Genomic DNA, 144,179 nt, shown 5'->3' with positions numbered 1-144,179 from the left:
GCTGATTTTAATGGTCTCTTTACAAGTAAGGTAACTGTTATAATAGTTTTGAAGTTATTTTTCATAAATATATATATAATTATATATGTAGGTGTATATCATCATTCTAAATAATTGTTGTTGTTTTGAATTAAGCAAAAAGCTACACAAGGGGCGATCTGTGCTCTGCCCATCACGGGTATCGAAACCCGGTTTTTAGCGTTGTAAGTCCGCAGACATACTGGGGGGCCTAAATAATTGAAATTACTAAATAATAATTAATATACTAAATCTAAGCTGTGAGATAACTGTTATAAAATATTCCAATATTGAAAAAATTAACGTTTTCCGTATTGTTGAAATTTTGTGCAGTTATTCAACAATAATTTAGTTACAGTTCATTTAAGTCAAAAAGAAATAAGTATATTTACCATGATCGACCCGACAATAAATTCATAAAAAAAACTCTTTAAATGAAAAAAAATATTATATATATAATTTACTACTCTGAAAAATCTTTATTTTTTATACAAAATCTGTATTTATTAATAAGTTAAACCCTCAGAAAATTATTTTTAAGTTTTTTTATTTAATTTTCATACGAAGCTTTCAAATTGTATTGGTACAACGAAAGACAGCATTGAAATATTATTTGTCAAGGGTTAACAGAAGGTGAGAAAATATATTTACAAAGAAATATTTATTGCAATTTAGTTTGTTCTTGCATGTTTGACATCATAAACGAAATAATTAAAATCACTCGCTATAATCTACTAATTTTAAATAAACTGTATTGATTTTTTAAGTAACAAATAATTTTACGGGAGATAAAATTTTGGATCATATTTTCAACTCATGCTGGTTTAACATTTAGCCTATTAGTCTAAAATGGTAAAAATTTGGTTACAGTGGTCAGAACATAGACAACAGTGTCTTATTTTGTGACCAACAATAAAACAAAGTCTTTCATTTCTTTCAAGTGAGCGATAAAATGTTATATTCCTCCTTAGAAAGGTTAGCAATCAACGTACAAGTATATACATATACAAAGAAATGTTAACGTTTATTTGGACTTATGTTAGGATTTATCAAGTAATTCGTAGCTTTGAATCCATATTCCTGTAATATTTTATTAATACTAAAACATTTTTCGAGTACAGTAAAGATTTTTAGTTTAGGGTTATTTTAGCATTTACTAGTCTCAGCCTGGGATTTGTTTGGCTCTGCAGGGTTTGTCGATTCATGGTTCTTTGGAAAGAGTGGAAGACATGTCAGATTCAGTTGTGAGAAAAAGACACAAAATTGTTATATTGAAAACAAAAGTAAGAAAAAAAAGAAAAGTCAAAAAAGAGAATGGACGTAGGGGCTTTCCACTTATTCAAGTCTTTCCATAAAAATGCAGAAATATATGTCTCCTCCTTTCAATTATAACCACATACTATGTTCTTAGTATTATCTTGACTTCTTTTTATACAATACGATTCTTACAATTACGAGTAAAGCTTTTAAAGCTGCGAGTTTATATCTTTCATGCTCTAAGTTTTCATCTTTGGATACACATAATAATGGAGTCTTGTTGATCTTGTGTTGATAATTCTTTGGTTACACATAATTATGGAATCTTGTAGATCTTGTGTTGATAATTCTTTGGATACACATAATAATGGAGTCTTGTTGATCTTGTGTTGATAATTCTTTGGATACACATAATTATGGAGTCTTGTTGATCTTGTGTTGATAATTCTTTGGTTACACATAATTATGGAATCTTGTAGATCTTGTGTTGATAATTCTTTGTATAGACATAATAATGGAGTCTTGTAAATATTGTGTTGATAATTTTTTGGTTACACATAATTATGGAATCTTGTAGATCTTGTGTTGATAATTCTTTGGTTACACATAATTATGGAGTCTTGTAGATCTTGTGTTGATAATTCTTTGGATACACATAATAATGCAGTCTTGTTTATCTTGTGTTGATAATTCTTTGGTTACACATAATTATGGAGTCTTGTAGATCTTGTGTTGATAATTTTTTGGTTACACATAATTATGGAATCTTGTAGATCTTGTGTTGATAATTCTTTGGTTACACATAATTATGGAGTCTTGTAGATCTTGTGTTGATAATTCTTTGGATACACATAATTATGGAGTCTTGTAGATCTTGTGTTGATAATTCTTTGGTTACACATAATTATGGAGTCTTGTAGATCTTGTGTTGATAATTTTTGGTTACACATAATTATGGAATCTTGTAGATCTTGTGTTGATAATTCTTTGGTTACACATAATTATGGAGTCTTGTAGATCTTGTGTTGATAATTCTTTGGATACACATAATAATGCAGTCTTGTTGATCTTGTGTTGATAATTCTTTGGTTACACATAATTATGGAGTCTTGTAGATCTTGTGTTGATAATTCTTTGGTTACACATAATTATGGAATCTTGTAGATCTTGTGTTGATAATTCTTTGGTTACACATAATTACGGAATCTTGTAGATCTTGTGTTGATAATTCTTTGGTTACACATAATAATGCAGTCTTGTTGATCTTGTGTTGATAATTCTTTGGTTACACATAATTATGGAATCTTGTAGATCTTGTGTTGATAATACAATGTTTCCTTTTTCAACAAAAGAATCATCAAATTAACAGATTACTTTGTTATTGAAACAAAACGTTTTCTTTTGCTCCTTTTACTTTTTAGTTTTCATGAGATATTCGCACGTTAAGTTTGTTTGTTTTTGGATTTCGCGCAGTGTAAGACAAGAGAAGAGGCAGCTAGTCATCACCACCCACCGCCGACTCTTTGGCTACTCTTTTATTATCGAATAATAAGATTAACCATCATGTTATAACGTCATCCACTGCTGATAAAGCGAGCATGTTTGGTGTGACAGGGATCTGAACTTTCAATCCCCAGATTAAGAGACAAGCGCCCCCTAGCTATCTGTCCATGGCGAGCCTCCCATGTGATGAGCTGTTGTATTTTAACAGTGGTTTAGTTGAGAGACTAAATAAAAATAAAACAAGAACATCCATATAAGCGAAGGATGGTGCACTATAGCATCATAACGTTATCTAATTTACTGTGTTTTCTTTATGTATTTATCATTGTATTAGTTACTGTCAATGGTAAAAACTATGATAAATATTGCTTGAAGTAGCTGCTACATTCTTAGATCAATTAAAATAAATATTTTATCCTTTATAAATATTTAAACTTCGAAATATAAATTACAATAGAAAAATCAGCTTGTAATACCTTCGAGACAATTCCTGAATATCCGCTCTTGGTAACTGTGAAAATCCTTTACTTTCATACAAATCGTCGATTCTACTGTCCAGTACTTCTGTAGGCAACTAATTTTATAAGCAAATCACCCTGTCAGAAAAAAAAACAACTGTTTTTACTTGAGCCTCGCCTATCTGTTCCTATCTAAAACTAATGTTATCTCGCCTTATTGCCTTCAGAAACGATACGAATAAATCAGATTTTCTGATTTAATAAATTCTCTGATAATTTCGAAAACTACAAGATAACTCTGGGATCAAAGATGTTAACTTCGCTTAGCCGTCCCTGATGTTAAAGTTACAGACCAGAGAGAAGGCAGTTAGTCAACGCATTGATGCTCATTCTCATAGTACGTCCACGGTGTCAAAGTGCATAAGAAAGCTTTGGGTCTAAATATTACGAACCATGAATCCTCGGACTCACATTCCAGGCACACTACCCACTAGGTCACATCGCGACCTTTCTCAGTTCATATCTAGTTCGTATACAGTATTTTTGTTTTAGAATATTTACTGTTACTAGATATGCAGAAAGGTACTTTTATTAAATTACTTTTCAACTTTTAATTTGCAATTTCAGTTTTCGTTATTTTTGATCAAATTAAAAACCTCTTCCAATTAAAATTATTTGAATGTCGTTATAAATAGTTTTACTTTGTTACTTAAATTAATTGATATAAAAACAACAAGGAATAGTTTAGAACCGGAGAAGAGTAGAGAATCAATCATTCACGAACGACAGTTTCTTCAATTTGATAATATTTTTGGGAATTCAATTTTATGCCTTCTAACATTTATCATGTCAATGTTTTTCAATCTACCGTTATGCAATTTATTCGTCGAATAAACGTGTTACCTTTTACATTTAAGTGTTCTCTGAATCTGACACTTTGTATATTTAAAGGAAAAATGTTAAAGTGTGTAGATGAGGAACATTGTCTTCAAATGGCATAGCGGTATGTCTGCGGACTCACATCCGTAGAAAGTGGGTTTCGATACCCATATTAGGCAGAGCACAGAGCCCATTGTACAGCTTTACTGTTAATTTCTAGAGTAATGATATATATTAAATTTACACTATTACAAGTATTTACATCTTGTTGTGATGTGCCCTCTCAGCTAAGATATGCATACGTATATATATATATATACACATTCATCCAAAATTCCTATACATATAGTGTATGAAATCTCAATAAAAAATGTGGGTGAACAAAGCTGCTAAGTAAATCTTGACCAGTTTACTCATGGAACTGAGTCACTCAGCTATGACGTCATGTACACTTTTTCTTTCGAAGGATTCATTTAATTGAAGTAGGCTTAATAAAAATGTAAAAAAAGAAAACTTTCAATACAAAGTTAGGTGATATACCAGGAAAACAACAATCCTTGTTTTTTTGTTAGTCACGTGTGTAGCACCTGCTACTTGATAATTAAGGCAATTAATACATAATGCCATGTTTTCTTGATGTGTTACATAATTATTTTAGACAGATTATAAAACAAGATATATTTATTTTGTTAGCTCTCATTTAATTATGTCAATAAATACATTTGATTTTAAACTTTGATTGTACTTGTGATTGAAAAATGATTATTTCACCGTGCTTCACTTTCATTTAAAATCAGTCGAGGATAAACTAGCTCACATTTTGCACTATAAAATATTTCCTGACAAACCTCCTGTTATTACATTACTTTGAACGATTTAGTTGATCAGTGAAACTGAAAGTTCCACATTGTGGAATTAATAATTGATCACTTACCTTGTTGGATGTATCTACCACTCACGTTTCATTCCTATTTAACTTTTCTTATACATCTCGTACTAACTTACAAAGTCGAATATATTAAGCTAGTATTTCAAGCAATATGTTTTCTAGGCTTCAAGCATGACCTATTTACCTGGATTATTTCTCTTCGAGGAAAGTAGATCTCTATTATTTACGTTGGTTAAAGAGCGATGTCATATAACCAGCTCAATTGAATTGATAATACGAAAGCTTAGGGAATAAGAGTGAATTTTGGGTACGATCAGGAGCCAAATAGAGTATTGTTTGTTTGTTTTGAATTTCGCACAAAGCTACACCAGGGTTATCTGTGCTAGTCGTTCCTAGATGTAATATTATTCGGCACTGCCTATGTAAAAACATCAACAGACAATATAAATATCTAATATATTTTTGATGTAAAAAAGAGGTTTTTATTGTCTGATAAAATGTGATTAATACGTTATTAATATAATCGGAGATTAGAACATCCCAGTTCTTGAAATCGAAATGAAAAGTCAGTAGGCGGGGCATTCCTCAATGTTTGTCCTTTCAGCCGTGAAGCCGTTATATGTGCGGTCAATCCTACTATGTGTTAATAAAAGATTTGGCAGTAGGTGATGGTTACGAACTGCCTTGCCACTGGTCTTTCAGTGTTAAATTGAGGATGGCTCGTGAAGATAGCCTTCGTTTAGCTCTGAGTGAAGGAAAGGACTTAAATTTATTAAGTCTGGATATATTATATAGTGACTGGTTATTGTGTATGAACATTTGTCGTTTCTCGTTGTATATGATACAATCTGTAATAATAAAAGGATGTGTCTGTGTGACCCTCATAGATCCAAAATGAAATAACCTGGAAACGTGCAACTTTGCACATATACTAGGTTGATCTCGAGAGTGTGCGTCTCGATGTTATTATTTATCTTACCCACGTGCATGCGCGTGCGCACATTTTAATGAAGCAAACTAACGAGAAACCAAATAAGAAAGAAATGGTTCATTTTATATCAAACAGAAATCATAAAGCAGCAGACAGGCGCATCTGGTAATTACGCAAGCTACTAAATAGCCACATAGAAATGAATAGGTTCCTTACGTAACAACTTCTAATAAATAGAAAAGCCAATGTGTTTTGGTGGCATTGCGTTCCAACAATGGCTTTTATATCATATTTATAAGCACGAAAAATAACACGATATTGTTGTTAGTCTATGATGTGAAAGGATAAAGTGAAATGTATAAGGTACAATATTAAAAACAATGTTTGTTAGTTTCTTAATTCTGAGCCTCTGTTGAATAAATTCAGAAGCGATTTAAGCTAAGAACTGGATCGATAATTTTATATAGGTGATAAATTTTATGCAGTCGATCTAGGCTAGGTTATCTCACACTATTCCTTTACTTTGGGCTTATTTTTTCACTTATTTAAATCATAGCAACATTCACTACACTTACAAGGTTTCCCGGCAACTCTCTTCATGTCCGCTTGCGTCTCCTCACTAAAATCGTAATAGGCAAACATTAAATGAGTGTATTTTCGTTTGGAATTAAGCGCAAAGGTACACAATGAACTATCTGTGCTCTGTCCACCACAGGTTTCGAAACCCGATTCTAGCGTTCTAAGTCCGCCGACATTGGTGAAGGGGAATTGAAACAAACTATTCTATTTGGATAAATGCATTTTAATTTTATGATTTGTTTCATTTCGAGAAATCCAGCGTGACGTGACGCGAGACACATTTATATAGGTTAGATAACATGAAGTATAGTAGCATACATAACATATCTATAATAATTTTATTATTATCATACCTTTATGACTTTACATTTCTGGAAAATAAAAGTGTTTAAAATATTTTTTACTGTTCTTCTGTGCTACAATAGGTTTTTAATACATACACTGACATACTCATTTAAAATATATCAGCCTAATGTCCCGAACGAAGCTAGGTACTTCCATTTGTAGTTTAAATAATATATAGCAGTTTTCTGTAAAAATGTCAGTTTCAGTGTTAATAAAGAAGTTCTAAAATTTGAAAAATCTTTCCTTTGTCATCTTCACCAATTTGATATAACTTGTGATTACATACAACGTGGGCCCGGCATGGCCAAGTGTGTTAAGGCGTTCGACTCGTAATCCGAAGGTCGTGGATTAGAACCCCGGTCGCAACAAACATGCTCGCCCTTTCAGCCGTGGGAGCGTTATAATGTTACAGTCAATTCCACTATTCGTTGGTAAAAGAGTAGCCCAAGGATTGGCGGTGGGTGGTGATGACTAGCTGCCTTCCCACTAGTCTTACACTGCTAAATTAGGGACGGCTAGCACAGATAGCCCTCGAGTAGCTTTGCGGAAAATTCTAAAACAAACAAAAAACAAACATGCCACGTGAATGAGTTTTACTGTGCTATAACAAAAAAAAACTGTATTCGGAGAAGAACAATTGTATACCAAAAACTTTAAACCATATGATACAAAATATCATTAAATGTTGAACACATTATGCTAATCTTAACCTGTTCATTCATTTGTATTACAGTTCTTTAAAATCACAATATCTCATATCTTCGAAGAAACTGTATATTCAATGTAAAGACAAATGCTATAATTTAAGCTCGTACTGTTTATTGGTGAGAGTTACAACATACTACACGACCGATGATACTTAACAGAATGATACCAAAATATTATTTTATAAATATGACAGAATGACTGAACTTCAACGAATGAAATATTAAATCAGTTTACTTATCAAAGAGATTCTGCAACACCGAATTCTAAACACGCGAACCTTAAATCTGATCCAGCACTGGTATTTAAACTGATGATTGTGACTTAGATGCATCTGGATTTAAAGGAAAATAGTTTTAAATTTAAACAACAACATATACGTGTTATACAGAGTTTTCCTTAAAGTATAGATCTGAAATATTTATTTTACTAAAATCCACGTAAATCTGCCCTTAAAGTACGAGTAAAGTACAACAACATTTTACTTTTTGGAGGAAATGTGTTCTAAATCTACGATATCAATAAGTCAGTAACATTTCCAAACACCGATTATTCAAGAATAAATAAATAAATATCCAGAATCTTTCGAAAAAAGAAAGTACAAGTTTCGCGATCGATCACTAGCTGTAAAAAAAACAACAAGCAAACAACTGCAAATACAAGTTATTTCCTACATTTACGAGACATGTTTATGTTTTATCTGTTCATCCAGCAGCGATCTAAAATATTCATAGAAGTCAACTGAAATGATCTTTACGAGCGATTTGATTCTGATTTTACTTACGATATGTAATTATTTTGAAACTATTAAGATTTTATTCACATAAGGTTATTACTAAACTTAACCACTGTAAAGAAATATTTTAGAAGTTACATAGAATTTTCTACTCGCATATCAGGACATTTAGAGGGACTTCGCTAATGCAAAATCCAATGCCTTATTTCCATAAATAACGCATAGAATGAAAATAATTTCGTTATTTGTAATAGTACGATCTAAATATCACTCAGAAAACGCTGAAAGCAGATAAAGGATTCGTTTTTACATTAAATAAAATAATAAAAGTTAACTTTCAATCATCTTGTAACAGAAACACAAAAATCGCCCAGTAATGGGTTTAATATTAAATTAAATAACCTAAAGTTTTACAATGAAGATTAAGTTGAATACTTCTCTAATATATCGCCCCCTACAAAAAGAAAACTTTGATGCGTTAATTTAAAAACATATTTATATTGTTTAGCGAATGGGTAAAATTTACATTTAGAAAGAATCTACCAGTAATGGCTTACGACCAACAGCTACGTTTGTCTCATTTATCTTATGTGCACCTGGTTAAACTACCAGTATCAATTTACCCTTACTTTATTTCTTTGTTATTCGGTATTTAAGTTTATGGTAGACTGGTGATAAGCCAGATGGAGTTCCTAAAGTCTACTTAAATTTCCAAACTTTATTAAATAGGGTATTTACAAATACTTTCTAATGACTCAGAATTGATATATAGTATTTTTGATATTGAAAGACATAGTAAGTTTCAGATTTCCAAAACACAATTTTGATGCTAAAGAATTAAACCAACAACGTCAAACTATCTATATATATGTACATATAATTCTTATGACAAAACCCTTAAAACTGTCTGTCCAGTCTCTAATTTGTCACGACTGATCACCCACTATTAACACTAAGAGACTGGTTGTTATCCTTGATATCAACTTAAAATGAAAAGAATGTGTTGTAGTATCGCTAACATTCGAACCCAGATAACACCTGGAGACCATAACTATGTCACAACCCGCGTCCTGATAAAGTAATAAAATGCAAATATATATTGGATAATTTGATCAACACAATTAATGAAATTATAAAAACAAAAAACGAATGCACTGTACTAAATGTGTATTTAGTTTTCACTAATATCAGCATAGCCATGTTTAACTATTGTATACTTATATGCAAAAACGGCTCGTTTGGGTTGAGAAAATATTTTACATAGAAGAGCGAACAACGTTTCGACCTTCTTCGGTCATCTTTGTGAACCTGACGATGACTGAAGAAGGTCGAAACGTTGTTCGCTCTTCTATGTAAAATATTTTCTCAACCCAAACGAGCCGTTTTTGCATATATATTTCTCTACAAGTGGGTTTCTCGACATCACTGATTATTGTATACTTAATTTTCATTAAACAACGAAGTATCAACATAGCCGTGTTTAACTCTTGTATACTTAATGTTCATTAAACAACGCAGTATCAGCATAGCCGTGTTTAACTGTTGTATACTTAATTTTCATTGAACAACGAAGTATCAACATAGCCGTGTTTAACTCTTGTATACTTAATGTTCATTGAACATCGTAGTATCAGCATAGCCGTGTTTAACTGTTGTATACTTAATTTTCATTAAACAACATAGTATTAGCATAGCCGTGTTTAAATCTTGTATACTTAATTTTCATTAAACAACGTAGTATTAGCATAGCCGTGTTTAACTGTTGTATATTTAATTTTTATTGAACATCGTAGTATCAGCATAGCCGTGTTTAACTTTTGTATACGTAATTTTCATTAAACAACGTAGTATCAGCATAGCCGTGTTTAACTCTTGTATACTTAATTTTCATTCAACAACATAGTATCAGTATAGCCGTGTTTAACTCTTGTATACTTAATTTTCATTAAACAACGTAGTATCAGTATAGGCGTGTTGAAATGAAAATTTAAAGGATCTCTCCCTAAGACTAACTTGTGACCAGTGAAAGCTCTTCATATCGATCGGACAGTGTAACTTCAAAGTACTGTTTAGGTCAAGTAGCAGAGCATTTCTGATAACAAAACCAAAACTTATCTTCATAAGAAATGGTGAGGAACAAATTACATTTATACTAGATTATTGGTACTCTTATTAAAATATAGATAGGCTAAATATAAATTAAATGCTAAAATTAATTATAACATAATTAATAACTAACTTCAGAGAGAAACCAATTATTAGTAACAATTGACACAACAACAACAATATCAATTAGCAAGACATAATAACGATATCCAATGTCATAGTACGATTGCTGTTACATAGTTATTATTAACTTATCTATATAATATAGATAGTTACACAATGCGTCCCTGGAAAGCTCTTTAAGCCGTATTGAAATGTGTAAAAATGAAATATGAGTATGGGGAATATGGACAACATTACCATATGTGAAGGGAAAAAAGGTGAAGATAGCACTCATCTCAGACGCCAGTGTTTATGTCTTGGTTTTTATGTGTGGATTATTTTATACATACAGAGTAACGGTAGCTTAACAACCGTGGATTTATTTATTTGTGTTTAGAAACGTCCCCCAGTGGTTCAGCGGTATGTCTGCGGACTTACAACGCTAAAATCGGGTTTCGATACCCGTGGTGGGCAGAGCACAGATAGCCCATTGTGTAGCCTTGTGCTTAATTTGAAACAACTGTTTAGAAACACAGAGTAATGGAGCTTAACAACAAGTATGGATTGCTTTATTTGTTTATAGACACAAATTAACGTGGCTTAACCACGAGTGTGATTTATTTATTTGTTTATAAACACAAAGTAACAGTAGCTTTGTGGTAAATATTTCTAAAAAATATTTGAAATTCTTGTAGAAGACCGTTTTAATTGTTTTTATTTGTAAGAGTAGTGTAAAACTAATCACCATCGAAAGTTTCCAATGTTCTATGCCAATAGTTTTTATTATTTGCTAATAATAGTAACAGAAGGCTTTAAACTATTTCGCTGTTTAATAGAGTTACAATACTTCTTTAAGTGTACGCTAATATATTTCAAACCGTTTCTATTAGGATTAACAAACACTTAAGGGTATATTTTCAAGCACTGTAATAGAACAGTTTTTATATGGTGTTTTATGTAATTTGATAAAACTGTAAAGTTTGTTTTCTATATTCTACATATTGGTTCTTTAAATACGGTTGTTATATAACGCTTCAATAAACATAAATTCATTGGCTACTATAGCGATGTGAATTATTGTTTATCTATTATACAGAAAATCAAAACCTCCAGTGATTTAATTATAACACGTTTATTATTGTTAATAGTGAATTTCTTAAGCGTGTTATGCATTTGTGGATTACAGATAAAAGATATTTTGGAAATAGGATTGCGTTTATTTTCGTTCTACTTATGGTTAGTAATTTTCGAGTTAGTTGCTTAGAACGCCCCCAGTGGCTGAGCGGTATGCCTGCCGACTTACAACGCTAAAAACCGGGTTTCGATACCCGTGGTGGGCAGAGCACAGATAGCCTATTGTGTAGCTTTGTGCTTAATTTAAAACAAAACAACTGCTTAAAACGTTTTAAATGAAATTAAGGACATTCATGGAATCTGGAACTCTTGTTTATTAATCGTTGCAAATCATTGTTTCTTGCGATGTCAAGGTTAACGGCGAGTTTATAGTTAATAGGTAGAGTAAACATAAGGAGACGAATTACATGCATACTGAGAGTACAAGATATCCTATAACCTTTCAATGGTTGTGCCTGCAACATGCGTTCTCTATCTTGGAGGAATAGATAATAGTTTTTAACTTAACTTCAGAAGTGTGGTAGTAACTGGTGTACGAGGTGTGTCTGACAAGATATAATTTATTTTGTTTTATACGTCTTTCACAAGTGAATGGAGACATAAAATAAACTTTACATGGTATAATCCATGTTTCATAATAAAATATTCTCAACTTTTAACACGTTAAAAGGTTATGCTGTTTCATATACTGTATTTTAGTCGTCGTTCAGTCACTGTTGAACCTATGTTCATACAGGGGTTGAGGAATATTTGAGATTCATGGTACCAGTATATTCTTAGGAATTATTCAGCAGACCTAAACTATCTTTGTATACCTCGTTTGTCACTGGTTTGGGGGAACCTACCCCTCTCAGTATACCTATGCAAGGATGAAAATAAGAAACATGATTATATATTTAAAAACGGTTGGTATGGTTAGAGAAAGCGCTTATCGAAGAGCGAACAACGTCTCGACCTTCATCGGTCATCGTCAGGTTCACAAAAAAGAAAAGGTTACTGACCGATAGCTGACCACATGTTTGAAGGCAGTTGTGTAATTGAGTGTAGGAATTTAGAGGTCGTGATTAGATGTTGGATTATATTTATTAATATAGGTATAAAGGTGTTCCTTTGTATTGGTTTATTTTGGGCTTGAGTAAGTATAAGTAAGGCTTCTTTAATTTTGCTTTTGTTTGTGTTTGTTTATTTAGTATTGGGTGTTTTCTATGGTTATGTTGTGTTTATTTGATTTGAAGTGTCCGAAAACGTGTGAAGGTGACTTTTTGTGTTCTTTGAATCTGGTTTCCATTTTTCTACTTGTTTCTCCAATACAGAAGTCGTGGCAGTTATCACATTGTATTTTATAAATAATGGTAGTGTTGTGTTTGTCAGTGTAGTTTTTACACAGTATAAACCTTAGTTTTGTGCCTGGTTTTTGAATAAATTTGGTATTAACTGGAATGTCATATTTTGTTGCTAGTTTTTGCCAAATGTTGGTTATTTTTCTGCTGTGAGAAACAATAATAGATTTACTGTAGTGAGATAAATACAGTCAACCTAAACCAACGCAAACACATGCTTGGAATTATGTTCTATAAAGAAAGGAACTGATTTTAAACACGGTGTTCAGTTACATGTGTTGTTATAATTAATAAATTGAGCTACCTCAACAAAATACAATGAGTATACTCAGCGATAAAACAAATTTCAAAACTATTAATATCGATTGGTTAAAGCTCACAATAAAACGTGAAGTAAAAATACAACGAACTTTAAGAAGTTATAAACATTTTAATTGCATTTCAGAAAATATTCTTGAACACATTTACCTCTCAGCTCCGTCCTAAAGTTTCATGAATGGGCTTCCTAATGTTCAAAAAGAAAACCTTCCCTGAAGATCTGTTTTATTCTATTTTATTTTGTGTTGTCACAGGCAACTGTATGGCCAAATAGATGATGTGTAAATGGAGCTACCTCTCAATAACATATTCCTCTGTCACTGTAAGGTTCTTAGCTCGACACCTGTCCCGCTGAATACAGAGCGGTTGTATAAAGGTTTGTTGACGGTACGTTTTGAAATTTTCGAAGCTCACATGAAACAGTTTTTGGTTTATTTAAATTCCAAACACACTAACATTAAATTTTACTTGTGAAACTAAAAATAAAAGTAAATTGCCTTTCTTGGTATCAAAATCATCAGATTAGATAATTGTTTTACAATATCTGTTTATAACAAAAATAAAACAACATCTGCAGACTTACGTAATGGATTCTACAGTCTTTAAACACACCCTCATACCCAGTATAGGATATAACATCTGTTATAACTACCTCTCTTTTCAGACTGAATTTATCATCTTACAGAACATTTTACTAAACAACATACTCTTACATTTTATTCAAGCCCTAACACACAAGGTCCTTTCCTCCAAATGTGAACCTTCTCCCGAAAATACAACAACATGCACTGTTGATAAAAGAACTGATCGTTCCTTTATTACGTAAATAAAGTTGGTAAGTAAAATCACTGATATTAATAATAATAAAAAATATTTTATCCATAAGTTTAACTAATTATATTTAAATTACCTTTCAAAAGACAAAACCTATTAATATATAAACACCAATTACCTACAACATTGTGTTACAGGATCGTATATAAAAACGCATGTGATGTCTGTAATGTTTCTTGCACTGATAATATACACCAATACAGCTATGAACGTATAGTAAAATCACGCAATCTGAGGGAACATGTAAACATGGTGAGATTGATTGTTGCTACAATAACCAAGCTGAGGGAACATGTAAACATGGTTAGGTTTATTGTTGCTGTAATAACCAATCTGAGGAACATATAAAATGTTTAGGTTTATTGTTGCTGTAATAACCAATCTGAGGGAACATGTAAACATGGTTAGGTTTATTGTTATTATAATAACCAACCTGAGGGAACATGTAAACATGGTTAGATTGATGGTTGTTGTAATAACCAATCTGAGGGAACATGTAAACCTGCTTAGGTCGATTGCCCTTATAATAACCAATCTGAGGGAACATGTAAACCTACTTAGGTCGATTGCCCTTATAATAACCAATCTGAGGGAACATGTAAACATGGTTAAATTTATTGTTGCTGTAATAACCAATCTGAGGGAAAATATAAACATGGTTAGGTTTATTGTTGCTGTAATAAACAATCTGAGGGAACATGTAAACATGGTTAGGTTTATTGTTGCTGTAATAGCCAATCTGAGGGAACATGTAAACAAGGTTAGGTTCATTGTTGCTATAATAGCCAATCTGAGGGAACATGTAAACATGGTTAGGTTTATTGTTGTTATAATAACCAACCTGAGGGAACATGTGAACATCGTTAGATTGATTTTTGCTGTAATAAACAATCTGAGGGAACATGTAAACCTGCTTAGGTCGATTGCCCTTATAATAACTAACCTGAGGAAACATGTAAATATGGTTAAATTGATTGTTGCTGTAATAACCAATTTGAGGGAACATATAAACCTACTTAGGTCGATTGCTCTTATTATAACTAACCTGAGAGAACATGTAAACCCGCTTAGGTTGGTTGTTGTTATAATAACTGAATCGATTATTTAAGATAATTAATTAATCGCATAAGCCTAATTTGATTTATTTTATAATTCTTCTAAGTTACCTTACTTTCTTTTGAAAATCTAATCACAAAAGTGAATATATAACTATATTTTTAATGTTTTATTTGCATTTTATGCAATGTGAATGCTTTTATTAATTTGAAGATATTGTTTTATAAATTCTTACCAGTTTCGTTTTGCGTACAAACAAATCTAATCTTATTTCATAGAAATATGTTTTGCATATGTTTTCATCCTACCTAGATTTGCATTACATGTTGAGCGACATTAGCGTTCCTACCTGAAGAAGTCGGTCACTTTATGGGGTTGGGCCTCGATTGTAATATTCAAATTTCATTGTGCAGTTAGTAAACTTTGTCCACGTTTCTAATATTTCAAGTATCTTATAATCAAAAGTAATTACTTTGATTCGACTTTTATTTCTCCAATAGAATTTACTTTGATGTTGATATAAACACTAATTTCGAGACGTTATGTTAAATAATAATGTTTACCTCCAGTAAAATCGCGAATGTTAATATTCAGTTTAAACGGAACTTGACTGAAGCTCAATTATTATTTAATGACGGTTTTGGTATTCCAGCACAAAATCTCTCTTTTTTTTCTATGATTTTCTACATCAATAGAAGTACTTAAGTCTTCGTCCAATCCTCTACCTTTATGACCACTATCTAGATGTCTGAGAACATGAGTGTAGTTCTAACAAATCCGTCAAATCTTTTATCATCGACTGATACTCTAAAACAATTAGCTGAATCAGTGTATTTCGGAAAATTAAAAGTGTAGCTTGTCATTTGGTAAAAACGTAAACAGTTTGGTAAAATATACGATTTTTATTCCTCAAAATAACCATGACAGCAATGAAAACTAATTGACCTAAATATCAGAGAAGAGTCGTTCCAGAATTGAAAAAGAGATTTCCAGATGGATCTGGCATTTTTCAGTTAGATTTGGCTCCGTGCCACACATCGAAACTTGTGAAGAATTTTATGATTACAACGCGAATAAAGGTGCTGGACTGGCCTGGAAACTCTCCGGACTGAAATCCTAATGGGTGATTTGTAAAAAAAGACTTCGGGGAAAAGACTGTACTACGAAAGATAAGCTAATTGAGGTGTGGTATCGCGATCCCAAAATTAGTAAAGATTGCAGTCAACTCGTGGACTCGATGCCAAAGCGGATTAATGATCTTCTGAAAAATAAAGACGGTCACATCATGTATTAATTTGTGAGTAATTTTTGGATTCTCAGAAATGAAACGCTAAAAATTAAAAAGTCGTAATTTTCCATCTTGTTTCAATTAATTTGCACAACGGTGTATTTTCTGCTGTCAAATTTCTAGGGTAATCAATGGAAGTGTAGATGGCGCAATAGATACTCATATGAAGCTGTACGTATGCTTAAAAATAAAAGCTCCTGTTATCCTGGCAATAACGTTAATAATAAAGAGATAGAAATGTTATTATAAGCACTGGATACCTATAATAATATACAAGTTTACAAACTCTGAATACATATAATAATATACAAGTTTACAAACTCTAGATACATATAATAATATACAAGTTTACAAACTCTAGATACATATAATAATAATATACAAGTTTACAAACTCTGGATACATATAATAATATACAAGTTTACAAACTATAGATACATATAATAATATACAAGTTTACAAACTCTGGATACATATAATAATATACAAGTTTGCAAACTCTAGATACATATAATAATATACAAGTTTACAAACTCTAGATACATATAATAATATACAAGTTTACAAACTCTGGATACATATAATAATATACAAGTTTGCAAACTCTAGATACATATAATAATATACAAGTTTACAAACTCTGGATACCTATAATAATATACAAGTTTACAAACTCTGGATACATATAATAATATACAAGTTTACAAACTGTAGATACATATAATAATATACAAGATTACAAACTCTGGATACATATAATAATATACAAGTTTGCAAACTCTAGATACATATAATAATATACAAGTTTACAACTCTAGATACATATAATAATATACAAGTTTACAAACTCTGGATACCTATAATAATATACAAGTTTACAAACTGTAGATACATATAATAATATACAAGTTTACAAACTGTAGATACATATAATAATATACAAGTTTGCAAACTCTGGATACCTATAATAATATACAAGTTTGCAAACTCTGGATACCTATAATAATATACAAGTTTACAAACTCTGGATACATATAATAATATACAAGTTTACAAACTCTGGATACCTATAATAATATACAAGTTTACAAACTGTAGATACATATAATAATATACAAGTTTACAAACTCTGAATACATATAATAATATACAAGTTTGCAAACTCTGGATACCTATAATAATATACAAGTTTACAAACTCTGGATACCTATAATAATATACAAGTTTACAAACTGTAGATACATATAATAATATACAAGTTTACAAACTCTGGATACATATAATAATATACAAGTTTACAAACTCTGGATACATATAATAATATACAAGTTTACAAACTCTGGATACATATAATAATATACAAGTTTACAAACTGTAGATACATATAATAATATACAAGTTTACAAACTCTGGATACATATAATAATATACAAGTTTGCAAACTCTAGATACATATAATAATATACAAGTTTACGAACTCTAGATACATAAAATAATATACAAGTTTACAAACTCTGGATATATATAATAATATACAAGTTTACAAACTGTAGATACATATAATAATATACAAGTTTGCAAACTCTGGATACCTATAATAATATACAAGTTTGCAAACTCTGGATACCTATAATAATATACAAGTTTGCAAACTCTGGATACCTATAATAATATACAAGTTTACAAACTCTGGATACATATAATAATATACAAGTTTACAAACTCTGGATACCTATAATAATATACAAGTTTACAAACTCTAGATACATATAATAATATACAAGTTTACAAACTCTGAATACATATAATAATATACAAGTTTGCAAACTCTGGATACCTATAATAATATACAAGATTACAAACTCTGGATACATATAATAATATACAAGTTTACAAACTCTAGATACACATAATAATATACAAGTTTACAAACTCTAGATACATATAATAATATACAAGTTTACAAACTCTGGATACCTATAATAATATACAAGTTTACAAACTCTAGATACATATAATAATATACAAGTTTACAAACTCTAGATACATATAATAATATACAAGTTTACAAACTCTGGATACCTATAATAATATACAAGTTTACAAACTGTAGATACATATAATAATATACAAGTTTACAAACTCTGGATACATATAATAATATACAAGTTTGCAAACTCTGGATACCTATAATAATATACAAGTTTACAAACTCTGGATACATATAATAATATACAAGTTTACAAACTCTGGATACATATAATAATATACAAGTTTACAAACTCTGGATACCTATAATAATATACAAGTTTACATACTCTGGATACATATAATAATATACAAGTTTACAAACTCTGGATACCTATAATAATATACAAGTTTGCTAACTCTGGATACATATAATAATATACAAGTTTACAAACTCTGGATACATATAATAATATACAAGTTTGCAAAATCTAGATACATATAATAATATACAAGTTTACAAACTCTGGATAGATATAATAATATACAAGTTTGCAAACTCTAGATACATATAATAATATACAAGTTTACAAACTCTAGATACATATAATAATATACAAGTTTGCAAACTCTAGATACATATAATAATATACAAGTTTACAAACTCTGGATACATATAATAATATACAAGTTTGCAAACTCTAGATACATATAATAATATACAAGTTTACAAACTCTAGATACATATAATAATATACAAGTTTACAAACTCTGGATGCATATAATAATATACAAGTTTGCAAACTCTGGATACCTATAATAATATACAAGTTTACAAACTCTGGATACATATAATAATATACAAGTTTACAAACTGTAGATACATATAATAATATACAAGTTTACAAACTGTAGATACATATAATAATATACAAGTTTGCAAACTCTGGATACCTATAATAATATACAAGTTTACAAACTCTGGATACATATAATAATATACAAGTTTACAAACTCTGGATACCTGTAATAATATACAAGTTTACAAACTCTGGATACATATAATAATATACAAGTTTACAAACTCTGGATTCCTATAAGAATATACAAGTTTACAAACTCTGGATACATATAATAATATACAAGTTTACAAACTCTGGATACATATAATAATATACAAGTTTACAAACTCTGGATACCTATAATAATATACAAGTTTACAAACTCTGGATACCTATAATAATATACAAGTTTACAAACTCTGGATACATATAATAATATACAAGTTTAAGGATTAGAATAAGCAATTCAAAAATTAAGTTACACCACTTAGAGAAACTAGGTACAAGAAAAATTCTTATTTTATCACAAAGTTTCTAGATATCTTACAAAGTCTATTAAGTGTGACTGAAACAATGTGAGTAAAAAGGTATGTGTTTTGTAAAAAATCCTGTTTGTTTTGTTTATTATTTCAAGTTTTACCCAATGCAGTTTCTTCTATTTTTCCAAAATTGTTATTCCTTGCAGAAAAATACATCTCACAGCCATACTAGTTATAGAAACTTCGTCACTCGGTGCACTGTAATCGTCTGTGACGTTTAGTCTTGTCTATAAGTCTGTATTTATTTACTGACTTAAAAGGAAAGTTTACTTTGGTCATTGCAATTGAACTAGTTCCTAGGTACAAAGAGAAGGTTAACCAGAATTACGTCCACATAAATCTGTCAGATACCCTCCATCTGTCGTTTATGAACGACAAGGGCTTTCTTAAAGGCTGTCTATTTTGTTTTTACTGTAGCCTCTCTCCCCAGAGTTAACAGTAAGCTTCAACATAACTATTATATAAAATATAAATAGATTCCCACGCCATCAGAATTCAGTACACGCTATGTAAATGTACACTCTCATATTACAGACGGAATGGTTTCTCAACAAAACAGCAATAGGGTAGTTTCCACGAATATGGTTCGTCTGGAGCTATTATCTGTCAGCTTTCACTCATAGAATGTTATCAAGATACAGACTTCAAAGATGTTAAAGTAAATTGAAAAATGTCAAATGAAAATATTTTTATACCTCGTTTGTATGGTTCCACTGACTTCAGCAATATGTAAATAGTGTACATATTTCTAAATCACAATGACTGGTAAGACTGGTCACAGAATGTTATGGTTTTATGTATTAACTAAATAAAAAAGAACTTTTTATATTAAATGCATATTTATTAATAAGAAATTGCACACATTTTTGTTTTCTCGCTTTAGTCTTTACTATTTACTCTATTTTTTGTTGCTAGTTCCAGTGTGAGATTATGCTTACAAGTTTTACTTACAATTTTGTTTTACGAGTTTCGAATTTACCCTTTCCCTAGCTCTAAAAACGACCAGAAGCTTATTTCGTGTTCTGTTTTAAATTTACGCAATAACGTAAGTTATAGTGTTGAAGGCATTCGCAATGAGTCTGCGTAATTACATGAAGAATGTATAACAATATTTAAGACAACTGCCATGTAGTACTCAAGAAATGATTTGGCTTTGTTTTTTTTTAACTTCGCGCAAAGCTACACGAGAGTTATCCATGAATAGTGGGATTGACAGTCACTTATAACGCTCCCGCGACTGAAAGGGCAAACATGTTTGTTGCGAACGGGGATTCAAACCCGCAACCCTCAGATTACGAGTCGAACGCCTTAACCCACCTGCCCATGCCGGGCCTTAAGAAATGATAAGTGTCACCTTTACTCGTTTGTTTCTTTTGTTTTTTTAATTTCGCGCAAATCTGCTCGAGGGCTATCTGCGCTAGGCATTCCTAATTTAGCAGTGTAAGACTAGAGGGAAGGCAGCTAGTCATCATCATCCACCGCCAACTCTTGAGCTACTCTATTACCAAAGAATAATGGGTTTGACTGTCACATTATAACGCCCTCACGGGTGAAAGGGCGAGCATGTTTGGTGCGACTGGGATTCGAACCCACGACCCTCGGATGACGAGTCGAACGCCTTAACACGCTTGGCTTTGCCGCCCCATAGATAGTTGATTGCGCAGCTTTGAGCTTAATAACAAACGAATCGGCTGAAGATTTTATAAACATTTTGTGTACATTATAATATAAAACAGAAATATAGCATTGCATTTTGTCCTTCATCAGGAAGCGTCATCTCGACGTAGTCGCATTTACGACTTGAAAATGTTTTTAGAAGTCTCAATTTATTATGTAATGCTGCTTTACTCGAGTGTGTTAAATACATGTTAAATCTTTATTTAAATCTAAAGCATGATAAAATAGCTTTGAACATTCTCCAACGTTTTAAGAATTTTAAGCTTACGATGACATGACTGAGCACAATCATGTGTTTCAATTGATTTTTGTCCATATTTAAATCGTAGCGTTTCGAATTTATGTTTATATTTGTACAAAATATGTGAACGTTTCGAGGAATATAGAATGGTAGTTAATTAATGAAAGTTTGTTTTGAATTAAGCACAAAATACACGAGGGCTATCTGTTCTAACCGTTCCTAATTTAGCAATGTAAGACTAGAGGGAAAGCAGCGAGTCATCATCACCCACTTCCGACTCTTGTGCTACTCTTTTACCAAGGAATAGTGGGATTGACCGTAACGGTATAACGCCCCCATGGGTGAAAAGGCAATTAATTATGTTTGATGTGAGGGGAATTTAAACGAGTCCAGCGTCCTAACCATCTGGCCGTGTTGGTTTTCACCAATGAAACAAAGTGGAAATAATTACACCTGCCACAAAAATATAAACAAAAAACTTTGAAAGAACTAGAATTATTTGATTCTTATGCTAAATATGGAAACGTCGGTATATCCATGATAATTCAAGAAACAACGATGTTAATAACGTATTCACTTGCTATAATTCCTTAATAAATATGCTCTGAGACCAGATAACTTATTTGTAAACTAAAAGGCCATGAAAAAACTCAAGTTTTGATTCTGGCGGTAACCACAACATAGATATCTTGTTGTATAGCTTTGTGTTTAATAACAAAAGAACAACTAATATTTTATCACGATTTCTTCACTACATTGTTTTATTTATCACCATTTTTATAAATAGTCTTTCTAACAAATTTAGAATAGTTTTTCACTACATTGTTTTCTTATCATTTTCTATATTTTATAAAGTTAACAAATTTGAAATACTATTTTTCACTACGATGTTTCATTTATCATTTTCTTATAAAGTATATTTAACAAATTTAGAATATTTTTTCACTGCATTGTTTTATTTATCATCATTTATATTTTATAAAGATAACAAACCTAGAATACGGGTAATTGCTAAATAAATATTGAAACCTAGACGAATCTGAACAACAGTGTTTTACAACTGAATTATTAATTGTTAATTTGAATATATTTATCAGATTTAAATGGAATTCCAAACCTCATACGAAAAACGCCAACAAATTAAACAGATATCTGGTGGTGGAGGGAATTGTTTAATTTTTTTCCTTTGAGCAGTTTTATAGTAATGACTCTGACTGCCGCGTGCACATAAACTGCTTTTTCGTTTTAAAATATAAATATAACTTTTTTGTTTTAAGTAGAACAAAACACAATATGAATTATGTAAAGAGTGTGTCAAGTATTGGAAGTAAACACTTTCTTCACACAACAATAGGTAGAGTAACACCGTTAGGCAGGAAATGTAACAAAATGCATTATTCAACGTAAAACTTTATTAAAATAAACATTACCCAAAGGAAAATATTATTTGTTGTCGCGAAATGTCAGTAAAACAAAACAATTCATGGACTTTATTCTTACTATAAAGTGAAACCATTCAAGTGATAACATACATACATGATGGTTAACATTTATATAGTTGATGGCTCATGTTTTATTTCACCGGTTAATCAAGAGTAAAATAGGTTGTTTAGTTCTTTTTTATTCCAATATTCTTATATGAATTAAAATTGTTATGATGGTAATTTTCGTTAATATCGTATTGGATATCGCAGCGTAAATGTTTGTGTTCGGTTGTACGACTAGTTTGAATAACAAAGTTTTGCTTCTGGATACAAAGCGATTTTATTATCTTCTTTTAAAAATAATGACAACAAAAATAATACGATAAGCCCTCATTTCAGTCACTTAGTCGGGATTGGATAGAGTTGTAGAAATTTATTTGTTATTTTAAGTTGTTTCTCTGGCAACTTCAATGCTATTTTTTGTTCCCTTGAGGCTTCTTTTGTTGTGATGCCAGCTGTTTCAAAAAAAGAGGATCGACATATGATAAATGTTGAAACTAATAAAGTTTCATAATGTGTTGTGTACTTAGAATTCCAGCAACACTGAAGACTTAACTTTATAGGTAGTTTCAATGGTAAGTTGATTAAAACAAAGTGTAGTTAATTTTGCAAAAACAAAATACACTGAAACTACCCAGCAATCCCTGTTTTCGTTCTTCCCTTAAAGTCTAGAACCTCCTTGATTATTTCTGTGGTTAATTAGAAGAAAACAATTCAAGATGTTTGGTTGGGACTGAACATATGACGCTCGGTATCTTTGAAAAAGTGCAAATATAATATTATTGGATAAGATCATAATCACGGAAGCAGAAACGGGACTTACATTGGAATTTGATTCAGAATGCAATTTAGGAATAATTAGACGGTTAAACTCTGTGGTTAAACATCATCTTCTGTGAAAATAAACAATTTATCTTGAGAATAAATATGTTTTCTGTATCTTTCTATATCTTTTCTGCTAATGCGTCGAACATTTCTTCAGATTTATCTTTAGCAAGCTCTATTTAAAACAAAGAGATTACATTTATAATTAAAGTGAACTACAATGGCCTGTTTCTACTGAAAATTCAGCCATAGAGATGGTTTAAAATCAAATGAAACTATAGTTTTATTTACCGGTAACTAAGATGTATAGAAAGTAATATTACAATCTAGTGGGTGGATATGTTTTCTTTTAGTAAATCCACATTGGCTTATCTGCTGTGTCCATCGAGGGGAATGGAACCCTTTATTTTAACGTTGTAAATCCGTAGACTAACCACAGTTCCAGCGAGGAAATACTACAATCGACTATTACAGTGTACAAAAATGATAATGCTTGTACCAAACAAGACAGTCGTGTTTATTGACTGGTAATGCTGGTACCAAACAGGGCAATCATGTTTATTGATAGGTAATGTTGATACCAAACAAGACAGTCAGCAGAGACTAAGAAGTAATGCAGCTATCAAATCCACACACTGTGAGGTTATCACTATACGTTTAACTTTGTCCTAATCTGGTCCTCTTCTGGTTCAGTAACCAGCCCGTGACTTACTACGCTAAAAAAGTTTAATATCCACATAACATTGTTCACTGCATATCTTTATGCTTAGCAAGAAACAAACAAACCGTTCCTAGTTTCCACATGATGATAGCGTCTTTGTTAGTTAAAATTAATAATCTTAATTATTAAAGTATATTGTTCTTGGCGACACAAAGGTTGAAGTTTCGTCGTGTCATTTAGTTAACGAAACAAACTAAAAAACATTCACCATTTTGTCTTCTTAGCCTACGCGCCACCCTTACTCAGTCTTTTTAGAAATCTCTAAACGATATATTACCAGTAATTTTAACATCACATAATAAACATGCATAGAACTATTTTGACTCACAGCTTATAAAAAAACCTTAACATTTATCTACTAAAACACGTGAATATTCATTATAATAAAATATATAATCATCTGAAGAAATTTTCATCTCAGTTTTCTCGTTTCAGCAGGTCTATTGTTCCTCGTAAGTTATTCCCTTAAGACTAATGACTAATAAGGTGCGCCACCTTCTGTTCTCTTTGAGAAATAACGAACTCACAGGCTTGTAAAGAACCAGGATCTATCTCCATTTCTAACAGTCGATACTGCGCGCTGCTAATATAACGGAGACTCGAGAAGACAGGTCAGAGAACTAGTGCTTTTAAATACAATATTTTTATCTAAAATCTTAAAGTTGTGACACAAGGTTGTTGGGGCTATATGTGAATGATTTATTAACCCGCATTTTGTGAACCATACAGTGATCGTCAGTCTGGAGAACCTTTTTTTTATTGGACCATCTCTCAAGTAAGTTATTCATACTCACATGCACACCTATTATTTAACGTACATAGAAACTTTCCCTTCAGTCTTGTTAATTTAAAAGTAAAATTGCGTGGGTTAAAATAATACATTTTGGACACTGCTGGTCTCTTACTTTCAGGATATATTTATAAAATCATGTTTATTGTAAATGTTTGGATTATGTATATCCAATAAACATTCTAGCTTCTTTCAGTGAACAAATACTTCGGTACTATTTTGTTTTTTTTTATTTATATTCGTGAATTAAATACGTGTAATTCAAGTATGTTTACTACATTTGATACAGAAGTAATCATAATGTATCTCGAAATGGCTGGTATGGGTATTAACACTTTTACTTCAGTGTAACCCAAATATGACCTAGGAAGGTCGAAACGTTCTCTGCTTTATTAGTAAAAGTGTTAACACCCATACCAGCCGTTCTGAGATAGATTTCTATTTCAAATGGGTTTCTCGTCATCAAGAAGTAATCATAGTTTCCAATATATGATTTTCCTTCAACTATCTATCCAACTGAGTTTTAATTCACTAGCCTTATTTTATTATTGGGTTATTTCTCTAAATGGAAAATGTGACATCCTATTTTCCGTTAGGTGTCATCTGTTCAGCGAGTAATTTTTATGTTGGTGTTAACTATTATAAGCTAACGCTTATAAACTTACAGAAAATTATTCATCACAAATCAAAAACGGTTGTAACAAAATTAACATTTATTTTTTTACAAATAATTTATAGCTGTTAAGGATACGACATTGTAGTCCACAATACATTAACCACTTACTGCAGGTAAAAACGAAGTAAAATAACCAAATTATGTAAAGATAAAGGAAAATTAATTCGCCATGTTTTGGTTATTCATATTAATATACTAAGTTAATTGAAACCAATTCTGACAGCTAGACAAAAATAAATCTCACAAGACATTATTGTCTTTACAGATAAAAATACTATTAACTGTGATTCCATACAAGTAACGAAACAATATTCTAATCTTTATAAGAAACCTATTTAATTAGGTATATTATTTACAAGGCTGAATTTTACTTTTGATCAAAATACGCAGCTTCGTTTTATTGGAAGCTAACACTAGATGCCACACTGAGTAATCAACTTACAGAGTTAACGATCACTAACATTGTGTTGCGAGTTCAGTGATATTTATATTAATATTAAACACATTTAAACAAGTAGGGTAACTACCGATAGAAGTGTATGAGGAGTTCAGTGTTATGCTGGTGTTATACGTTTAGCTTGTTGGAATACGTAATAACTACGTTAGAAAAGTCTTTACTTACTAATAGAAATGTGTAAGGACTTCAGTGATATTTTGTTGTGATTGGAGGTAGTTACGTGCAAGGAATTCTGCAATCAATTTGTTATTAAGAAATGAAACCAGAGTATTTTTCTATTAAAATATATACCATTGTTCCATTGACAAAGGCTTTTCGAAAGAAACCTTTTACGAAACTTTGAACGAAGTATCAAAGGTTATATATCTCGTATTTCCTAAATCTATTCAGCAGACGTTGGTGTTCCCATACGTACATAGTTTTGCAGTTTACACATCACAATGGCGAATGAAAGGGGGAAACGTATAATGTATTATCGTCACAGGTTTTGTGTATGTTTAAAAATACAAATACAAACCTGTAGTTTTCTTGCAAAACTTTCATTCTCGTGAAACTACCTTGGTTCTTAATTGAGTATTGTTCAACAACACATGTAAAGAAAGCTTAGACACATGGTAAAGTTTAGATTCAAACGTGCCGCTTTATTATAAGTTACCAATTTATTGAGATTGTGTAGATGAAATAACGTGCATATTTGTGAAAATTTGTGTTAATTATCTATATATATATACAGGAGACATAACAGCCTTATAATAATTTCATAACAAACTAAAATTCCGTCTGTAATGAAACACGTACCTATCTACATATTATTTCAAAGTTATTATTTTACGTTTATTTTCTGGAATTGTTGAACTATTTATTGACAAACAATATATTAAAGGTAATTAATTGATAAATTATGATTTATTATTTTCAATCTTCATTTATCATTTGAAGTTCGTGATGAAGAGAAACCCACTTGAAGTAAAAATGTATTATTAAAACGGCTTGTATTGGTATTTTTATGTCAACCTGAAGATGATCTAAGAAGATCGAAACGTGGTTCTGTACTTTAATTAAAGTTGTAATGCCCGTAACGGCCATCTTGAGAATACATGTTTGGTCATAAGTCACTGCTTTTATCACAATCGATTTTTTTTATGTTAAAACACAAAAGTTAGACATTTATATGTAATTCCTTGGCTTTTAACTGGTTCATATTATAAATTAAAAAAGACGAAGCTGAATGTCGGGATTCGATAGCCGCATAGATAGCCCCTTCAGCAACTTATTGTTTGTTTATTTCTTAAGTGTAGTGTCTTTTCTCATATATAAAAATAGTTAAATATGACACAAATTACATAATGTCATACAAGAACTCTCAAACATAATTGTAGTATTTAATTTTCATAAATTCGGTTTGCTGTGAAAAACATTTGGGGGGGTTCAATACGGAAAGTGTTGCTTATATTAAACGACATGTGATATTTTCTTCCTATCTGATGGCTAGCATTAGAATAACGTTTTCGATGTTTTTATCTTCCTTTATGGACGTAATTTTCTCTGAACACTCTCTAGCAGCTTAGTGGTAAACGTCCTTAGAGGAGACAAGCAGCAGAATGTAAACTAATTCCCAAAGTTTGGTCCCTAGTAGCGTTTAATTACGGTTTACCGGAATGTTTTTGGTCACTTGAAGTAAACACAAACCCTGATTTATCTCAATCAAGTTTTTACTCGTACAGGTAAATGATAAAGTATTTATCCAAATCATTAGACATGTCTGTAGCTAATTCCCAGAAGGTTTTCTTTTGTGTTTAATTAAGCACGAAGCTACGCAATGGCTATCTGTGCTTTACCAACCACGAGTATCGAAACCCGGTTTCTAGCTTATTGGTTCGCAGATATACCGCTGTGCCACTGGGAGGCAATTCCCAGAAATTATCGATATATATACACACACATTGTAGAAATGCACTTATACGTTTAGCTTGTAGAATTAGTAATAACTACTTTAGTGAAGTCTTTACGTCGTTTCACATGTGTTGAACAAATTGCATGAAGTACATACTTCTATCTTCAAGCAGAAAATAGGTTTTTTTTATGATAGGAAACCTCCACTATGATTCTAAAACGCTTACTCTAAGAAGACAAAAGAAAACATCGAAGAACTGCAGTGAAACATACATGTAGTTGTTTAGTTATAAACGTGATTCCGTATTGATCGATTATTTATCTAATTTCACTATGTTATGTTCATAGATGAAAAACATAAACAATTTTAAAGCTACTTTTACTTTACATAGGTTTATCTATTCTTACGTATAAATTATTATCTACTAAGTTATATAATACAATCGTATATTTTAATTTACGATAGAACCCGAAATGTTATACATGAATATATATGGTATCTGTAGAGAACATAAACTATACTAAATAAAGATAAAATGCTCCATTTCAAAACTGCAACAGTTAAGTAAGAACACAAAATATTATATTGCACAAGCACGAGCGTGATTAGTGCTGGAGATATCAGGCATAAGATGGTAAATTTTTGTATATCTTAGTACCCAAATGTATGACGGCAAAAACCTGTTAAAAACGTTTTGAATGTAATCTTGTACGGATGCATTAATACGTTATCTCTATGTGCAGATCTCACGAGTATCTGAGGGAGTTTGATGTTATGGTTTAATCGTAGGCTTATGGGAAGAAAGAGTAGCCCGTCTCAGTCACTCTTAAAAATATGCAATTTGAGGTTCTGTTCACGCATTTATTTTTGTGCTATTAACACACTTATTTCTTTCAGTGTATCTTTGTTTTTACTTTATTGTGGAAACATCTGTTATCATCAGGTGATTTAACAACGAAAATCACAAGTTGAAAAACTTTCAAAAAGTGGTGTACTTATCTTTACAGTCGTTTCGTTATTAAATTATCCGTCATTAATAAAAAAGATGTTTTATTTTTCATTACGTTCCGAATATCTGTAACGATGCTACTAAGAGTTACATTTCTGAAAGATATAACTGAACTCGCCTCTCAATTTGAAAGTTGATTTTAACGGTATTTTTTTTTTAAATAGGGTAACTTTCTGCACCCAGACGTTAACTGGGTGCAGAAATAGGTATAAGTTACGTTTCTTAGAAAACACTAAATATAAATGTTTTATTTCGATCTTTTAGAGAAGATGATTTCGACAGTAAGATTAAAAACGAACTTTTCTTCAAAGGAAGTAAAATACACTTACACATTCTTAATTACACCAGTTTAGCAAAACTGAATTCTAGAGTAACTTTCAACTGTACTCTTGACCAAAGTGACTTGTTATTTTCTTTAAATCTCGTATGTACTTTGTAGCTTTAAAGCTACATCTTCGATTATGGCTTTTTATTATTACCGATCATATCACATTCGCAAATACGTCCTGAAACTAAATATAGTATGTTGATTAAATAAGACACATTTTATAAGCTGTGATGATTGTTAAGAAAATTACACTCAAATAGCGTTATTAACGTCACATTATAACGCCCCCACGGCTGAAAGGGCGAGCATGTTTGGCGCGACAGGGATGCGAACCCGCGACCCTAAGGTTACAAGTCGCACGCCTTAACACGCTTGGCCATGCCGGGCCAGGCTATACGGGTGAACTCGCGACTTGAATATGATAATTTAAAGTATATTCTACAACCATTTTTAAAAATTATATTTTTCTGGTTTCAAAAAGAGTAATGTTTGTTATGATTATGGTAAAATTATATTGTATAGGGGGTGCTAATATACAAAATTATGCTTTAAGTGACGGGATGCTCACGTTTTAGCGGTGGTTTATACTCTAACCTCACGATATTTTACTAAATACTGTACACATTTTCCGATAAAGCATATTTCATGTTTGTTCTATTTCATCTAAAAGTAAAATGCAAAACATAACATAAATTAGTTGTTAGTGTATAATTCTATTCCTTTTTATAAATGTGTTACCAGCGGATAGGAAATATGGTACGTTTTTATTGTTTATACATGAAAGTTTGATAATAACAAATGTAAGGCAATACCTGCAATACCAATTTGAACTATGAGTAAAATCTTGATGGGAATAATGTTAAGTTTTATAAAGGAATGTGATACTGGTGTTCTGGTTCGTCTCTTAAGACATCTAAGCCAAGTGTTGTTGATAATGGCAGTTGAAACAGAATTTTAAGTTGTATCTACAAAAATATTGAGAAGAAAAGTGTAAAAAGTATAATGTGTTTTTTTTTTTCTAATAGCAAAGCTCGGTGGGCTCAGCAAATAGCCCAATGTGGGGAATCGAACACCTGATTTTAGCGTTGTAAATCCGTAGATATACCGCTGTACTAGCGGGGGGCAAGTATAATGTCATTTAATGAGTTGTGTGGTTAGGCCGAATTCAGTATTATGTGTTCATTTGTGGGCTATATGCTTAAGAAAGGGCATTGAATTATTGTAAATTATTCAGATGCAAGATAATAAGATGATGGAAAGTGAAGTTCGGTTATAATATATCTGAACTGGTGAAAAACATTGTTAAAGAAATTAACAGTGCTAATGAATCATCGTTTTATTTCTGTTTAATTATTAGAATGGTAATAGTAGGGGACAAATATAAATTTTGTTTCTTTATTAGAATGGTTGGTCTTCAGATGTGTTAGCTTAATGTAATAATTAGGACAGTCAAGATGTTTCCCTTTAATGTTACATTTTTCTGAGCATGGTTATGCTCTAATAACGGTTGTGTACTTGACAGTAGTCCTGCGGTATAGTTTTCATTGCATGTCCGTCATGTCACAAGCCCAACATTCCTCCTTATACACTTTCCATAATACTTCAAAGGTAAGAGAACGACGGTTTTTCCAGTTCTCATTCCAGTAGTCTAAGTCTGGAGACTTCACCTTCAAGTTATCGTACGAATTGACACGAATATTCGTTTTGTTTTCCAAATTCTAGGTGGTGAAAGGATGGGTATAAGTTGCTTGTGTGCTTTTCCAGAAAAAAAAAAGCCTTCTTTATCTTGTTACTCACTAATGTCTAGGACAAGGGAAAGCTTTTGTTTGTTTCAGTATGTTTGTTTAAAGTTAAGTACAAAGCTACAGAGTGGGCTATCTGTGCTCTGCCCTATACAGGCATCGAAACCCCGGGTTTTAGCGTTGTAAGTCCGCAGATATGCCGCTGTGCCACTGTGCAGCAGACTACTTTTGCCACTGAAATTTTAGTTCGTTCGTTTCAAATATCGTTACGTACAATGGGGTTCTCTCCTCTTGCAATTTTGAATTCCCGATACATAACTGATGTTATTTACACATTTTCAAGAGTGATACGTTTTTGTTAGCACCGTACTACTTACGTAACCTGAAACAACGTAAAGATTTAATTAAAACATATTCAGTACTTTATCGTCATATCATATGTGTGTGTTTTCTTGCAGCATTGGTTCGCACCCGCGTCGCGCTAAACATGCTCGCCCTCCCAGCCGTGGGGGTGTATAATGTGACGGTCAATCCCACTATTCGTTGGTAAAAGATAGCCCAAGAGTTGGCGGTGGGTGGTGATGACTAGCTGCCTTTCCTCTAGTCTTACACTGCTAAATTAGGGACGGCTAGCACAGATAGCCCTCGAGTAGCTTTGTGCGAAATTCCAAAAAAACAAACAAACAAACTTGCAGCAAAGCCACATCGGGTTATCTGTTGAGCCGACCCTACCGCTGTAATTGCGGGAGGGGGGGGGGCTCGTCACATTATATTGACTTCCTGGTTTACATAATCCAAACTATGGTTGGAAACAAATTTCAATTTATTTTACAAGGATTTCGTTTCCCCTTTACAACACACACAAAAAAATACAAATTTAATCAAAACGAAGCTGCCTTAGTTCTGACCAGACTTGAAAGTACGAACATAATATTGGGTTGAGGAATAATTCGTGAGCGTTTTTTCAAGTTAAAAAAATATATTCATAAATGAAACGCTTTCGCAAAATATTTCATGTCATTTGGTAGATAATTTTTTGCTCTAATAGATGGAGTGTTTGATTTTCATATGTCTTTAATTTTTGCTTTCATTTTCAGCTCATTAAATAAAATGTCAAGTGGAGAAAATCGAGCATTTTCGACACCATCTGCTTTTCGCATTTAATTTCTTGCAATTTCGTTTAAAACAATGCATGCTATATACCTAGGTATTACATGAAATAAAGTATCATAATAAATGTTTTGGGTGTAATGTGTTCATGCATTGAAGTATTGTATAGTCTTGCATGTAATGCTTGAATGAAATTATTTAAAAACGCTCACGAATTATTCCTCAACCTAATAATAGATAAATTCTCAGGAGCTGTTCCGTAAAACATATTAACTTTCTGGTTAGTATTATTCCGATGACAAAAGTTTCTTTTTGATTTATCTAATAATAACATAATTCATGTCTTTTGTAACCAATACAATAAACATTGTTTTAATATGTAAAGAAAGCCAAACAAATGAAAGTTAGTTCTTTAAATCCAGAAAGTTATTCAATAGTTGAGTTTGTGTTTATATATACATACACACACACACACACTATACGTGTCTTCATGAGCCTGGCATGGCCAGGTGGGTTAAGCCGTGCGACTCGTAACCTGAGGGTCGCAGGTTTGCATCCCCGTCGCACCAAACGTGCTCGCCTTTTCAGCCGTGGGAGCGTTATAATGTGACGGTCAATCTCACTATTCGTTAGTAAAAGAGTAGCCTAAGAGTTAGCGGTGGGTGGTGATGACTAGTTGCCTTCCCTCTAGTCTTACACTGCTAAATTAGGGACGGCTGTCACAGATAGCCCTAGAGTAGCTTTGCGCAAAATTCTAAAACAAACAAACAAGTGTCTACACTGTCAGTTGTTGTGTACACTAAACTTTTATACTGTGAGTAGTTATTTGAACACTTTACTTTCTTTTCAACTGTTCTGTATGTGTTTATATATGTGTTAGTGAAGTTAAATAACTATATTTAAATAATTTAAATAAGTAAACAAAATCCAGCCTATGATTAATTATATTATAACCATATTTTTAAGCCAAAACAAAACACATTAAAGTTAAACAAAATATGATGCCTTAAAAAAAAATCCAATGGTACAAGCTATAACATAGGATTATAAAACGTATCCTGGTTTTGTAGGTGACTGCGGAAATAGGACACACATTGCGGTGGGGAAACACTGCCTATCAGTCTTAATCTCGTATTCGCTAGTCTCACACGAGAAGATTAGAAATTATAAGAGCGAGATATGGATGCTCAAGCCCAAAACGTCCCACATCTATACCACCCTTCATTGCCTGCAGACAGTTGTGGGAAGGTGACTGCTCTCCCAAGTTAGAATAAGAAAACGATAAACATAAAAAAGATGAAAAAAATAAGTAAATTAGGTACTACCATTCTGGGGTAAGTAAGATAAAACTTACCTCTCGATGTTAGCGTTTCTGCCCTCAAAATGGTGGAGGCATTAATTAACACGACATCAGCAAAGTGATAGTTAATGTGACTGTCGTACTTTTATATGCGGCTTAAAGTGTACATCCGCATAAAGTAGTGCAAAGTTCTTAGATGACATTATTCTTAGCTAAAAATAATCATTAATAATGTTTAGAAAAAAATACGATTTTTTGTTTATTTGTATTTATTTAGTACATTTTTTGTACTTATTACAAAATAATTTAATTTCATCTAAAATCCCTTTATTAAATAATATCTAATAAATAAGGATCCTTGTATTGATAAACAAAGCCCCCGAAATTCAAGGAAGTTTGGCCATTTATTATCCGAGTCCCGAAGTAAACCAAGTTAATTTTGCTTTCAAACTACCAATTTAATCTTGTATGAAATTCTAATAAAGTTAGTTACTGTAATGTGACAACACATTCCAATTAGACTTTCAAACATTTTAAAACGTTAATCAGGTACTTTGTTTTAACCTGGGTACTAAATGTGAAGTATTACTAAAATAATATCAAATATTAATATTGAACTCTTGGTCAAATATTGTGAGATAAAAAAATTGTTTATAGATTAATTCTAAACACTTTATCATGAAAGTAATCATTGCAAGATCAACTACAAGATAAATTAATGATATCTAGAATCATTTCAAAGTTTATTTCAAGCATAAACTAAATATGTTTTAGGACTTAAAGTAATAGCCGCAGAAGTTTTCTTCCATAAACAGAAATTAGGCATAGTGTATTACAACTGCTGTTTTAACCCTTAAATTATAAATTGGTTAAATACAAAGTTCGCCAACATGGTTCCGATATTGTATAAAATTAGCAGCTATACGTTTTTATTTTCTGCGCATCACCCAGTAAAAAACGGACAAGACGTTTTCAAAACCACTCATTTTCCAAAAGAAACCCAAACAGTAATTTTATAAACAACTGCAGTTTTTACTTATGTTTTGGTTGACTTTTACTATGTTTCACATATAACAAGAACTCTTCTCTATCCAACATAGATCCACAAGTAATTCGGTACATAAATGGTTTGAAAAATGTTTATCTTTTTAACTGGACTTTTAATCTCTAATCCTAGGGACAAAATTCAATTGTTATTTATTTAAAATCCTAATATTGAAGACTTCAAGTATGAGACAGCAAACCATTCTATCAATACGATTCAGTTTAATCGCCGATGTTTAAGATTCGGTGTTCAACTTTGACTATCGTGCGCGAAGTTGAACAGTAAGTAAAATTATTTGAGCAGGGATCAAGTTATTTCCCAGGAACTGATGTTATCGTGATCAGCTTGCTAGTCCATTTAAAGTATTATCACCGTCAGACTAGTACATTTATTTTACGATAATGAATACAACAAGTTATCTTATAAGAAAAACTGTAAAAATATTAAAGGTTGTAATAATAATTATTGTTATTGGAGAACAGCATAAACTATTAACAACGATTATCTAGTTTGTTATTTCTGTTGTTTGGTTATAATTTGTTGCATATCACTATATACGAAAATAAGAAATCAAACCAGGATATTTTCAAAATTATAGGAAGCTGTGTTATCATTTACATTGTGTTAAATAGTTTGAGTAGAGGATTTCAAGAAATCAAAAACAGAAAAACTGATCAATCATTATAATTCATTTTACTTTTCACTGACTTCGCTTCAAGAGTTTGTTTTTTTCTGCAGATTTGGTATAATATTCAACTTTTATACTTTTATTGTCCTATAGCAATATCGAAATGGTTGGTCGAACTTAAACTTCTATGTATAGGAACAATAATGAGATGATAATAGGTGTAGTTTTGTTTCATGTGCATATCTGATGTCAGCTAATATTAAACAAAGAAACATAATCGCTGCTATTGGTTAGCTATGTCTAAATTTTGTAATATAATTTAGTATTTGAGATATATGTACCATTATAAAAAAACCAGGTTAGAATCAGTAGTTATGGAAAATAATTTCTTGGCTCAAAAGACGAGTAAAGCACATATTCAGGAGTCATTTATTATCAAAGTCAAACAGCAACAAATATGGATGAAATGTTACAATTATACAAGTTAATCATGAAGCTTGTTGACGGTCATCTTGTTTGTCATGCCGATGATGCAATGAAGAGATGAAAACAAAGACAATTTGAAAACTCAAAACGTTCTAGCCTTGCCGAGCAGACAAGTTTAATATGTCCACGTGTTATTTTACACCAATAATTTTGCTGGTTACTATGTATCTTAAATAATTAACAATAAAATATGAACTGAGTAAACAACATGTAATAATATCGACTTACGTATCGCAAACCTTATGACAGTCTGAAACTAAAAAGGAGTTAAAATTAAAATAGAAAGAAAGCTATAAGTGGAAGGATTCAGTAATTCAATAATTGTTGTTGTTGTTGTTGTGAGAGCGATATGTTTCAGAATATTTTGACTGAGTTGTGAATATAAATATTCGCAATAGCCTAAACAAACAATTAACCCCTACTATAAACTGACAATAGTTACCCTATATTTCCACTGTCTCGTCTCACTGCACACAGACATTTTTCTTTTGCTCATGCTCAGTACCATGTTTTATGATGTCAGAATAAAAAAACTAGGTTCAAGAAGTTTTCATATCAAATGTTTAAAAACCTATAACCCAAGCGCTTTCAAAAGTTTAGGGTTTTTAATTATTTCACACAATAACATAATTTTGATTCACGTAACGCATGTTACGAAGTTTCGGTTTCCATCAGAGTTAGGGCTCTTCGTACATTATCTGTCCTTGGTCTTTGTGCAAAAGATGAGTTTTCTTTCGAGCAACATGAAATAAAGACCTAAATGGATTCCCACAACTGTATAGAAAGTTGTTGCTGGCTGAAGATGGTATATTTTATTTAAGAACACTCAACTAATAAAGTTTAATCCAAAGTCATGTAGATAACAAACACTATGCAAACCCACAAACGTTTTATAGCATAAAATTTTGGCAAAAATAATTGACAATCCCATTTGAAGTTTGCCTTCTTTAGAAACCAACTAATTTAGTTTCCATAGTGTAGAAAATAAATCCAAGTATATTATAATAAATGCATGCGTGATTTATTTTGTTTAAGCCTTTCCAGTAAGCCCGGCATTGCCAGGGAGGTTAAGGCGTTCGACTCGTAATATGAGGGTCGCGGGTTTGAATCCCCGTTGTACCAAACATGCTCGCCTTTTCAGCCATGGGGGCATTATAATGTTACGGTCGATCCCACTATTCGTTGGTAGAAGAGTAGTCCAAGAGTTAGTGGTGGGTGGTGATGACTAGCTGCCTTCTCTCTAGTCTTACGCTGCTAAATTAGGGAAGGCTAGCGCAGATAACCCTCTTGTAGCTTTGCGCGAAATTCAAAAACAAAAAAAAAACACAAGCATTCTCAGTGACACCATCTCTCCTATGCTCAAAACCTAACACTGACTCGCATTAATTTTTTAAAGGTGCTTATTCTGCAAAGAAACCAAATAAATCGGTTTGTTCCGGAATGGATAAATAATTGTTTACGGTTTTCAAAGTGGAACATTTATAAAGATTAAAAGGGTGCTAGTTTAAAATAAATTACCTTTTGAATCTTCTCGAGAATTAGATTTCACGTTAACGCAGCAAGTATCGTGAGCAAATAAACACAATAAATGATCAATTTTCTTGTGGTATAAAAACACTGATATATTACCCTCAGTTCTGTACCGTCTTCAAAATGTTCTCGTACACATTTTCTTGTTTCATTTCTTGATGAACCACATTGTCAGTTTCTTTCAGTTCCCTGTGGTTTTATGATAGGGAAGATTTAAGCAATTTATCGTCGATCTCAAGAGGCTAAGCCTGATATAGACAGGTCTTACTCAAATCTGTCATTGGTTGAAAAAAAGTGACAAGGAAATTACTGACTTTCTTTGGACACGAGTTTTTGCGTAACTAAGATTCAGTAGTTTATGAGAACTAGCAATTCTGTGATGTGCAATTTTGTGCGAAGTCTCTTAGTAAATCACTGTAATAAGTTGCTCATCAAATTATGTATTATTGGTAAAACTTTCTTACCTAATTGTACGGAAACAGAATTTTAGAATTTCTGTTCTGGTCTGTTGACATTGCTTTCTTGTCTTGTTTTTTTTTACCAGTTCAAAACTACACACTTAGCTATCTGTGCACTGTCCACCGCGGAGTTCTAGATACGAAATGTATTGTTATAGGAACACTGATGTTGAGATCAAGGAACGAGGCTTGGTCAAGAATGGACCTATGAGTAAATTTTGTTTTTAGTAAGTCGAAAAATTTGTTCACTTGTTTTATCCGTTGGAAAGTAATTATGTAAATAATTAAGACAATACTACTGAGGTATGTGAAATACAATTATTAAATACATGTTCGAAAATAATGTGTTTGTCGAGTCGTATCCAAGTAAAATACCCAATTAGATGAAAAAACACTTGAAATATTTATCTCGATGTAGTAGCTAGAACGACGATGTGAATGATATATCAAACAAATTTGTTAACAGAAAAAAACATTAAATTTGTATTCTTACATAGAACATGTAAATCAAAATTTGGTTGAGTTCATGTTATAACCAAGTTCTTATACATTCAACTAGAACGATTATGGTATTTTTGTATTTTTTATAGCAAAGCCACATCGGACTATCTACTGAGCCCCACTTAGGGGAATCGAACTCCTGATTTTAGCGTTGTAAATCTGTAGACATACCGCTGTACTAGCGGGGGGCGAATGATTAGGGATAACGATTATTGTGATATGTATTACACGATGAACAAAGTGATTTTTCTTATTAGAATGAAAAATGAGAAATTTCACACGTTACATATTTCACATGTTACATATTTTTTAGTGTAAAGTAGTGGTGTAGGACTTACACCCTTAAAATGTGAATTCTTTTCAAAGTGATTTTGCATTAACAGTAGAATTATACAATAGTAAATACAAGCAATACCTCATGCAAGTTTCATTGTAAACGTGTGATTAATATATTCTGAAAATATTTTTTAGTTTTAAGTAATTAATACAAAATTCAATAATCTTAATGGAACGATCCTATCAACTATGTTTTTGTTTTTTTAATTGTTTACATATTGTTAATAAATTAATATCTTTTCATACTTGGCATAGGTGTGAACTATCATTCCTTCTATATTTTGCCAAGAACAATAATAGTTACATTTATTCCAATAATACCTGTTTTTGTGTTAGGTTATTTATGACAGACGACAAAAAATTAATTGTATTTGTACTTTAATGTTTTACAAAACGTTGATTTTCATTTCATTTCGTGACGATCTAACACATAGTGTATGTTAATAATAGAGTTAATTTATAAAAATATAAAGTGCTTTTGGAATTTAAATGTAATTTGCTTATTCTATTTATTTTAAGTTGATAATATAATATAACTGTGTAAACCTATAAAAGTGAACCAGGAAAAACTTTGCTTGTGTCCAGTTTGTAAAAAAAATTATTACGAGTACTTAGAATTGATTGTTATTGTCAAGTGCGAAGCTGCACAATGGACTGTCTCTAATTTGATCATTACAGGTATCGAACCTTTATGTTTAACGTAATAAACCCCTAATCTACCTCTTAGTCATCAGTATCGATAATAAAAGTACTTAAACATCTAATTTATAATAAATGGTTCATAAAGTTTCCAAATAAACAAATTTTAGTAAATAAAATCTAAAATTAATGACCCAGCACGGCCAGGTGGGTTAAGGCGCTCCATTTGTAATCCAAGGGTTGTGGGTTTGAATCCCATTCACACCAAACATGCTCGCTCTTTCAGCTGTGTGGTCATTTTAATGTGGTTGGTAAAAGAGTATCGCAAAAGTTGGCGGTGGGTAGTGACGACTATTTATCTTCCCTCTAGTTTTACCCTGCTAAATTAGGGATGGCTAACGCAGATGGCCCTCATGTAGCTTTGCGCGAAATAAAAAAAAAACTAGCATTAATAAATTGTATTAAGTATTAAATTGTTAAACTAATTTGGTGTTGGCAGTTGATATAGAACCATTAATAAAATATAGATTTTCCTTATGTTTTTTTTAACTGTAAAATACTGTAGCAGTAATTGAAAATAAACACTTTTGAATTTCACATAAAGGTCAGGAGAGACAAAAATGTTAAACTTAGTGCTGTGAAATAGTAAATGTCATTTTCATATTTATTTAATAAAGACGTAACTGACATACAAATTTAAATAATCTTGTATTTAAAAGTGAATAATATTTATAGGTGGCCCCCCGCTAGTACAGCGGTATGTCTCCGGATTTGCAACGCTAAAATCAGCGGTTCGATTCCCCTCGGTGGGCTGAGCAGATAGCCTTTTGTGGTTTTGCTATATGAAAAACACACACACACACATTTATAGGTGAAATAAATTTCGTATGCCGCAGAGAATTCTAAACGTTTATATTCAATATAAGATGAAAAATCTAATACCTGAAAATGATTAGTGCTTCTTCAAATAACTTTTATAAGTTGTTTTATTTTCAAACAAGGGAAGCTATTCTTAGCAATAGGCGTGGGTTGATAAGTGCTCAATCAGCAACTAGAGAACCAAATATAAGAGACGCCGTTTAAACTTAAAAAGTTGACGTCATAGAGACCCCAGTTAGAAACATAGGATCATAATATAGAACATTTATATATATGTATTCACTAAAGGTCACAAACATGAAAATCTAGCTTAATTGGGGATGGCGATCCCTGGAGGTCGAGGATGATGGTCCTCCAAGTTCACACATGGGTCCGGAGACAGCTAACGAAGCCAATCTTTGCTGCACAGGTCTTCTGACAGTAAGTGCATGTTAACTGAGAGGGAAGAAGAGGTTTCAGTAGTAGCTGGCGTTGTTTTCTCTTCCGTCGTTTCTCTTCAAAGTAGTGTCTTCTTTAGGACTCAAATAATTCTGCTCCCTGATGGATAAGGGTGGTTCGATTCAACTTAAACAAAGCCTAAAAACTGATGTATCGTATAATTTACTTGTGAGAATAAGAAGCAATAACGAATAAATATTTTGTATCTGAGTTAATGAAACTGGAAACCGACAAGGGATTAACAGAATAAAATTTCACGTAACAAGTGTAGCAAACTGAATTAATAGATTAAAACTTCGCTCAATAGGTATATTAAATAGGATTAACATGTTAAAACGTCACTCAACAAGTGTATAAATAAAATTTGCATTTTAAAACTTCGCTCAACAAGTATAACAAATGGGAAGACGGTGTTTCATATATAATAGCACAGCGCCTAGACTACCAGAGTACAGAAAGTTTACCATATACATAGAAACTGAGGCTGAAATATTTGCTCAGAACATACCACCCAGATAAACGTTTAGTTGTGAATCAGTTCCGTCTCTACAGCCCATAATTTATTTAGCTTGAAGCACCACGTAAGGGTTAGTCAATATGCCATTAGAGATAACAATTATAGATTTTTTGAGAGTTATTTATCTTTGACTAAAAAAGTGGATAAAAAACGACTGAAAGATACGATTAGCTTTTAGCATAATTAATTATGAGTGGAACTTTTTGTGTCTATTTTAAAAGCTAATCTCCATACATAAATTTCATTCTGAGAACGTATTATAGTGAAGATTTAAACTCTGTTTTTTCTTGTTACGTAGTTACGTAAGCACTTTTCAGGTTCCAACTACCAGCCAATATAATACTGATTGGTAAGTCTGTTTTGTAGTAGAAAGGTCTTACATTTTAAAGCATTAAAATATTAGTTTGTCAAAATAATTGCTCAAAACAAAGTTTTTAACCATTTTAGATACATAGGCTTAACTTGTAGTTACATTATGAAAATGATGAGTAGAAATAAGTTGTTTCCATTTTTAATGGAAGCATACACTTCAAGAGATTTTAGTATCTGTATCTCATGGAAAACGGATATTTCAGTGATGTCGCTAGCGAAAAAGAGCACAAATGATGAAAATATAGGTTTTAAGTAACTATTAAAAAACTTCTATAAGCTAATAACATAGATAAAAGCTAAATTTACAATAACGTAAGTATTAGTGGTAACGTTAGAAACTCCAAAATTGTAGACATCTACAATAATTATATTCCACTCATAAACCACGTGTCTAATACCACTGTTGACAATCCCTTCGGCCGCAATGACCTATTACGTTTGAAATTCCAACTTCATTGACATCATTTGCACATAAATATTTTAAAATAATACATAACAATACCTGTGTAGGTTTAGAATATGTCAGTGAATTTGTTGATCAAATGCAACGAACAATATATATACAAACTATATGTGTCTGAAAAATATAATAGAAATATAATAGAAACTGAAATAGATTATTTTTTCTTATAAATGTTAAGTTGGAATTTTTTTATGAGTAAATAACATGTAATTTAACAAGCTTATATGAAGGAAAGAAGTGAACAGTATTAAATGACATCACAAGAAATTCACCATGACATAGAGTGCTTTAGCATATCTGACTGTGAAAAAGTGCAGTATATAAACCACAAGAGAAATTCTAGACAAAGTTCATGATTTGTTATATACAACAGAAAACTTACCACTAAAAAGTTAGCAGAGGAAGTGGGAATCTTTAAAAGTATTGTAGTGAGCATTCTGAGTGACATGTGGACATTAATTAGGTAAGTGTCCAATTGGTTCCACAAGTGCTGTCATCTTAGAAGAAACAGATCCAGGTGGTTGTAAGTCTATACTTACATCAAAGGTTTCAATAAATTTGTAACTATGGATAAAAGATGGTTTCACCACTGCAATCTAGAAAAAAATGCAGAGTTTGCAATGGAAATACTCTAGGTCGTCTACCAAAGTCACGACCTTCTGGTGAGAAGATCATGGCATCAATATGTACTATGTTTCACTAGATGGTTATTTGGAAAGGGATCAGACTATTACAAAATATTACTGTGTATCTTTAATCAACAATTTTCATTAAGAAGTCCAGCAAAACAAAAGAATTGCTCAAAAATGTGTGCTCTTCCATTACCACACGAATTGTGAGTTGCTTCGAACACTATCCATAATACCTTTATTACTCACCAGATTTAGTTCCAAGTAACTTATCTCTTCCATAACGTTACAATGTTTATGAAAGGTCGAATATTTCAGGTTGATGTACATACCATTCAGTCATGGATTGAGGACCAAGAACAATAGTTCTTTCAGAAGGTCATAAATATCTCAGAACACTGCTGGTGCATGTGTATAGGATATGTTAAAGTAAATCATAGTTGAACCAGTGTTTCTTATTTTTATAGGCTGGGATACGAACTGTTTGGGTGTGTGTGTGTTTCTTATAGCAAAGCCACATCGGGATATCTGTTGGAGATATTCGAACATTTCTCGTCTTTATAGATTGAGCCACGAACTATTTGACATTCTTCGCGTATATGTATGTATTAATCAATCAATCAATAATTCTAATGCTATTAAATACATTAATTGTCAATAGGCGATTAAGTAATACATTAATTTTTCAAAACAGTATTTATTTTCTTATAAACAATGAAGTGGTTAGGGCGTTCGGCTCGCAATCTGATGGTCACGGTTTCAAATCCCCATCCCGCCAAACATGTTCGTCCTTTCAGCTATAAGGGCGTTATAAATCACAATAAATTCCACTATTCGTTGGATGAAAGACTTGTTCAAGAGTTGGCAGTGAGTGGTGATGACCAGCTGCCTTATCTCTAGTTTTTCTTAAGCTACTAAATTATGGACGGCTAGTGCAGATAGCCATCATGTAGCTTTGCTCGAAATTCAAAAACAAACAATAAACTTTGAAGTTCTGGAATGGGCTCGCATCTAAAAGTTTTGGCCCGGGCGTGTAGTGTGCACGGATCTGACTGCGATAATTCTGACCAACGAAACATCTCCGAATATTGAGGCTTATAGTGTAGCATAAGACTAACATGAAATGCCATTATTCGATCAGTCAATAGTAGCTCAATAGCTGACGATGAATGCTTTGACTTACCGAATTTCTTCTACTCTATCAGTTCAACATCAGGGACAATTATGCTCAGATAGCTCATTGTATAGCTCTTTGTGAAATTCCTTAAGAAACGACATGGTCCAGTTGATTTATTTATTCATGTAAAGTTAAGATACACTTTTGAGTCAGGTATGAGGTAATTGTTCTAATTTCATGCACAGACTAGAAAGTTTGATATATTCTATCTATAAGAACGGATTTATTGCACGATATTGGGTTAGTGTTTGTTGGTAACAAATGGATTTCATGAAGTCAAGTAAAAAAATTAAAACGAGTAATTAAAGTGTAATTTTCTGGAAATCGCGAAATTTTCACTTATTTGTTTTCAAATGGCTGACGGGATAGTATAACAACTGTGATAATATAATGTTTGTCTTGCTGGGTGTATGCACTATACCCAGTTTATATTCCCTAGATAGCAATGACAGTATGATATACCAAATATTGCTGTTTGTAAATAAAAACATTTAAATAAAGAAAGAAATTCTAAATTACACAAATTCCATGTTACACAAAAATGTTGTGTAGGTAGTTAAAAAAAAGCAAAAAAAAAACACATTTTGGTAATAATATTTATGTGCACATTGCTAAAATGTGAATACGTGTGTATTGTTTATCAGAAAATGAATGACTCTGTTAGCCGCGTGCATTGTTTGATAGAAACGTAGGGGACAATTTTATAACTTTTATAAAAACGTTAGACTGGGATCTTTCAAGAAGTTAGAATATGGCTCTTTAGCAAAAACAAATAATATATTCATGTTGACGAGAAACCCAATTGAAGCAAAAATATATTCTAAAGACGGATGGTGTACGCATTAAAACCTTAATTAATATAAAGTACAGAACAAATTTTCGATCTTTTTAAGTCATCTTCAGGTTAACCTTTTTGTTAACGATGATTTAGGGTCTAAACATTCTGTACTCTATTTTTTAAAAAATATTATTGACTATACCTCACAGCGGTTGTTTATAACACTGATACACTAATATATCTAGATAATTTGATATTAAAATAAATTAAAACTGAGAAAGATCGAACATATGGTTGATAAAGTTTTCGTAATAATTATGGAATTTTTCAAAATGTTTACAAAATAAAAACACAAGACAATTGGCTCAGCTATTTTCTGTCATAAATTATTTGTTTTGTTTTTTGTTTGTTTGTTGAATTTCGCGCAAATCTACAGGAGGGCTAGCTATCTCCGCTAGCCGTCCCTAATTTAGCAGTGTAAGACTAGAGGGAAGGCAGCTAGTCATCACCACCCACCGTCAAATCTTGGGCTACTCTTTTACCAACGAATAGTGGGATTGAGCGTCACGTTATAACGCCTTCACAGCTGGGAGGGCGAGCATGTTTGGTGCGACCGGGATTCGAACCCGCGACCCTTAACACGCTTGGCCATGCTGGGCCGTCATAAATTATTAAATTTAATATCGAGGTAAATTTACGACATTTCCAGAATATTAAATTAAAAGACCGAAATATTTTGTCATTTGTATCATAATGTTCAGTCCTAATGCATCTATTAGATCTCTTCTTAACAGCTGTTTTCCTTTTATAAATAGTAAAATTGGAAATAACAGCAACAATACAATACTTACTTTGATAAAATAAACGAAAAAAACTTGTATATCACCCCATCATATAATTAAACTCCATTAGTCATACATGGCCAGGTGGTTAAGGCGCTCAACTCGAACTCCGAGGGACAGGAGCTCGAATCCCAATCGCACCAAACATGCTCACTTTTTCAGTGGTGGTGGCGTCATAATATTTTGAGCAATCCCAGTATTCGTTTATAAAAGTGTAGCCCCAGAGCTGACAGTGGGTGGTAATGACTAACTGCCTTCCCTCTAGTCTTACACTGCTTAATTAGGGACGGCTAGCGCAGATAGCCCTCGCATAGTTTTGGCGCAAAATTTCAAAACAAACATACCATAAAATATGCATAAAACTCTTTAAAGTAACACAAAACTTGTATGAACACTAAAACAGCATGGATTATAGTTCTTTTTTACCTACAGATAAACGATTTCTTTGTATTAAATAATGGTATTTGTTCTGGATATTCCATTAATTTCATTAACACGTGTTTCACAACTTCTACGTGGTTTATTTATATACACCAGTAAACTGTACAACTGGTTTATTAATATAACAGCAGCGGGATTCATGCAAAAAATGTATTTTCTACCACGAGTTCTAGTTTGAGGAAAGTTCATATTGCTATTTTCAGTAACGTTTCAACACTATAGTGTTTCACATGTGTCAACTTTGCAACAATTAAAAGGTGAAAAGCATTTATTACACTATGTAACACATTTTGTTCTTGGATAGTATGTGTTATTTTTTAATTGGTTGTGTTGTAAAAGTACAGAAAATGGTCATTATTCTCTTCAAACTTTACTTTTGTGACCTGGATAATGAAATTTAGAAATTAGCTTATTTTCTTTGTAAAAAGAGGCTAATTTACAATTTTTATTTACATAAGGTCTGAATAAATCAAGATATGAATCAAGATTTACATGTATTTATACTAAAGCTATACAAAAATGAACAACAATGTTTAGAAGTGAATAGTTTTTCAATATTTGCGACTGTAATGTAAATCACTTTCACGTATTAGACTCCAGATATATTCTCCCATCATGTTTTCATTATACGCTCCTTGGTAGCGGCGTTTAAAGTCCAGTATATCTTGGTGGAAGCGCTCGCCTTGCTTCTCTGAGTACGCTCCCATGTTCTCCTTGAATTTATCAAGATGAGCGTCAAGGATATGGACTTTCAGGGACATCCTGCAGCCCATTTGGCCGTAGTTCTTCATCAGAGCCTCAACCAGTTCCACATAATTTTCGACCTTGTGATTACCCAAGAAGCCCCGAACCACTGCGACAAAGCTGCCCCAAGCTTTTTTTCCTTCTAACTGAGCTTCTTGAGGAATTCTGTGCACTCCAGGATCTTCTTTATTTGTGATTCAACGAAGACACCAGCTTTGATCTTTGCCTCAGACAGCTTAGGGAAGAAGTCTTGAAGGTACTTGAAGGCTGCAGACTCCTTATCAAGAGCTGTGACAAATTGTTTCATAAGATCCAATTTTTATGTGCAATGGTAGGAACAACACCTTTTGGAGGTCCACTAGTGACATAAACTTGACATTGTGCCTCCCCACAGAGAACTCAGTCCATTATTACCAGTTATTCGTGTTTTAGTGCGTTGCGGTGTCCCTGCTGTCCCAAAGGTAAAGATAACAGGAAAACCTGGTAAAGTCTCCTTGGATAGGTCTATGTGTTTGCTTAGGCAGCTAGAACTAAACTGAAGTGGTGAGTGGTGTGCCCCTGTACATATATTACTATAGAAAGTTCTAGAAAATTCTAAAAGGTTCTTGAAATTTCTCGTAAGCTCTACAACATTCTAAAATTTCTTAAATTCTTGTATGTTCTACATCATTCTGGAAAGTTCTAGAAAATTCTTGTAAGTTCGAGAAAATTCTCTATCAGCTACTCAGCACTGAATCTACCTGGAATGTTCTGAAAAATGGGTGAATTTGAAAATTCCATTACCTTCGTCACCAAAGCAAAGTTTGGAGTGAAAAATAAGTCTTTTTTCATCTACTTTAGGCATAAGTAATTGGGAAATAACAATTTCTACCCAGGAACAAGTAAAAATGTTGTTACATAGTGTTATATAAGATGCATAGAAATCAGTAAAATTCACCAGGTTTGTTAATTTATTTTGTTTGTTCCAAACCAGTAAAATGTAGACTTATAGGTTTATGAATGTATTTTGTTTGTGTGAAATAATGAAATGCACTAGGTTTGTGGATTTATTTTCTTTGTACCAAACCAATAAAGTTCACCAGTTTAATCGAACTGTTGTTCTTCAATAATTTGTTTTCTAGAGTTTTCTAAAGCAAATATATTGTAAATATGAAGAATTAGAATAACTTGCACATCTTTTACAATTTCATGTGATTACTGTGGTAATTTGGAAATACATGTTCGAAAGATTTGATAAAATACGAAATAAACCATGTAGCAATTCTAACGTTTCTCCAGCCTACTCAATGTTAATGTCATGATGCCTAAACTATATTATTTCAACAAACCAAGAAAGCTATAACAGAAATACATTTATCACTGGAATCACATTCTGCCTGTAAAAACTATGTTTCTGAGTAGGTATGACTAGACCTTTAAGTAGCCGTCTTAAAGAAGAAATGTTCCACCTATAGAGATAAGACACCGCTTCTTTCTTCAGTTAGTTTCATCTTTACTTTTACTTTGTAAACAACAGCTATTTTACATGTTCTTTCATGGTATAATACAAAAATATACAGAATCTGATGATCAGAAAACTAGTTATTAAGTAACTAGGAACATAAAACCTGCGTATCTTTAATTTTTTTAAAAATAATCCATACTATAGTTCTGAAAGAATCTAGAGCATGCATCTTATGAAGACTACACACAAGTATCTGCCATGGTTTGGGATGTCTTTGTACTATTAATGTTCACAGTGTACTAATCAGCAAAATCTAATTTCTGTAACACTAACAGATACGAAAACCGAAACAATTTTAGTTAGACACAGTACAAATATGTAGAATTTACATACAGTGTATTTGTAATTGATTGTCAGCTCAGTCATTTCAAATGATAGTTCATCAATTAGTTAATCTGTTTATCCATCTAGAGGGATAAGAAATCATTTATGTTTAGTCTTGTTTTTCGAAGTTTCTTTCTTTGAAACGACGAAGGAAGGATTTTGCACCCAATTTCATTTGATAGTTCAGATCCAATTCCAATGGTCAAAATGTTAAACCTATTTACAAAATAAAATGGTCAGAGAGAAGAAAATTCTACCAATCAGTGTCTGTCTACGCATTACGCAAGTGAGTGGAAAATTCTATTTATATAGGAGTCACCATACAATATTTGCTCCATCTTACCATATGTATGAATTTAACAAAACTGTTGTAGTTGGCTCTTCTTACTGTGCGTATGAACTAAAATAAAAGGACTTATTAATGCTTGCTTACCACGTGTAAAAAAGAATGAACAGAGTGAGATTGAGGCATTCTTACCACGTGTATGAACTTAAAAAAGCGTTGTATTGAGACCCTATTGTTATAAATGTTACAATTACATTGTAAAGCTATTTTGTCGAAAATTACTTCTGTGTATAATACTGGTAAACAATACCCACTCAATCGTAGCTTCACTACAGACCTTCACATTTAGAAACAAAAGGAAAACATTTCTTTGCACATTTTACGATTTCTCTGTATTTTTTCTTTCATCGTTTTATACATTTTTTTTCATTCATATTCGAAATAGCTGAGTTATTTTCTTCCACATTAATATACTTGAGCTGAGGTAGTTCGAACATTATAGAATAAAATATCACTTCACATTTCCTTGAAAAACGTTGGTATTCGTATTCACAAGAACAAAAAATGAACTATCTTCTCACAGGCAAAATAACAAATGAAAACAAGTTACAGTATGCAAACAGAGCTTGTCTGTGGAAATCCGCCATCTTTTATCCGTTCATTCTAGCGTGCCCAGGTGTTCGAATTTTCTTTTGTTCACATCACTTGTTCTTGTATCATCGTTATGTCTATTTCATTTAATATTTGTTAAAAATCAAAATTTCATCTCTGACTGTTAATGGAGCTAGAAGACTAACGTAAAAAAATCTCCAAAAGAGGCGTATTCTAATGTTTATGGATAAGTCTCTAAGCGTATGAGGAGTTTAAAGTTAAGCCGCTTTAAAGAAAAAAAAAACGAACAAACTCAGCAGAGCAGCAAATAGTTCATTTTAGAGGAAACGTTTTAACAGATTAGCAGAAAAATTGAAAGGGGAATGAAAATTAGAGTATCTAATTCACATCTGGCAAATAGCTTAGATATTCCATAGCCGAAGAAGATTGACCAATCACATTATTTTAAAAGTTTCTGTAAATGCAGCATGAGTCCATGGTGAGTTTTAGTTTCAGTTAATTAATCCCAGGTGTTTAGATTATAAAATGTATATTTTAGGTTTAATCAGAAACAGTCAATATCCTAATAAATTCTACTATTAGTACATAAGCCTCTTAAGTTTCGGTCCAAAATTATTTCTGAAAATATAGTAAGTTAAAATTTTGGTTGAGACACCAGCCTTGTGTTTTTTAATGGAAAAGGAAAATTATTTATAAATACAGAATATTTCTCCTCCACATAGAATGAAAGTATAGAATAGAACTATTTTATTTTGCTACTTCAGTGTTACGGTTGGTTTGAGAACTATGGATTTCTTATGATCTGTTGTTGAGTTTCAAAAATACAAGCTCATAGAAAATTATTGAAATTTGTCCTGCATCTGTATTTTTTTAATTTAAATAGATGTTTACACCCTCCAATATTTCAAGATACCGATTGTGTTTACATTTAAGATATGTGTTCAAGGGTTTGTTTTTAATTGTTCTTTTGAAACTCGCAAATTGTTTTTTTTATTTTTGGCCATTGTTTTTTTAATAGTTTGACATACACAATGTTCAATCTGTATTATTCAAAACACGGGTTTCTAAACCCGAATTTTAACGCTTTAAGCCTGGAGGCATACAGCTGAGCAACTGGAACGTGGATGAGGGGCTCGTACACTGAATTTTAATGTGTCTTTGAAGAATTCATGCTATTTCTGATTCATTAAGTTTGATTAAAACCACCTGTTAGTTTATTGGCACAAGTTACTTGTGAATATGTGTACATGTAAAAACAATGTTATCTTGTAAGTAAACATTGACTTTTCTTAGGTACTTTTAGGTTTCACGTTTGCTTAATTTTTAAATTTTTTTAAACTTACTTGATAACATGCCACCAAAATAAGTACTATTGTTTATAATTTGAAACACGTGTTTACTACAGAAAAGGTTTCTCAAATAAGACAATAAATTGAAATAAGTACTATTGTTTATTATTTGAAACACGTGTTTACTACAGAAAAAGTTTCTCAAATAAGACAATAAATTGAAATAAGTACTATTGTTTATTATTTGAAACACGTGTTTACTACAGAAAAGGTTTCTCAAATAAGACAATAAATTGAAATAAGTAGTATTATGTGAAACGTACTTACTACAGTAAAGTGTCTTCCATAAAACACTTTTGAACCAACAATGTGCACCAGCATTTTTGCTAAATACAATGCCTCAATATAAGATGTTTTCGGTGTCTCAAACGTAAACTACGTTTCAAAGCAGAACACATCTCATGAGTACACGTTAAAGTACAAAACACTATGCACAATTCTTACAGTATTCAAAATCACGCATACACTTTCTTAAGTAAACCTAAGCACAGTAATACGTTAGTTAAAAGTCGATCATATACCTTTCAGTATAGTTTGTTTGTTTTTTAATTTAGCAAAAAGCTACACGAAGGCTATTTGTGTTAGCCCTCCCTAATTTAGCAGTGTAAGGCTAGAGGGAAGCCAACTAATAATCACCACCCACTGCCAACTCTTGAGCTACTCTTTCACCAACGAATAGTCGGATAGTCCGTCACAATATAACCCTCCCACGGCTGAAAGGGCGAGTATTTTGGTGTGACGGGGATTCGAACCCGTGGCCTTTGGTATTACGAGAGCGCCCTAACCACCCGCCCATGCTGGGTTGAAATAAAAACAATATTTACAAATATACACGGGCAATATTAAAAAGTGACTACATGGTTCTGTTAAAGTTTTGCTAATATTATAATTGTTTCATTTGTTTTCTCTAACTAACTGAAATACCCGCAAAGCTTAGACGTCGTCCGCTGTTTGTTAGTGAGGTAATTTTAAAAATAAATGACAGCACTTTCAGGTTTAGCAAAGAATCTGAAAATTTCCAGTTTGATTGCATTTATCGAAGTCTTAACATTCACATTTATTGTCAATAACACTTAGATTTTATGTTCAATTATTAGAATGAATTTATTTTATTGTCAGTTTTCTAACGATCAATGGGGTCAGCTCAACATTTCCACCCTAGCATTGAATATTTCTTGAAGTGTAATGTAATGAGCCACTGACATGTCTCGTCCTCGCTATTTGATGATATAACGTTTCATAAGAGATGTGCAACTATGTAAGTGGAATCTTTTTACTAGGGGATGAGTGACATCTCAACAGTATAATTCGTACTGTGTGCCTTCCCTTGGAAAGAATAAAGTGCCACCACGACTGGTTTCCATCACCATCACTTTAGAATAGCAGAGGAAGATGGAAATCACTTTAAATTTCTGCTTTCAACCTTGCCAAATGTAGGCCAAGAATATTTAAACATTTTACGTACCTTTCATTTGTTAACGTGTTATAAAAATATAAAAAACGATACAGTTAATCATATGAGATAAACACATTTCATAATATTGTGAAATATTAAAATATTTTCATCATGTTAATTTTCGACAAAGTATTGAGTTTTTAGGTATATTTTAAAACATCTGTAATACACATTACTATGTTTTGAAAAAAGTTTGTTTGTTTTAGAATTTCGCACAAAGCTACTCGAGGGCTATCTGTTCTAGCTGTCCCTAATTTAGCAGTGTAAGACTAGAGGGAAGGCAGCTAGTCATCACCACCCACCGCCAACTCTTGGGCTACTCTTTTACCAACGAATAGTGGGATTGACCGTCACATTATACACCCCCACGGCTGGGAGGGCGAGCATGTTTAGCGCGACGCGGGCACGAACCCGCGACCCTCAGATTACGAGTCACACGCCTTACGCGCTTGGCCATGCCAGGCCTCACAGATGAAACAACAGTTCTTTGTATAGCCAAGCTGCAGTCCCAGTAACAGAGCAACGACTTTCAGATCTCCACAGATATTCCAGTTGTACTTGCTGTACTGGATGTGCTTCAGCAACATTTCCATGTTCTCGTAGGTTTCTTTCATGTGTGCTGCATAGCCAACAGGTATTAAAGGGTAAACGTTGTCATTGTGTAACAGAACAGCTTTCAGGCTTAACATTGATGGATCAATAAAGAGGCGCCACTCTTGAGGATCACGGTCACAACCCAAAGCAGAGAACAATCCTTCGATGTCAACACAAAAACACAGACTGTCAACTTGTGCAAAGAATTTGGTTATATTAACTTGGCGGCTTTGGAAAACACCATTCCTGCCGTCTCGAACCCAGAAATTCGACTTTTCCTTTTGACAAACCCTAATATCTAACCAGATCGTTTAATCCTGACTGTGTTATGAGATGTGGATAGCCTGAGGAGCACGGTTCAAAATCCGGATCCATGTCACTGCCAGTTCCCTGCATTGCAGTTTCTTCATCTGGTTCGTCTAAGGTCCATTTCTCTGGTGGTTTCGGAATTGAAAGACTGTCGTCATGTGGCACGGGTCTCATTGCTGAAGGCAGGTTAGGGTATTCAATTGACTTCTTGTTTTTGGCAGAGAAACCAGACACATTAGTCAAACAGAAGTTACGGTCCGTCACGTGGTTTTTCTGTTCTCGCCATATCATCGGGACAGCAAATAGCATTGTCTTTCGAGTGCCTCTGAGCCAAGCTTTCAGACAGACAGCACATGTCGCACAACAAATGTGAGGCGCCCATTCCTGGTCTTGATCACCAATTTTACAGCCGAAGTACAGATGATATGCTTTCTTCACAAGAGCAGTCATTGAGTGTCTCTGATGAACAAGCGTATACTCGCCACAAGTATAGCGGAATGTATCGCGGCTGTTACGACATTGACAAGACATATTGACCGACACCAATCGTCCTGTAAAACGTCTATAACATTTAACTTACTTGTTACAGTGCTACTGAAGCAATGCTATATTCTGAAACAATACATACACATTATAAGGTCTATCTTAATCCAATGAGCAATATCTGTGTATGCAATCCACTTTTATAGTCTGCTGAGACAGTGTAAAGCTGGCTCCGGCCTGCCCAGACATGTTCGGCCTGCATACTTCCACGGAACAGGTTCTAACCTGGCCTGATTTCATGCCTGGACATGCCCAGACTGTACAAAACATTGTTCATAGATCTCTTACAGAAACGAAAATTTTGGACACATATATAAGAGAAAACATGACAAAACTGAAGATTTCGATGAAACGGTACGTGATGGGCAAATTTGTATGTGAATTTGTGATCAGCAGCCAAAAAATCTACAAGGAACACCTAACAGTGTTCAAGAAGCAAAAACGTTGTTGTACAGTGGACTCAGCAGATAGGCCGATGTGATTTTGCTATAAAAAACACACGCACATATCATTTTTATAAGTAGAATAAAATATACCTATCAATTAGAGTAACGTCTTTTAATGGATACGTAAAATTTCACAATTGTACGTCGTCAGCAAGATTAATGAATGAACTACAGGATTATAAATCATCTTCGTTTAAACAAGACCTAGTTATAATTTACACATAATTTTTTCAATACCAAAGTTCTTATCGCATTTGTGAGACTTAAACTAACAAACAGTAAAACACAGATTTAAGTTGTGTTGTTTGTTCATGCGAAATATTCTATTGTTGGATTTAAATATAATTCTCGCGTTTTCACTCAACTAATAATTTACAATTTCACTGAACGCCACATGAACATTTGTGTAAGGTACACAGGTTATATTTAATAGTGGTAATATCGTCCCACGATTTGGCTGGGGTGACCCACTTTTCATTGCAAACCTATGCCATATATTTATTGCACATATATAGAATAAGAAATATGAGTGATTTATATCGTACACAACCACCTCGTTGTTGGAGTCATGAAACAACGTTTCTCTTTCGAACATTGTCTAAAATAATACTGCTGTGCTGTATTTAGTCTTTATACATGAGAAGGTGAAACCGATTTAAAGTTTTCTTGTCTCTTCGTAGGTCAATAACTGAGAGATAGTGGAGAATAACATGTGAAACTATATTTGTATGGGAGCGAATGGATCGATTTTGTGATTTCGTCTCTGAAAGTCATTAAAACCAAGATCAACTTACAAGAAGTGGTGAACGTGTTCTTAAGATTTATACTGAGGTTACTTTGATTTTATACATTAAAGTTAGGAGACATGGATAATTGGTTAACGCACGCAATTCACATTGAGCTGCTTTGATTCCCAAACATGTTCGACATGTTTTCTGTGACGTGTGTTTCAGCAGCTACACTCCCCCTTTTGCTTTCTTATATATCACACCACATTTGAAATGCAACTGCTACTGTACTGTTTCAATAGGAACGTGTATTTGTTGCCACAAGTAGACGCTAAACTTGGTTATTTACAAATTATTTCAAAAGGAACGTGTATTTGTTGCCACAAGCACATGCTAAATGTAGTTATTTACATTTTATTTCAACAGGAACGTGTATTTGTTGCCACAAGCACATGCTAAATGTAGTTATTTACATTTTATTTCAACAGGAACGTGTATTTGTTGCCACAAGTAGACGCTAAACTTGGTTATTTACATTTTATTTCAATAGGAACGTGTGTTTGTTGCTACAAGCATAGGCTAAATGTAGTTATTTACAACGTATTTCAATAGGAACGTGTATTTGTTGCCACAAGCACAGGCTAAATGTGGTTTATTACAACATACGTAAAATTTCTCAATTGTACGTCATCAGCAACATTAATAAATGAACTAGAGGATTATAAATCATTTCTGTTCTTGTTGAGTGTTTTCAGTATAATTTTTTTGACTTACCTATGACCTTCCTATGACCTAAGGAAAAAAATTTGTAAATTTAAATTTCATTAAAGTTTTGTACTCTCTTTTACGTTAACGACTAAACACGCAAGTAATTTTGTATTAAAATAATTATACCACAAGCTATTAGCTTCTTGTTTATCTGTTCTATTTGTTCTTGACTACGAAACACTGTATTTAAGAGGTTTAATTAACCAAACATTGTAAGTATTACATACTGCAAGGGTAAATAATTGCCACAAGATATGATTATTAAAAATACCCGTAGTGCTACAGTTGAGAAAATTTAATTACACAGAATGAATAACAAGCTATAATACGGTTACAGAGAGCTAAATACATTACATTTAATCAAAAATGATTTAGGTGTGTTTTATGGCCTTTAAACGCAGTAATATACGTTTTTTTCTCGGTTACTTTAGTAAAAAAAACACAACTTTTGTTTTTCAAATAAGGTGGTTGGTCTATGGAATGGTTTGCGTTTGGAATTTTTGTGGAAGCAGTAAATTTGAGCGAGTTCAAAAGAAATCTTGACAAATATATGAATGACAAGAACCGGTTTTATTATTTTAATATTATTTATTTATAGTTTTAGTTTGGTTTAGAGAATGAGACAACCTAATGGACCAACAGATTTTTTGTTGTACCTGAACATTACGTATGTCAACAAATGTGACTGTTTTATCCAGTTTCAAGAACCATACTTATGTTTCATTCTCATTACTGAAATAAGAACTGTAAATGTTTATGAATGAATAAAGTATATGGAGATTACACAACCTAAGGAAGTTCTTGTATCACGTAAGTGAAAAAGTTTAAAATATATAACTTGTAAATATTTACTCACTACTTTAAATGTTTATTAAAATAAAATGTATTTATTCTGAAATATATAAATTTTATTCTTTTTATATGTTGTTTATATATATATATATATGTGTATTTAAAATTATGACGAATTTATTTTAGAGTTACTTTGTTTCATAGCAATCCACATTAGGCTATCTGCTGAGGAAACCGATGGAATCGAACACCATATTTTGTCGTTGCAAGTCCGTAGACTTATCGCTGTATCATCGGAATGATTCCGTTTAAAGAATAAACATATGAACAAGACACAGACCTGATTGGTTTCTTACAAAGTTATAACATCTCACCTTAATCACTATTCCGCCTGGTTATTTTAAATGATTATAAATTTATGCAATAACTTTATATATATATATATATATATATAGAGAGAGAGAGAGGTGAAGGAGGAAGTGTAAACAAATAGTTATTCACTCGATATTCTGTGAAGTATCGTAAATTTATAAGGCACTCTGAATAGTGTAATATGTTTTAGTTTTAGCCTGATTTAAAAAAAAAGGAACGTGTTCTCTGTGTATAGAGGAGATATTGTTGTTTCGTTGTTTTGAATTAAGCACAAAGCTACACAATGGGCTATCTGTGCTCTGCCCACCACGGCTATCGAAACCCGGTGTTTAGCGTTGTAAGTTTGCAGACAAACCACTGAGTCAATAGGGGGCATAAAGGAGATAAAGGGTAAACAAACGTCCCACGTAAAGTCGCAGTTAATAAAAAGAAACCACTATTAAAGATCAACTCTAAATAAAGGATAAATATTTGAACACATGTAGCCGCAATTTCTGAAAATATGTTCTATCAGTGCAGAAGAAAGCGGAAATAAATTTGTTTAAAAGCTATTTGGAAATAACATATTGTGATGTAACTTGACAAAATTAGCGTTTTCTGTAGGAGTTGTAATCGCCTTCAATGAAATGTTTAAATTTGTTCGTGTGATAATACTGTAGCTGATAATACATTATCAATAACTTATGATCAAAGTATGCTACATACATATTTCAGGACTAACAGTTACTAAATAACGTAGTTAATTAAGTATAGAACTGTCTAACTGAAACTAAAATTATCTTAAAACATGTACATAGGAGACACATACAAAGAATGGTACTATATTTATAAAAAAAACTGACGTTTAAGTGCTTTCTTTAAATATCTATGAGAACGCAGTAACGCGTGGTTCTGGTTTGAAAATGTAAGAACAGTTTTAAAGTAATGGTTGTCACAATTTAGGTTTAATACGCATGTTTTAGAGACATATTTACGATATACCAGTACCATGTTATTGTTATACGTTATTTGTTAATAGACAACTATACTAAAAGTAAATCTTCAAATGTGAAACTGTGTTCTAAGATACAACAGAAAAAATCAGGTAGAGCAACTATCCAAACCACTAGGAGGTAGTTTTACTTTAAAATATATAAGTTGTGTTTCTATACAACTGACATTGGAAGGGGACATAGTATTTCTTAAAACTAAAATCAATTTGATCTTATATTTACTTAACTTCTTTTTTCATAAAAAAATCAATCTAAATATCAATATGTAAATGAATACTTTAAGTTTCTAAGGTATGATTTTCAAATGAAATATTAAACATGATATACATTTCAACAAGTAACCATCGCGCAATGATAGAGAAAAATGTCTGTTAGAGATTTAGGGTAAAACATCGCATCTTCTGATCACCGAACTAACTACCAACTAAAATTGATAAAGATCCTTGCTGCCACGAGGGACCTCCATAATCTTTGATTTATCATACTAGGTGATTTGTGTCATGTGAGGAGAAAAAAAAAACGTCATTTACTAAGAGAAAAAACTGGAGATGTGTTTTCATCTTTCTACCTTAGTATATTTAATGATTAAACTTAGGGGCCGCCTAAAAGTGTAGGCAGGAAGAATTCACAAAATAGCTCAAAGTCATGTCTTGAATCCAAAACACCCTGTTAAAGTAATTACACAAGTCCTATAAGTCTACACTTTTTGTTTTTTCTAGTACAAATATATATTAAGTATTGAGTTATTTCTTAAAGATAACATCACATTCATTATTCCGTTTCCATAATATTGAAGAAGATAAAATTTCTTCTTGTGAAAGTACAGTATTCTTACTCTTATTTTCTCTATTAGGTTTCTCATCCATCACGAGAGTCTGCGCTCACTAATGGGTGTTTTCGAAACGCCATTTATAATAGTAACAACATCAATATTCTGTGCACTAACAAGTGTTATATGTTCTTGTGCAGAAGGTAAGTTAGATAGAAGCTATGTTACGTCTATAGTTGACTTATTTAAGTATGTTTGTGTTCTTGTTTAACAAAAGGTAAGTTAGATAGAAGCAATGTCACTTCTATAGTGGACGCATTTAAGTTTGTGTGTTCTTTTGTTCAGCAGAAGGAAAGTTATGCGGAAATTAGAGGCACGTCTATAGTGAGTTTCAATTTTAAGAAGTTTATGGATGTGCATTACGTTGTTACAAATGATATATAATTGAAGTATTTTAATTAAACTGATTCGTTGGACAAGGAAAACAAACAGTCGCGGTTTAAAATTAAAACTATTAAATAACTTTATCATAAACCGTAATTTAACATATCCCTCATAATATAAATAGCAAACATCTTAAATTATTCAATTATATCAAACTGTCAATCCAGGATTGGAAATAGAAAGAAATTAATTGTTATAGGAGAGCCTGCTATTTTTTATAATGTTTATTTACTGCGTATAGTCCAACAGCTTTTATTTTTCCATTGCTCTTGCGTATCATAAAAATCGCTATGTAAGTAAGACTATAACAAGTCGTGTATAATATGAGTTTAGGCTACAAATGTTTATCAAATACATTATTTTAAGTAACACTAGCACAGTTATAGACAATGATCTTTGACCTCTACAAAAAATACTCTGAAGAAAGCAAAAGCTGACTACGTCAGAATGTGATGGCTTACAGACCTTAAAATTCTGTCCAAGTGGTTTGAAAACACTAACATTCACAAGTGAACACTAATATTCAGGTGATAAATAAAGGGTACGAACACCAAGATAATTCATTGTGTGACTTGTATTTGAGTGAAGGAAACATGCAAATCTTCGATTTAGTTTTAGTAGCCGTATCAGACACGTGTGATAGGATAATGTACATTTATGAGTTTCCTTTACAGGCATTAGAGGAGAGTTCACAGCAGTACTGGGTGGTCACGCTTTCCTTCCGTGTAATGTGACGATACCGAGGTTCCAAGAGGCTGTTTCCTTGATCATGTGGTACAAAGGAAAGTCTGAAGTTCCTATTTTGACCGTGGATGCCAGGAAAGGTACACTGAAAAATGCTCTTTACCTCGTAGCGGACGAGCTACGCCCAAGGGCTCATTTTGATATCACCGAACATACGCCCTTACTGAAGATTGAACCTGTCCGAGAAAATGACGCCGGAATGTACAGGTGCCGAGTGGACTTCCGGTGGTCACGGACCACATATCAAGAAGCCATTCTTAACGTTGTTGGTGAGTACTAACATATAGAGAAAGATGGCACTTAGCAGGATATCACAACTTAACGTTGTTAGTGGGTACTAGCATATAGAGAAAGATGGCACTTAGCAGAATATCACAACTTAACGTTGTTAGTGGGCACTAACATATATAGAAAGATGACACTTGGCAGAATATCAAACTTGACGCTGTTGATGAGTATTAACATATAAAGAAAGATGGCACTTAGCAGGATATCACAACTTAACGTTGTTGGTGAGTACTGTCTTAGCAGAATATCAGAACCCATTTTCTGGTTTATTCTATTCTGTTCGTTTCACACATGAAATGTGAAAACAGTAATATTCGTCGAAAAATGTCTGTTGTTGTTTTAGTTTTATCCGATACTTGAAGTGCAAAAAAGCAGTTAGTATTTAAGTCAAATGTTTATTTTTATGGAGAGGCACATATCGTTAAGCTTTTTCTGCTATTATTAATTACAAACTAATATCTTTTAAGCCGATAGAATTCATCATAGAAGTTTGTTTGTTTGTTTTTTTTGTTTGTTTTTGAATTTCGCACAAAGCTACTCGAGGGCTATCTGTGCTAGCCGTCCCTAATTTAGCGGTGTAAGACTAGAGGGAAGCCAGCTAGTCATCACCACCCACCGCCAACTCTTGGGTTACTCTTTTACCAACAAATAGTGGTATTGACCGTCACATTATAATGCCCCCACGGCTGAAAGGGCGATCATGTTTGGCGCGACGTGGATGCGAACCCGTGACCCTCAGATTACGAGTCGCACGCCTTAACACGCTTGGCCATGCCGGGCCTCATCATAGAAGTGGCTCTCTGAATATGTTTTGATTGTGTTTTATAACCGTCACCAAACTCTTCTCCAGAAACGGATGTAGAAAATTTAACGAGATCTGAATTAATAATTCGCATAGAACTAACACCAGTTTAACATCGTGTACAATATCCAATAAATTACGGTATAGAAAATGGTATTCACGCATGTTTGAACATGTCGATTGTTTTTTCAGTATGTTAAATATTTTTTTAAGTGAGTATTTTGTTTTGAGGGTGGGGGCATTAGTAACTTAAAGTTTCGTTTTAAGATGAAATATTCTAATTATATTTGAAACACGTGCAGATGGAACACGTCTGTTATATTTTTATAATAGAATTTCCTACAATGCTTCATGTGTATAGAAATGCTATAACAACTACGTAAGATTTTTTTCTTATTTTCTGCAGTAAAGTCATATGATTCGTCTCGTAACTGCTTGTGTAACGTTGACAAATACTTAGGAACTTGACTAAAATAATTATATTTTTATAACATTTATTGTCAACGATATTCTATAATATAGCAACATTAGTAGAGTTACTAAAATCAGGTGTTTGCTATTAAATTTCAGTCAAAATAAGTCACATGTTTGATAGAAAATCCACAGTAACTTTGGCATAGCCTTGATTACTAAAACATGTTCCAAGTATGACATAAATATGTTGCAGAAGCAATTAAACTTCTCGGTCGTCAGCTGTATTTTGAAGCAGTACGTGCCTGTCTGAAGCAGATATTGTTTACAAGTTAAAACAAGTATATTGCTGTAAGACATTAACTGCTCCCGTTCTTTATTGTGCTCCTTCTGCCCTAATAGCACCATCAGTAAACAGTAATAACTGAAGTATAATTACGTTTTAAAATAACATTTTTTGTGGTCATTGTATATAAGGTAAGAAAAAATAAGCCCCAACATATGTATTCATCGTTATTTTTCATTTCTCTTGTTTTTAATAATTTCATAGATTTTCGCACTAAACATATGAGGCGTAATTTTAACGCCACTTTGTGTCCATTTTTTTTCTCAGAAACATCCCACGCCTAACATTTCTGTATCTTTAGAAAAAAACTTGAAAAACGTAACCTTTTTAACAAATCGTTCAAATATGTTTACAGTTAGTGTAAAGACCTATTGACATCACGACAAAAGTTACTAAAAGACATCAAATACTACAGTGCACTAGTCACTAGAGGGCTTTAGTATCATTTGTTTCGGATTATACGAGCATGATCTTAACACTAAGACCTTGGTGTCATTTTTTAAACTAATTAATTCAATTTAAAGAAGGACAGTTAACTAATTAGTTTATTGAAATTCAAAGTGTTAACTCGATAATTATTTTCAGCATGCACCATAATGAACTTTGTTTTTGCACGATTTACTTACGGAACAGAAAAATGTCAATGATAAATACAAGTCGATAAATGGGTATTGTAAAGTCGCTTTACAATGGAAACGCTTACCAAAACAACTAATATATGAACACCAGCCTCTTCGGGTTTAGTGTGAAAACTGGAATAAGTTCTGTCAGGTGAACACACTGCATCATATTGTAAACCGCTCAAATACTCGTTAGAGGAAGCTTAACATTAATCCAAACCATCCATAAAGTTGTTTGTTTGTTTCCAAAGCGACAGGAGGCTGTTTTAGCCCTAATTTTGAACCGTTAAACCAGAGAGAACAAAGGCAATCAACGCCCTCTTCTGACTCTCTTAGGCTACACTAATGGAATGAACCATAACTATTGTAATCGTCTTATAGAGAGATTTTGTTTTTGTAGTAACGGGACACAAATCGTAGATCATAAATTCCACTTCACGGTCAGATTGTCCTGAAAATAATCAAATAATGCACTAGAAACTGTACAGCTAAACTTTACTTAAACTGAAACAAGAATAATGTGTAAAATAAACTTATAAACTGGTGGAGACACTACAGCTCATTTAATAAAACTCCATCTGAAACTTGAAACCAATTAACCTTTTGCTGTTTCCATATTTACCTTTTAAACATTATTTAATGATAAGTCTTGTTTATTTCTCTATTGAACAGTGACTACTGGATGCTGTGTTATACAAATGTTCTTTTAAAACCAATAAAGATAGTGTATGCTGATTTTAGTTCCCTGTTAATTACACTTTATTTCTGTTAGCTTTATTATAAAACAAATTAGTATTTATTTATTCTAAAATTTGTGCACTTCTAGAATGGTTCTGCAAAGTTTTTTCACCAGAAGCCTCCGTGTAACTTTACGAAACAATATATTCACCAGCTTTACCTACTTTTGACTTCAGGACAACGCTTTTTCCAGAAATGTTAAAAATTGTTAGTAACCATAATTTTTGACCAGTGTTGAACATTATTTTTTCTACATCTTCACGGTACGAATGTAAAGAGAAAATTAATACGTCTGAACAAAACAATAAGATTTAAAAGTTTATTACTTATATAGTGAGGCCAGCGATTACCAAAATTCGAGACAAATGGAGATTTTTTTTTGAAATTATAAGTGGCTAAGCATAGATATTTAATGAATAAACGATTTTCTCATACAAAATACAACTGGGAAAAGTGGTCCGTTTCTTTATGGGAATAATACAGGGATACTTAGAGTAATAAGTCGGAATAATAATGTGTGAAACTAGACAGTAGTTTTACAAAATCCTAAAATAAAATTTCTGCATCGTAGCGATAATCCAGTGGATGTCATTTACGTGACATAACCACAAAATCCTTTCTTGCTCGAGTAAATACCAACAAATGGTATTGAAGTGAAGACTGAGTAATAGCTTTACAAACTTAGTAACAACGAGATAAGGTATAACGATTTAAGAGCTAGGCCTAGCCTAATCCTCTGAAAGAGTGATTAGGCCTGTCTAACGTCACATCGCTAGCAGCAGCTCTTAAACATATTCGAAACACATACTTTCATCAAACGTGTTCATCCTTCATGTAACATTGCCTAGATTTGGAGTCTTTAGCTAAACCTAATGAACAGGTTTTTCCTTTATAAAAAAGACGCGCTTCATAAGCACAGTTGTACCAATATCTAATTATGAATGTCTTTGTTCGACAACGTGAAAGCCTATCTAATATTTATATATTTGTGAACTGTAAATAATAAGAATCAGTAATTTCGCTGGAAAAGTGCGTAAGTCAATATTCTGTTACCCACAGAGTTTTTTTTTTTTTACAATCTAAACATTGGTAGTCAGGTTCGTGATACGATAGCCGTTATGATTTCACTAATCATTCATAAACGAAGATCGCGTATCACGCCACCTAGTGTAAAAGTGGAAAACACCATACTGATTCTCTGTTGCAATGTCACATATAATAGATAATTTATTTGTAATGACCAGAGATATGCAAGACTGAACCTTTGTTTTTAATTCGGTAATATGTGTGTATGTCATTCATGATGCAACTTACTTAAACAGATGTGAATACATGTTTACATTTGTATTACAAATAAATATCACACCTGACAGAATATATACATAATAAACTACAGTAATTGCCCATTTATTTCACTAACGTTCCCAGTAACATCACTTCCTATAATAATAACCAACCACTGAAGGATATCTGAAGTTTCAGGTGTTAGGAAACAAAGTTTTTATTTAATTTAATCTGAAGTAAACATTCAGACTGAACTTCATAAAAGTGAAGGATCGTACAGATTTTTCTCTGTTCTACACATATATATCAAAGCCAGTATCAATGCTTTAAAAAGGTGTGTTACAAGACAGTGTTGTGTATACACGCCATATTGAACAAGGAATTTAATTATGGTTGCCAGTACTAAACTCTAGCTTGGAACGAGTTTAACAACACTCTTAATTAAGCTTTGAAAGTTATACAGTAAAATTTTTGTGAATGAAATAGAAATAGGTTCTGTTCTTCAGGATTATGGTGATAGTGAGGCATATACACTTCTGGCCAAATTCTTAAGGCCAATAAATATAAAGAAAAAATACGCATTTTGCGTTTTCAGACTCAACAATTTATTTGAGTAGAGCTTCAAAAGTTGAAAATAAGAAAAAAAAAGCATTTAATAGGGAAAATATGAACACTATAAAATTAGCCTAAATACTAGCTGGTCAAAAGTTTAAGACCATATAAAAAAAAGCCATAAACAGGGTAAAGAATGCCCAAAAAGAGGTCTTAGTAGTGAGTGGCATGGCCGTCATTTTGCGAATAACTGCAAACATTCGCTTTGGCATGGTCGATATAAGCGTTTGCAGAAGGCTGGCTAGAATGTTATTCCAAGAGGCAAAGATGGCTTCAGGAAGATCATACACTGTTTAGAATTGACGTCCATTTCTATAGAGTTTCAGGTAAACACGCTGAATGGTCCGAAAGAATCACGTTATTGGCCATGAAAAAGTCCTTTGTCTTGCGGGCATTGTGGATTGCAGTGTTGTCCTGCTGAAAGATCCAATCATTTTCACACAAGCGAGAGCGTTCAGTCAATAAGGATGCTCTCTCCAACATGCCAATGTAGCCAGCTGCTGTTTGACGCCCCTGTATAACCTGAAGCTTCATTGTTCCATGGAAGGAGAAAGCACCCCAGATCATGATAGAACTTCCTCCACTGTGTCGTGTAGAAAATGTCTCCGGTAGGATATCCTTATCGTGCCAGTAACGTTGGAAGCCATCTGAACCATCCAGGTTAATTTTTTCTCATCAGAGAACCAAACCTTCTTCCACATTTCTATATTCCATGTTTGGTGCTTCTCAGCAAATTTTAACCGAGCTATTTCGTTGCGTGGAAGAAGGCGTGTCTTTTGATTGTTTGTTTTTTTAATTTAGCACAAAGCTACTCGAGAACTATCTGTGCTAGCCGTCCCTAATTTAGTAGTGTAAGACTAGAGGGAAGCCAGCTAGTCATCACCACCCACCGCCAACTCTTGGGCTACTCTTTTACCAACGAATATTGGGATTGACCGTAACATTATAACGCCCCCACGGCTGAAAGGGCGAGCATGTTTGGCGCGACGGAGATGCGAACCCGCGACCCTCAGATTATGAGTCGCACGCCTTAACACGCTTGGCCATGGCGGGCCACTCGTGGCTTTTCAAGATGTTTACGGTTTCTAAAGCCTTTCTCTCGAAGACGCTGTCTTATTGTTCTTGAGCTGCATTCTGCGTCCGTAAGGGCCTTATTATGGTTGGACGATCGGCTGTTATCTTGCTGAATAACCCGTCAAATCCTCCTGCTCCACACCGGCAAAATTTTCTTTTGCAGACCACTTAAAATTCTTGTTCCGTATTTCTCAAGGTCATTTAAGAAATTTGCAACAGCAATTTACTACGCCCGATCTCACCAGCGATAGAACGTTGAGAGAGACAGGAGATGTCAGTGGGAGATGTTGACAACGCTAATGTTTGAACACATTGTAGGTCAACTACAAGAAACAAAGATGAAGTGGACAGGAACTGTCATCCTGATCTAGTCAGTGGCTACTCATTTCAACCTTGTTTTATCATTAAGAATAACTTGCCTAAATCACCCATAAAGTAATATATATTATTTGAAAAAATGATCACATTAGTGGATGACTGAATCACTTATCATTTATGCCCTTATATACCTATTCCATAAATAAGGCGCTCAGCTGGCAATCAGTAGGTCCAAATCCCTATCTCTGAATATGCTCACCCTTTAGTACTGCTGCCAGGACCAGTCACTTGAGTGTAAAAATATTTGGCCAGTACAAAATACTCGAGCAGCCTCCACCAAATATATATGAGATTAAGGCCTAATGAAGATTATACCTGTTTCATAATGTATGGATTTATGTAACATCAGGAGAGGCACCCTATGATTTATAGACTGAGTAACCAACAAAATAATATATGTCCTTAATGAACATGGATGTATAAAATACACGTGTTTTGTATACCAGAAGCTGTATGCCTAATTCTGAATAACACCAAGCTCTTCAGTACAATTTACAATACAAATCTAAGTTTCCCCTATTGGCGCAGTCATACGTAGTTAAGTTGGTACTTTACCAACCAAAGGATACCACTTCGCGTTGATTGGATGGGGGAGTCAAAGATGAAGACGTTATAGTTGGAAAAATGGGCAGATCATTAGGGAACTGTTGCGAGGTCACCATTGTAGGCAGCCATAATAGATGATTGTGTGATGGTACCACAAAGTACAGAAGGTGTTTCTGGGCGACCATGATCCAATGACTCCTACAATATATGTCTCAACACGAGTATAATTAATCAGTTTAAATCATTAAATGTATAAATAATTAAATAATTTATAATTAATTAATCCTAAAAAGGACACTTAAGCCTAATTCCTTAGTAATTAATTCGATTATAATTAAACCAAGTACTAAAAAATACTTAACAGTAATCAATTAAATCATTTATAAATAATGTCATAAAATAATGCTTATAATTAAATTAATTACATATCATTACTATTTAAATAGTCATAAAAGGAAAATATTTTAATTAAGATTTATTGCTTAAATAGCTATCAAACGTTTAAAGACTTTTAGTACTAATTTATAAGTTAGTTACATTTCCTACCGTAAAAGGACTGTATTGTACAGTAATTAAAACAGTAATTCAGTAACATGAATATAATTTGAAATTCTTGATACAATAAATATTTTTAGTTATAGTTCTTTACATAACATTTAAATGATTATTCTATTACTCACTATACGATTCTTACACACCGTGCCCGAAAAATTATCACTGTTTGAGCCTGCTTAAAAACACTTTTCAAATACAAAATTAATTCATTACATGATCCTGAACTGATATAGAGAATGAGTGAACACTGATGTATAATATGACCTCTAGTGTTAGTTGTAATAGATAAAACTTCCGTTTGAGCATATGAAAAACATTTATTAAAAATGTTAATTATAACACACTGTTACTATCTACATATTTACATATATACTTAAAATAGATGGTTCACTTTACACAACGGTAATTATGTAGCGACTCGTATCAGTTAAATCTTTTTTTATATTAATTAAACTCTAGGTTTCTTAAATGTAATTATAAATGATAAAACTTTGTTTTTACCTATGTAAGTTCATTACGTAATGATACTAAACATCAGATGTGTATTCTCAATTTGCATACATAAAAGTCAGGACAAACATTTTGCTTACATAAATATTTACATCAGGACTTATTACACTGACAATCAATTCCAGACATGCTATTTGTCTAAAATATTTTGGAAGCACCAGCCACCATGTTGGCATGAAAAATATTCCAGTCATATCAGTAGATTTAATGATATTACAAGTCTTGTAATTTATTTTTGAAAACAACAATTGAATGACTTGCTGTTTATTCCTACATATTCTGTTAAAAGTTCACAAAACATTGAAACTGAGTCATAGATCCATTGGACTTGAACTTGTGTCAAAGACAGGGGCGTAGATTTTTTACACCCTATGGTCATAAAGATATCAATGGTCATAAATTGATCACCGTGTGATAAATTGATATAACTTATTCTTTTTACTATAGTGAACTTTAATAAATTTTCGCAAACAACAGAAATATAACAAGAGTTATATACTCACTTATATGAAAGCTAATTTAATCGTGGTAATTTATATATATTTAAGTTTTGTTTTTGCAAATGTAGCAGGCTATTATGCTGTCAGAGGACTTTGTCCGTCAGACAAAAATTGTCTAAATTGTAAGACGGATAATGCTGATATTACTGGATGTGCTAAAATGACCAAACCATCGAGAAACTAGACTATGTATATATGTGTTATATATAAATGATAAATATGTAAATTCCAGATCAAAATCAGAATATAGTGAACTAGAAGTATAAAATAATTTTCTATTGAACCTTTAAATATTGTGAACGTAATGTGATGTTATATAAAGTGTAAAAATATATAAATTTATGTTGATAGAAAATCATTATAAGGTGATACTCACTGACTAAATAGATGATTAGATAGTAGGTAAATTAATTATAAACAATAATACTACGAAATTGGTACTATATTAAATATAGTAACCATACAGTTTGTTTTAGTTGCAAAGATTACTGTGTAATGATAGATGTGCGATACCTTACAACTCTTTACTTATATATAGTGAAGATAAGATATCAATTTTAACCTGTATGTGAAGGTCAACACAACAGAAAGTATAGTTTTCAAATGCTTTGTATTGTTTCTAAAATAAAGAAACAATGATTATTTGCTCCCTATGTTTTTTATATGGTAAATAATAATTTACTTAAACAAGTACATAAATTCTAATACTATGTTTTTATATCAAACCTATCAGTAGCCTTGACTATCAAACACTTCTGACCATGATCTACTTTTTAGGTTGTTTGACCTAAATGTCGTTAGTACTACTGTGATGGGTTTGTGTACTCCACGTGTGTGAACGCCTGATGATCTGTGTACTTCTTAAGAGTCTCTGGCCAGATTGTAAACATGTGAATTAAAGTTAAACAGTATCAAAATTTCACAAGTTTTACATCAGTTCAAAATATTGTGGGTTCAATGACAAATTTATATATATAATAAAAAGGAAATAGTAAATTTCTTCGCTAAAACAATAACTATAGCGAGCCCTATCTATGCATATGGAGTCCTGCTACAGATGATCAAAATCTGATGATAGGGAAGGTTTTTCCGTAAGCCTTGATTTAAGATGTAAGGTCAACGTTTTCCATAACTAAGTCATTGCACGTGGCAAATAATAAATAGTTTACAAAGTGTCCAAAAAAGTTCCTTTCATAATGTTTCATTTCCTCCAAATACTCTAACCGCTGACCGTAGAGGAGCAGTTTAATGTAGTCCTACTGTGTGACATTATCACCAGAACAGTTTAAATGGTTCTACTGGAACAATTCAAGATGATCCTACTGTATGGAATGTGTTGCTGGAACAGTTTAATTTAATCCTACTGCATGAACGTTGTCACCACAACAATTTAACGTTGTCCTTGTGTGTAGACAGTGTTACTAGAAAAGTTTAATCTCGTCTTACTTTGTGTACAGTGTCGCCGCAACAACCTACCATGATCCTAGCGTGTGGACAATATCACCAGAACAGTTTACTATGGTTTTAGCGTGTGGAGAGTGTCACCAAAACAATTTACCATTATGCTTGTGTGTGGACAGAGTCACCAGAACAGTTTACTATGGTTTTAGCGTGTGGAGAGTGTCACCAAAACAATTTACCATTATGCTTGTGTGTGGACAGAGTCACCAGAACAGTTTACTATGGTTTTAGCGTGTGGAGAGTGTCACCAAAACAATTTACCATTATGCTTGTGTGTGGACAATGTCACCAGAACAGTTTACTATGGTTTTAGCGTGTGGAGAGTGTCACCAAAACAATTTACCATTATGCTTGTGTGTGGACAGAGTCACCAGAACAGTTTACTATGGTTTTAGCGTGTGGAGAGTGTCACCAAAACAATTTACCATTATGTTTGTGTGTGGACAGAGTCACCGAAAAAGTTTACTATGGTTTTAGCGTGTGGACAATGTCACCAGAACAGTTTACTATGGTTTTAGCGTGTGGAGAGTGTCACCAAAACAATTTACCATTATGCTTGTGTGTGGACAGAGTCATCGAAAAAGTTTAAAAGTTTATTGTCTCAGGGTATAGATTAAGAACAGCAATTGATATTGTCAATGAAAATACACACTTGAATTTCTCACAGTTGTACAGTACTTCTGACATTCTTGTAAAACTGTAATAATGAGAGAATCTACTTCATCTGAATTAACTGTATAAATGTGTTGGTGGTGTAGAGTAGTTTGATTTAATGTTTTTTTTTGTTTTTACTTCATTTTTACATTTGTCAATGGAACATCTGAAAGATAAGAGCACGAAGTTACCATTAATGACGTCAATGTCATGAGATTTCATTATATTCCACTAATAACTGCTTATTTATTTCCAGTCAATTATTTCAAAATTAGGCATTATGTACAAGGCCATAATAAGTAATTTACAGAATTAGCATCTTTAATTGAAAGAAATGAAAACTATTTCTATAAACAAATAAAACCTATTTTAACTCCCGTAACTTGTTTTTGTGGAGATCTGCTGTGTTTATTTTCAGTTTAGTACAACCGAGATATACTCGTACACTGTTCACTATTTACATGTGTAACTCGTATACATATATGACGCTTCAACCTGAACACCTACACAAAAGCACAATTTATAGATTAATAGATATAACACTAACATAAAAATACGTAAATTCGTCTGCTAGGCCTTCTATCGGTTAAGAGATTTCTAGCTTTAAATCCAAATATAACTGAATGGTTTTTACTCAATTAGATTATTGCCTCCCGCTAGTACAGCGGTAAGTATACGGATTTGCAATGCTAAAATTAAGGGTTTGATTCCCCTCTGTGGGCTCGGCAGATAGCCCGATGTGGCTTTAGTATAAGAAAACACACACATTTAGATTATTATGCACGTTAGGTCTGAGCTATGTAACTCTGCAATAAAGTGAAACTCTTTTGTGTGTGTTATAGAAAAACGGCGGAGCTTTCATATAAATTCCTGTATGCACAGGGTATTATTATACACTATAAAATAAACCCATAACGAAAATGTCAAAATACAAATACACTTATTCACGTTATAGCTTGTCGTATGCTTAATTTAAATAAAGTTGAACATACTAACTGTAAAATTAGGTCTAATATTAGCCAAACAATCTTGTAGTCAAAATTGGATTCATGTTGCTGAGTTTAGTATCTTCAATTCAGTTTGAGATGAATTTTGTTAAGACTAAAATGCTGAACGTGTCAATCGTTTTATATCAATTTTAAATCTTAGTTATCTGTTGTTTTCAGTTCCTCCTAAAAGAATCTTTATTCTAAACATGAAGGAAGAAAGAGTACAAGGTAGCATTGGACCATTTCAGGAAGGAGACACGGTAGCTCTCACGTGTGTTGTTCAAGGTGGTAAGTGGTATATTTTTACTTATGGCTTACTTGAAATACAAACCATTATTTGACGAAACTCTGCGTGTATGTGTATCCGCTTATAATAGTCAAAGCACTGAACAAATTTTCACTGAACATGGCAAATACATTTAGGGCCCCTCTGGAAGTGAGTATGGATTCGGACTTAAGTCACCATGGAGGCAAATGCATCCTCCCTATGCTCTAAATAAGAACGCTAGCTAGTATATATGTCTCGTAAGTGGTTTGTTATACACATCGTACAGGAATTTGCTCGAACTCTAATAGAACATTTCAACCAATCAAAGACAGACTTAATCTTGAACCAATATCCATCACCTTCTTTTCAATAGTTAATACCACACAAACGTTGTTAATAGCAGAGAAATAAGTGGTTTCACGATTGTTAGACAAAACCTAATATGTACATTTGTTCATACTATTTAACAAGCTTACAGCAAAAGCAGCTTGGTACCAAAGCAGTTTTGCACCAAAAACCTATAGAAAGTCTGCGAATGTCCATGGTTTATCTATAAGTCGATTACTTTTGATTGAAAGTTAATTTGCACGGTTATAAATACATAATAAATAAGATGTTGTTTTGAGCGGCTGGGTTTTGTACTCGACGTGCGCTAAACGTATGTTTACACGAAATCACAGGCACAAAACCACCTGGCCTTGTATATAATTACTTGAAAAGACGCAAAGCTTTATGTAAAGCGATGAGTTAGACTATTTACTTTTATTTAAAGAGGCTGCTTTTCTTTTGGTTAAATTTTAGCTTGAATAATGGTAGTTGTGTCATACTCTAGGCATATATTTGCCCATAACTATAAATTAAAAAATCCTAATATACAAAATAATTTGAAAATTGATAACTTAAAATATACAAATAGAGATCGCACACTTAAACAAACAAGGCTAGAGATCTACTGCTGAAAGTTTGTTTAACTTATAAATCCCTGTCATTACTCCACTATAAAAGTTTGTGGAATCGCAGAGAAATTTTGCAAAAAAACAAACAAACAAACAAACTAAAAAAGCAGTTTTAAGCTAAATTCGACCTTTATTTTCGACCATCAGAAACCTGGTGTTTTCCAAGCGCGCGCGTTATTTGTAAACTACAAATCGTGCATTTTCTGGCACATTAAGTATGAGCCACAATAGTTTCATGACAGCTATTGCAAAGAATTTCACAAAACAACAGAAAGTTAAGGGGGAAAAATACCTTAAACAGTCAGGATTCAGTTCATATAACACTTTAAAATCTTTACTATTGACGTATAATGCTGTGCACATATAATAATACACTAAAGAGAGATGCATGGTAGACTTACAAGGGAAAGAAAATCCGCTAGAAACGGCCCATTTGTAATTATTATTATTATTAGACTACCAGCCTACAACTAAAATGGCATGGCATATTTCACCAAAACCTTTTACACAATACTAAATAAGGTACTACGGATGTCGTCAAGGGTATTGAAAAAATATTTTTTCTTCTGTATTTCACATAAGCTAAAAAAATCATAGTTCTAGTTCAAACGATGTTATCATTACCTCTTAAAATTAGTTCTCATATAAATATCTGATATTCCTTTAAGTAACTTTAATTCAGGGTGAAATAAGAATTACCAGCCAATTATAGATAAATATTAGATGACTGTAACATGTAGGTGCTCAATATGCCTGTATGTTTGTAAATGAGAAATATCATCTGTGTATTTTCACAACTACATATTTTGATTGATCTCAACCAAACATGAAATTCTTACAAACTTCTTGTCTTATGTCATTTCACAGAAGTCTCTATGTCCTCCACGTGCGTGTAGCAGGTACATCAACTTGTGGTTGTATGTAATATGAATATAAACTATTCATTTAATAAACTATTCTTTGTTTGGCTTCTTTTTACTTAAATAAATCTAATTTAACACCTTATGCGACGTTTCTTTTTATATTACAACCATAGGAAATCCCATACCAGCTGTCACCTGGTGGAACGAAACAGACCTGGTTGATGATACGTTTAAAATTGTAAATCAGGATTCCATTCGTAACGAATTCGTCATAGAGAATATACGAAGAGAGAACCTTTTCTCTGAATTCACCTGCCAGGCATCGAATAGCAATTATACAAAGCCTGTCACTAGTTCAATAATCCTGGACATGTACTGTGAGTGTATATCAGATTTCTCGCAAATTAAATACAACTTGCAAAGTCGTGTATAAAGAACTCTAGGCTTTACATTTATTATTCTGTTTAAGTTTTTTAAAAAGCTGAATTATCAGTTTTGGATAATTCAACTCCTTAACACTAACCCGGTGATGAGTAAAATACAGCTGAAAACACCGAACACTCCGTCACTATAAACGTTACTGATGGGGATCAAATTTATCAAAACCAGTATAAATTAGCTAGACATGAACGATATATTAAGATTACTATTTATTTTTAGTATCTTGTGGACTGAATAAATCAGGAGATTAAATTAGAGGCACAGAGTATTGTTTTGTTTGTTTTTTGAATTTCGCACAAAGCTACTCGAGGGCTATCTGTGCTAGCCGTCCCTAATTTAGCAGTGTAAGACTAGAGGGAAGGCAGCTAGTCATCACCACCCATCGCCAACTCTTGGGATACTCTTTTACCAACGAAAAGTGTGATTGACCGTAACATTATAACGCCCCCACGGCTGAAAGGGCGAGCATGTTTGGCGCTACAGGGATGCGAACCCGCGACCCTCAGATTACGAGTCGCACGCCTTAACACGCTTAGCCATGCCGGGTTAGGCACAGAATAAAATACAATAAAAAACGTCATTCATTTTTATCTGTAATTAGTGCGTGCCTTTCACAATATATATTTTACAAACTTGTAGGTATCGATAGCTTCTGACGAAGCTCTAATAGCGAAATACTGAGCTAATTAAATTGCACTATGACAAAATAGGTCGTGATTTTATTTAAGTGTATACTGTAATCAAGTTGACATTTATATTTATTAAATAGACTCGTAAAATACGTGAGTTTTGTTTATAGTTCAAAAATATGCACGTCTCCTATTACGTCTTATCTCCTGTAAATGAAGGTGACTTTATCAAGCTGATAACTGCTGGGAAGTGTTTTAAACAAGTCTATTCTATCTTACAAAGTATAAAATAGATATCTTGATGTTTTAAATCTTCCCATAGTTATGGGTTATTAGAAGGCCTTACCACGAATTGTGATTTTTGGAACACCTGGCATTTACTACATACAAAATCACTTTTATTTATCTCACCAGATGTTATTAAGGATTTAACTACAGAATAAACATACACATGACATCATCCTGTAATAAAGAGAAACACAGTGAGCATAAAGTACGGATGTCATGTGATAGATTACGTAAAGATGTGAAATTCTCAAATCCACGATGTCACTCGATGTCATCATAACTACTGTTTCATCCAGCCACTTCAGTGATGTAACTTCGAAAGTGTCTATAAAGTTAGCGAGTGTCTATCGTGTAGTTTTGAAAAACAAAAAAGATGAATATTAAATGTCATGCTTCCGAGTTTTCCAGCATTCGTAATGACATATTTAATGTCCTTACATTCCAAGTACACCAACGTAGCGCATTTGTCTTTTGCCCTATGACATGTATTCCCAAATATTATGACGGTACATGAATTCGCTCGATATTAAAGGTGAAAGTTTTTGAATAACCGATTTTTTTCTATTAAATCGATATAATATCCATAATATACACCATACAATAAACACATTGAATAAATCTCCATATTGACATACTGGAAGGTAGGGGGGTACCTGAGGTATTGTTTTCTTTCCTAGTACTGTATTGTTTACTGGATGGTCAAAAGTGGTCCTAATTGAAATTCATCCTCTACCAAGACATTGGTTAATTTGTTTGTTCTGGTAAAAACTTACATGTGTAATGTAGTTTTATAGGTCTGAATACGTCATAACTATTTGTTAACTAACTTCAACTATGTTCTACAAAAACATAAAATGAGTAACAACAAAGTATTAAGTATTATAATTGTATTTGATAACATTCTTATAGCTCCCCAGTGGCCCCTCAGTATGTCTTCGGACTTACAACGCTAAAAACCAGGTTTCGATACCCGTGGTGGGCAGAGCACAGATAGCCCATTGTGCAGCTTTGTGCTTAATTCAAAACAACATCAACTTTCTTATAAAGCATCTAAAGTTCTGCGCGAGCCACTCAACGAACTTTCTCATCGTAATCCAATCGTTTGGTTCTTAAGAAAACAAGAACGAAGTTGAAACTTTTCAATATCTAAACACAACGAGATGTAATGTATTAATGGATGAAAACTCTTCGCTCTCATTTCCTCGAATAAAAGGCTATTATTCACTCACAGAGACAAATGAAAGATGTTCTTGAAGCGCATTCTTTTCTGTCAATTGTGTTTTCTGAGGATTCCATATAAAGCACAGGTATTTCATCAAGAGGCGAGTATTACTTTGATCGACCGTGAGCAACTAGTTATCACGCCCAATGTCAAAGCTGTTGTTGAAGTCAGTTTACGCCCTTCCTCCCCCAAAAAACACTACAAAACCGTCTGCACTTTGAGACCAGGTATGCATTATAAGAGTGTCTGTCGAATCCCACCGTTCTATTAAAAAAAACCCAAACGTGTCAGTGGTAGTTTTAACTGACTGTCTTCTCTCTAGTCTATAAATTCAACATCAGTGGTGCTGAGTTTTATGCGAAAGTTTAACAAACAAACAAATAAAGAAGGAAGCACATATTGTTACACCAATTTCCCATAAAGACGAAAACACATTTAAAATGCTACAATCGTTTTACCAGAGCCATCCGCTTTCAGAACACATTTAAACAAAGCAAGAGACAAGAGTATACAGAATAAATATACTGTAAATTCAACATTTATTTTAAAATATTGTATAACTGTACTTGAGTATATTGCTAAGAATTTATCAGTTCTATAAGAGATATCCTAATCAGTTTGTTTGGGAATTTCGCACAAAGCTACTCGAGGGCTATCCGTGCTAGCCGTCCCTAATTTAGCAGTGTAAGACTAGAGGGAAGGCAGCTAGTCATCACCACCCACCGCCAACTCTTGGGCTACTCTTTTACCAACGAATAGTGGGATTGACCGTCACATTATACACCCCCACGGCTGGGAAGGCGAGCATGTTTAGCGCGACGCGGGCGCGAACCCGCGAATTACGAGTCGCACGCCTTACGCGCTAGGCCATGCCGGGCCTATCCTAATCAGAAACTCTAACCTTTTCACAAAGTGTATATCAATATGGCAGGCAATAAATTATGACTGTAAGCCAGCTAGCGGTGGAATGAAATAAATTATGGTTTACTGGTAAGTATTCCATAACACGTGATTCGCAACTGTTGAACTTATATTAAGAATTATATCTAAACACAATCGAAATACTGTGTTCAATATAGACGTTGATATCTAGAACTACCAGGTATTTCCATCTTATCTCACATTTCCTTATGAATAAGCTGTACGTTTATAAAAAAATGAAGTTTGTTGTTAAGAAAAATCAAAGTTGGTTCTGATAGGCTGATTAATAACAGTTTTCCTTAAATTCTAGTCTCTCGACATTCTCTATAGGCTGATCACTAACTACGCAGATCAGAACGAAGAATCTTTAAATATTATCCATCGGTTTGATGTAAGTTACAACATGTTTCATGTTGATATGTATTTCTCAGTAAAGCCTATTGCCGTGGAAATATTATCACCTCAACGTCCTCTAGCGGCAGGAAAAACTACACAAATATTATGCCGTTCGGTTGGATCACGACCAGCGGCAAATATTTATTGGTGGAAAGACCGAAAGAAATTGACATCGTATGCCATTATTGCTCGAGATGGAAACTATACCATCAGTAAGCTGACGTTTACACCCGAGGTGGGAGACAACGGCCACTACTTGTCTTGCTTAACGGAAAACCCTTTACTTCGTAACAGTAGAATGGAACATGGATGGATACTGAACGTTCGCTGTAAGTTGTTTACGAACTGATACATTTGGACAGATAAGGATATTTTAATTTAAAAGTTTTGAAGCTTAACTCTAAAAACGCAATATAACAACGGTGTGTAACTTACAGAATACTTGTTAACAATTCTACTTTGGAAAGATAATTTACGCAATCCCCAACACAGCGTTTTTGTCTCATACGTCTGTGCATACTGGATAATTCATAAAAAAAAACAGCGAATAGTGATAAACAAACTATTCAAAATTTAATTTCGGATGTAATTTAAATCGTTGAAGTTGTAAGAAAATTTAGAATTTAAAACGTCGTATACGGTATAATATTATATACATGTTGTCCGTGGATGTGTACAATCCATAAATAGCGATATTTATAATAATTATACTTGATTTAATTTATATCTGATGCTCTCTGTTAAAGATATCATAAAGAGAGTCCTTATTCGTTAGAATAAATTCATGAGCGTTTTATAGACAAGTGCTTCTATTAGGATACTTGAATTCAGCTGAACAGAATGTTTAATACTTAGAACAGGACATGCCAATGGTTCGTATAAGCTGAAACGTTTACTTACAGGGCATGCCATACAGTTTGTAGAAACTGAAACGTTTACTTAGATCAGGGTATGCCAAATAGTTCAGTGTTTTGTTGTTAGGCTTAAAGTTACACAACGAACTATTTGACCCAGTCACAACTGCCGATGAACTATCGAACTTCACATATTAATATTAATTTTTTTCAAAGTGCATAATTTCAATAGTTTGCTTTGTAAATATATAGGGTTCATATTAAACTATAAATATTATAGTTCGTGTAGTGTCTATGAACGTTATAAGAAGACGTTAATGCTACTAATAAGACCGAGAAACACAAAAATTGGAACTAAGGTAGTGAATGAACTTCATATGTTTCAAGTTTTTATTTCATATACTTTTCTTTCAAGGTTGCATAGTTATTGTGTGTTTCTCGAAAATTGCAGCAAATATTCTATATGTCTATATAAAAAAATCTCATAACTAATTATGGATGTCTGGAAACTTTCCGGAAATATGACGTAACAGGCTTGCTTCGTTATGTTAATTGATGTCGGTTAAACCGAAATATGTTCCATTAACTGTACTTGAATGAATTTTAACTTCCTTCACAAAAAGAGAAAGGACATAGACGTACTTATCTCTGTTGTTGCACACTGAACATTAAAGTTTACAGTTTGTTATACGGTAAAATTATTCTACAGTTCAAAAGCACTCGTTCGACACTTCACTAGAGAAAGTGAAGTATTTCATTTACCGTGACGTATTGATGGAAGTGCGGGTATTTGAATGTAACAAACGATTCGAAATTCATCTCGTGTTTTGAGATGACTTGTATTACACATGTGAAACGCATGTGAGCTAACCAAAATAAAAACAATTCCTAGAAATAAGAATACGTTTATCGACATTTTTGACTGATATAGTGTGAAGGAAAGATGGTCGCACCGTAATAACAGACTATACGTTCACTCTAATAATAATAATTTACGGAAGTGATAGATTGGTAATTAGCTATGGTTCCTTCCTTTTCCCCGATGCTCTAAGCCTAATTTCGCGAAAAATGTACGTGTCAAGTAAACAGCTCTTAGAATCACAGTTTAATTAGCCTTGAAATGCAAAACAGCACCAGCGTCGTTGAAAACCTACACCTAGATGGATTGGGGAAGAAATATACTGTGTTGTGGCTAGCCATTCTTCTCGTATCATTAGTGGCATGTCTAATTAGGTCAACAAACTCTTGCTAACACAATTTGAGAATCAACAGAAACTGTTTAGCTAAGGTTTGTATTCTGCTAAGCCTTATGATTTTTGAGCGATTTTACTGAAACTACACCTCATAACATGTAATGCTCTTAGTTTTCAAACAAGACCCAATACTCGAGTAGCTCACTGTTCTTTTGAATTTTGGGGTCTCGTTTGTAAACTATTACATCATTTCTATGTGATTCGTAATATAATATCCCTGAAATCAACAATATTTTAAGTAACTGGGTTTTGACTTCCCTGTTGATTTTCAACAGTTTTGTTTGGTTTAATTACCTTCGCTAATCTCTCTAACGTTGTTGTGTATGGTAATCAGGTTTATTTCTTAGTCCTATATCATTCATTATCTGATACATCTTTCCAGTCATATGTTTATTTTTATAGATTATTCCCTTCTTTGTGGTACGTGAAAAGAAATATTAACTTATGTATGTATTCGTGCATAGATACTTTGTATATACACTGAACGGTTCAACACACTTATTATCAGGTGTCCGAACAAACACCAGTCTTTTCAGCAAACACGTAGTCAGAATATACTTTAAAAAAACTTAATTTCCGTAACAACGCTAATATATGCGAAACAACAACAACAAAGATCTACGGTAATTTTAAGTCAAGAAAGCGAGCGCTCATATTACCTTACAGGACTTATATTCAACAGATGACATCTTTATCTTATATATTCAACAAGTCCTATCGTGTACATACATATTTGTTAACTAATTTTTTAATATATATTTTAATATAAATTCAGCAAACATCCCCATCTATTGGCCAAACTTCATAATCACTAAATATTCACCTTCATATGTTGTACTTAACATATATTTACACAAATACAGAGGGATATATATATTAGCTTACGTGCAAATTGACCAAATATTCATATACTTTGCTAATATTTTCATCCATCAATTGTTTTATGCTTTTAATTAATGTATATCGAGAATAACGTAATTTTTTTCTTATTTTATCTGGAGATGTCCCAAAGGTTACTTTAAAACTGGGCTCCAACCTACAAGCGGACAAGATTGTGGAAGGAAAAGACGTGTACTTCGAGTGTTATGTTCAAGCCAACCCTTGGATTGACGAAATTGTCTGGCTGCACGAGGGGAAACCCATCCGGAACAAGCACGACGAAGGAATCATTATTAGTAACCAAAGTCTGGTGTTACAACATATAAGGATTACATCAAGAGGAACATACCAATGTATAGCTTATAACAGCGAAGGTTCAGGAAGAAGCAACGAAGTCGAAATCAATCTGAAGTGTAAGATAGTCGATCTAAAAAACATTATATAGCATATAGTTTTCTGAATGGTCGTATTATGGACCTTCTCAGTTTTGTTTCTGATATGAGAAATTATATTGATAAGTTTGATTTTGAATTTCGCACAAAGCTACTCGAGGGCTATCTGTGCTAGCCGTCCCTAATGTAGCAGTGTGAGACTAGAGGGAAGACAGCTAGTCATCACCACCCACCGCCAACTCTTGGGCTACTCTTTTACCAACGAATAGTGGGAGTGACCCTCACTTTATAACGCCCCCACGGCTAAAAGGGCGAGCATGTTTGGCGCTACAGGGATGCGAACACGCGACCCTCAGATTACTAGTCGCTCGCCTTAACACGCTTGGCCATGCTGGGCCATATTGATAAGCATTAGTTTTTGTATGATTAATGTAGTGAGTGAGTGTTTTCTTATAGCAAAGCCACATCGAGCTCTCTGCTGTGTCCAGAGAAGGGAATCAAATCCCTGATTTTAGTTATGCAAATCCGTAGACTTACCGCTATCACAGCAGTAAGTCATGATTAATAGAAGTTAAGAACACAATGGTTCGTTCCAGCAAAGATACCCCTTCAGTGGCACAATGCTATGTCTACAGTCTTACAACGCTAAAATAGAATTTCGAAACCGTTGTGGGCAGAGAACAGATAGCCCATTGTGTAGTTTTGTGTTAATTTAGAAACAACATCCTTAGTGTTAAAACTGTAATGCTTTGCCGCTAGGGCTGAGAACAGCGGTTGCAGTGAGAGTGCCCGACAGATGAACTAAGGCAGAGTGTTTATAGAAGTTTCATTATAGTTCGTGTGTTACTCATGATTAATAATAGGTTTTACTCTACTAATTACTCTACTGCTAGAATTTATTGAATAAGCTCTAATTTATCGTATCTTTCTTCCCAATGAATTTTCTGTTGGTCCATTCGTTGTCTTACGATTAACGTGCAGGTCTGTGAATCCGAAAGTTCATGGTTCGTGCGCCATTGCCACACATTTAATCTTCACTTTGGAGCTATGCGTGCATTATAAACGTAGCGGTTAAATTTCACTACCGTTTAGAGTAGCTCAAGAGTTGGCGGGCATTATTGATTGGCTATCTACACGCTTAGAATTAGGAGAACAAAAGCTACCAGTTATCTCATAGAAGTCCCAACAAAAATTGCTTTAGCAGATTCATAAATTGTTGTTACACAAAATCATCCAAGGGTTATCCATTCCTAATTTTTACTTCTCAAACTGCTGGAAAGGCAGATACTCAACATCATCCACCGTCAACTCTTGGGTTACTCTAAATAAAAAAAATGGAGGTCGCTATTATAACGCACTCATGGCCACAAAGTGAGAAACGTATTTATTTTTGTGGTAACCGGACAGGAACCAGGAACCCTCAGTCTAACACGCTAACTACTAGGGCCTAAATGTTAAGATGGTTCTCAGGTTTTTTAAAGTTAAAAGTTAAAAGAAAATGATTTCGTAAGTGTTACACTTGAGGCTATCTGTGCACCGTAGGTATCAAGCCTCGAACTATACCATTATAATTTGTCAAGTGCTTAGATAAGCCACCGGGAACGCTTGTTTAAAGGGTCTTTGTAACCTACTTAATCCAAAAGCTAAGACAAACCGAACGGATGTAAGAGTAAATATACTTTCTTACGTGAATGCCCGGCCTGGCCATGTGGTTAAGGCACTCAATTTGTAATCTGAGGCTCACGGGTTCGAATTTTCCGTCACAGCAAACACGCTTGCCCTTTTATCCGTGGGGGCGTTATAATGTGACGATGAATCCCACTATTCGTTGGTAAAAGAGTAGCTCAGAAATTGGCAGTGGGTGGTGATGACTAGCTGCCTTCCCTCTATTCTTACACTGCTAAATTAGGGACGGCTAGCGTAGATAGCTCTCGAGTACCTTTGCGTGAGATTCAGAACAAACCAAACCTATCCTTAGCTGAAACCAAAATCTGTTGGAAATCACCTTGTTAAGCTTCTGTCATCAGGCAGCATAGTTTTATAACATATTTTACTTGATCTACGTTAACAGTCTAAAAGCTAATTCATGCACTATTTATATTACCACGTCGTATAAGCTAGAAGAATAAACATATTAACTGTTGTACTGAAACGTACAAAACATAGCTTGATAGATCAAGTTTCACGTCAAATTCGGCATTTTTTTTTGGAACATAAAAATATAAATCACATAGAAATTAATAGACGTTGCATCTGGCGACTTCGTCTTTTTATGGAATGGCATGGTTACCCGTTTCATTCACCATCTGCGTGATGCATTTGATGGGTGAGTGGATACATCGTAGAAACAAGTTGTGTGTACGTAACTTGTGTTGCTTTTACAAAACGAGATTCTTCATTATGTTGCATACGTTCCTTGGGGCACGGCCATTAGCCAATGACCTTTATGCTTAGGGATTCTTACATATTAAAAGACGCCTCACGTTGCTTACCACAGCTAGGGTACGACTTATTGTGTGTGACAGTAGGAATGAAATATTATTCACTGATATTACTTCAACCTTCAGAGAAGTAAGTAAAAAGTCGGTAAATGAAGGCGCAAACTAAAATATCTGATAAAGAAGGCTATTATAGGCCGAAGTAAATGAAGCTAAAAAAACAAACCTAGAATTAAACGAGAATTTCAGTATAGGTAGCACTTGGTTTTAGATAAAATATACAAGATAACTATCTTATGGAAGGAAGGTAGATTAAGGTTTATTTGTTGCTAAGAGATAACTATCTCATGAAAGGAAGGTAGATTTAGGTTTATTTGTTGCTAAGAGATAGCTATATCATGAAAGGAAGGTAGATTTAGGTTTATTTGTTTCTAAGAGATAACTATCTCATGAAAAGAAGGTAGATTTAGGTTTATTTGTTGCTAAGAGATAACTATATCATGAAAGGAAGGTAGATTTAGGTTTATTTGTTGGTAAGAGATAACTATCTCATGAAAGGAAGGTAGATTTAGGTTTATTTGTTTCTAAGAGATAACTATCTCATGAAAAGAAGGTAGATTTAGGTTTATTTGTTGCTAAGAGATAACTATCTCATGAAAAGAAGGTAGATTTAGGTTTATTTGTTACTAAGAGATAACCATATCATGAAAGGAAGGTAGATTTAGATTTATTTGTTGCTAAGAGATAACTATATCATGAAAGGAAGGTAGATTTAAGTTTATTAGTTGCTAAGAGATAACTATATCATGAAAGGAAGGTAGATTTAGGTTTATTTGTTGCTAAGAGATAACTATATCATGAAAGGAAGGTAGATTTAGGTTTATTTGTTGGTAAGAGATAACTATCTCATGAAAGGAAGGTAGATTTAATGTCGATTGTTGCTTCATATGTGATAACTTTAGCATCTGTGTATTTGGTTCACGTTAAAATCCTCCTAGTTTATGATTGTACAAGTTTATTTATTTGAGGATTGATTTCTCATATTGAGAAAAATCTGAATGATGTAGAGTCAAAAGGTTCGACTATTAAAAGAAGAAAGCATCCGCTGTTCTTAATTCTATAAAGGAAACTCGATCAACAGAATTTCGTATCAATTTAGAGCAATATCCTCACCGGCAAAGTGAAGGTCGTTTAAACAACTCGCTCAACAGAACGTTTATAAAGTAGTTGGATACACTGTACTATACCAATCTGATGCAACGCCCTCACCTGCAAAGTAAAGTTGTTTAAGAAAACAATCTACTGCGTCCAAAACCTATTCCAATGAAACTAAACATAGCTTACAATATCAATCATTTTAAGTTGGTGAATACTTTCGAGTTTATAGTTACCTTAAAGTTAATAGTTGCTTCCATTCAGAAGATAGCTGAATAAACTGAAATTCTAACAGTCCTATTCACTACAGAACCGTCAAAGTTTCTAACACAATTCCAATAGATTATCGTTTGAATAACTAAAACTGACGATCTTCTACATTAGTAGTTTCGTGTAAATGGTATCAAAGATGTGTAATATAAGAATGGTATCACTCTCTTTTGTAGAATATTAATTAAAAAGACATTGTAACGTTGTACAGATGTTTGTCGTCGTCATAATAAGGGTTACAATAAAGATGAAGGAAAGTGTTATGATGGTAATACAAAACGTAGAATATTTTTCTTATTAACCTCCAGTATACATACCAACGATTTTACTAATTATAGTAAATGTAGAGAAAATTTACTAAAGTTTTACTTACCTTCATTAAAATCTTTAGATGGATAAAATCGATTTTAGATAAAATTAAACTTTGAAGAAAAATATGTTTCTGTTTAAAAATAGCACATGTACCTTGTTTATGTTTAATCTTAATCTACTGAACAGCTGGTTAACAGTAAATTTCGTGCTTACCTATTCGCTTATATGTTTAACTTCTCTGTACGTATAGATACGTATAATGCATCTATGTATAACTGAATAATTACCTATTTGTTTTATTGTTTGGAACATGATGATACTGTTTTATTGTATGTTTAGTTATTCCAACGTGTAGTGACGCTCGAGAAAAGGTTTATAGACTTGTGAGAAATGAAAGTGTTACGATTCCTTGTCTGGTTGATGCCAATCCGTCTGATGTGGAATTTTACTGGAATTTGAATAATTCACGAGAAATGGTGGACATTCGTTCATTTTCTGTCAATGGTTCTGGAAGTGAACTTATATACAGACCTAGGAGTGACAACGATTACGGAGTTTTGCTCTGTTGGACAAGAAACGACATTGGTGTGCAAAAAGAGCCTTGCGTATTCAATATTATATCTGTAGGTAGGTAGTGAAGAAGGCCTTCAATGTTTAATATTATATCTGTAGGTAAGTATTAAAAAGGCCTTTCGTGTTTAATATTATATCTGTAGGTAGGTAGTGAAGAAGGCCTTCAATGTTTAATATTATATCTGTAGGTAAGTATTAAAAAGGCATTTCGTGTTTAATATTATATCTGTAGGTAGGTAGTGAAGAAGGCCTTCGATATTCAATGTTAAATCTGTAGGTAGGTATTAAAAAAGGCCTTCCGTGTTTAATATTATATTTGTAGGTAGGTAGTGAGTGAGGCCTCACATATTCAATATTTTATCTTTCATATGGTTCCGTTGATATATTGTGATGAAAACAAATTGTTTTGGTAACAAGGGTTTTAACAAAGTAAATTTAATTTTTTAAACCTAAAAGCTATTGTTATGTACTCATTATCTGGGATGTACTCTAATTACAACATTCTCCAACATATTAAAGTGTTAATAGTTTCAGTTGCTCTAACCATACATTATCATGTACACTTATTAGTGCGCAGTCGAGGTCATGTTAAACCATCCCAAACTGGAACACGTGGAGTCAATCGGTCTGCAACAATCTACGGTTTTTCAGACTTTAGTTGTTTGTTAATTTAATTATACTTTATTTATATATCTATTATGACCATTACTATAAATATAATTTTATTTAATTAGTATTCGTTGAATTAAGCACAAAGCTACACAATGGGCTATTTGTGCTTTGTCCACCAGTGGTATCGAAACTCGGTTTTTAGCAGTATAAGCCTACATACGTACCGATGTGCCACCTGGCGGCTTATTTAAGTAGCAGAGGATTGTGTTTTAAATATAACAAAGTGGGAATGAAGATGTTAATCGATGCATGACTCTCACCACGATAACAAGGCGAACCCAGCCTAGTCTCAACAACTTGTGAAATGACTGTGCTAACTAAGCCAGTTATTGTATTCTTGAAATAAAATTCGAAATTATTTCGTGTATTTATCTACAATTAAAACAGAACTTTACTATTTTAACCTCGGTCACTGAGAACAACATATATAAGCTGTATAACAGATATAAGATATATAAATAAAGTATAGGGATTAAGTATGCTAGGAAAAATAATTTTATGCCTAACTTAATTTAATAAACTTAAATATATATTAATACTATTGTTCCCAACTGCATCATATTGGGTCGCTCTATAGCAACAGGACAAGCAAATAAGCCTAATTTAGTAAGAAATTTTACAAGTTCTGTAAAATTCCCAATTGTATTTTCAAAATAACACGAAATTAATAATAATATTTACTAGAAATAATAAAGGATAGTAATTGGACATTAAAGAAAAAAATAATCCTTGAACTAAGCTTCAAGCAATCTTTCTTCTCCAATGCCCTCTCATGGATTTCCTTCTTCTAGGGAAATGAATTTCATAAAGAAATAAAGCGCTTAATTTATTTAGCCGTGTAATCACAGAAATAACTATTGTTTGTTTATTTGTTTTGAATTTCGCGCAAAGCTATACGAGGACTATCTGCGTTAGCTGTCCCTAATTTAGCAGTGTAAGACTAGAGATAATCATCACCACCAACCGCCAACTCTTTTACGAAGGAATAGTGGAATTGACTGTCACATTATAACGCCCCCACGGCTGAAAGAGAGAACATGTTTGGTGTGACGGGGATTCTGAAATAACTAAGAAAATAAGAACTAAATCGAATTTCTTTTCTTGAGAAAATTAAGTTTAAGTGATTATATATTTTACAGACAAGTCGTCCAAAAGAAGTAATTGTTTGTTAGACTTTCGAAGCTTCTCACCAACATACTGTTATTACTGTATCTATTTGTGAAATAACTGCTTTATACATACAGTGCTTTCCCAGTTGTAGGATACTATTACTGTATCTATTTGTGAAATAACTGCTTCATACACACAGTGTTTTCCTAGTTGAAGGATACTATTACTGTATCTATTTGTGAAATAACTGCTTCATATACAAGTGTTTTCCTAGTTGTAGGATACTATTAGTGTAACTATTTGTAAAAGAAATGCTTTATACACACGGTGTTTTTGATTTGTAGAAAGGCCTAGTCCCCTACGAAACTGTATCTTATTCAACATCTCAACAAGAGGTTTTTCTGTGCGATGTAAAGAAGGCTACCATGGAGGGCTGACTCAAAAGTTTCATCTAGAAATATACAGTTCGTTAAAAGAAAGAGTGTATTCAAACATCACTCAAACTATATCACCAACATTTCGTGCGACAAACCTGCCCCCCTCGACATCGTTCACTCTCGTGATCTACGCTTCGAATGAGAAGGGAAAAAGTGTCCCTGTTATACTGGCTGCGACCACAACCCCTGCAACTCAAGAACTTAAAGGTAAGCACGTGCTCCTAGCACCTTTAATAGTTGGTCTATTAGATCCAGGACAAAATTAGTACAACTATTAAATCAAAACATACAGGGCTGCTAGAAAATAAATTTATGTGGTGGCGTGAGAACCTAACAACCTATAGAGCACAAGAAGTTTTAAGAACATAGTTATGTTAATGTAAACCACACCAAATTCACAAACTGCTTTACCTCTATTTCTAGTAGAGACAAAATATAACACCAGGGACAGTAGCATGAGGCGTATCTTACTAATCAATAATCAAAGCTAGCCTTTGTGCAACTTATTCTAATCATGAATAGATTGAAATTTCTTCATAATATCACCTTATAAACAAATACGATTACAAATATACCATACATTACTTGCTGTATTTTTTATACATTTGTTTCATTTGGCAAAGATGCATATTGTAAGGTTTTCCCACCACCAAGAACTTTCTAACTAAATTTATTTTTCCCAGACCTTCATTTTCACACCTATTATTCTACATTCCCTAGGTTGTCTTCGTTGTATTTCTACATTCTTGGGCTATCTTTCATTAAATTTGTATGATCCGTAGGTATTAGTTTATAAGTACCAGTAATTAGAACTACTGTCATTGTTTCATTAACTCTGTAAATGCATAAACAAGTTGGTTTCAGGTTAGAGCACGTAACAAAACGTAACGGTTAGTACTATAAAGAAGGTATTAATGAATTACAATATTATAATCTCAGGTTTTACTTCCCATAATCTGCATAGCACAGAGATCTCATTGTGTTATTATGCGAAGAAACAAACATTAAAAATGTTTACTGATAACAAATAATGTAAACAACAATGATATCAACAGTACATTTATGTACACTGATAACAAATAATATAAACAACAATTATATCAACAGTACATTTATGTACACTGATAACAAATAATGTAAACAACAATGATATCCACAGTACATTTATGTACACTGATAACAAATAATATAAACAACAATGATATCAACAGTACATTTATGTACACTGATAACAAATAATATAAACAACAATGATATCAAAAGTACACTTATCTGCAATGATAACAAACATTGTAAACAACAATGATTTCAATAGTACATTTATGTTTACTGATAGCAAATAATGTAAACATCAGTGACGTCAACAGTACATTTATTTTGACTGATAACAAATAATGTAAACAACGATTATATCAATACTACATTTATTTCCACTGATAAATAATGTTAACAACAATGATGTCAATGGTACATTTAGGTTTACTGATAATAAATAATATAAACAACAATGATGCCACTAGTACACTTATGTCCACTGATAATACAGGCCTGAGAAGGTTTTATTGTTTTCCAGTTTTTACATTTTTTATTCTTGTATGCCTAATCCGAGAATGATATCCATTTTGTTCATCACGTACAGATTTTTCACAAAACATCACATGTACGTTTACATAAGTGAATAATTATCATTGAAATCGGATCACATTTTGTTATACTTAAAATGTCAACAACCGCTAGATATAGATTTCTGTAGACCAATCGCGATCTGAGAATTTTATAGATCGATCTACAACGCAAACATATAAATAAAAAAAAATGTTCCTTGGGGTAAACGAAATAATAATTTGATTTAAGTAAGAGGTTTTTAACTTCCGAGTGTCGACAAAAAATCCTGACGTGATACAAAAAAAAAAAAAAGAAATTTCGAAATTAGCGAAGTTAAATTATGGAAAATTCGTTATTAAAACCTAAGCAACTTGCATAAAGTTTAAATTCTGAATTCTGTGTTATTTGTCTTACATAAAATTTCATGTAATGTATATTACAACCACACAGACAATGTTTCTTTCTATCTTTAGATACGATGTTAACAAACAATGCTTCAAGGATATATTTACACTGCTGTGCAAAGGGTTGAACACTGTAAAGCTAATATTTTGGTTAACGTTTCTAGTATTGCACGGGGATTGCCAAATGGATATAATTAAAAATTATTATAATTATATGGTGAGAATTAGTTAAGTCGCCGAAAATAACATGTAACCCTTATGACAGGTTTAAACAAGTCAGGCACAGTCGGGAATCATCAACACTTGATGTTCATGTTAATTAATACACGTGATATTTTTCTTCATTATTATTAGATATATTATTTTGCATCAATACCAAGTGTAGATCTCTACCAGCATACCCTCTTACAGGCAGAATTAAAATAAATTAATCTATGAAACTTTGAGCTTGTGGCTTGACTAATAATTTCAAGAATTATGTTATTCAGTATGGACGTACGAAGAAAGCCCTAATATAGGCAATGTTTTATCAAAAAATTAATAACTGCAAACAGTTAAGTAACTTCTAATGAAATGGAAAAGATAAAACAATTTATCAAGTATTGCAGCTGCGAAGTTTTCAAAAGACATTGGATGGATTCTGGGCTAGTAAACAGAGTGTTTATTTGGGAGGACAGATAGTACGACAAACTTTAATAAGAGACAAGTTCTTGACCGGTTGTTGTTTCGAAGCACTTATATTATTTGATTTTCCATTAGGAAAAATCGAGAAACATTTGCAGCTGTTGTCTTTCTTCTGGAACATTTTCTTCACGAAACAGATTATTTCGACATCAACAGATGTAAATACAAAGTTTAAAGTTTTTCACACTAAACATTGTGTATATTACTGCTGTACGAATAGATATTAAACTGAAATTTCATGTAGGCGGTACAGTCTGTACAGTTAGCAATAATTTACATCAGACTTAAAATACAATGGATCAGAAGACATTCTAGATGACGAGAAACCCACTTGAAACCCACTTTTGTTAACCTGAAGATGACCAAGACAAGTCGAAAAGTTGTTTTCTGCTTATCAATAAAAGTGTTAATACCCATACCAGCTGTTCTGGGGTTGGAAGACAATTATCTATTCCAGTTCTCATTTTAATGCAAGTAAGAATGTTATTATCCGGTTTTACACGTTCTTCTACTCAAAAGTCTTCTAACAGTCTTACCGAACAACTTGATATAATCCAGTTTTACACGTCTTTTAACTCATTGTAACTCTAACACTTTTACAGAACCACTTTTATTGTTTTTACTTTAGACTTTGAATATAATAGCTCGAAAAGCCATAACTTATTCCAGTTCTCATGTTAATTCATATCTGACGGATATGATCCAGTTTTACACGTTTTCTCTTCTCAACACTGTTCTAACAGTTTTATAAAAATCACATATCATGATACTATACACGATTAACAGATAACAAACCTTTATTGTTGGCGCTTGTCAAGTAACTCAGTTTTTTGAGTGCCATATTAATTCATTTGCTTGATACTATACTTTGATTAGGGCATGGTCTAGTGGAATAAGCTGCTTGGACTGTTTGTCAGAGGATTTACGTTTCATAACCGGCTGGTATAAAAACGCGCTCCGTACTTTAGATTGATCGTATAAGTTGACGATCAGTTAATTACCTATCTTCTTGTTTATAAATTCAACATTAGAAACGTTTGTATGCAAATAGCCCTTTGTGATTGTGACCCAAAATTTCTCTCACGGACGTGACGTTCGTCTTCAACGAACTTAAATGAGTTTTATCGTTTAATTACTTAGTTTAATTGTGAAGAAAAAGAGTTCTTTAGGGAGCTAAATAATTTAGTTTTATTTTAACTGTGACTGAAGTCTATCTCGTATCTCATAATCTAAATACCTCTCCCCAACAGTGGCACAGAGTTATGTCTGCGGACTTACACTACTGCTAGAAATCTGGTTTCGATACTCGTGGTGGGCAGAGCACAGACAGCGCTTTGTGTAGCTTTGTGCTTAACAACAAACAACAACATCTCATCTGAATAATCTGTCTTTTGTATCACAGGAAATATTTTTTTATTTGTGCTTGTACAGAGAAATAGGTTTACCTTTCGATTTGTTTTACTCAGTTAATTTCTGTGAATTTTTGAGAAATGTTATAATATACAGTCGCTCCATGGACTGTTCTATACTTTACTTTGACAAACAAAAAATATACTTATATTTCTTTTTATTCTCTCCAGGAGATTTAAACGCTCCAGCAATTAGTCCAACTCTTTCCATCACAATTGGTGTTGTTGGAACAGCTGTTGTTTTAGCTATTGCCATATTAATTTTTACAAGATGCCACCGAAGACGAAATGGTACAGGTACGTATTGGAAGTTGTTAGATAAGAAAAAAAAAAAATGAATGAAACAAAAGGTTATTTCAGTAAAGAATAATCTAGATAGTTATTTTATTTGAAACACCAGATGAATCGTAATGACACTAAAAATGAAATATAAATATCTAGATAACCAATATTTTCATTAACATTTAAGAAGCATGTTGAATATATCGAGATATGTTTTATTAAAGATGTGACTATCAGAACATGATATCCATTTTATTTGTTTGTTTTCGTTGTTATTAAACTAATATGTGTCATTGGACTCATTGATTATAAAACAAAAATTAAAAATTATTGTGATTGGCATGGGAAGAACACTATTGTTTGTGTTGGAAATCAAATATTACTCATGAAAATATATTTCTTTGCTGCTTCTTCACGAACTCCGTTTTTTTTTAATTATTAAGTTTATAAAGAGAGTTGATATAGTTTTATTTCTAAAAGAACACTTTCTTCGATGACATCCATTAAAAGAAATTTAAAAACAGTTTAAATATTGACTGTTGTTTCTGTTTTTACTGAGCTCACTATGCAATAAGGAAAATACATCCAACATTATGGATTAATTCATCTGTTATAAACACATTTTAAATGGTACCGAAATTCATTAATTAACATTACTATCTTTTTAACTTAAAATAACCCTACAAACATTTGTAACAAAGCAATGAAATATACAAAGAAAATCATTTTAAAGCCCCATGTGTGTATACAAGGTATTATTATTCGTACTATATGAGCGGAAGGATACATTCACTAAAGTGCAACTGACACTGTTTATGTGTAGTGAACCGTCTACGAATATCAGGATGAAAGAAAACCTTGTTGGATCATAACGGTATGCAATCATACGTTTGTAACACAAGCTATTTTGATTCAAACTTATCCGTGCTTAAAGTAAATTCTCGCACACGAAGATTTTCAAAACACGAATAAACTAAATATTTGACTTAGAAAATGTGAAAAGTATTTCTTCGTGTGTCGTCATGTATTTATGCACATACACATTTATTTTTGGTTCAAGTTAAAACGCTCGACGCACCAACGAACTCAAATAACAGTTTTCAATCAGAACATAGTTGAATGGATACAAAGTATTTTACGTATTTTATTTAAATTCAATTTAAAGTTTGCAAGCAGCTCTTATATACACAAGTATAAGTGTATTAAATTCTATGTACCTTGAACCTCGGAAAATTATTATACTTCGGAAACACAGCCTAAAGTGATGTATGTTTCCTTTTTTTTCCTTTATGTCCCCAAGTGGTTCAGCGCAAAACTCCGGGGCTTAATTTCTGGCGGTGAAATATCATGATTCTGAAACTGGAAAAAAAAATCCTGATTCAAAAATTGAATTGCAGAAGTATATCAGTTTTAATTTGCTTTGACATGTTTTACATATTATAGTCACATGAGACGATTTTCGTTTAAAATATTAGTTTTCGCCAATCATATTATAGATGTTATAATAATGACATTTCTTACTAATTAAACATTTATTAATGTGACTTGTTCTATTTTATACAAGAAAACAGATCATAGTTATATTAGTACGACACTAATTTAGTTTGTTTAGTTTAATCAACCCTTTTGTATAGTAAAAACAATGTGTTCCTTGTTTGTATTCCTGTATATAAACCTAATGCGTACAAAATTTCGAGATGTAGCTACATAATTAACTTTCTTCTATATGTAAAAAACTGTAATAGAATTAATTATGTCTTGCATTACATATTATATACATTTTTCAATTAAAATATCAAAAATTATTTTCATGGGTGCGCGTACTTATAGCGACTTAAATAATGTAATGTTTTATTTAATAATTAATTCGTATGATCCTGTGACGTATTTTTATGTTGCCACCTTTGAAGGTGAAACTTTAAAGTTATAACAGCCAACATCCTGTGTTTGTGTTTTGAATTTCGCGCAAAGCTATACGAGGGCTATCTGCGCTAGCACTCCCTAATTTAGCAATATAAGAGTAGGGGGAAGGCAGCTAGTCATCACCAACCACCGCTATATCTTGGGCTACTCTTTTACCAACGAATAGTGAGATTGATCGTCACTTATAATGCCCAACACGGCTGAAAGTACGATCATTTTTGGTGCAAGGAAGATGCGAACCCACGACCCTCAGATTACGAATCGAACGCCTTAACCCATCTGGCCATGACGCCTACCCAACATTCTTAATTTTACATTACATAATACTGAACTTCATATGTCTCATTCTTCATCTAAAGAAAAAAAAGACTTCACGATTTATCATCATGCTTCAAACATTTAAGTTTTGTATTTCAAGCAAAACTATGTTTCTACAACAATATAAGTTAACACTGCTTTAAAAAGAAAGTATCTTAAAATTGTTCTTGATGATAAACTATCTAATTCACATTGAAAATAAAAACCAACTTGTAACCCTTTACTGCTTTACATTACGCTATTATTATTATAAAAACATTGTTTCAAATGTATTACTCATCGCCTACGTTCACAGTATGTGACTTATAACACAACGAGAAGGCTAGGCAGTAATTATTTTATATATTTTCACTTCTTTCTTGTTAAGCAAAAAGTTACATAATAGAATACCTGTCCTTTACCCACCATTTGTATCGAAACTCAGTTTTTATTTTTTAAGATTCAGAGGTACCGCTGAGCCATTAGGGAATATCTCGGTGGTAATATTGAGGGCTTATTACTGGAAATTCGAGATTCGATCTCCGTTATGGACACATAATTATTATAATTAAAAACAAGCGAAAAGAATATATATATAGCTTTCAAATGAGCGTAAGAGTGATTTTTTTTTTAAAATGAAAAGTTGTTATATTTACCATTGAAATAACAAGGTAATATATTTTAGCCTTGTGGTAAAACTATGGGTTTTGGAGTTCGAATCCGTGCGATAGCACAAAATATTCCCTGCATTTTCAGCTACATGTGTTATAAGAGTAACAGTCGATCATTTATCTTGTGTTGTTGGGTGCTGATACCCAGCTGCCTTCTGTCTGGTCAGTAGCTCAAAATTATCATCACCTTGATAGCTCTGATCTACACAGTTGTATTGTGTGTTAGATGGTGAATAAAAACTACTTGTTACCGTCAGTAAAATAGAAGCAACAGTTTTAATCATGGTAAATAACATTTGGGCAAAATATATTAATATTAGATTTACTTAATTTAATTCCTCCATTTTTTACCTTAGGTCACAGCAAAGAAGAACAAAAAGAAACGTAAGTATTCAACTACGTGTTGTGGCGTGAAATTAACTGTTGGATGTGTCACACTTTTACATGACGTAGTGCTTAATTTGTCGTTTCATGTGGTTGTTATTACAACGAGACACGAGTGCACGATGAAAGATTATGATAAATTGGCATTATTTAGAAAATCCCTTGTATGTATTGGGTCTGAGAAGAAGGTAAGCTTGTTTGGGTTTATCCAGAGCCTTTCAGACACTATGTACCAACTCGCTTTGTGCGTGAAACCATCGAGACATTTATAGAGAAGTAGTATTACAAGCAGCTAGTATCTATAAGCACATTTAAGTGTTAGCTGTACAACTAGTTTAGGCTTATTTCACGTCCCTGAACAAAGGATTAACTTAACGGAAAATCCAGCATTATACAACACACTTATTTATTGGAGAAAGCTGCGTATCAAACATAAAATGTTTCTCACCAAAAATGTAATTTCAAACATCGAAACGGTGTTGGCAACAGAAGTACAGCTATAACAAAAGGGAAATATGTCAATAACTGAGTCTGGTAACCTATTTGGGTTCGTAACTGCGAAAGGACCGAAAATTAAAAAAAGTATTTCAAAGATTTTTTTAATTAATGTTATTCACTCAATACTTCGGCTAGTAATGAAACTATGGCCTATTATTCTATTATTTTAGTAAAACTGACGACATACACAAAGCATGAAAGACAAATCATTGAAGTTTTAATTTCAACATTACTTATCAAAACATTTAAATTTAGTCATCAGGTCTTTAGAGAATCTGTCCAATTAACTTAATCTCACTCCAATGTACATATTTCAATAAAATAAAAATAACTGTTGTGTGAAAAAATACAGCAAAAATATATTTAATGAATTAGATGAAGTTTTGGTGCTTTTTTGTGTGAACAAAATGTCACAAAACAATTTATGATACAGGGATTTATGATACATGTGTCAATTCTGATTACTACATAGCTGGTAGACCATAAATAACTAATATTATTACACAAAGAATATATTACGTTGTTAAAGGATAGTTTACACGTGAAGGTTGGATAAGGGTAAACACACTGAGTAAGTAATTTTCATTAAGAGTTTACATTTTCCGATAAGAACTCATCCTCCCCAGTAAGAACCCATCCTTACCTACAGTGGTAAGACTGGGAGTTTATAACGCCAAAAACCCAATTTTGTTGCTCATAGTATACACAGCACAGATAGCCTATTGGGAGGGTGGGGGGTGCTATGTGCTTAAACTATTAACAAAAACACAAATGATTCGTTAATTTTTTTTGGCTAAAAAGTTCGTGAGAATTTTAAAAGTTTTCAGACAGTCCACATTAGTATAACAAATTCATGCTTAAGCTATTACATAAATGAAATTTAATTACAGTTAAGAGAGGGGTCACTAATATATATTTAGTATAATAATTTTAGGTCCAATACTTTGTTCGAATTGTATTTTTATGCATTATATCATACATCCTGTTATATTGCTAGGCCCTTGTTCATTCTTGAATAAACCAAAACGAACCTATATATTTCATAATGCAGTGTTTCGAGAAAAATTACATGGGTTTGATTGTGATATGCGTTTTGTATTATTTTGTTTTGTAAACGTAATTTATTATCTGTGCAAACGTACCAGTAAGGTGAATTATGTGCTCAATAGACTGTCGTGAGAAGACAATCACTTTTAATGAAATAAAATTACCTTAAAGTAGGTTAATGCAATTGGTTTGTGTCTCAGCTTCCATAATAGTTCTACAGTTATAACAAAACCCTAGTCTAGGTTGGAAATTCCTACCATCAAATAAAAAAAAATGGACATTATTTTTCCTCAACATGTTATAAGCTTATCCAAATTTCCACACTGAATATAAGTAAAATGAAATAAATAAATACAGTTCAGCGATTGCCTGAATACACTTAGCAACGTTTCGAAAGTGAAAAAATATTGAATAATATAGTTAGCCCGTTAATACTGCATTAGTTTTGTTGACAATGAGTTTAAACTAATTTGTAAACATAATTTATAGTGTATAATGAAATATTTAACTGTATCATTTATAATTTATAGTGTATAATGAAATATTTAACTGTATCATTTATAATTTATAGTGTATAATGAAATATTTAACTGTATCATTTATAATTTATAGTGTATAATGAAATATTTAACTGTATCATTTTTGAACTTCTATCTCGGAACTTGGTCATTAAGAAATCTGCCTTCATAAATGAAATATACTCAAACCGATATTCTGTGATTCAGATAGCAAATAAATCAAACACTGAAGACGATAAATTCATCTAAATACAATGCTGTGCAAAAGGGCTGGAACAAACTCAAAAATTAGATTTCAGGCTACTTTCAAAGAACAATGGAAGGTAAATCACATGTAAAACATCAAAATGTTATTAATATTCATATTTAGTATAACAGAAGCTCAGTGGAAGTGATTGAGTTCACTAAACAGTTAATATTTTGTGTGTCCTCCTTTAATAACTACATACAGTCTTTCAAGTATTGTTGCAACATATTGTTGCCCTTTGTGATTTTACTTCAAATGTCTAATAAAGTTTCTTTGGAAGTAACTTTTGATTTGACAAGTTTTTGATGTATCAAATCACAGATCTGCTCAATTATGTTGAGATCAGGGGGTCTGTGGGGGTCATAGTATTATTTGAATGACTGAAGTAGCTTCTTCCTTCGCTAACTAATGTCAGCATAGGTTGGGTGAGTGTTTGGGGTCATTATCTTCTCGGAGTAAAACCCTGTACCAATAATAAGCAAATCACTTGGTATACCATGACATACCAGTACCTGATACTACAAGTACTGGTCAATCATTGCACCTATTTTGCAAATAAATCCTATCGCTTAAACAGGAAAACATCCCCTAACTATTACACTGCCTCTCTCGTGCTTCGTGGTAGAGTATCTTTCACCTTTCTTCCTTCGGACGTACAACCTACACTTTTAACCCAAAACTTTTATCTTGGACTCATTCGTTCATAAACCAATCACCAGCAGTTTAGTTTTGTACTTTTTAACAATTTTCAGTCTCTTGGCAATATTTGAAGATCGAAGTAAATATTTTTTAACTGCTACACAATCAGATATTCCATTATTATTGAGTCTTCTTGATACTGAAGATGTGGACACTTTTCTGTCATTTGGTACATGGTTGTTTATCTCATGCTTGAGATCAGTGGCTGTCTTCCTTCTGTCCTGAAGGCTATAAACAAGAATACTTAATGTCAGTATCACTGAGTTTAGGTTTTCTCTCTCTTCCTTTCTTATTTTCATATTTACCTGTCTCGGTCTCACTGTCTAGGTGTCTGTGACAATTTGACTGGGAGTCCAACCAGCATCACGTAAAGCTCTTATACGAACTCTCTGCACTACTGACAATTAATTTTCTACGATTTTTGGCTGTGGAATGAAAATAAAACTTAAGATGTAATGTTAAATACTGTTTTTATCAAGGTGTACTTGTACAGTTCTATCAAATTGATTTCTTCTAGCATATACCGGTACCATATGCTAGAAGCTCCTTGCTAACTTATTTCTTAATGGTGAAGACACTGCATGAGGTACCATGACAGTTATTGTAGATCCTATGTTCGATCAGTACGTTTATTCAAGTAAAACCATTATTACAGGCCCTTAGTATAAATATATATCTCATTCAGTTGTCAACAGGGATCATTGAAGCATTACAAAAGCGTTGAAATTTACATTCTGTAGTGACATGGAAGAATTAGCTCATGCAATGGAAAGAACAACAAAATATTGTCTTCCCTAACACCTTTACACATCACTCTATTTCGTTATTTTTATATGTGTAAGTATAGATTGACAACAGTTTTAGATGGTGTTGTATCTCAATATTTTAACGCGTGTAGGTAGTTGTTTATTAAAACAATGAGTTTTAGAAACATGCTTATTTCCATTAGAATGAAAACTGATTATGAAGAAAAACATAACAGACATTGAGAACATTGAGTCCATAAGAATGAAAATCTTTCAAAGCTTGGTTAAAAACATAAACGTTGTTAATGAACGTTAAGAATCCTTAGTAAGGCTGTTTAACAGCAGGCGAGAAATATGTCCGAGAAGATTCGTTTGTTTAGAATTAAGCACAAAGCTACACAATGGGCTATCTGTGCCCACAACGGGTATCAAAACCTGATTTTAGCAGCATAATTCCATAGATATATCGCTGTGCCACTGGATGTCCGCGTAAAAATAATTCTCTAACAATAAAACCATCAATTTAACAAACACAACAGAATTGTTACACATTCCTTTTCAATTTAATGCATTAGTCATTAGAATGTGATGATATAAAATACATAGCTCTGTCGTAGTATTATGTATTTGTAAGCGTCACAAATCTTTAATATAAATCCGATTTGTTCAAAATGATAAAATATGGACATCGGAAGATAACTGTAAACAAACCTAATTTTTCTTATGCCACAACTTTTAAGACGAGTAATCTTAAAATTCATATGCTTCTTTTAATATATATAATGTTCTGGTATTTCCCAGTATTACTATTGTCAGAACCTTTAGCCATATTTATATTAATTCGTGGAATATAACACACGATCTAAAAGCAAACGGTTAGAGGAAAACAACAAGATTAACCGAAATTTTGAAGAATTTTTTGTTTGTGTTAACAGTTAAGCACAAAGCTATGTGATGGAGTATTTATGCCTAACACGGGTATCAAAACAAGGTTTTTAGCGTTATATGTCCATAGACATACCGCACAAACAGACTTTTGGCAGACTTCTTCTATAAAAAATTTACACAGTTGCGTTTGATTACCACAAAACATTAAGAATATGTACTGTAATATAGAAATACATGTTTTCTGTTGTAATTTTACGTAATATATCTATATCAAGTAAATTATATTTTCCGCCAGAGAGTATGTTCATGTTTATGCTTTGAACTTAAAAGTCAACATTCGATTTAATATAAATCTAGTTTGAATACTAAGAAATGATATATAAAAATTTGTAAATGTTTCAAAGGTCAAGAATGAGTTGAGATTGCACATATGTTGTTTTTTACTGAGATTTATAATGATAGATTTATTAAGGCTTTTAATTTGAAACTAATTGCTCACCAGGGCGTGGAAATCCAGCAAAATAAACAACACCAGATTTCCGAAGTGTTTTTCCTTAATTATTATGAAATATTCATTAATAAGATTTAATTATATATTTTGTAACGGTTGTTTGAACGAACAAGGTTTAAAAATGGCATGTTCACCGTTTTCAATTTTAAGACCAAAACAATAAGTACTCAGTTTTAAAAACTATTTTATGTTGAAGGAGCAAAATCAATAGAACATTGTTCGACTCATTTGATGTATTTTTGTGAGGATCCATCTGAATCATTATTTATTTACATTTTCTAACTCTTACCTATTGAACTCGAATTACGTCCCAAATACTCTTTATAACAAAGGCAATTAAAATAATTTGGGCGACTTTGACATTTACAACTAGTTTTTTTTCTGCATATAGTCCAAAACATTAATTTAAGTTATAAGCAATTATGAAAAATTACAAATATTAATCCATATGGTACACAACAGATGCGGGCCCGGCATGGCCAGGTGGTTAAGGCACTCAACTAGTAATCCGAGTGTCGCAGGTTCGAATTCCCGTTACACTGAACATGCTCGCCGTTTCAGCTGTGGGAGCGTTATAATGTTACGGTCAATCCAACTATTCGTTGGTAAAAGAGTAGTCTAAGAGTTGGTGGTGGGTGGTGATGACTAGCTGCCTTCCCTCTAGTCTTACACTGCTAAATTAGGGACGGCTAACGCAGATAGCTCTCGTGTAGCTTTGAGCAAAATTAAAAACGAACCAAATCGGATGCAAACGAAACACACGTGAAATATCACGTATACATATTGTTTAAATTTGTGTATCAATTAAAATTGCAACAGCGTAAGTCATTATTAAATCTTTGCACAAACTTTAATTGAATGCCATTAGAGCATGTGCGTTTTCTTATAGCAAAGCCACATTGGGTTATCTGCCGAGCCCACCGAGGAGAATCGAACCCCTGATTTGGGCGTCGTAAATCCGTAGACATACCGCTGTACTAGCGGGGGCGAACGCCATTAGTAAAAGTATGTATATATGATAATAAAAAAAACTGAAACGAATTCAATGTATTTTATCAGTTCTGTGTAATCCGAAGTTTTTCAGTTAACTTAAGAACGTGATAGCAATAATTGTGCGTGTATATATTTATATATATATATATATATATTACTTTTGCTACTTAAGTCTGCTTATAAAACAATTCCAGAGATTCTGAATTTCATGAAATCACGAAAAAAGAGCAGTTTTTTTTATATTCTTACTTTTGGTATATAAATGGTAAATTCTACTCCATAAACTCAATATATGTGTCTTCTGAAACGTTTAAACTTGGTTTATTCTTACTATGTCAAGGGGTTATATAATACACCCTCATTTAGGAAGATTTGAACAACCCATAAAATTGTGAAAAACCGCTTGGCAATGACAGTCGACAATGTGGCAATTCTGGGCAGTGTGATCTCGTCGTATAAAAAAGTGAAAATCAATTGAAGTTAAGTGAACCACGAAAGAAGACTGTCTCCAGTAGGACGACAGACGGGGCACTATTTATTTCTATATGTCAACGGTCACCAAAACTAGAAGGTGGCCACTTGAAGCCTGGAAAATCTTCTTCCAACTAAGGCAACACTAAACTGGATTTATATGGTGCACTTATTTAAAGGAACTCGAAGAAACATAGAAGGAAGAATGCGGCCGAAAGAGAAATAACCGTACGAATGGAAGTGACGTTTCTTTATATCGCTTTTCATAGCTGTGACTTCTCGAGAATTTCTCTCAGACTGTTGTCCACTGGTAATATTATGGTCGTATGATAAAGAAGAAATATCACTATAAATTCGAAAAGGAAGTCGATAGTATGGCATAAACTAAAAATAAATTATACTTGTAACTTTGATATCAAAGTGCTGTGGCATCTAAATTAGTTCTACCAGCTTGGCAAATTTGCTATTTTCACATTTCAAACAAAAACAATTTTATATTTCGTCCAACGTGGCAAATAAAATGTGCAAGAAAAACCTTGTTTAAGATGCGGTTTTTTTCCCTTTCCTTAGGATGAAAACATTTCACTTGGATTATCAAACTAAGCCTCTCGAAAACACAATTGTTGGTTGAAAGTAACAGAAAAAATCTTTATCGATCAATATAGAAAGCTTAAATAATTTTTCGAATATTGACCTATTCATTATCTTGTTATATTTTTGATGTAATTAGTTTGAATTACATTTATTTATTCTACTTTCTTTACTTTCTGAGAACTAACAGTAAACGATGTTTATGTCCAAACAGGCAAATACCTCTACAAGACTTCATCGATCCAAACTTTCCTAGTAAACCCAAACCAGACGATTTAGATAGTCTTGGTAAGAAAATATAAAAAATGATTTACATATTCTTATTGGATTATCTCCAGCTATTATAAGATAAAAGAAAAGTTGTCTTATTAGATAATTTTTCATTCAAATTATTTGAAGGTTCTGCTGTTGAAAACTGCGAGATTTTTTTTGAGAAGTTTAAACTTCGAAAATCAAATATTACCGATTTGAATTAACATGTGCGTAAATACTGTGGTTGCTGTACACTGAGCTCAATTATTTATATCTGTCTTAATACTCCACTTTCATACACATATAAATAATGATTATTAGAAACCATATATTTTCAATAATTTCTAATTTAACCTAATTTATAATAGAGTAATATATTATTTAGAAGAATATATTTGTGACGAAACTTAGATGATAAATATTCTTAAATTATTTAAATATTATCCTATAAATAGACTGATAAAATGCTGAAAGCACCTCGTAACAATTAATTATAAAATTGTTTTATGGAATTATACTTATTTCACTTTTTTAATTAATTAATCTTTCGTCCATTTTAAAATCACAGGAAATGGCAAGATACATAGAAGAAGAGAGCTTAGTCCGTATTATGGAATTCAAATGGAAGATCCCTCATTACACAATATTAAAACCACTTTTCAAGAAGAAAATCGAAACTTAAACTACCCAGTGAGTTAATTTTGTTTTTATTCTAGCCCCAAACAGCTAAGGATCAGCTAATAAGATATTGTTAGGAAACGCTTAAACAGTCAATGTATAAATATATTAATCTTGGTAAGTAACCTTGGTCATAAATAAACTTAAATTTAAAAAATGTAATTTCTTTACTATGACATACAATGAATTCAGTGATTCATCTTGTATATATTCTTAGAATCATTTTGTTCAATAACTGTTTATCACATCGCAACAACAACAAGAAGTGAATTGTATTGAATTGTCCTGTCACGTAATTTGACTATATTTTGTTTTCAAGCTGGATACATGTGGCACAGCCGGATGGGGTACTGCAATGTCTTCTGTTTGACAAAATGGGAAACGTGAAATCTACTGTCGTACGAATTAAGCCACTTTAAGTAGCTGTAATGTTCTCGTGATACTTTTGCTTGAATTCTAAAGTATGAAGTGCCTGCGTTTGAAAGAAGAAAAGATAATAAAAAATCATTTCAGTATATAGTTCCAAAGGCCAGTGCCGAAGGACATTCCAAGGAATAATGTTTGGCTAATGTCATGTGATCTGTCACTGATGGCTATAAACATTATCTCAGATATTTCAGAAGTTATAATATGAACATAGAAACAATTTAGTTGATTTTATCAGTTCAAGATTTATTTTACAGTCCTACTTTACAATTATTTATCAGCCTTTCTTTTAATCCGTATTAAGTTGAAGTAAAAAAGTTCATAATACTTTTATTCACTCTGACATAAATCTAAAATAAAACTATCATTCCAAAATATTTATTTTGTTTAATATGTTGAACTTGTTTATTATATGTTACTGCTTTTACTGCACAATAAATATTAAATAAAGGTACAACTGATAATTTTGCGTTTCGCTTTTATGTGAGATAACAATTAGAAACACAACGCCGATAGAATAATGTGATAGCACGACTGGATATTATAATTTTTTTTTCTTAGAAATCGCTAATATCCTAGATCATTGCACGAAACCACAACTAATAATCACCATTTATGCAAAACGATACAAAATTTTAGGCTAAAATGCTACAAACAAAATGAATCAGATATGTCACTGGGATTTATATGCGGAATATCATAAAGTAATGTGGAGGAAGTATCGAAACTAGTATCCATATAAATTTCGTAGTATTCCGTTATTGCTGATTTGAACTTTACATACAACACTTTATTAATTCATTTTCTTCTTCAGAATAAAGACTTTTATTTGAACAAAGGTTTTCCTACTAAATAAACACTTTTCAACATTTCAAATTTTAAGAGTATAAATGTTTAGATTAACTACAGCCAAAACTAAATACGGATCTTTGGACCACTTGCATATCTTTTCCAAACCACTGGAGTAACTAGGTTCTCATGCCTTATGAATAATTTTCGACCTAACAATTCAACTGTGAGGAAATACTTCTGAGCGTCTGATCATCAACCTTATGTTTGTTTACCTACAGTGAGTGTGTATGTCATTTTTATTTATATGTGACTTAAATTTCCTTTGAGCACAGTTCCGTTGTTAAACAGAATTACAGCTACTTATATTACAGACTCTTAACACTAACTAAACAAGCACTTTGTATAAGAAAAAATCAATCAAGATTGTCTTGGTACGCGCTAAGCCTTTGTAAACAAATAATGAAGATAAACACTGGACTAAGAAGAAATGAACTTGTTGATTAACTTGTTTATCAAAAGATCAGTAAAGTGGCTTCGGGACCTGTTCATTAAAACCAACGTTGTGTTCAGGTTAATATCGATTACAGATGACTGCTGCACCTTTTTAACACTGATATCTGTTGGTTTACAGTTAGAAACTTGATATCTTCTTTACGAAATGTAAAGGTACGGTCGTAATGGAATTTTGAAAAGAAAAACAGCGTGCAGGTATTTAAATCATATTTATGAACAAAAATAATGGATTTACTAAGAATTCTTCGCAAACAAACCAAACTATAGAACTGACTCGTTCCTCTCTGCAAAGTGACAAAAACAGTGTCTTGGAAATAATAGAAACTCAATCATTATGACCGCTTCTAACACCATTTTTAACCATTCTCCCTTCATGGTAGAAAAACTAACACAGTAGCAAACACTGTATGTCAACCTGCTAAAAGACTATTGGCTAATAGTGAACTTCAAGTGGACACGAGCTTTCTAAAGTAATGATGGTGACTTCATTATCCCTACAAATAATAATTAACATTTCTAACATAACAAATCTTTCGTGGTTCTATCAGTCTCTTTAATAAAAGTCTCAGCTCATGTCCAACAAAACAACTATATTAATGAACCCGAACTTCTTTCCGATCTAAATTCTCTTGGAGACTTCGAGTTTTTGAACTTTTCATGACAAATATCACCCGAGTAACTATCAAACTTTGTCCCATACAGTCCTCTTCACGCACATCCATCAAACGAATAACCACATTTAGAAAGTCATGTTAAACCTCTAGAAAGTGACAAACACAAACTTTATTATATATTTTTAACAAATATGATTATATCACTTAAGGCACCCTCTAGTAATTTTTAATGAAAATATTAACCGTACTGAACTGCTATTAACTATACCAATATGTTCATGGGCCGTATTGTTGGTTTGTTTTTGAATTTCGGGCAAAGATACACGAGGGCTATCTGCACTAGCCATCTCTGATTTAACAGCATGAGACTAGAGGGAAGGAAACTAGTCATAACCGCCCACCTCCAACTCTTAGGCTACTCTCTTACCAACGAATAGTGGGATTTATTGAAACATTATAGCGTCCACACGACTCAAAACGGCGAGCATATTTGGTGTGACGGGGATTCGAACCCGCGACCCTCATATTACAAGGCTGTACTGTAAACAATGCAATGACCACCATAACCGATCACTTAACAATTTCTAAGAAACACCTCCATGTTGTCTAACACTTTGACAAACGCGGCCACTTTTTTTAATAATTTGGTCTCAGATGCATTGAAACCAGTTTCCAAATTAACGTTGATAGAGGAATGAAAAAAGTCTATTGGATTGTCACTTTAAATACCTTTTAATCATGTGGAATAGACGTAGGTCCTGGAATCACCGACGTTTGACTGTTAACTCCTTCCATATATGACAAATAAGTTTTCTCTTCTTATATGCGTGGTGTAAGTTTTTAATTTTAACTCAAATGCTTTCTTATTACTTATTATTTATTCATAATAATTTTCCACATTTAAAAAAAAAAAATTCTTTGGATCGATTTAAAATATTGTTGTTAACAGATCCTCATATATACATTTTATTTTCCTTAAACATTACCAATATAGATTCATAGATTCTCTTGACACTTTCGCTTTGTTTAAATAAAACTTGACTACTTTACATGTAACGTTCTTCTTACTTTCTGAGTCACGCGTATAACAATACTTTGAAAGTCAGTTGAAACACTGCTGGGATGTCATGTTTGCTGTCGTCACTTCGCTTGATGTAGTTGTTCTAACTTGACCCTGATGAAGGCAGACCCGCCTTTATAAAGTGCTCCTGGTATAAGGATTTCGAATATTATCATTCCAAAACATTCGAAGGTTCATCAACAAATGTAAATGATGACAACACACCTATAAATAATAATTTATTAAAATATATTAATGCAAAAAAACTATTTATTTAATATTAAATTCAGAAAGATGTCATAACTTGTTTAAATTTATGAGTCGATTTGATATAAAAATTCGTTTCTAAAGTCATGTGGCTTTCCTTTTAAACATATAAGATAGCTGTAATGAGTGGGTAAGGCGTGGCCTAAATGTTTCTGTACGTGGATGCGAAATAAAGACCTGGAATATGGCTGATAAAATAACATTGCACAAACTGTCAACTTCAATCGCTCGTTCTGAAAATTATGGTCTGATAATTAATTTGTTTGTCTTTAAAATTATTATATGATAATCAATTTATTCGACCTATAGACGAAAAAAAAAGGTTCGTATTTTCTTGGGTTTTTCACTACCACCACTAATCTGGTTAGTTTGAGAGAAGTATGCTGTTTCTTTAACTGTAGTGATACCCTTTTAAATACGTCACGTGTTTCACCTTGCATCATTTTCATTTTTACAGACATTTATTGTTAATACAGCGAGTAGTTAACGTTACCAGTTTCGTGAACAACAGTGGCAACCGATTACACAATATTTAATGGGATTTTGCAAGTGGAAAAACGATACTGTTCTGAGCAACTTAATTTTACTTACCCGCCATATAATACCTGAAGACATATCCTTATATATGCGCAAACTGTATTCTTGTTAACGTTTGTCTCCCAAAAACAAATATTGAAAATAATTTTTGAATCACTTTTATTCGTAGACAATTCATGTTGTTTTCTCTTTTAATCTTTTGCACTATGGTTAACCAATAACCATTTCCTGATCACGTCTATGCTCTCTATAATGTTTTCATCTAAGCATTTGTTACACTGACAGTAAAATGAGTCTCATGGATCACAGTAGTGATTCATAATAAGGATCACAATGAATTGCACAAACCCTAATAAAAGGTTTGGGTAAAAAGTAAGTTAAACAGTAAAAATTCAGGTTCATTCAAACAACATTTTAAAACCCTTACTGCTGATTGTTAAGCCTGTACGTATACCAAAAAAAATGCACAAAAACACACATGTTAAATTTACAAGGAAAATAAACACCGCTAAAATCTTCAAGCTTGTAATTTTTATTATGATTTTGCCAACCTACAACAAAAATGACTCAGAATGTTTCACTCAAACCTCTTATAGAATACTAAATAAGGTACTTTGAAAGTCGTGGGGTATTAAAAAATTGATTTGTTTTGTCTATAATTTACATAACTAGAAAGAAATTAATAATCCTAGTAAAAACGATGTTATCATTACCCTTTCTTACAAACAATTGTTGTTTCTTTAAAAAGCTTACCTGCAGGGTGAAAAAGGAATCACCAGCAAATGATAAATCAACATAAGACAACTGTAACGTGTATAATACTTAATTATTTGTACACTATACAATTTCTGTCTTTACAAAACCAATCTCTCTATTATGTGTAAGTGAAGAAGTAAAATATCAATACACATAATATTTAATTTTATTAAACACATTCGTAGAATAATTAGTTAAAAACGCGAAGGTTTATTTAAAGCAATGTTTTAGACGTATGCGTTTTATTGAAAAAGGATGCTTTTCTACTTGTAAAATTTTATACATACTTAGTGGTAGTTGTGTTTTACTTTGGGCACACATTTGCCCATTATTGTGAATTATGCATAGCGAATTTAGTTACGAAACTATAAATGCTCACTATATTCTCAAACTAATACCCAAAACAATATTCAGCTGCAAATTAATATTTTGCATAACTAATGTGATAAAATAGTCAATAGCCACAGTAAATCATCACGAACCGCATCAGCTAGCAACTAGTCATGTTTACTATCATTACAATATATAAAATTAGTTACCATATCAAGTAATATTTTGTCAATAACTGAGCATAAAAAGCCAGCAAACAATATAAATAAAAATTGGGAATTTAAAAACCTGCAAATAGGAATTGTAGTAAAAGTAAGGAAACAAGGATGGAAATACTGTAGACATCAGTTACTCAAATTTCTGTTTTGTTACCACTAAACTTAATTCTATGTAACAGAGTGGAACCAAAGAATGAGTTTTTAGTGTGAGTAACTAATTGCCGATTTATTATTTATCTGTACTGATATTTCCTGTATAGTTTCTTTATACTCGAAGACCCAACTAATTACCACTGGCACTGATGGCGGACGGAAGTTATGTTTCAGCAGTGTGTGTTTCTGTAATATTTCTTGAAAACGATTGAATGTTGGAATATAAATTTGGACTATGGCTCAACTTAAGAGCAATTAGTTTCTGGAAGGTGAAGAACACAGTTCAAGGTCACGAATATTTAACAAAAAACGTGGGAACAGATTTTTCACACGATTTTTGCTCTATAACTAGGTCAACAGGTTATCCAAATTTGATTAAACTTGGTGGACATATATAGAATAATATTAATCATTGTCTTGTAAAATTATCTATGTCTTCTGACAAAGTCACTAATATCAGTATCTGTACATTTTCGTATTTTTTTATGGCGGAGGTGTGCGCTTTACTGAGTGTCCCTCTAGTTAATTATGTTACATAACGTTAGTTCATTCCTTCTAAGTCAGTGGTAAGCTTTATACTAACATAAATACTCTATACAGTCCACAAGATATTAGCGATTATTGTGGTTAAATGGAGACAAATTTAAACAATTAAAAGGATAATGATACTTAAGATAAACACCATTGTTGATTTATAACAGAAAGGGACACAGATAAACAACATTGTTTATTTATAACAGAAAGGACACAGATAAACAACGTTGTTTATTTATAACAGAAAAGGACACAGATAAACAACATTATTTATAACAGAAAGGGACACAGATAAACAACATTATTTATTGATAACAGAAAGGGACACAGATAAACAACATTGTTTATTTATAACAGAAAGTGACACAGATAAACAACATTATTTATTAATAACAGAAAGTGACACAGATAAACAACATTGTTTATTTATGACACAAGGGAACACAGATAAACAACTTGAGATTCTACAGCAAAATACAAGACGTACGTCATTCCTAATTAAATAACTAAAATACATTGCTGCAGTAACGATGATGTAATTAAAACTAAAACACATACAAGGTGACGGAGTTACAAGTAAAAATATTGTACACACTTAAATGTGTTAGTGAAAGTTAATGCCTGATGTTGGGGGTAACTTTTAACCACTAATTCCAGAATAGTGTTGGCCTTACAATATCCTAACAAAGGATATTGAAATTTGATAGGTTACTTTTATGTCCTGTTTCTTTACTAGTCATGATAACAAAAGAGAAGTTTAATTAAAGTAAAATTACTTTAAAGTTAGAGTACGAAAATATCCTTGACTGACTTATGAAGAAATGTGTTAATGATTTTTTATCCTTTCATGTATACTTAGGTTTAACAGTGTTAACAATAGGCTACTGGTATCTAATCACAGTATTAAGTATAAATTTTAATTCTACAAATAATAAATACAATGGTCAAGAGTAGTTCCAGGGTTAAGCGTTCCCAGTTTTTTTGGTGTGATAGAAGCAGTGAATGGATTTTATTTGGGAGCTCTGGACTACTATGTACCTTAAAGGAAGGTGATATTTAATTTATATACAGAGTTTGTAGGTTAGAGATAAAAGTGAAGGCTATTTTAACTGAAGTTGAGGAAATATAAATATAAACTGTGAACAGCAGGATTTCAAGAAAAATGTTTACGTGCAAGGGAGGCATCGGCTAAGACTAACGACGACATTCAGAAAGGGTAGTATTAAGGTTAAAAGAAGTGAACTTAATTGTAAAGACCCTATTCTGTTAAGTAATAAATCTCATCCATTGACTTATGTAGACAAAGAACTATTGTAGAAAGAGAAAGCAAAAGGAATAGAGAAAGATACGGACTGTGAATATAAAGAGTTTACAGTTATAAGTAATTCCTTGATAAGGTATATGGATAGTCTGTTAGATAAATAGGGATAAAAGATTTAGATTATACTACCCTGGGGAAGAAGTGGAATAGCAGAGAAAGAGATATAAGAAAGAGGATTGGCAACAATGCATTTAGGGCTAACAATGTTGGGAAGAATAAGTCACAGGAGCGAATTAAAAATTACAAAGGGTTAACAAAACCATTTACGTATAAAGGTCATAAGTTAATTGTATCACGGATACTGCCAAGGATTAATTGTGGAGATGAAAGTTTGGGTAGGCCACTAGCGCTAAGCGCTAGGCTGAAATTAACATCATCAGCTTGAAGGTGACCTAGGAAGGTCGAAACGTCATTATCAATCTGCCAATAAAATTGTTAATACCCATACCAGCTGTTCTGTGATAAAATTGTTAATACCCATACCAGCTGTTCTGTGATGTATTTTTATTTCATGTGTGTCTCTTGTCATCAAAAAACATGACGTATAGGATGTATAGGAAAGTTTAGCATAGGAAATAAGAATAATAATAGTTACAAGAACAATAGGCTTAATTATTAATAGTTAATTGTTAATGGTGTAATGTAGAAAAGAATATATAAGAAATATGATAGATGAATTTAAGACACTCAAAGGAGTAGAATATTTTTAGACAATTGGAATGACTGAAACATAGTTAAATGTAAATGATTTTGATGACAGAAATTGTGAGTTTCATTTTTTTTTTGAAATTGAGAATATTAGGGAGAATGAACCCATTTGTGTTTCTGTTACTAAATATTAGGAAGAATGAACCCATTTGTGTTTCTGTTACTAAGTATTAGGGAGAATGAACCCATTTGTGTTTCTGTTACTAAATATTAGGGAGAATGAATCCATTGTGTTTCTGTTACTAAATATTAGGGAGAATGAATCCATTTGTGTTTCTGTTACTAAATATTAGGGAGAATGAACCCATTTATGTTTCTGTTACTAAATATTAGGGAGAATGAACCTATTTGTGTTTCTGTTACTAAGTATTAGGGAGAATGAACCCATTTGTGTTTCTGTGACTAAATATTAGGGAGAATAAATCCATTTATGTTTCTGTTACTAAATATTAGGGAGAATGAACCCATTTGTGTTTCTGTTACTAAGTATTAGGGAGAATAAATCCATTTGTGTTTCTGTTACTAAATATTAGGGAGAATGAACCCATTTGTGTTTCTGTTACTAAATATCAAGAGAAAGAAAACTCTCACTAGGAATTTGTTACAGACTATCAGATGAAACTAATAAAATTAATAATAAACTTTACAGCGAGATAAATATTTCAGGTGTTAAAGAAGTAATTATTATGGTTGATTTTACGGTTGTGGGAAACGTTTTGATAAAAAATACTTTGCAAAATCAGTTAACAAAGTTTAGAATATTATCGGAAAGTCAACATGGTTTTACTGGGAAAAACCTTCTCTTACAAATATTTTGATATGCTTTGAAAATGTTACTGCATATGTAAACGAGGGTAATAGTGTAGATTTGGCGTATTTGAATTCTCAGAATGCATTTGACAAAGTGCCACATAAAAGGCTTGTACAGAAAAGTATTTCTATACGTGTGGTGGATAAGTTAACTCATTGGATAGAAGAGAAGCTTGATGGAAGAAAACAGACGGTTGTTATAAATGGAGTTCAGTCAAACTGGATTAATGTTGCAAGTGGTGCACCTCAGGATCACTGTTCTTCTTGATTCACATCAATGACATAGATAAAATAATGGTCAATAAATTACTTAAGTTTGTTGATGATATCACGTTATTGACTGTGAAGAAGGTACTGATTAATGTTGCTAGTGGTGCACCTCAGGGCTCAGTCTTAGGATCACTGTTCTTATTGATTCACATCAATGACATAGATAAAGTAATGGTCAATAAATTACTTAAGTTTGTTGATGATATCAAGGTCTTGACATTGTTGACTGTGAAGAAGGTACTGATTAATGTTGCAAGTGGTGCACCTCAGGACTCCGTCTTAGAATCACTGTTCTTATTGATTCACATCAATGACATAGATAAAGTAATGGTCAATAAATTACTTACACTTATTGATGATATCAAGGTCTTGACATTGTTGACTGTGAAGAAAGTGCTGATTAATGTTGCAAGTGGTGCACCTCAGGACTCAGTCTTAGGATCACTGTTCTTATTGATTCACATCAATGACATAGATAAAGTGATGGTCAATAAATTACTTAAGTTTGTTGATGATATCAAGGTCTTGACGTTGTTGACTGTGAAGAAGGTACTGATGCTTTACATAAGGATTTGGATCATTTAGTGGGTTGAGCAAATAAATAGTAGATGAGTTTTAATTACAAAAAATACAAAAAAGAAACGGATGTTAATGTAATAGTCAGTCAGTGTCCAAATCCATCCAATTGGTAGAGTAAATAGGATTTTAGGTTGTATTTAGAAAAAATGTTGAACACAAGTCTAAAGAGATTATAATTTCAATGTATAGGTCATTGGTTAAGCTACATTCGGAGTGTTGCATTTAGTCTTTGGGGACTAAGGTAAGAACCTTAGAATAGCCTCGAATTCGAAGGAGGGTTATTGAGATGGTACCTGGGAAGGAGGAATTGTCATATGAAGATAAATTGAAATTCTTAACATTGTTTTATCTTGAACAATAAAGAGTTACAGGGTTCTGTTTGAATTGTTTATGATTGTAAAAATAATTGATTATATTGATGCTTCCACATTTTTCATACTTTACAGCGAGAATTGTAGAACTAGAATTATAGTTAGAAGCAGTCTTCGGCTAAGAGAGTTTTATTTTTAAAGTAGGGTTGTTGGCCTATTTAACTGGTTACCTTTGATTGTTATGGAGGTATTGAATTTGAGTGAGTTTAAATAAAACTTGACACGTATATGAATGATATAGGCTAGCTTTAATGTTTTTTATTTTATTTATTAAACAGTTCTAGTTAGCTTAGAGGTCCCTCGTTGTCTCTAAACATTGTGTTGTGCTAAACATTGTGTTATACTAAACATCATGTTATATTAAACAATGTATTTGTATATATACTGATTCAATTAATAATTTTCTGTTTGGTTTAATTTTTCTTAATTCAAATTTTTATTACCTATTGTCACGAGTTTAACTCCGTAATTTATCTAACAAATCCTAACACAGTATTGTTAAGTCGTGAAGTTTATTTCACATTTGTTAGCTTTTTTATTCTTCCAGTTTGTTGTTTAAATATATTATCGTAGTTTTATATCTTAACGTAAATAAACAAACTCTCTGTTTAAGGTGTAATACTTCTACGGTGGAGGTTTCTTTTACATCAAACATGTATACAATAACTGTGTTCTTCTGATTTTCTGGAAGTCCATACATATAATATTTTTATACTAGTATCCATATATTAATGTGTGTATTTTTCTTATAACAAAGCCACATCGGGCTATCGGTTGAGTTTCCCGAGGGGAATCGAACCGCTCGTTTTCGCGTTGTAAATCCGTAGACTTACCACTGTACCAGCAGGGAAACCATATATTAATCACTCATGCTTTGTAAATATTCTTATATTATCAAGTTTCCAGAAAGTACAAATTATCAATCAAAAATCGTTTCTTATCATGAAACATCCGTCAACATCTACATAATTAAGGTATTTTTGTTTTCACCGTTTTTTGTGCACTGTAATGGTTGCTTAATGAACAAATAACCCTCAAATATCTGGAATTATTTACATGAAACATCTTTTATAAGATAATACAGTTTAAGTACATAACATTTACAACAGGAAAATCGAGAGCAAACTAAGAAGGTGTTTACTTTGTGGTACACATTTGTCTTCCGTTTTTCTATAAATAATTGATACGACAGTCTCTAAGTACGATAACCAATACAGTTCACAGACATTTTATGCAATATAAGTCATTGAATGATCTTTACATAGAAATTCTAAGCAAGAAACAAACACTTGAACACAGAGCAATACATATATAATGTTTAATCGAATATTTCAATCTACAAGCATAGCCTGCTGTAGACGAGGACATATGATATGCTTATTCTTTATGCTAAATTTTGCCATCATATCGAGTTCGATGTTAAGTATTTCGTTAACTCAATGAGAGACGTTAGATATAGATACACTGAGTTATTAATTTTACTTTTGAAATATTACAAAGTAAAAAACAACCAGCAAACAGAAAATGGAATGCGAGACAAACCTGCAGTTTTGCAGGAATGTCGTCATTATGCAACATACAGTGCATTTATTGAACCCTTGCAATTAATATATAGTACATATTCTCTAATTTATGTGTTTTGTCAAATAGTCTGCATAGAAATATAGTCATTATACAAAAATATGTTTGCGTGAGAATGACGAGTCTAATTACAGGAAGACGTATTAATAAGTGAGCTTTAGCAAAAATTAAATTTTTAAAAGAAATTTTGAGCAACTAAAAAATACATTGAAATGTAGGTAAGAATACATTTTTAAATTAGTTCTCCTAATTATAACGATAACACGTCTGTAAGAGGGGAGAAAAATATCGAAATATCGATCAGAATCTAAGAGGAGGTGTAATATAGAATGCGGTAGAAAAGTTTTATTATTAGAAAATAAAACACATCTACACTGGATAATTTATCCAATTAAAGACAGTTCAAGTATCGCTAATTACTAAATAAAAGCAAGAAGAAATGAGTGAAGAAAGTGAATTACAAATAGAAAGAAAATACCATTTAAATGATTAAATGAATTACATCAAACCTCATAAATTGTAACTAAAAAATTAGAAATGAAAACGGAATTGCAATAGTCTAAAACCTTAATGCAGACATTCTACAGAAATCTTAGAAAATAAAAGAAACTGATCGTTAGAACAAGAAAGAATAAACATTGAAAGAAAGCTTGATATTCAAATAACTACAAAACGATTTGTAGAATAGAAACAGTAGAATACCGTTATTATAAAAAAAAGTTTAAAGTGAGGAGAATAGGAAATAAGGAAGGAAAATAAAAAAAGCTGATAAAGTTGGCAGTGAAAATCATAATGATAGAAAGAACAAATACACTATGAATGAACGTAAAAGAAAGAATAACAGATTTACTGAAATGTAAAGGAAAAATAAAGGCACGAAGTATCTACATTGAAGATTACAAAGAGAAAATAAGGAACGTTGGAAATTGACGCGGTAAGAAGTTTTTGTTGAGTTTTATACAAAACTACTGTTTAAATTTTGACGTGATAGACTAGAAAAAAAAAGCAACTAGTCAACATCACCCACCGCCAACCATGAAGGTGCTCCTTTTAGATCTGATTTGACCAACTGTCACAGTACAGAGTATAATGTTTCATTTTATGATAAAGGGATTCGTACATCACATTAACAGTGCGGCACAATAACCACTGGGCTTTGTCCGGCCACACTATGTTGAAAACAAAAAAGAAAAACAAACTTGTATTTCAAAATATAAAAAATTGATTTAAAATGGTTTAAGTGAAGCTGACAAACAGATAACTTTTAGAAAATGTAAATGTTCAAAGGGAAAAAAGAGGAGTGGGGAAATAATTCAGGACATAAAGAAAAACGTAGAAGAGGAGACAGAAGAATCTGAGATGGTGTTCAAAAGAGGAATACAGCAGAATAACATAAGAACAATAAAAGAGAAGACAGAAGAATCTGGGATAGTGTTCAGAAGAGGAATACTGCAAAACATAAAAACAATAGAAGAGGAGACAGAATAATCTGGGATAGTGTTAAGAAGAGGAATACTGCACAACATAAGAAAAATAGAAGAGGAGACAGAATAATCTGGGATGGTGTTCAGAAGAGGAATACTGCAGAACATAAGAATAATAGAAGAGGAAACAGAAAAATCTGGGATGGTGTTCAGAAGAGGAATACTGCAGAACATAAGAATAATAGTAGAGGAGACAGAATGATCCGGGTTGGTTTCAGAAGAAGAATACAGAAGAACATAAGAAAAATAGAAGAGGAGACAGAAGAATCTGGAATGGTGTTAAGAAGAGTAATACAGCAGAACAGACGAACAATAGAAAAGGAGACGAAAGAATCTGGGATGGTGTTCAGATGATGAATACAGCAGAACCTAAGAACAATTTTAGAGGAGACAGAAGAATGTGGGATGGTGTTCAGAAGAAGAATACAACAGAATATAAGAAAAATAGACGAGGAGACAGAAGAATCTGGGATGGTGTTCAGATGATGAATACAGCAGAACCTAAGAACAATTTTAGAGGAGACAGAAGAATGTGGGATGGTGTTCAGAAGAAGAATACAACAGAATATAAGAAAAATAGACGAGGAGACAGAAGAATCTGGAATGGTGTTAAGAAGAGGAATACAGCAGAACATGAGAACAATAGAAGAGGAGACAGAAGAATATGGTATGGTGTTCAGAAGAGGTATACAGCAGAGCATAATAACAATAAAAGAGGAGACAGAATAATCTGTGATGGTGTTCAGAAGAGGAAGACTGCAGAGCATAAAAACAATCTGTGAAGTTCACCAAGGTCCGGCATGGCCAGGTGGGTTAAGGCGTTCGGCTCGTAATCCGAGGGTCGCGGGTTCGAATGCCGGTCGCATCAAACATGCTTGCTCTTTAAGCCGTGGGGGCGTTATAATGTAATGGTCAATCTCACTATTCGTTGGTAAAAGAGTAGACCAAGAGTTGGCGGTGGGTGGTGATAACTTGCTGCCTTCCCTCTAGTCTTACACGGCTAAATTAGAGACGGCTATCACAGATAGCCTTCTTGTAGCTTTTCGCGAAATTCAAAATCAAACAAACAAGTTCCCCAATGATAGTTTACACTAGAAATGTGAAATAGGTACAGTTAGAGCAGCAATTGAGTCACGAAACACGGATGAAGAAACGAAAGGGAAGAACACTTGGGGGAACTTTATAGGTGTAAGAAGAGATTTTATAGGAGATAAGGAATGAGAAAGTAGCAAAAGAGCACTTATAAGCATTTGTGACACTGAATAATTTAAATGAAAAGGTGCATTGTTCCGAATAATAATAAGATGATAGAAGACAAGAGCTAATAGAAGAACGGCAGGTGACGAAGTTATGGGTGGAATGAATTTCTTTGAAAAATACGTTTTTTGTAAAAAGGGTAATTAATGAAAGGAATGGGTGTTCAAAAAACAAAATAGAAAAAATAACGTAGATAGCACATAATGGATTAAAAACACTGAATGGTGCAATAGAAGGGTGAGATGTCGGTTGTCCGTACACAGTAAAGCAAGAAGTGATTAGAGGATATGTTGTTGTAAATGATGGATGAATTAAAGAGACTGGAAAGTTTAAAGTGAGAAAAGAATACAACCGGGCCATCAACCGGTGTAAGTTACATTACAATTAATGATAGAAGAAAACCCAAACCAGACGAAGGAAAAATACAACATAAAAATAGACAGTATTAGTGTGTTCAGAACAACAGAATAGCAAGAAGAAAGAAAATGGCTGAAAGGATAAATGTATCGAGCGTTGGAAAAATAAATAATTAGTTGGTTTGTACGGTAGTTGAATTTCGTGCAAAGTTGCTCGAAAACTATTTATGTTAACTGTCTTTAGTGTTGAAGTGAGAGGCTGGAATGAAAGCAGACAGTGAACCCCACAGACACCTCTTGAGTTACTCTTTACCAACGAATAGCGGGATTAACCGTTATATTATAATACGTCTAAGGCTGAACTGTCAAGCATGTTAGGTGTCAGTATTCGTTCTCTCGACGCACAGGGGGTTGAGCACTCTAACCACTGGACCATGACAGATCAAGGGAAGGAAAAGTAAGTAAAGGGATACTAGTTGATGATGAGAAACAAACTTGAAAGAAAAAGTTATCTCAGAATGGCTGGTATGGGTATTAACACTTTTACTGATAAACAGAAAACAACGTTTTGAACTTCTTAGATCATCTGGGAAAAGTAAAAGTAAATAAGAATATATAAATATTGTTTTTTCTTTCTTAGATAAAGTATAGAACACAAATCTCTACAAGAAACATGGGATTAAAAGCACTGAACACGATGAAAAGGTTAAGATAGAAAATTTTAATTAACAGCATAGGAAATATACAGACGACCAACAGAAAGTTAAATACGTAAAATGTAACGAGGTTCGCAAATCCGTGATGACGAGAAAATCCACTTCTAGAGAAAATTATATATGTAAAAACGGCTGGCATTTATAGAAAAAGCACTATGTAGAGGAGCAAACAACGTTTCGGCCTTCTTTGGTCACAGAAAAACAAGTAGAAAAATGGAAACCAGACTCAAAGAACAAAAAGGCACCTTTACACTTTTCGAACACTGCAAATCAAATAAACACAACATAACCATAGAAAACACTCAAATACTAAATAAAGAAACAAACATAAACAAACGCAAAATTAAAGAAACCTTACCTATATAACAACTCAAGCCCAAAATAAACCAATACAAAGGAACACCTTTATACCTATATTAATAAATATAATCCAACATCTAAGCACGCCCTCTACATTCCTACACTCAATTACACAACCGCCTTCAAACATGTGGTCAGCTATCGGTCAGTAACCCTTTCTTTCTTTATGAACCTGACGATGATCGAAGAGCGTCGAAACGTTGTTCGCTCCTCTACATAGTGCTTTCTCTACTCATACCAGCAGTTTTTAAATTTATAATGAGGTTCGCAAAGTTCAAAAATATGTGAATACTAGCAGATACCAACAAAGTATTTGCGGTCGAATTGGTGTTTTTTTTCTAGCAGTACGTTTCTCAGTATAGAATATCTCGAATAATACAATATAATTCTTACCTAGACTCCAAAACATACAAATTTTGTTTTAAGCTTAACATTAATTAAGATTTTAGTACAACCTATATTCGATATAGATAAGTTAATATCGTAACTTGTGTACGTTTTTTGCTTTCGTTAGGGTTAAACTTTATCGTATGTTAACCAATACCATTAATAAATCAACTTGTAGTGTTATTTTATGAGCTAACGTTAGACCTCTTCAGATACTTTGATAATTTTTTAATGAATTGTTGCATATAATGTTTACTGAAGTAATTTTAGATCCGTTTCAATGATAGTAGTCACACATGCACATTTAGATAGTAATGTGCGCACACATATTCAGGAGATATAAAAACTGAAAATTATTATAACAGATAAAGAACCTGTTTTAACCAATAATCATTTATGAGAAATGATAAAACGATTATTGCAGGGTTTACATATGGATATGAAATAAACTTTGTTTGTTTGTTTAGAATTAATTACAAGACTACACAATGGGATATTTGTGCTCTACCCAGCACGGGGATCGAAACCAGATTTTTAGCGGTGGGAGTCCGGAGACATACCGCTATACCACTGAAAGGCGAAATAAACGTTCCATAAAATAAGAACATGAATTATGGGACTATATATATTTTAAAAAAATCAGTAAATAATGCAATATTCCGTTGCAAAATGTAAAGGATGGTTGATGTTAGCTACAAGGCAGGATTAATAAACTAGGATGTAGAATAGAATAGTGAGATTGATTGTAACATTATAACGCCCCCCACGGCTGAAAGGGCGAGCATGTTTGGTGTGACATGGATTCAAACCCACCACCCTCAGATTACAAACCGAGCACCCTAACCACCTGGTTGTGTCGGACCGTAGAAGAATGAGATGAACCATATGATGAGATGTTTATTAACAAACAACTTTATCCACATTCGCTAACTCAGTTGCAATTGCGATGAACGAACTGAAAGCGATTATATTGTTAATATTTATAGTCATTTTTATATGTTAAATATGATAGAACAACTCGTTTGTTAGATATGAATCTTATTTCTCTACATGTATTCAAAATTACCCGCTTCTCATATCCTATAGAGTTGGAGAAATAAATTTATGATGTATATTTACATTATTATACTAGAACAACAAACGATAGGAATTTTGTTGGACACCACGGGCGTTCATAGTTGTAGGAATTAAAACAATATACTTCCTTTTAAAGACATATGTATGGAAGCCGTAAGAAGACAGTATCAAACATAAACATAACAATCTTCCTTGAATTCCCTAAAGAAAACAATTGGTTGGTTGACGTTTAATGGCAAAGAAGGCATGATCGAGTCTTGTGCACTTTCCAATTGCATCCCCGAAGATAGAAGTATAATGCTTGCTCTATGAAGGTTGTAAATCGTTATATGTTAGTAGAGAGCATATTGCTTGGATAATCCATATATGTTGTCAGTATCTATATATTATTGTTGACTTCTATATATATCGATTGAACCACTAGTAGAATGTAACTTTTTACAGCATTGTTTTCTATGCACTTATTGAAAGTATGCTTTGCTGGCTTAATACCTTCGGTTAAATCCCTTCTACTAGTGATAGTTAAATACGAAAGTCTATGAACGATGCAAGTTATCTTTGAGGGTGATATTGTTAAGGGGCATCTTAACATATCCTCCAAATTCAAACTAGGAGAAAAATCCCTTCTTTCTCCTTGTCACGAAGAGAAAATCCTATCCTCGCTAGCCTTACCTAATTTGTAACTATAAACTAGAGGTACGACATTATATTAGAGTACAGTACAAACACACACACACAGTGTGAAATTTGATAGTCAATTTTTATGACAGCCTCAGAGTGCAGGTCGAATATGTATTTTTTCATAACGGGACACGAACCATAGACTTCGGATCCTCAGTTTTTCATGTTAACCGTTGGCCACGCCGGCTCTCTACTGTTACATACATGCAGACGTATGTCGCATAGAGATGAAGAAGAAAAATAATTGCTTGCACAAACATAATTAACGTTTTATATGCAGATTACTTATAACGTGTATAGTTACAAGTTGCTTGCTGGGTAGATCCGAACTATATCGTTTCTGATTAGTTTATAAAATGAACAGCATGTAATTAAGAACTAATTACAAATTTATGGTAGGATAATAGCTTTTATGTTTCACTCCATGTATTGATTGGATTTCGAACAGTCCAAAAAGAAACTAATCACCGATGTCATAAAATAATAAATGTGGATAAATATATAATAGTCTAAGATATTTCATATCTGTTACAGTAACATTATAACAACGTAGCTTTAAATATCTTACAATATATGTTGTAACAGCAATATATATCATACATATAATAATAACATGTCAACATTCAGATTTGAATCCATAATAAATGTGTAATAAACTACTATATTTGGAAATATCAATATATTACTATTTTACGAGAAGTCATATATATGTTTAAGTGTTAGATTTACCAACATTAAATCGTTTTTAATGTTTATGACTGATTATAAATTGTGATTAGACATCAACTAGTAATGGTATCAAGCTTATCGTTGTACCTTACGACGATTCGTTTCTAATTGTGTTTGTTCTTGTTTCTTTGTATAATTCAACGCTTTGAAAACTGTCTTTAGGGAAACTTTTTCTGGATGTTTGCCATAAATACGTATCCAAGGAGTTAAAGAAACTCTTTCAAAATAGACGTTTTTTTTCCCGGAATTCTTTTGTTTCCACAGGTCGTATTAGAAGACTCATTATCGGAAACATGGTACGTTAAAAACGAGCACAATCTTTCGACTTCATAGTTCGTTTTTTGAAGTAACACATTAGAGACAGAAGAGTGAATATCTTGGAAAGTATATTTTTTAGTTACTTATATACATATAAAGAAAACTGTTCCGAGATTAATTTTAGCAACTATTCTAGATAACCTCTGATACCATGCCAAACCTACAATCTTCATTCATTCATGCGCAACTTTGTCATAAGATATCGTCTTTAAAAAAAATATTTACGCGCCCATATAAAGAACCGGTCACAATTCCAGTTTCTAGTGGCTGCCACTTGTTACAATGACACAGTGTTTGTTCACTTACAAGATTAATCTAGAAGTCTATTGTTATCTACAAGCTAAAGATCACTGGCGACGGGTATCATTTTGTATACAGTCTCTGTGTATGTGCGCGCGCGAGCTTATCACACTTATACTTCAGAATGTTAAGCCTTAAACATGATTTTTATTTTCATCATTAATCATGTATAGATTACATTTATTCTCTATTTTCTTCTGAGTCACGTGTGATTCAGGAAATGACGTAATGACGTCATAACGTCAGCATTTTAAATACAAATTTACATAAATGGAAATAGTGATAGAAAGAGAAGAGGGTACAGTTATCTTATTTGCATAGTTTAGAAGAGTTTGAATTACCACCATTATGTTATGTTGTAATACCGAGTGATCCTAATTAGTTTACATTCAGGTGTAATTTATGAAACCAAACTACAATATAAATACGGGGATGTAGTACTAAATTTTACCGCTTCTCACGATCTCCTGCGCTTCCAAGAGTATATAAAACACGGTATCTGATGAAACAGTATCTGTGTCTCCCGAGAAAGGTCGGTCTATATTGTTGTTTATAGTATCAATACGCTGACGAGCTTTGTTGTCGTTACATGATTTATGTACTCAGTTCTCCGCTGTCAACGTGAAAACTCTGGACGTTTCTAGAAGGACACCAGGAGACTTGAAATAAGGTTTTTACCCTCTTGTTACTGGCGATAGTGATTGCCTGGCTTTATTGCGTTACTGTGTTCGCGTTGTTTTATGTCCTTGAAAAGAAGACAAAACATGAAGCCACTGAGTGCGTGTTAGGGTTTTGCCAATATTCTGAAGTGGAAATAGAAATTGTTATTACAGATGATAAATGAACGCTTTTAGAAAGTCCAATACCGCAAACTTTAAATATATTAAGTTTATTAAGATGGAAGCTTTAAATAACTTGTCTTAAACTTTCTTTGTGGTTATACATAAATTTCTCATGTTTTTGGGATTTCGTATGGACAATTAAAACATCTGTAGAATCTTGTATATCTTTCCAATTATTTCTGTATGTTTACACTAACTTAAGGATCTGAGAGATACATGTACCCAGTTTATTAGCGACACACATTTCTGGTTAGCTCAGTTTATTAGTGACACGTATTTATGGCTAGCCCAGTTTATTAGTGACTTATGTAGTATACAAAGTAATGTCGAAACGTCGGTCGTTTGTTGCTACGTTAAATTTATGCTACATTTTTCTTTGTTATTTATTCAAGTTTTCTAAGTTTTATTAGTCTCAATTTATTTGTGCCGTAGACACATTTGTACTTTCACGCACAGCTACAGCTGTCTTCAATTTTGAGCTCTGTATCAGAAGGAAGGTAAGTAGCCAATGTCACCATGCGGCTAAAGAGGTTACTCTTACGGCAAACTCACAACTTGAAAAGCAACAAATGGACATGAAACATGAACTCTCGGATTCTCAGTTCGGGTACGCTAACCATTAGCCATTCACAGCCCCACCTATAGAGAAACAATGAAGTTCGTGACAACACTGAGTAATAATAATGTTAAAACAACAATAATTTCCTCCTATAAGCATGAATGGCGGTTTCATATTTTGAAACCTAATACCAAGAAACCTACCTACAAATATACAAACGTGCAAGTGAAAATCTATATGCATATGAAATAGGGGTTCTAACTTATAATGATACTTTCGTATCGAATCAACGAAGATTGAAATTTTCAATCACAACTTAATAAAAATTCATTAAAAATGATATTTGGTATAATGATATAAATGTTACAAGATGTTTCTTAAAGTCAATGAAATGATATTATATTATTAAAACTGTTAAAATGTACGTGTATTCTACAGGTGATTTTCAGATCTATTTAAGTAACTATCTTTAACAGAAGTATGTAACTATAGTTTAACTTGAATATCTAGGCAAAGTTCAGTTTAAAACTATACATGTTAAAAACAATAACAGGCCAATCCTACACTTATCTGCAATACCTGACAGATTTCTTTTAAGTAAATTTATACAAGAAACCATTTGTCTCTGACACTGACAATAAACAACAGCGCAAATGTATTTACTTGTTATTGGTTTCCTACGTTTACAACTATTATACTTCCATATGTTTTCTGTGCCACACATGTTGCAACCCTAAGATATATTTAATCACATTTGATACAACAATCTATGTTCCTGAACTTTTTTGTTTTTTCGTGAGTTAAAGACTTAATGATATATTTTACTTCAATATAAACAATTCAAATTACTAAAAAAATTGGTTTATTACAATAATTGTGTCATATTTATGATACCAGCTGGATGCACTAAAATCAAAGCGAAATAAACTTCATTTTGTTTTGTTTGTTTGTTTTACTTATAGAACAGGAGAACAAAGACACTACACTTATGTTTCATAAAACTCCTTTTAATCAAGTGTTCCCATGGTAAATGTTAAATTTGTAATGACAGTAGAAATAATATTAATTTTTTAATCAAAACTGCTTTTTGCTTTTATTTTACTTTCCAATTAGAATAAATTGCAGCTTTAATTCAAATTAAAATAATATAAATCAAGGGTTACCAGAAATAAGTTTATAACATAGTAACGAAATTTTGTTCATTCGAAGTTTTAACATTAAACAAAACATTAAAAAAACATGTAATTTCTAACGTTTTAGGTGTGATTAACTGAAATAATCTATAAAATATTAAATATTGTTTTTTTGCTGGTTTTGTTCCTTTTTTTTCTCTCTCTCTCTCTTTGCAAAATCACACATTTGATGTCTTCATGTCGTAACCGGTCGATAATTCATTTTAAGCATGATAAATGAGCGTTTAGTGTTTTTATGTCTTCGCTGAAAACAAATTATGATGATAATTCGGTCCACTACCAATGTTTTACAGTAGAAATAAAAGTTTTGAAAAAGTTTAAACATATTTTAAAACGTATTACAAAACAGCTGTTTTCTATTAAAACACTTCAAGGAGTGTTACATGTTTCTCGAGATAACACAATGTGTAATTTTTCTTGTTCCTGGACAGAAAGTGTTATTTCCCAATTGCTTATGCCTAAAGTAAATGGAAAAGACCTATTTTTTTCTCTTCAAACTTTGCTTTTGTAACCTTTGTAATGAAATTTTCAAATCTACCCATTTTCCACAACATTCCAGGTAGATTCAGTGCTGAGTAGCTGTTATAGAATTTGTTCGAACTTACAAGAATTTTCAAGATCTTTCAAGAATGTTGTGGAACTTACGAGAATTTTCAAGAACCTTTTATAATTTTTTAGGACTTTTCATAGTAGTATATACGCAGGGGCTCACCACTCACCACTTCAATTTAGTTCTAGGTGCCTAAGTGAACACATAGACATATCTGATTTTATCAGATACGGCATCAAGAAGCTGCAAGCATTCTCCAGGTGCATTCTGCTATGTGTGTGGCCAATTTATCAAGACAAGAGCAAAAAGTACTCTGTGACAGCATCTGTTAAAATGTGTAAAGCCTACAAGGCATATTTCGGCATGCCTCTCACGGATCAAGACAAACCCTGGGCACCTCATTTTACCTGCAAGCAATGCAAAAAATCTCTAGAACGTAAGATGTACAATTTTTGCTTGCTTGAATTGTAAGATTTTATATTATACAAACTTTAGACCTTTCAAAATTTAAATATCTTTTTTATTATTTCCAATAGTATAGAAAAATACCACATATAAAATACTTTGCATGAACCTCTTACACATTAGTTGTTGATGAAATAAATTTATTCTTCATAATAACAATTTTATTTTGCTCTTTTGCAGGATGGTACAGAGGGGAAAAGAGAGCCATGAGGTTCGCTATTCCAAGAATTTGACGTGAACCCACTGATCACTCAAGCAATTGCTACTTCTGCATGATGGACCCTTCCAAATGTCCAGCTGGCAAGAATGCATCTGTTATCATGTATCAGAACCTTCCATCATCCATCGCCCCAGTGCCACACTGCCCTGAGCTCTCTGTACCCACTCTGTCAGAGAGAAAGTAGCCATCCTCAGAAGAGAGCAGCAAATCAGAAGAAGATGTAGACGTTGAAGATCTATATTGCAATTTCAGAGGTGCAGCTGGTGAGAGAAACCTATACTACCCCAATCAGAGAGATCTCAATGACTTGATCAAAATTTTGGTCTAACAAAGTCGAATGCCGAGACTACATTTGTTACATTACAGTCGCAAGTCTCGAAAAACTACTCAATTGAAAACATTGTTGTATAACTTTAGTATAAATACATGCAAATCTTGATCCATATGTTGTTTTATTCAGACCTCATGTAAATGAAAATGTGCAAATTTGCCCGTTTGTACATAGAAAATAGGTTAATTTCTAAATTTCATTATCCAGGTCACAAAAGCAAAGTTTGAAGGGAATAATGACCATTTTCTGTACTCAGCGGTGGGTTATGTTTATCTAACTGCCTTAACCGAAGTACAAGCTTAAAACTAGGAACTGCTATATGATGAAGTTCTAAGAGCAACGTTTTTTATACATTTCTGAATTTACTGTGTTATATTTTGCTTTTTATTTATCAATGAAATAAGGCATACCTAACTAAGGGACTGAGTTAAAAATAGTTTTGTTCGTTCTAAGACTATTATGACTCCAATTTCAGTAGCGATATAAAGTATTGCGTATATTACATAAACGAAATAACTTTTAAATATCTTAAAAATTCATTATTAGTGTTAACTTGAAACAAATAAAAACATTAATAATTGAACACCATATTGTATTTCAATAAGGCTCTTCAGTTTTTAAAATATATCACGACCTACTTAACAGTTTAAAATTCTCACGTGTGTTTTTATTCAGTTGTTTTAAGCCAAAGGTTTTTAAACATATATTTAAATTGTTTTATTTTTATCGCTCGCTCCTCTGAATAAAATATATTTGATTCCTTGTAGTATTAGGAAAAAAAACGAAACGTTTCCTCTATACAAACTTATATCCATCAAATTGTAAAGTTAGGTTCTATATATTCCTTGACACTCTACAGCATAAACTATTATCTCATTTAACTTCATATCTTTATTAAGAAGTTTACAAGTAGAATTTATGTTTGAGAAACTTAACAAACGAAACGTGTTTATTTAACTGCATATTTGGCTTGTCAAGCAGAGTGTACAGAAATGCACAGAATATATTTGCAGTCTGGTGGATATAGTTTAAATAAAGAAAAGGTTTTGAACGTTTTGCTTAAAAAATACATACCTGAAACAGGTGTTGTTTCTTCTCTTATGGTTTGTATATATTTGAAAACAATACTCAACAGTATTCACTCTAGCTTCACGCATACTTCTGAGAAATATCCTTTTTAAAACAATTATATAGCAACACTTCGAACCAACTGAAAAATTCCATAAACTTTCTGGAATCAGAATTTGAAATGTAATCGCAAACTTATCGTTTGTAATGGCAGGTTTTTTTCACAGGATATACGACAGTAATATAATTTCTAATATTCATTTTGTCATTAGATGCATTTTGAACTTAAATTACAACTGTGAGAGAAGCGTGTATGTGTATTTTTATTTATTTTTCGGTAGGACTGAGCATGATCCATTACTTAACATCCCTGATTATAATAACTCTGATAGGTTATTTAGGTGCGATTACCAAAACAGAAAAATCGTAATCCTCACTTTAGATCCTCAATCAGAAAAGAGAGGCCGAAAAGTTGGCCGTTGGTACTTTCCATTGCAAAATGTTATTGTAAAGCTGTTTTATCCACATAACACCATTACTTCAAGGCTTTCCACAATTAGTATTGTGGAGGTTTTCCATCATCTGTTTCAATAGTAATATCTCACACACTTCAGAGGGCGCTTCCTTCGGAGACTTGATCGACATGTCTTTGAGCAGAATGTCCTGAATACCTGAATTAGCTCGCTAGCTATTTAATATAGGCAGTAGAATGTGTAACTGTAAGTCATAACTATGAAGCTGAACCCTCTGACCTCGTTCCATGACTGAGATCCTTCTTCATATAATACATATTGATGTCAGATTCTCGTGGACAGCTTTTACTACTGACCATTGTGTTCATGAGGTTTCATCTGTTATAAGATGCACTTTGTTTATCACGGCTGGAGTATGATTTGTTGAGGGTCACTTTTCAAACGACCATTGGACTACAAGTTCATTCATATACCTGTTTTCTCAATGTTATTAACTGTAACATCTTGGAAACTTCAAATCTGAGCACATATCATGATCTGAGTGTATGGATATTTTGCGACCATCTTACGATGGTATAACATTAACAGCGGCTTGCTGTTATGCATATACTAATTCCTTCGTATAATATAAGCATAGTGCGATTTACATTTTTGGTAAATAATTTGAAACATATTTTCCAAGCAGTAAAATGTTGATATATCTAAATAATACATTGAGAGATATCCAGCTTTCAACAAATGTATTAACAATTTTAAAAATTCCTTTCTATATCATGTGAGTCTGACCTGAACTTTATTTTTATACTTTGGTATTTAAAAAAAAAATCGTGCTATCAACTAACACACGCCAGGCATGACCAGTGGTTAAAATGCTCGACTCGTAATATGAATTCGCGGCACACCATACATGCTTGCCCTATCAGCCGTGAAAGCGTTTTATTGTGACAGTCAATCCCACTATTCGTTGGTAAAAGAGTAGCCCAAGAGTTGCCAGTGGGTTGTGATGAGTCTTCCCTCTAGTCTTGCACTGCTAAATTAAGGACGGCTAGCGCAGATAGCCCTCATGCAGATTTGTCAAAACAAATAAACAACTAACAGATTATGAAACATGATAACGTGATATGGAACTCAAACGTTAAGTATACCATTGACAGAGGAAACAATGGTTAAAAAATCAGGTACGTCTAAGAAAACTATCGTTTTATGTTTTGGCCAAAACAACGTTGCGTATAAGACCAATATTCACGACAATTAGTTAATTAGTTTTACTTAACTGGACATATGATTTTCTTTACTATATTTTAGAGTGCATTTCAAAAACCTACTAAAATAAATTTTTTGCACTCTCGAGATGGCTGTTATTGGTTTCAAATCATTAATTAAAATATAGTTTGTAACAATGTTTTGATCTTCTTAACTCATCCTAAGGATAATAAAGAGAGCTTGAAAATTTGTATACAGTTCTAATTCCCAATATTGTTTTGATGGTGATTTGTAAAAAGTTTAAATACCCTAGTACTGACGGTGACTTGGAAACACTTTTGAAAATCTACTTTGTATTGACGGTGAATTATAAACAGTTTCAATACTCTAGTACTATATTGATGGTGAATTTTATAGAGTGTTAATATTCCAATAATCTATTTACAGTGAGTTGTATACAATTCTAATACTCTAGTAGTGACGGTGACATATGTACAGTTTATCAACTCCAGCATTTGCGGTGACTTGTATACAGTTTTAATACTTTATTATCGATGTTGACTTGTATATACTTTCAATACTCTAGTGTTGATGGTGACCTTAATACAGCTCAAATACTTTATTACTTATGGTGACTTTTCTATAGAGTTAATGCTCTACTACTGTACTGGTGGTAATATGTACACAGTTTTAATACTCTATTACTATATTGATGGTCAATTTTATAGAGTTTTAATACTTTAGTATTGTGTTCAAAGTGACGTGTACACAGTGTTGATGGTCTAGTATTAACATTCCCTCGTATACAGTTTTAACACTCTAGTATTTACCGTAACTTGTGTCTAGTTTTTATATTCTAGTATTCACTGATATATAGATTTAATACTCTATTATTGTTTTGATGGTGACTGGTATAAAGTTTCAACAGTCTAATTTTGATGGTGACTTATATACAGTTTTAATACTCTATTATTGTTTTGATGGTGACTGGTATAAAGTTTCAACAGTCTAATTTTGATGGTGACTTATATACAGTTTTAATACTCTATTATTGTTTTGATGGTGACTGGTATAAAGTTTCAACAGTCTAATTTTGATGGTGACTTATATACAGTTTTAATACTCTAGTATTGTTTTGATGGTGACTGGTATAAAGTTTCAACAGTCTAATTTTGATGGTGACTTATATACAGTTTTAATACTCTAGTATTGTATTACTGGTGATTTATATATAGTTTTAATACTCTAGTATTGTATTGATGGTTAGTTGTATATAGTTTTAATACTGTTGCATTTACGGTCACTTGCACATAGTTTTAATACTTCAACATTACTGATGACTTCCATACAATTTTGCTGTTTCAATAATGACTTTGAGTGATACATACTTTTAATACTTTATTACTGACGGATACTTGTATACAGTTTCATACTTTAATATTGACGGTGACTTGCATACAGTTTTAGCACTCTATTATTGTACTGGTGTTGATTTGTATATAGTTTTAATACTGCAGTATTTGCGATGCCTCGCACATGGTTTTCATACTTCAGTATTGTTGATGACTTGCATACAATTTTAATACTTTGGTAAAGACTGTGACTTTTATATAGTTTTAATACTTTATTATTGACGGGCACCTGTTTATAGTTTCGATACTAAAATATTGAAGGTGACTTGTGTACAATTGTAATACTCTAGTATTATATTGATAGTGACTTTTATAGAGTTTTAATACACTAGTATTGTATTCAGAATGACTTTTATTCAGTTTTAGTAATGTAGTATTGTGTTAGTGATGAATTGTATTCAGTTCTGATACTTTAGTATTGATATTGACTTGTTTACAGGTTTAATACTCTACTATTGACAATGACTTGTGTACAGTTTTTATACTCTAGTTCTAATGATTGCATGTACATACGTTTCATACTCTAGTATTGATATTGACTTGTTTACAGGTTTAATACTCTACTATTGATGGTGACTTGTGTACAGTTTTTATACTCTAGTTCTCATGGTTGCATGTACATACGTTTCATACTCTAGTATTGCATTGATGGTGACTTGTATAAAGTTTTATTACTCTAGTATTGATTGTGACTTGTATACAATTAACAATCTAGTAACGTAATATCTGTATTGATACTGACCTGTATACTGTTGTAAACTATTGTATTATATTCATTGTAACTTGCATACAATATTAATACTCTAATATTGATAGTGACTTGTTTACAGTTTTAATACTCTATAATTGTATTGATGTTGAGTTTTATATAGTGTTAATGCTCTATTATAATATTGATGATGACTTGTATATAGGTTTAATACACAAGTATTTTCTGTGACTTGCATACAGTTTTCTTACTTCAGTGCTGTCGATGATTTCTATACAGTTTTAATACTTTAGTATTGACAGTAACTTGTATACAGTTTTAAAACTACAGTATTGATGGTGACTTGTATGACTTGTTGAACATACAGCACTGTTTTGATATTGACGGGAACTTGCATACTGTTTAAATATGCTAGGATTGACTAAGACTTAATCAGTTTTAATACTCTAGGAATGACTACGACGTGTATACAAATGACACTCTAATGATGTAGTACAGTTTTCTTTTATCTACTCTATTTTCTGTTGGTATCTACATTGATACTGACTTGTTTTCTGTTAGTATCTACATTAGTGCTGACTTCTTTTCTGTTGGTTATCGACTTACTCTATTGATATTGATGTTGCATTGATTGACTTGTTTTCTGTTGGTATCTACATTGATATTGACTTGTACATATACTGACTTGTTTTCTGTTGGTATCTACATTGATATTGACTTGTTTTCTGTTGGTATCTACATTGATATTGACTTGTTTTCTGTTGGTATCTACATTGATATTGACTTATTTTCTGTTGGTATCTACATTGATATTGACTTGTTTTAATACTCTATTTTATATGTTGAGTTTTGTTATTATTGACTTGTATATAGGTTTAATACACAAGTATTTTCTTTTGCATGTTGATTTCTACAGTTTTAATACTGCAGATACTGACTTGTACATGGTTTTAGTACTCTAGTATTAATGCTGACTTCTTTTCTGTTGATTTTAATACTTTGGTCTTTTATTGACTTTTAAGCTAGTTTAAATAAAATAACATTTCTTCGTACATTTGTTTACAGTTAACTGATACCTTAATAGGAACAATGACTTGTGTACACTTGTTTTCTGTTGGTATCTACATTGATACTGACTTGTTTTCTGTTTGTACTCTCTGATTATATTGTTTAATCGTAAGAAAATACATTTCTTCGGTTTCTTATAACCTCAGGAACAATGAGATATGACATGTGCTGATTATAAATTAATATCATAGCTTAATATTTCATGATACAAGAGATATTGACAGTTTGTTTTTGTTTATAAATGTTTTGCCAATATCACTTCAGTTAACACAACATAGTAATTACTGCAATACAAATATCGCTCCATATCACAATGTTTCTCATGGAAATACTCAGCTGTTTAGCCAGTCATGACGTACTTAATTATTGTTTGAAATATATACATTTTAGATGTGCCATAGTTATACATATGTTTGTACTTTTGTTACACAGCACAAACAAGGAAAGTGTTAAACAATATAACGTTGTATCACGATCACAATTCGTACACAATTATTGGTTTCTTTTTCTGTAGGTTGCATGAAATTAGTGTCAACCCAATGAACATAACTAAAAACACAACACGTGTTATGATAAAGACATAATGCTTGTAATATACTAAGTACTTTAGAAAGTAAACTTTTGCTGATATATCACGTTTCACTGCGATTTTTATCGGCTGTAGTTGTCATGTGACTTGCTTATTTGCACGTTTAAAGTTGTGTTAATATAACATACTCAAACTTATATTATAGGAGTAGGAATGCAATCTTTAGTTGCTGTAGGTGGGGGGCTCGGCATGGCCGAGCGCGTAAGGCGTGCGACTCGTAATCCGAGGGTCGCGGGTTCGCGCCCGCGTCGCGCTGAACATGCTCGCCCTCCCAGCCGTGGGGGTGTATAATGTGACGGTCAATCCCACTATTCGATTGTCACATTACACTATGTTTTGTTTACAGTTAGGTATATAGTTTCCTATCACATTGATACTATGATAATTTTCGATATTTTATTTGCTTTGGATGATATGGTAATCTTCAAAATTAATTGAAATTAATAGTTGTATTGGTTCATAGTAAAAACCACAAAATCACTAAGCCTGCATTTGCCAGAACAGTGTAAGACATTTTTAGTAACAGTTGTTTCATTATCAAGTAATTACTATATAAATTATCCCTAGTTTAGCTTTTTTGTACTATCTATCACAACGCCACCAAGTGCCAACTATTATAACAGCGCTACTGTCAAAACTTGGACTGCGTCTGTTTTATAAATAGTTGATAGTATCTACTATCAATACTTGGACTGCGTCTGTTTGATAGGTAGTTGATAGTATCTACTGTCAGTACTTGGACTGCCCATGTTTGATAGATAGTTGATAGTATCTATTATCAATACTTGGACTGCGTCTCTTTTATAAATAGTTGATAGTATCTACTATCAATACTTGGACTGCGTCTGTTTGATTGGTAGTTGATAGTATCTGCTACCAATACTTGGAGTGCCCATGTTTGATAGATAGTTGATAGTATCTACCGTCAGTACTTGGACTGCCCATGTTTGATTGATAGTTGATAGTATCTACTATCAATACATGGACTGCGTCTGTTTGATAGATAGTTGACAGTATCTACTGCCAATACTTGGACTGCATCTGTTTGACAGATAGTTGATAATATTTACTGTCAATGCCTAGACTGCCCATGTTTGATAGATAGTTGGTAGTATCTACTGTCAATACTTGGACTGCACATGTTTGGTTTAATAGTGGTGTTTGATCAGCACGTCCTATAAAACATCTATAGTCCCAAAGGGATGAGCGTACTTTCTGTGATAGCTGAACATTAACATTGTGTTTGATTCACAATCCAACTCTCGTAAAAAAAAAAAAAAAGAATTATATATAAAACGGATTTAAACCGATAAACCCAAAAGTAATTTAATTAGTATTTTTCCTAATTTTACAGTAGAGAAACAATTATTATAATAAAACCTAAAACCTTAATTAACAAATATGCACTTTCTATAATTATTTCATACAACGTTAGTACTAAAAGACTATAGTTGAGTTATTTATAAGATTTAACAATTGTGTGAAAAAATAACCAAAATCACTATCTCACTAGAAAGTAGCAAAATAAATGTGTCGTTTACCTGATAAAATAGACAATAAGCTTTGATGAATAAAAACCACAAAGGTAAAGAAGCGAAAGTGTTGAATTTTATTATAACTTACAAATATTCATGATTAATATCAAAATAGCTACTTTTTACAAATAGGTTAGTGTACATAGTGAAGAAATTTATGGACATCTTGGTGATTAGACGATTCTCTCTTCTGTTGGAAACCAAGCGTTATTCATACCTTACTAAGGACGACATTGAGTGATGCACTGAGGGTAGCGACAGCTAAATTTACATAAACAGATGGAGATTAGCGAATAAATTTCCCTAATACTATCTTCTTATAAAGTGTGTACATATTTTTTTTCATCTTTAATATTTCAAAAATGAACAAACTTAGAATGATGAAAGTTAAAGGTGGAATATATTATAACCCTTCATTGAGTGGAGTTTTTCCTTTCACACTCACTTTCTCTCTTATAATATTTTAAAGTTATTTACATTTTGCTTGAACAGTTAAATGAAATGATTGCGGGTATTTTTGTTTCTTATCGGTTATTTAAATACCCAGTTTTAGCACTTCGCAAAGAATTTACCTCGTAGAATCCACTGAATGTTATTTAAATATAAACCATATATTTATTTGTAATTCTGCGCCATTTTTTAAAACTTGTTATTAATATATCAACAAATTAAACCGAATCTTTAAACAGGCTGTGATTTCACTAGATAGTAGATAGGTAATATCGTTAATCCATTCATTCGTGTCACTAATTAGATGACCAAGCATTTGGTTCGTTAATGGAGTCATAGCATGTCTATAGCAAACTAGGAAGAAACCCTGTGTTCATTAAGACATTTGGTGACACCAACTGAACCAATCAACTTGGAATTGAAACCATAAATGTCAGACATCGAAATAACTATTTCATTTTCATTCAGGTATGTTGAAAGTACCAAGAACGCTATTTAAGTAGCAAATAATGTTTCTATATGACCATACTGTTCAGGATCTCAGAAAAGTCTTGTACAATTGGTGATCTGTAGAATTTAAGAAATTTTAGATATGTGACTGATTATGGAGTTGTCAAAGGTCGAATTAATTCTGTTATGTGGCACAAAAGGTTGGTCCTAGCGAACCCATTGCTCCAAAATTAATGCACGTATATAAAAAGAAATGATAAGAGATACCAAAGATCTGATATAACGAGTTTGTGGCGAGTGTCAATTCATTGATAATTACAAGAGTATGTTGAAAAGGAATGGAAATACCGGCTCCAAACATGTTGAAAGACAGCATGGAACACATTCTATAACTTCGTTGGTTCCAGAGATTTTGGACATGTACTAAAATATCAAAACAATATAGAAGTCATCATTATCTTTCAACATGTTTGGTTTTCACATCTACCAGTATTTAAACAGTAGGTAAAATTATCTTGTATTCAACAGTCCGTGCTAACAAAAAGGAAATAATTTGAATTACTGTTTATAAAGAAACCTCCGTACAACCGTAGAATGAAAATATTTTCATTCTACATGTGACTGCGTAATATGCAAGTTTCTATGACTAGATTTATAAAGTTATGAAAATGTATTAGCATTTAAAGAAGAAGGTCCTATACATTTATTTAAACGAATCCCATACCAGAAAATACATTGCTCATTCCATCAGTCAAGCGTCAACAAGGTCTAAACTTTATTACAGGGGGCGTTACTACTGAACAGAAGCGGATGGTAATTTTCACAGATATAATATTTGATATCTGTGATTTATGACATTTAGGACTGAAAAAATATACACACTGAATTTTAAGCATAGAAAAAATCCCAACTAAGGTTATTTTTAGTAAATATTCAAAATATGCTCTTAAATTTAAGAATGAGAATCGGATCTCTCATTTGGAAACGTAAATTTCAAAATAATCGGGAAAATTGTTCATATACACCCGTTGTTTGTTAAGCCTAGTTTTATGTATTTCTTGTAACTTTGCGTTCCACTTTCCTATACACCTGTTCTTTGGTAAGCCAATTTTATGAGTTTCTTGTAATTTTCTGTTATTTTTCTGAATTGGTACTTAGTATGCTTGTTTCATAATTGTGTCACTTATCCATGTTACATAATATTTCTGGTTGAAAAGTTTTATGTTGCAGTGAAAGGTATTCTCAAAGAAAATAGAAACTTTAAAAATTAAATTCTTCACATGAGAATGGATTGAGACTTAACACTATAGATCGTAATATCATACAAGTAATATGATAACCGGATTTATTAAATGAAGACTGAACACTGTAGATCGTAATATCATAGTAGTAATATGATAACCGGATTTATTAAATGAAGACTGAACACTGTAGATCGTAATATCATACTAGTAATATGATAACCGGATTTATTAAATGAAGACTGAACACTGTAGATCGTAATATCATACTAGTAATATGATAACCGGATTTATTAAATGAAGACTGAACACTTTAGATCGTAATATCATAGTAGTAATATGATAACCGGATTTATTAAATGAAGACTGAACACTGTAGATCGTAATATCATACTAATAATATGATAACCGGATTTATTAAATGAAGACTGAACACTTTAGATCGTAATATCATAGTAGTAATATGATAACCGGATTTATTAAATGAAGACTGAACACTGTAGATCGTAATATCATACTAGTAATATGATAACCGGATTTATTAAATGAAGACTGAACACTGTAGATCGTAATATCATACTAGTAATATGATAACCGGATTTATTAAATGAAAACTGAACACTTTAGATCGTAATATCATACTAGTAATATGATAATAATAATATTTTAATAACGGCATCATCTAGGTTACCATAAGATGTATGTGCTGTTTTTTGGTTAAATGTCTTTAATATTGCGTTACGGTTATATAGATATTGCCGTTTTTGTTATTGTTTAAATTTTGTGATTACAGTTTAACAAGTTTAAACAAAAGAAAACTACAAGTGGGTTTTCTCGTCATCACGGAAAAGAAAACTGCGATATTGAGGCAACTATTATGAAGTTGTATAAGGAACATCGGCTGGAGTTGAGAGATGAGAAAGCGGCCATTATTTGGTCATTCTTTTCTCTAATCAGTTAAAGAATTATGGTACTATAAGTCATTAAAAATTTGCTGTAACAATTTGATAAAGCAGTCGGAAGGTCAGAGTGAGACGCAGTATCTTCGACATAGATATAAGAAAAAGATGAGATATAAAAGACTGGAATATAACAAAAATTGCAAGAGAAAAAAATTGTGTGTGAAAGTGATGTAAAGTAAAAGACAGAAAGGTAAAGGAAAAAAATAACATGTTACTAGTAAGAAACAAAACCCGTTTCCTAATTTATATGTTATTAATTACCATCAATAAAGAGTAATGTATGTACCAGTCAATTCCAGATATAAATAAATACAACTTAAACAAAGCCGATGGATATATAAGAAAGGAAAGGAAACCCTAACACTGACCATAACCATTTTATTTAAATAAAACCACAATAATTGATAAACTAAATTCACAGGAAATTATTATTTAGAATTGGATTATAATATTCTATATTTTAAAATATTTTGCAAACACATTTTATAATAAATATTAATTAATTTTTAGTTAATGTGTTTCATAGGATGACGCAACTACAGAAAATTATTGGATCCCAGTTACTATTCATTTTAAAATAATCAAAGGTCCGGCATGGCTTGGTTGTTAAGGCTCTCAACTTGTAATCTGAGGGATGCGGTTTGAATCCCCATCGCACCAAACATGTTAGCCCTTTCTGCCGTGAGGGCGTTATTATGTGACGGTCAATCCCATCATTTGTTGGTAATAGAGAAGCCCAAAAGTTGGCGGTAGGTGGTGATGAGGCCTGGCATGGCCGAGTGCGTAAGGCGTGTGACTCGTAATCCGAGGGTCGCGGGTTCGCGCCCACATTGCGCTAAACACGCTCGCCCTCCCAGCGTGGGGGCGTTATAATGTGACGGTCAATCCCACTATTCGTTGGTAAAAGAGTAGCCCAAGAGTTGGCGGTGGGTGGTGATGACTAGCTGCCTTCCCTCTAGTCTTACACTGCTAAATTAGGGACGGCTAGCACAGATAGCCCTCGAATAGCTTTGTGCGAAATTCCAAAAAAACAAAACAAAAAACAAAAGGTGGTGATGACTAGCTGCCTTCCCTCTAGTCTTACACTGCCAAATTAGGGACGGCTAGCGCGGATAGCCCTCGAAATTCAAAACAAATCAAGTTCATCGGATCAAACGTATTTTTTTTTCTTATCATTGTCCTAAGCGTCGCGTACGTTTTTCAACTAATATTCTACGCTTCGGTAATATGTAGTAGTTGCTGTTCATTCAAGGAAAGTTAATACAATTGAAATGGAAATAGATGGCACCAAAGCAAAATAAAAATTGAAATAAATTGTAACCTAAACGTACAGTGAACTGAATAAATATAATAGTTATATAATATAACAGTTATATAATATTGCTCAATAACAGAGGATTAAAATATTGTTACATCTCAACTGTATTAAAAGTAAACAGAATTGCATATCAGATAACGTGTAGTTAAATCATTGTTTACGTTGTTCTTTACGTCAAATCATTAGAATAACGTTGTGTAATTAAGAGGTTGCACTTCTCAGACTTTATTAACAAAAATGGTAAAAATAGAGTAATACGCAAGTTGATATGCCTCTAAAGCTAATGATTTAAAACCAACCAGCTAAACGGTAAACTTCATAATAATGCAATAGATGTCGTGGCTATTCAAACAAGTAAAAGAGGGGTTATGGGGCATGAAAGAAAGACAAAAACCATAGAACATTCACCAAGTACATCAAATAAAAGGCAGAACCACCTCAACATTTATAACGTCTGTTATAACAACTGCTATAAATAATTCGGTGTGAAAATCTTTACTGCAAGGCCTCTCTCAGAAAAGGTCTAGACAGTTAACATCTTGGCTGCAAGAACCCTCTCAAAAGAGGTCTAGACATCTAGATATTATCTATTATCTTAACAACATTCACATACAATATAAATCATGCCACAAAAGGTCTAAGCCGGTATAAACAAACTACCATCGGTCGTAGATCCTCAAGAATGTTCATATTACGAATAATCGAACCACCACCGATATGGAAAAGCTAAAGCAAAAGCAATAGCAACATAACAAGTTATGGGTTATTAAAAAAATGACAAACTAGTCACATGGCAAACACTGCATAAGGCTCACTTAACAGTAACCACAAATCCCAATCTCAGTTTGTTTACTTTCATCTCAAAATACACTCTCGTTGTCATGTGCGCAGTTAAACAGTAACATAGGAAACACATCTTCTGAAGCATACGTTTACCTTACCGAAACGAATCGCCACACGTTCTTAAAATATTCGAAATGTTTTTCTCATTATAATTTACATTTCTAATTTATAAATTACACATACTATTCATATGACAAATTTATTAAACTTATGTATTATATCTTATTTTACTCACAGTATTAATCAATTACAATCGCTTATTTATACGTACAGACTGATAAACTGAGTCATTATGTTTTAATAAACTACATCAGTATTTACTTCCTTTCTTTGTTTGTTTTGGAATTTCGCACAAAGTTACTCGAGGGCTATCTGTGCTAGCCGTCCCTAATTTTGCAGTGTAAGACTAGAGGGAAGGCAGCTAGTCATCACCACCCACCACCAACTCTTGGGCTACTCTTTTACCAACGAATAGTGGGATTGACCGTCACATTATAACGCCCCCACGGCTCGGAGGGCGAGCATGTTTAGCGCGACGCGGGCGCGAAACCGCGACCCTCGGATTACGAGTCGCACGCCTTACGCGCTTGGCCATGCCGGGCCTACTACCTTTTTACGTTTATGTATTTTTAACTTATTTAACTTTAAGCAACAATGGTGGTTTCAGTGTTTACGTTTTACAGAACGTTGTAATCTAAATAAGGGGGAAGAGTTTTCAATGTAACAATGGATATTGGGCATTTAAATTTTCAATAATACAGTTATGAAACATTATTTTCTGAATATTTTATGTATAATATTAGTTGTCGCGTGCTGGAATGAGTAATAAAAATGATTAACAAAACAGTCTTATGTGACAGTTTCCTGAATTATATAAATACTACTTTCCCGAAATTATCCAAACTACTGATTTTTTCTAAATCGAGATATTTCATACAATTTTTAAATTATTAGTATTTGACATGGTTAGAAACAACTATTTACCCGAAATTCTTTGAAATAAACACCACATTAGAATAGCCTTTCACATAGAAAGAAGCACAAAGTGTTATAATTTTTGTAACATCAAAGACCTGTATTCTAAAATTAATTTTGAATATAAAATGAAAAAAGATTGCGTGCTCAGTGGAACTGTTTGAAGAAAAGAATCAGTGATGTATCTACCTATTATTGCCATGTGACCGTCTACTATTGATTACTTCACTTTCTTTTCAGTTTTATAACATAAAATAAATTCATAATCTAACTTCTATAACGAAACAGTTTTGTTCATTGTCTTTTGATCCCATTTTATAAACATGAGCATTTTTATTTGGTTTTTTTAATACTTTAAAGTATATGTTTTTGGTTTGTTTTGAATTTCGCGCAAAGCTACACGAGTATTATCTGCGTTAGCAGTCACTTCTGGTTCTATGTTTAAAGATGTATATCATCCTCTTCACAATTCATTTCACTCTGTACCTAAGGATGCCTTTGTAAATAAATAATGTATTTGTGAAACGTACAGTTATTCTTGTTTTCTCCTCAGTTCTATAATCAATACTTAAGCTTGCGGACAAGACTTCCGAGCAATGTGAATGTGAAACATTATTGTTACAAACTGTTGGTGAAGAAGATGAAAAGTTTACCTTTTTTTTAGTCCCGAAAAATACATACAACTCTTGACAGAATATCCTATCATGATATATATATATATCTTACCCTTCGGGCCGCGCAACAATCTAGCACTTTGATCCTTAAAATGTTTGTTGTAGAGAAAGGTTAACCTAAGCTATTAATTAGCCGGCTGTATTTCTCCTATATCGTGCACCGTTTCTTTTAATATTTATGAATTTTCAGAGTTTAATATTGATCGATATGGTCTTATTGAAACTTTTTCCTATTTGCATTATTTTACGTAGTTGCGTAAGCTCTTAGCGTAATACTATAGGCCAGCGTACAAAGTAGAGTTAACACTTTTTACATTCACGTCTTCTTTAGGAGTATTACATTCCGTTTTGCTTCGTAATAAGTTAGTTAAACAGAAAGTAACTTCTTACTACACAGTTTTGTAACATATTATGTACATTGTTTATCAGAAGTATGATTGTTTATAAAAGTTTATGCACTCACGGTTAAAGTACGAAGCCAATCTGGTAAACTTTCTTTCGTTTCAGAACTTACTACTTTACAATTTTTTTGTTGAATTTCGTACAAAACTACACGAGGACTATCTCCCCTAGCCATCATAATTTAGCAGGAAAAGACTATAGGAAAGGTAACTAGTCATCACCACTTATCGTCGATGGTTACTCTTACGAACAAATAATGGGTTTGACAGTTACTTTATAACGCCCACAAGGCTAAAAGAGCGAGCATGTTTGGTGGGATTCGACCCTCAAACTGTGAGCCAAGCACCCTAACCACCCAGCCATGCTGTAATATTGAAGTGATAGACTAGAGAGAAGACAATAATTCAACGCCACCTACTGCCAGTTCTTGAGTTATTCTTTACCAACAGTAGGAATGAACATCACATTATAAACATCTTAGCGACTGAAAGGTAGAGTATGTTTGGTAACGGGTCTCGACTTACATTGCTACAAATAAAATTCATGTTATTTCTTCATGCCTTTAAACATTATTAATAAATTACGCGTTACTTGAGGTGACACAGTAGTATGATTTAACTAGTGTGTCACACTTAATGAAATAGTTTTTCGTAAACAAACATTGGCCACGTATTGTTGTCGGTTTTTGTAAGAACGCAAGCGTTGCATTTCTTCGGCAAATAGCTATTTCTTTGTTTCACGAAAAAAAGAAAAAACGCGAAGCAACATTAATATATACTCATTTTCACTAAGAATATTAATAATATAAATATATTCTACAACATACTATTTTAATTTGTGAGTAGTTTCTTGATTATGGATTACGGTTTTTCTACGAATTACTTGGCACTTCCAAATAAAATAATGAGATAGATATTCCACGATAGTCCATAAGAGCTGATATACACAACTGCAGAATATAAAGATACGAGAATAAAAGTGTGCTTATTATGGTTGTAATCCTGTCACGTTCACGTAGGAAGTGCTTTCCGACATGTTTTTCTAAGAAATTCGAAACATGGTTTCTGTGCTTTTAAGTAATTACAAAAATAAAAGGAAAGCATTTCAGCTTCAGACACAAACAACGAAGAAGACGAGGCAACAATCGAAATTTATTTAAGGGTAAATCGTAGGTCATTAGGTGCTGTAAAGCCCTTTTAACAAGCTTGTTCGATAATTTCCATATCGAATC

At 32.6% G+C, this 144,179-nt stretch overlaps 1 protein-coding gene across 1 annotated transcript; it reads left to right on the top strand.

Moving 5' to 3' along the window:
- The first annotated feature begins 25,354 nt into the window (after positions 1-25,354).
- On the top strand, positions 25,355-104,744 carry LOC143255062 (nephrin-like). The gene is made up of 14 exons (XM_076510111.1): positions 25,355-25,550; positions 58,913-59,031; positions 59,947-60,285; positions 71,962-72,072; positions 74,045-74,248; positions 77,804-78,097; positions 80,877-81,167; positions 85,661-85,948; positions 88,021-88,320; positions 92,387-92,512; positions 95,745-95,772; positions 103,196-103,269; positions 103,802-103,923; positions 104,231-104,744. Exons 2-14 carry the CDS (start codon positions 58,947-58,949, stop codon positions 104,279-104,281), a joined length of 2,313 nt encoding a protein of 770 aa, XP_076366226.1. The 5' UTR covers positions 25,355-25,550; positions 58,913-58,946; the 3' UTR covers positions 104,282-104,744.
- The last annotated feature ends 39,435 nt before the right edge of the window (positions 104,745-144,179 follow it).

This window comes from Tachypleus tridentatus, chromosome 7, assembly GCF_004210375.1.
Source record: "Tachypleus tridentatus isolate NWPU-2018 chromosome 7, ASM421037v1, whole genome shotgun sequence".
Lineage (NCBI taxonomy): Eukaryota > Metazoa > Arthropoda > Merostomata > Xiphosura > Limulidae > Tachypleus > Tachypleus tridentatus.
This window is presented reverse-complemented; position numbering and strand designations above follow the sequence as displayed.

Excerpts from the sequence above, each read along its gene's own strand:
- LOC143255062 (XM_076510111.1), top strand. The coding sequence starts at position 58,947 with ATGGGTGTTTTCGAAACGCCATTTATAATAGTAACAACATCAATATTC. Across the intron at positions 60,286-71,961 it reads AGCCATTCTTAACGTTGTTG|TTCCTCCTAAAAGAATCTTT; the intron begins GTGAGTACTAAC and ends TGTTGTTTTCAG. Across the intron at positions 92,513-95,744 it reads CCGAAGACGAAATGGTACAG|GTCACAGCAAAGAAGAACAA; the intron begins GTACGTATTGGA and ends TTTTTACCTTAG.